Here is a 141122-nt window from a genome sequence, read left to right on the forward strand (position 1 = left end):
CTTAATATGCGCTTTATGTATGTTATGCCACACTAAGACAATTTTAAAAAAAGATATTCAAGGGGAAAAAAAGAAGAGTACTAAACAGTATGATCCTATATATATATATTTTTTGTCTGCTTTGGGTCTTGTTGCTGCGTGTGGGCTTTCTCTAGTTGCGGCGAGCGGGGGGCTACTCTTCCTTGTGGTGCACAGGCTTCTCATTGTGGAGGCTTCTCTTGTTGTGGAGCACGGACTCTAGGCACGCGGGCTTCAGTAGTTTTGGCACGCAGACTCAGTACTTGTGGCACACAGTCTCAGTAGTTGTGGCACACGGGCTTAGTTGCTCCACGGCATGTGGGATCTTCCCGGACCAGGGCTCGAACCCATGTCCCCTGCATTGGCAGGCGGATTCTTAACCACTACGCCACCAGGGAAGTCCAGTATGATCCTATTCTTAAAAAGAAAATAAAAGGAAAAATATAATTTAACATACGGCAGAAGTTCTCATCTCATACTTTTTTTTTGTCTCAGGACCCCTTTTCACTCATTAAATTATTGAGGATCCCAAAGAGCTTTTGTTTTGTGGGATATATTGATACTTACCATGTCTGTTAAAACTGAGAAGTGTTTAAAACACAATACACAATTCTCTTAGCCATCAGAGCAATAATGTCAGCACTGTTATGTGGCCTCTGGAAAACTTCACTGTCCACTCTGAGACAGTGAAACAAATAACATCTTAGTATTATTATGAAAGTAATTTGATCTTGGGAACTCCCTGAAAGAGTCTCAGAAAACCCAGTGCTTCCTGGACCTCACTGGAGAACTGCTGGCACAGGGGGAAAATGAAGGAAGAAAACCCACTACATTATAAATTATTCTCTCTCGGTGCTGGGATTATAATTTATTTTTATTTGCTTCTTTGTGCATTTCTGTTCCACACAGAAAATATAAAGACCACGGATGGTTTTTGCAAACAAAAAACAAGACAATACACCCGACTCCATAAGGTTGTTAAAAGGCCTAAGCAGTAATAACATATTTGGCTGTATGGGGAAATTAAACCGAGCTCTAATCTGAAAATAAGGGTCTGATTTCCCCTTTGTCAATCCCTGGCCTGTGAGTGCAAAGTGTTGCCTTCAAAAGTTCCACCGTCCATCTTGGGGAGAAAATATAAGTGCACACACGACTGTGTTGCAAGCTAATAGAAGGTAAACGTCCTGGAGGTTCCGAATGCCGCGGCTGCGTCCTACACAGCGGTGGAAACTCCAGCGTGGGGCGTAACCACCCATCACAGCACAAGGTGTTCAATCTTGGAATCCAGCTCCCAAACAACTCAAATCAGCGAAGAGCTGAGCAGGCCGCCTGCGCTCCTCAGAGGGAGGAGGAGCTCGAAGGAGACCGACACGGGGCTCCGCCTACATTCTAGCTCCGCCTCTCCCTCTGAGTGGCTGCCAGGACAACTTCCCATTGGCCGCCGACCAGAAAGCAGACATCCGGTTTGCGGATCCGGCTGCTGGAGGCGGAGGCCGCAATGGTGCGGTTCAAGCACAGGTAAGCAGACCCTTGCCCGGTCCCCGGCGGCCTGGCCCCGCGCTCACCGCCCTCTCGCCCGACTTAGGTACCTGCTCTGTGAAGTGGTGTCTGACGACCCCCGCTGCCGCCTGAGTCTGGAGGACCGAGTGCTGGGCGGCCTGGTACGGGACACGATTGCCCGCGTGCATGGGACTTTCGGCGCGGCCGCCTGCTCCATCGGCTTCGCGGGTGCGAGGGTGCTGGGGAACCGGGGGCTGGCGGGACGTGGAGGGGGCAGTGGCCAGAGGAGGGAGAAAGAAGGGGCACAAGCGACCCCAGCAACTGCGAAGCCCTGTGCACAGTCCTATGTAAGATATAATCCTTTAGGACTTTGCTGGAGGCCTAATGGTTAAGCCTCCTCGCTTCCAATGCAGGGGGCAAGAGTTCGATCCCAGGAGGGGGAACTAAGATCCCACATGAGGGGGGTGGGGGTGGGGCAAAATAAATTAAAAAAAGATATCGTCCTTTTTAGGAATCTCGGATCCGAGCCCAAAGTCTGCGTGAGTCCAGAGTTAGGCGGAGAGCTAAGAGCAGTAAGCAGTGAGACTTTGGGCAAGAACCCCCTGTACCTATTTGACATATGTATTGAGTTTAACAGGATGGTGAAAATTAAATGAGGGAAGCCGTGTATGGTTCTAAGTTACTTGACTGGTTACGTTGACATCACCTGGAAAAAACATTGTCAAAATTAACCCTGAAAAGGGCCTGTGAAGTACAGAATGTGTGTAGGTAAATGTAGAAGGCCCTTTCAACAGGCACTCTATGTAAACTCATTCTCTTACCATCTACTCAAAATTGAATCCAGTATAAGGAATGCACGTAGGCACAACTCTCCTACATCAGGTGAGACCCAGTTGGCTGCTACAAGAACCTGCAGACCAGTTGCAGAGCAACTTGCTTTTCAGCCAAGGGTTTTCTGAGGAAGATGGATCTATACACTCCCCACCCATTCATTAACCAGTCAGTCGCTTAGAGGACCGTTTTAAATTCTGAATTCACCAATTCTGAGTGGTGTGCGAGGCACTGGATGTTGTTTCTCTCCCTTCTGTAAATGAAGGTCTGTCCTAATTTTTTTTTCTTCAGAAATCAGTTCTTGCTTACTGATGCATCCCAGCTGCCACTGCCTTGAAGGATCTCTAGCACATAGGCTCTCAATTACCCCAAGATGTTTAACCCATTCCCGAGAATCCAGAGTTTCCCCAAATGATTTTTTTTTTTCCTGCTGTAGTGCGATACCTCAATGCCTATACTGGAATAGTGCTACTTCGATGCAGGAAGGAATTCTACCGGCTTGTGTGGTCAGCTCTTCCCTTTATCACATACTTGGAGAACAAAGGACACCATTACCCGTGTTTTCTCAACACCTTACACGTGGGAGGTATGGGTGCATGTGATATGTCTCATTTCCAATAGGTAACAAGTTCAGTGTTCAGTCTTCAGTGGTGGGTGGGTCTTCCTGCTCTCCTGCCAAGAGCAAGATACTTTTTCCTAGCTCTGCAAGACTCTTGAGGCAAACACTTTTCACAAGCTGTTGACCACAAAGCTCTTTCATGTGCCAGGTACAATCAGAACATGTCAGAAGTTCCTGATTCAGTACAACAGGAGACAGCTGTTGATCCTGTTGCAGAACTGCACTGATGAAGGTAAGGCACGCTAGCCCTGTGCCCACTGAGCAAGTGACTGGCCTCCTCCTCCAGCTGAATGAAAGGCCACTCCCAAAGACATCTTTAATCACCCGCACTGTACTTTCTTCAGGAGAACGAGAGGCTATCCAGAAGTCTGTCACAAGAAGCTGTTTACTAGAGGAGTCGTCGGCTGGGGAGGAGCTTTCAGACAGTGGTGGTGAGGAGGCTGCTGAGGCAATGGAGTGAACCTCTACAGACTGCCCTGTGCCCCAGCCTCAGGGCCCACTTGTTGGGACAGGACATTCTGGGAGGCAGCAGCATCTTCTGTACTTCTCAAGCAGGATGACTGCTGACCAGAGGCCAAGTGACCAGCTCAAAATGGACTTATTTGCTTAAAACTAATCGAAGTCACCTTTACCCAGCATTGCCTGGTTAAGTGGTTCTGGAGGTTGTGAAGCCCCTGGAGTTATAGACATCTTTGTATCTAACTGCCTGGCTGAGAGCAGGTTTAATAAATGTATTTGGCTTCTGTAGTATTTAGTGCGCATGTGAAGTTCATGCTTGGCCTAGTCTCTTTCACCCCTCCACCCTCGGCCGGAAAACTGGCTCCCCATGTGGTACTAGATGCACAGCCTCCCACTTGAAACCTTGTACCCCTGCCCCTAGGATGGGCCCTAAGTAATCCAGGTCACTCAGAGTAGCAGTTTTAGTGAGACACAGCAACTAAACTGGCACAGATCTATAGCTGGTCTCAGTACTGACCCACAGGACCTTAAGAATTCCAGATTCCTTGCCAATACTTAACCAGGTAACCTGACAAAAAATACAGTTCTTGCAGTTTTGAGTGGGGAAAAAACCTGGTCTCACCTGACCTCATTATTACAAAGTCAAGCAGCAGCTGCCAACTTCTGGTAGTTTTCCGCAGTTCCACCCTTCCCCATTGCCTTTTACCTGCCTGGTACCTGAAGGCAGGTGAGACAGTGCACTCACAGGAATTAGGAGGGAGAAGAGACTATGATCAGTTTTGATCTGCTACCTATGAAAGACATTTCTAGGACCTATTTTCTCCTTAATTAAATGGACATCACTCAAAGTCCCTTAAATATTTAACAAAGATTTGTGATTTTTTGCTTCACATGCCCCTTCATCCACCCAGAAGAGTTCCTGACCCAGGATCTCTTCCTTTTAAGAATGGGAGGTTAGAGTTAAACCCAGCTCAAGAACCCTTTAGGCCTGACACTAGGAAAGGCATTACTCGAATTGCTCAAGCTCATAGTAGCTATTAATCTATTAAGAAGTATAGGTCTTCCCTGGTGGCGCAGTGGTTGAGAGTCCGCCTGCCGATGCAGGGGACACGGGTTCGTGCCCTGGTCCAGGAAGATCCCACATGCCGTGGAGCGGCTGGGCCCGTGGGCCATGGCCGCTGAGCCTGCGCGTCCGGAGCCTGTGCTCCACAACGGGAGAGGCCACAACAGTGAGAGGCCCACGTACCACAAAAAAAAAAAAAAAAGTATATGTCTAGCGACTTCCCTGGTAGTGCAAGGGGTAAGCCTCAGTGCTCCCAATGCAGGGGGCCCAGGTTTGATCCCTGGTCAGGGAACTAGATCCCACATGCATGCTGCAACTAAGAGTTCACATGCCACAACTAAGGAGCCCGCCAGCCACAACTAAGACCCAGTGCAACCAAACAGATAAATACTAAAAAAAAATTAAAAAATAAAAAAAGCTGCCCTGAAATCATCTTAAAGAAACCAGAATGCTCACAATGCTTGTGCAGGTGATTTATTCCAACTATTGGCCTTCATCGTCTATTACACCTAGAGGTTACTTTATTAAGCAGCAAAATAGTTCACATCAGCCAACTTCAGCTGAAACCAAGGCCTAAGACTGCTCTAGGCAACAGGGAGGCAGTGGGCAAGCCCACCGCTTTTAAACCTGTCCTGCTCTTCCTCCGGGTGTGCCAGGCTCCTCTGTTCCTGTAACTCAGGCCACTGTCACTTGAAACAAGCTTGATCCAAAGGTTGCCAAGTCCCCAGGCTTCCTTCGTCAATGACAGTTACAGCTTTCCTTGCCAAACAGAAGCCACGTTCAAGAGGCAAAACCCTCCATCACACATGCCAGTGCAACCTGGGTCTGACACCACAGCGTGGTTATTTGTCAGAAGAAAAACTGCAATTTAAGCTGGGTGTCCTAAATCCATATTATTCCCATCCCTCTGTTTCTTAAAGATAACAAGAGGAGAACTGAACAGATAGAAAAGATTCAACTATTAGGTGTGCTGAAAGCATGGTGCCCTGACACAAGATGTCACAGCAGAGCAATGCTGTAACACTAACACTGATGTGGGCTGCTCCAAGGGACTCAAACTTAGTTCGGGTTGAGAAAAACTACACATGGGTCAAAAAGACTAACCTGGCAACAAACTAAAAACCGTGGCAGGAAGAGATCTCTTGTGAGTGTCAATACTTTATTTTGGTGTGAAGACAGGAAGCTGGAAAATACACTGTATTTAAAATTTTCTTGGTTCCCCCTCACATTGTGGAAACCCCCTCCCCCCAGAGCTAATCTGTTCAAACTCAAATACTTAAAAATTACAGCAGCAAAACAAAAGCGCAGAAAAAAGAAAACCAGATGGAGAAGGTAGCCAGGCCAGTAGTGTCACTTGGTGTGGACGACTGAGGTGCTGAACAGGAGCTTCTGTTTCTGTTTTTTTCTTTTCTTTCCTCCTTTCTCTTCTAAACAGAAAACAGAAACAGCTTAGCTTAGAATGCCATCGCCTTGCCCCTGGCCAGTTTTCATTAATGATAGTCGCAGGCAGCTAGGAGAGCAGGCTCTGGAATTAGACCTGGATTCAAATACCAGTCCTTGCACACTCTGGTGTTTGTCTTCAGGTACATCACTTACGTCCCCAGCCCAGCTCCTCGTCTGTAATGTGAATTATACCCATTTAATATGGTATTGGGAGAATAAAATTAGCACAACGCCAGGCACACAGGAAGCACGCATAAATGCCAGTGTTGTTCTTATCTAGTTCATGAACACCACAGAGCGGGGGTGTGCTTCAAGCCTGACCTCCTTCATCTATTAGCCACCCTCCACCACTGTGTCTTAGAAGATTAAAAAAAAAAAAAGGTCCTCAGAATTTCACACCAAGGCCTCAAAAGAACTAATCTGGGGTGCAAAAAGGTGCTAACGTACCAAATGGAATGTTAGTTGACACTAGAATGTGAGCCCTGAGGCTCAGAGGGAAAAATGCAACTGATTAGTGATGTCTGCCACTGGATCCAGGAGGGAATGACAGCCCTGAGCTGAGCACCCCACTTCTGTGCCTTTACCAGAGAGGGGATCTGAAGTAGCTGGCGTGTCCAGTTTCATGAAGGCTGCTTCAATAGCTTGGCTGAAGGAATTCTGGAAACTGGGCACAGGAACACGGTCTGAGTTATCACTCTCCCCATCGCTGTCCACAGGGGCAGGAGGACCTAAGCTGTTTTCACCTAAATAACACCAGTGTTAAAATTGTAGAAACAACACTAGAGCCTTTTACCTTCTGAAAGGGGCCAAATTTCCCCTTTACCAGAGGGCTGTTCTCACCTTTCTTTGGAGCAGTTTTGGGCCACACATCTGCTTTTGCTTTTCCAATTCTCAGCATCTGCCAAAGTGGGAAAGGGGAGGAAACAATTTAAGTAACTGACGCCATTTCTTCTCCAGACTCCTACCTTGACACCGACTGGTACGGGAGACAAAGAACCAACTACCCCTCTGGGAAAAAGATTTTCTAGATACTTCTCTCCTTAACACTGTTTTGGTCATGTCCTCTATATCCTGACCAATGGAACTGGCAATGAAACTCACAAGGTGGGAAACCAGTTGTTCCTTAGGAAACAGGTAAAGCATATTGCAAAGAAGGCACAAGAGATTCATACTCAGATTCTGAAGCTGGGAATCCTGACTCTGTGTCATTGCCTGCTTCTGACAAATTTTCCTACTCTTCTGGAGACTCCTAAAAACATCAACCTCTTAGAATAAGGAGTGTACAGGACCTTCCAATTTTAAAACAAACCACCTGGCTATCAAACCTCAGTTACTTAAGGCCACAAAAATCAATTTAACTTTATCTCGAAACTGCTCCCACAGCCCTCGTTACCTTGTGGTCTTTGCTTTTCCAACAGTTCCTTAACTATTAACTTTTAGATCCAGCCATAAACCATATTCCTGCAAGTACAGTAAAATCAGAACAATTCCTCTTGCCCCTGAGTGAGGAAATTTTTCATCCCACTTGGCCAAGACCAGCTTTGTAAGTGCTGAGGGCCACTATGCATCCCAGCTGCCACACATACCATGCCACTCAAAGCAGGGTGAATTTTACCAAAAGACAACCCCAAGAAGATACAAGTAGGAATGCCTGTCCTAAATGTTTACCAAAGTGGGGCTTGCATGTTGTGCAAGATGAGTTCAACTGGCAGATGCTGATTTCACTGATAAACTTCATCATGTGCCACACTTTGATGATCTGCTCCCGTGGTCCCTGGGAGTCTGGGGTCCAATAGTACGACATCTGAATCATCTTACTCTTCCAAGGTCATTAAAATATATCACCTATATTTTAATCTTGACAAAAATGTTTAAATGTTTAACCTGAGTCCACTCATGAAGAAACAATCAGAAAAATCTCAACTATAGGATAATCTATAGAACAACTGGTCTGGATGCTTCAAAAATATCCATGTCACAGGTAAAAAACAAAAAAACAGAAGCCAGAGGAACCGTTATGGATCAAAGGACACTAAAGAGACTTGAAAACCTAAATGCAATGAATAGTCTTTGATTAAATCTGACTGAAAACAATACAGGACACTGAAACAAATGGGAAAATAAAAATATGTGGCATCTTAGATAGTATTAAATCAGCTGTCTTTGATGTGATAATGGTAATTGTAGTTATACAGGAGAATGTCATTTTGGGGGCATGTATCTCCCAAGTATTTAGTTGTCAAGTGTCATTCATGAGGTCTGTAACTTACTTTCAACATAGCAAAAACAAAGAGAGAGAGAAAAGCAAGCAAATATAGCAAAATAGTAACAACTGGTAAATCTGGGTGAAAGGTATGAATGTTCATTATACTATTCTTTCAACTCTAAGTTTGAAGTTTTTCAAACTATAAAGTTGAAAAAAGCAATGGCAGTAAAACCTAGCTAAGAAAACAACTTAGGCATTGACCTAACTCCTAGGAGCCACTTGCTTATAACCTCTGAAACCTAGCAGTTCATTCTCAGGATTGCTCTCAATTATTTCATCCTCCTTGACTTCAAAGACTCTCCTCACCAAAGTTCAATTCCTGCTTATTCCTCAGCACAAACTGCCGTTTGTACGTGAGAAATACCCAGATCAACTAACTGTTCTATAGAACTGTTAAGCTAACGATTCCAAACTAGCCCCAAAGAAGTGAACACTAACCTCCTACAAGGCTGCTTGTCAAGCTGTCTGTCCATCTTCCTCAGTTATCTGAATACAGGAATGCTGAGTGTTTTGCTTGTTTTAAAGATTAATACTGATCTGACATCAAATCTCACTAGCCTAGTGTTGCCTCCAACCCAACTCCTCAAGAAAGCTGATTTGGCTACTTACAGGATAATCAAGACAACTTTCCCTTTCCCAAAGTGAAGAAGAATGGTTTATTGTATGTAACAGATACCACTGAATCAGAGGTCCTAGAACCAGGGACCAGTTAAAATTGACTAACATATCCCCAGCCCCTAGAACAGTGCTCAGTATAAAAGTATCTACTGACGTGTTAAATAATTAAAACTCCTGATTCTTCCTCAACTACTCTTAGCTACTTTCCTTGGTAAGTCTATGGTAATATCTGAGACTAACTCCATGACCTTCCGTCAGCCTTCCATGGTTATTAGAGTCAGTGCAACATTAGCCTGTAAGTCTCCCCATCTCCAACAGAGGGACTTCCAGAAAGAACAAGCATCAGAGTTCATGTTAAATACCCTTGGGCTGCTTCACAAGCAACGGGTTTACCTGGGCAAAGGAAGGGAAGGGAGAGTCTTCTTCCAGACTCCCAACGCAGAATGAAGAACTGCCCTGACTGGCCGTGGGTGACAGAGGGGTCAGCAGGAAGTCTGAAAGGGAACCAGAGACCTGATTATACAAGTCAAGTTCCAAAAAGTTAGTGTCCTGTTAATAAGAAAGAAGAAACAAACCCAGAATCGGGTCTGGATAATTACCAACCCTGCCCCAGAAAGCTAACTGTGATCCACTTTCAACTCTGCCATATGCTTATAAAACCAAGAACATGGCCTATTGTTCACAGGAGTGATCAGCATAGAGAGAGAAAAGTTTAATGGTTACAATAACACTAGAAAGCACAGCAAAATCTATTCCCACGGTAAGAAAAATCCTCTCCACATCAGCCGGTTCTCAAGGCCTAGGTATCGGACTGTCAGAGAATGGTTTTATATGGATGAAAAAGCTCCAAGAAAAGATATAAAATGTAATCATGTCAGCCTTTATGTTCCCGCCAAAAGAAGTCTATGACCTGGGAATATTCAGTTAGAATCCAAAACACATACAGCAGCAAAATCCAGCAAGATGCAAGCTTTTCCCTGATACTCCCTAGGGAAATTAGTCTTTTCCATCCTTTCTGACCTAGGGTTGAACATTTCCCACAGATCAGTCTACCCACTGCCCTGATCACTGCTGGGAGGGAGAGGCCTATTCGCTCTCCCAGCAGCAGGCCCTGCCACAGTCAGCCAGGGCTCTGTGGTACTTTGATTCCTAGGACCATCCAACTGCTCTTGCCTGAATACATTAAAGCCCAAATAACTTCAGAAAAGCTAGTATGTGAAAACGCAATCTTTTTATCACAGATGATGTAGTCAATGTTTTGCCATGTTCCTTTAGTAGCTTTAGTAGTTCCTTTAGTAGCTCTCTTCTCATTATGAAGAGCATAAGTGTTGTGCAGCCCTCAAGACCCAGATTCTAGTCCAAGTCCCTGCCACTAACCAAGTCCCTGCCTTGGTCTCAGGCTCCTAAATCTGCCAAGTGATGGGCATATGATCACAAGGGTCACCAAGAGTTTTAAATATTCTGATCTTGGACTTTTCATTGAAAATGCCTGACAAAAATAAATTTTAAGTATCAGAAACTATCTGCCAGGAGGATGAAGATCAGAAAAGACAGCTCTCTGAAATTATAGTAACTCCTTTTAACTGTTTAATTTCATGACACATTAACACATTCTATATATAAGGAAAAACATTTTTAAAAGGCTGAAGGCCTATACCCTGAGAAAATCATAATTCAAAGAGAGTCATGTACCACAATGTTCACTGCAGCACTATTTACAATAGCCAGGACATGGAAGCAACCTAAGTGTCCATCGACAGATGAATAATAAAGATGTGGCACATATATACAATGCAATATTACTCAGCCATAAAAAGAAACGAAACTGAGTTATTTGTAGTGAGGTGGATGGACCTAGAGTCTGTCATAGAGTGAAGTCAGTCAGAAAAACGAATACCGTATGCTAACACATACATATGGAATCTAAATAATAAAATGGTTCTGATGAACCTAGGGGCAGGAGAGAAATAAAGACGCAGATGTAGAGAATGGACTTGAGGACACGGGGAGGGGGAAGGGTAAGCTGGGACAAAGTGAGAGTGTGGCATGGACACATATACACTACCAAATGTAAAACAGCTAGTGGGGGGGCTTCCCTGGTGGCGCAGTGGTTGAGAATCTGCCTGCCAATGCAGGGGACACGGGTTTGAACCCTGGTCTGGGAAGATCCCACATGCCGCAGAGCAACTAGGCCCGTGAGCCACAACTACTGAGCCTGCGCGTCTGGAGCCTGTGCTCCACAACGAGAGGCCGCGATAGTGAGAGGCCCGTGCACCGCAATGAAGAGTGGCCCCCGCTCGCCGCAACTAGAGAAAGCCCTCGCACAGAAACGAAGACCCAACACAGCCAAAAATAATAAATAAATTAATTTAAAAAAACAAACAAAAAAAACCAGCTAGTGGGAAGCAGCTGCATAGCACAGGAGATCAGCTCGGTGCTTTGTGACCAACTAGAGGGGTGAGATAGGGAGGGCAAGAGGGAGGGGATATGGGGATATACGTATGCATATAGCTGATTCACTTTGTTATACAGCAGAGACTAACACAACATTGTAAAGCAATTATACGCAAATAAAGATGCTAAAAAAAAAAAAGGCTGAAGGCCTCTCAATCCTGACCTCACTCCTTAGAGTGGAACACTGTTACCGGTCTGGAACACAATCATCCCAATATTTTTCTATACATTTAGACATATAAACCCATACTGAAATGCTTTGTTTTGTGTGGCTTTTTTAACCCAAAAATGGTGTCATGTTTTGTCTTGTTCTACAACTTCCTTTTATCTTAAAGGTCTATCCATTAGTTCAGGAAGAGAGCTATTTCCTTTTTCAGTAGGTGTAAAGAATTTCATAGTAAAAATGCTGTAATTTAGCCATTTCCCTACCAGTATACTTTAGGCTGTTTTCTCTCCCTATCATAAATAAGACGACATAAATAAAGATGTTCACACAAACAGGGGGAGTATCTTTAAGGTAGAAACTAGAAATAAAACAGCTGGGTTGTGGAGAAGAATCTAGGTTTAACCATCCTGCTATATGAGCTGCCTGAGGTTTTTAGAAGCTAAGTCGGTACAGCCAATGGAAAAGTGAATCAAATAGTAGCAATTTGATGGATCTCAGGAATCTATTAACTACCCAAGTAAGGTTAGTCCCATAAAGACCCCCACCATGCCGAGATCACAGTTGTAAATTCAGACACTAGGGCTTTGCTTAAGGTCTGTGGCTGGTGGTCAACTTGATTCTTTAAATCCCAACTCTATTTACCTGCTTGGGAACCTGGACTTCTGCTAAGAGAAGAAAGGGAGAGAGCCCCATGGCCCTCGGTGCTGGTGGGACCCAAAGCAGAATCAGAGGAGCAGGTATAGGAATTGAAGGCAGGAAACTGCTGTAGATTCTCTAAGGGAATGTGGACTTCTGGGTCTGCAAAGCAAAGACGAGAATGGTAGGCCCACGTACAGAATCCCTCAAATCTTTTCCAACAGTTGTGGACAGTCAATATGAATCCCCCAGGGATCTGAATGATGGAGACAGAGCTTTAAAACCCAAATTTATAGTAACTGTCACTTTATAATATGCCTTTGTTTTAGTATAAAAGCCTTGCTCTAACTCTTCTTGGTTGAAGCTAGGTGATAAACCTGGGGGTTAATTATAATATTCTGTATACTTGTGTTTAAATATTTCCATAATAAAAAATTAAAACAAAAAGGCCTTTGTTCCTGAAACATCACTTTTCTCAACTATTCAGGACTTGTGCTTTAAACAGCTACACAACACTGGTATGCCAGCTATACAATTATCCCAGTTGAAGAAGTAAAATTCATGTTTACCATACCACATGCAGTCAAAATAGTTAAGTCCTTTCCCTAGCCAAGGACTCAATTCCTTGTTTTCAGGAGGTTAACTAGACCCTCATGTCACACAGTCCTTGGTTCAGTGAAGCTTATGTTTAAGAACCAGATCAAAAGATTCTACTTACTGGTATTAAGGAGCTCAAATCTAACTTCCTGCACGTATTTCCTAGTTTGTCAATAGGTCTCTACTATTTCAAACTCTCCTGGTAGACTTGCTATGTATAGATGTCTCCAGAGTCAAAGGTGAGGCCAACAATGTATCCAGAGAGCACAGGGCCAGTTATCCCCAACATGCAGCAGATCTCCAATTCCCTTCCCCCGCCCACCCAGGGTTTTTTCACCCACTATGCCCAAGGATGAACTTACTATGTGCTATGCACTTTGACCAACATCAACTCGTTAATTCTCATGTAAGCCTACAAGTAAGGAGGTACTCTCACAACTCACATTTAAGAGCTGAAGAAAGCAAGTGGCAGACCTGACATACGACCTAAACAGTCTGGCCCCCGGGCCCAGGCACGGGATCTCTGTACAATGATGCACAGTTGTGCTCATCATTGAGATGAGAGTTCTTGAACTTACACTTGCCCTGCTTCTTGTTCTCCTCCATCTCAATCCGGCGCTCTCGGCGACGTTCCTCCCGGGCCTTCTTCTGGCGCTGCCGCTTCCTCTTCTCAATATCATCTGCGGGTTGGTGAGGTTGTGAGGAGGCAAATGCAGGACAACCTGGCCATTAACTCCTCCCACTTGGCTAGTAGCTAAGGGCACACGAGTGGGCCCAGCTGGATTGGATGAACGGATGGAGCATATCAGGAGGTTCTGAGACTCATGACAAAAGCTCCTTACTTCCTCTTGTGGGTTTCTAGTCACAAGAATCCCTAAACTCCACTAAAAAGGGAAGCAAAGTAGGGGGCATTCTCACCTGAGAATATCTCTAGGGTTTCCTTAGAGACCAGAGGAGGCTGCAGAGCCAGTTCACAGATGCTGAACTCGCAGGTGAGCGGCAAGTGAGAGAGGTATCTATGACGCTGTCGCACATCCTGCAAGGGAAAAGGGACCGATGCTCAACTAAGACCAGGCCTAACTCTAAGAGCAGAGGTTCCCACCCCAGGTATCAGGCAGTACACCACACCCTCTCAGATGGCAATGGGGCTCAAAGAGTTAGTGCTCAAGTTATCAGCTTTTGAAAAGCTGAACAGAAATTGTCAATTAACCTACCGTAAGGTAGAATAAGCAACCAAAAGCAGTTTTTTGGTTTGTGCTGCAAATGAATGAATTGAGGCTGGTAATGAATGATCTAAAGCTGATCAGCTGTTTCAGCTTTTCTGGGGGTCCACAACAAACAGGGGAGAATAAGGAAGGTAAGAGTTATTTACTGGGGAAAAAATCTGGGAACCACTGACTGAATTAATGATAACTAGGAAGGCAGATAAAGCAGGTTTCCCTACTGAGCAAAGCTTGGCCTAAAATAATAAAAAATGAAGGTCATTAATTTAATTTTCTTTTAATTCTTTTTCTGCATGTTTGATGGAAAGTTCACAGTACTTAAAAAATCTCTAAATTTAAGGCTTTTAACAAATTTGTGATCAATACAACTGTAACTCTCAAAGAGCAAATATTCACATATGTAAATTATCAGACACTAATTCACAGGTAGCTGCTAAACCAAAAATTCATAACGAGCTTGTGTAAGCTACCTTAAAGCCTCCAAGGACTTTGTTTTCTTGCCATTTTCTCCCAAGCAATAAGGAGAAACAAAAACAAACTCATCTCTGAAAGTAGGAGACATCTCTATTCCCAAACCACAATAAATGAACCTGTGATACAGGGAGCAGTGGTGAGTGACCTAACAGAACCCCGGCACGGTGGGGGAGGGTCATTTAACTTTTTAAAAATTCACAGGCACCATCACTAACAAAAAGACTTAAAACCTTTCAAGACTAAAGGCCTTTAAAGTTTGTGAACTTGGTTCAGCTAGGCCCACCACAAAGAGACTAGGTTAATGCCGCTTCCTGCCCCTCCACCTCGCAAGGCAGGCCCTTACCTCAGACATGGAATACCCAGCGATCTCCACCACCGTGGCTGAGATCTTCTCAGGGCTCTGTTCCAGGCTGCCATACTCCCGCACGAGGCAGCGCACATTCACGGGGTGCAGGAACATGTGCTGCCCATCCTCCGCTGAAGACAAGTGGCTCTATCACACAATACTCTTGGCCAGTCCTCAAGTCAGGCCCTCCTTATCCCAGACCCGACTCTCCCTCCCCAAGCTGAAAGGCACAACAGACCCCATCTGCCCAGGAGCTAGCGGCAATACCTCCCTCTGCTCAGAGAGCCAGATCACGTCTCTGAATCATTAAGCAGCAACCCAGCCCTCCTCCTCAGGGACACTCACCTTGGTAAAAGTAGTAACAAGGAGAGCTGCTCAGGTGTGTGATGCTTGGCTTGGTGACGGGTTCCTGCTGGCTGGACTCGGTACAAATGGTCCCCTCTCCAAGATTGTCTTCTGCTAACTCCAAGTCCTCACAGGCCTCTGACAAGCCCTCAGGCTCTGGTTCAGAAACTGCTTCCTCTTCCTCTACCAGAGGGAGAGCAAGAGGACGAGGAGGAGAGCCAAGAGAACAAACTTCTGTGGTCTCTTCATCAAAAGCAGACAGATACTCCAGCATGCCCTGTTGGGACAAACTGTAGGTCACAGAAAGAACATGTGGCAAAGGCAGGCACAGGAACCAAGCTCTCTTGAGGTTTACCTTAGCTGTCACATTCACTGATTTAACATCACTGGGGAAAGAACACACATAGAAAAAGCACATTGGAAAAATTTAAAAATAAATAAATAAATTAATTAATTAATTAAAAAGCACATAGGAAATACTCATAGTTCCCTCTTACCCCAAAAAAGTTCAAACCTCACAACAGGGCCGAACAGCTGAAGAGCAGCACCTGAGGAATGGCAGCCATTTAGTCTGTAACTGGGACACTAACCTTCCTGGGTTGAAAAACGGACTCCTTCGCCAAGGGAGCCATCAGCACCAGTTGTTCCAGAGCTGCCACGACACCAGCGACCTCCCCGCTGCTTTCAGCCAATCCTGACAGAGCCTCTTCCCGAGTCTAGAGCACCAGAGAGAAAACCAGAAACATACTTAGTTTGAAGGGCCAAATCTCACAATGGCCTTTCTCAACAGGAGCAAAAGTTAAAAGGCAAAAAGGAAGAGTCTAAGTACTTAGAATTCTCAATCTTTAAGGGAAGCAGGAAGCAAAAACACCTAGTACTCAAATGGGATGGTACTCTGCTTAGCATCTCTGACAAAGATGACGACAACACTACAAAAAAGCTTCCTGAACAGAAATCCCAGGACACAGGACTAGTCTTCTAGTTTTTACGAGCGAAGCTTTGAGAGAGCCCCAGTGCAGGAGACAAAGAGTCTGGGCAACCCCCACCTCAACCCGGATAGCTCTACTTCTAGGCAGCTTTTCTTCTCCCTGAAATGCATTTGAACAAATGCTCCGCACTACAGAAAGAAATTTAGAAGTATTGGGTTGGTCAAAAAGGTCGTTCGGGTTTTTCTTAAGACATTACAAAAACCCAAACGAACTTTTTGGCCAGCCCAATAAATACACAGAACGCTGCCCAAAGAGGACTTATGAGTCAGAGAGAGAGAAATTCAAATACCAGCTTCACCTCTTATTAGTTATATGTCCTCAAGTAAATTATCTAACCCATGATTCCATCTCCTCATCCATGAAAGGGGATACTGTTCACCAGGTTATGGAGCTTAAGTGAGAAAAAAATAACACAGCCCCTTTCATGGGGGCTTTCATTGTTCTAATATAGATCAGTGATTCTCAAAATGTGATCTGGGGATGAGCAGCATCAGAACCACCCTGGAACTTGTGATAATGCAAATTATTAAGCTTACTGAGCCTAGACCTACTGAATCAGTCTCTCAGGGTGGAACACAACAACCAGTGATTCTGATGCTTGTTCAAGTTTAAGAATCTCTATTGTAGACGATACAGGACATAAGGGATTCTATATTTGGATAATTCTTGCTGCTCCAAAATCCTCAGCAGGCATTGCTAGAGCCCGCTGGAGAGGCCACAGTAATTTCTCCACAATGTCCCTCAAATAAAACATCTCCAAAAATAAATCCAAATGTTTTCCTAAAGAACAAAAAAACCCACCTTGCTTAATTAAGAACACAGCTAATCTAGAAACTCAAGGGTCTCAGTTATAAGATCACCTTGACTTGTTCCTTTCAGCTCCAGAGAGCAGTTTAAAAATCCCTAGGTCAACCCCTTCCCCTCCTATCACCAAAGCCCAAAGCAAACCTACTTTTTTAGCCATTCCCCGCTTGTAATCTTAAATGTGGGGCTGAAGTAACTAATCCCCACCACCCCATCCCGTTTCCAGTGCATCATCTCACCTTGAGCTCCTGGATAGCTGCCTCAATAAAGCAGGACTCGGGAGTGTGCTTCTCCTCTGCCAGCTGCTGCTCTAGTGCTGCTTTCTCTTCCTGAACCACCCGGTGCAGCACCTGCTCCTTCGAGGCCAGCAGCAATTTGGAGTACTGGCTGTGCTGTTCATCTACAAGAAAGCCAACAAGATGACAGAAATGCGGGACTTCCCTGGTGGCGCAGTGGTTAAGAATCCACCTGCCAATGCAGGGGACACGGGTTCTGTCCCTTCTCCAGGAAGATCCCACATGCCACGGAGCAACTAAGCCCTTGCACCACAACTATTGAAGCCTGTACACTCTAGGGCCCCTGTGCCACAACTACTGAGCTCGAGTGCTGCAACTACTGAAGCCCGCGAGCCTAGAGCCCGTGCTCTGCAATGAGAAGCCACCGCAATGAGAAGCCCGCACACCGCAACGAAGAGTAGCCCCCACTCACTGCAACTAGAGAAAGCCCGCGCGCAGCAACAAAGACCCAACGCAGCCAAAAAAAAGTTCACGGCTGTGTGACTAAATAGGAACTTTCATACACAGCTTTTTTCCTAAAGTGAAAACGGACTGATTTAGCATGTTTTCCTTAAAAAATTTTAGCAATGACCTTAATATAAGGTTTGTAACTCTGACCCCATAACACAAGAAAGCTATCCTAAGAAAACCAAAGATGTAGTCAAAAAATTAATGCTCAGAACTCCCTGGCGGTCCAGTGGTTAGGACTCCACACTTTCACTGCTGAGGGTCTGAGTTCAATCCCTGACTGGGGAACTAAGATCCCACAAGCAGTGAGTTGCAGCCAAAAAGAAACCAAAAAACTGAAAAAACAATGTTCATTAATTATAGCATTATCTTTAGTATTAGAAAAGCTGCAACCAACTAGTAAGTCCAATAAAGGAAGTTAATGATATGATGGTATATTCATTAAAGAGAATTCTGCAGACATTAAAAATGCTTTTCTAAGAAGGAGGAATTTAGTGACACGGAGAAATAGCCACATTACATGGGGAAAGAAAAGATGCCAAAGAAGAAAACAATCCCAATCTCACAAAAACATACACGCATAGAAGAAAACTGTACAATTAACATTTGGGGGGTACCTCTGGATAAAAGGATCATGGATGATTTATTTCCTTTATTTCCCTCCCCCAGATTTTGTGGACTTTAAAATGTAATACACAGATCTATCTCATTTTTACCTTCTGTATCATGTTCGACAGCATGATATACTCTAATGAAAGTTTCTTGTGGAACATTTAGGTTATTGCCAATTTCTATTACACTGTAACAAAAATATCCTTATACATGCTCCTTGGTACAAATGACTTCTTTATGATATTTTAGTATAAATGCTGAATCAAAGGTTGTCCATATTTTAAATACTACCAAATCCACCCCCCCCCCACACACACACACGCACACACACAAAAGGCTGTATTGATTTAAACTCCTATGAAGAACAAGAGTACCTAATTCCCCACCCCTGCCAAAACCCAGTACTGGCATGCCTCAGAGATATGCCTGTTTGGTTCCACTGCAATAAAGTGAGCATCACAATCAAGTGGATCACAAATATTTTGGTTTTCCAGTGCATATAAAAGTTTTGTTTACACTATTCTGTAGTCTATTAAGTGTGCAATAGCACTATGTCTAAACAATGTAGATATCTTAATTTAAAAAATACTTCATTGCTAAAAAATGCTAACCATCATCTGACAACAGCAGGGTTGCCACAAACCTCCAATCTGTTAAAAAAAACAACTCAGTATCTGTGGAGGTATGCCTGTATTTGCCTCATCGTGTGCGTGGGTGAGAGTGACTGTGACAGGCATTTTGATTTGCATAACTCTAGGCAAAGTTAAACCTCTGTGGATACTTGGAGTTATTCAGATATCTTTTTCCTGGAAATGCTTTGCCAGATGCTTAGCCTATTCTACTAGACTGTTCATCTAATTTATAGAACACCTGTATGTTCTGGACATTAATCTGTATTTTAAATGTGTAAACCTTCCCCTAAGTTTATTTATCACCTGTTGACTCTGAGGAGTCTTGCTGGATTTTATTCTTATAAAATCAAATTCATCAATCTTTTTCTTTTATAGCATCTATGGTTTCAGCCTGGTTCAAAATTCCATCCAGGTAAAAAACCTGAGGATTTATAAAGATATTTTCCTGTATTTTCTTTTAAAAGTTTTGGATTTCGTTACATTTAATTCTTCAATCCATCAGAAATTGATTTTTATGAATGGTATGAGATAGAGATCTAATTTCATTTTATTTTTTCCATAAGAGTCAACTGTTTCAATACTGTTTATTGAAAAATCTCTTTTGCCCAGAAACTGAAATGCCACTTTAATTCAATGCTCATTTCCATGTGGAATACAGAGAATACAACCTCTTGCACTTCCCCCACTGTAAGCACTGCCCACACTCTAGATCCGAACTGCCTGGCCACCAGTCTGTCTCTTCTATTAGACACCGAGTTCCTTGATGACAGGTGCCAAGACTGGCTGACTGGGGAATCCCCAAAACCTGGGCACAGAGCCAGACACTATTCAACAAAGCTTTATATGTACTTTAATTTTTCATTTTACAACTGAACCAAATTGAAACCAAGAATGAAACCACTTTCTGCAAACTCCACTCCAACCTACTGGAACACTATGACTAATTTGGAAATGCTAGAAATGGCTTGCTGAAAGGCTAAATCTCTGACAGTAAAAAGATATATTCAAGGAACCTTAAAGGGTATACACCCACCATTATCTGCCCCCAAATTAACCGAACTTACCTCCAAGATGAATAGGATGTTCTACATTCATCCATTTGGATTTGGGCAAGGCCACCAACACCCCTTTCTGCCTCTTCATCAGCTGCATTGTAATGGTATCACCAACAACATACTGATGTGATTCTGTGGCAACAACACTGTAACAGGGACATTTATATGTTGCAGGGCAAGGAGTTAGCAGACTGGGATCTAATCTAGTAAATATCTCCGTCTTACCTCTTGAGATCCTTCTTATGCACAGAACTGTAACAGATGGGACATTTACTCCAGGTCTTCTCGCTCAATGAAAGATAGTGCAGGATGCATGCCCAGCAGAAGATGTGTCCACAACGGGTTATCTTGGCTGCAGTAGGTGGATATAGGCATATTGGGCAAGATGGCACTTCATGGCTACAAATGCGCTGAAACAAAATGCCACCACAAGTTAAACTACTTTCAGAAATAACTACGGATTACCAAAGTTAAAGCCTCTCCTCTTCCATCCCCATCCCTATACAGCTCTAACAACACATCTTCACAAAACTGTTCAACAGTGCAGGTATATGTACAATAGCACTTCAAGCAAATCATAAAGGAAACAGTAATAATAGTTTAATATACTAAAACAACTATACAACAGGTATTTTGGGGGTTCTACATCAAAGGGAAAAAATGACAGAAATCAATATATGATCCCATTTACAAAAAAAGATTTATATGTACGCATACATAAAGGCACAAAAAGGTTCTAGAAGTAATGTACCGGTAATTTCCAAAAGAGGAGTCAATGAGACTTCCACTTTATACTGTACGTCTCTACTTTTTTTTTTAAACCAATGCATATAAAACCTAAGTTTCATAGACCTTCTATGTCATTTTCAGATGATTCTATGAATTTTCACAGTAATGGGAGTCCAGGTTTTGGGTCCATCATTTTGAAACTACATCATATAACCTAGGAGTGACAAGGGGATACCCAGAGCCCATAACAGAGAAGAGAAAACAAACACAGCAGTAGCTTGGACAGAAGTACAGCTGTGTAGCTCATTTCACCTGTCACAAGGCCAAGGCCTAACCTGATACTGATTACTACAAATGGCTACCAATGAAGCAGTGTCCATGTAATGAGTCCATCCTGGGTCAGGAGGGTAACCAGAGTTCTCATATTCCTCTGATTACTTCTTCCCAGAAGAGAAGAGGTAGTAGACAGGATTGCTTTTGTCCTACAGATCAGAGCCCTCCAACACCCAGTCCTGCAGGCCAGAGCCAATTAGCACAAAATGAACTCCAGAAGAAACCAGGACTGATCTCTGGAAAACGTCTACACTAAGGCCAGGCAGAAAGTGGGATCAGCAGTAAACCCAGCCAAAAGCTGCTGTCACCACGGTCCCTTTCTTTAGTTCTCTCTCCCACTAACAGGTTATAAGCTTAGCTGAGCTACTCACCACTTGCTCCACAAAGTCCCAGTTGACTAAGGTATCAGGATCAGCAAAATGGACTGTGTAGTCTTGGTCTTCAGACACCACAAACTGGCAGCTAAAAATAGGGAGAGACAAGTAAAAGGCACTGTCACAATCTACCAACAAGCCTTCAGCAGAAATTCATCATCTCTTTACTTAGAAATCAAATGCAGGCCATTAGCAGCCATGCTTTGTGAAGCACTAAACTAGGACTTCAGCCTCAGTTCCAAGTCCTGGCTCTGGAAGGAATCCAAAGACTCAGCGGGTAGGAGTCTACCATGAACTCTGTTTCTTCTGCTTCCAGGCCCAGCCAAGCTGCCTGCAGGCCCTCCTCTGAAGTAAAATTAAGCCAGACTGTGGCTCCATCAACCAGAAGGGAAGCCAGATCTCCTCCCTCACCCCCAGAAACCACTAGTCTTCAAGGCAGTAGAAAAAACTGTCCCCACTCAATCTTTTGAGTACTAGCTTTTTGGTTATTTTGGCTACGCCACACGGCTTAGGGGATTCTCAGTTCCCTGACCAGGGACCGAACCCAGGCCACAGCAGTGAAAGCCTGGAATCCTAACCACTAGGCCACCAGGGAACTCCCACCAGTTTATATAAAGTACTAAATGGTTACTTCAGTCTAGATCCAAGGTCAAACCTTACATTATAACTAATGCCACACAAAAGGAAACAAAAGAGAATCAGTATTTGAGCAAATGTATGCCAAGCACTCCAACGTGGCACTCAATTCTCCCTTAAGTAATTTCTCCTCCTTTACAGAGGAAAAGCTGAATCTCAAAGTGGTTAGGTAAGTTACCCAAGGTCGAAGGCCAAAACAAGATTCAAATCTGGATTCAATTCCAAAGCAAACACTTTTACTACCTCATCATGATACTAAAGCATTATTTAATTTTAGCATTTATTTATTTAAGCTAAATAAATACATTATCTTCTTTTGAGCACCAAGAACATCCACTTGAAACACATCTGTGTTTTCAAAGTGAGGTGAGTGAGAGACAGAGAGAGACAGAGAGAGAGAGAGAGAGAGAGAGACAGAGAGAGAGACAGAGACAGAGACAGAGAGAGAGAGAGAGAGAGACAGAGAGACAGAGAGAGAGAATCAACTGTTTCCGCCTCTCTCCCACAGTAGTTTAAAAGAAGCCTCTTTGCACCACAAATGCCCAAAGGCTCAACTTCACTTCCCTCTTAAGAGTAGCCATACTCACTTGGCTTGTAAAAACAATTCCTTGTTAAAAGGCTTATGCCCCCACTTGTTCCTTTTTCCCCAGCTGCCATGTCCACTGCCTTCAAAATGACCTGCCTGGCCACGGGGTTCAAAAGTGAAATTCAACAAGTGATTCAGGTTGATCTTCTTCGGACCAGAGAACTGGGCAGGGCTAAACTCTGCCCGCTGAGCCTCTGCTACCTAGAGAGAATGAGAATAAATCAGAGGATTTTAGATTAGGATGACACTTGCTAAATGACAGCAGAAACCTGCACAACCCCTCCTTCTACACGGCTTAAAATATTAACTAAATAAAACACAGGCTTATATTTAGTAAACAATTTTCCTAGGATGGGGTAATGCAAAAGTCTACCTAAGATCTAGATGGGAGTGGAAAAAGAGAAAAAGAGCCTCTAACATACAATTACTTATAAACTATTTAGTCTGCCCTAAGTGGCAATTAACCATGAAATGACAAAACCCAGCATGAACTTCTCTAGCTATCTTGAAGCACAAAGATTTACTTACCGGATTAACCTTTCCACAGTCCCGTAAGACTCCTACACCTCCACTCTTGTTAGCTACTTGCTCTCTGGTTTGTTTCTGGTCAAAATGAATCTGTGGAACTATACTCTGGAGGCGGCCTGCAGGCAGCTACTAACTGCCATAGGCTTCAGGATCCTGCCAGAGACCTCCTGTCTAAGACACACACTGCTATTCATTGTTAATTAAAACTGACAGAATTAGAACAGGTAGGCAGACTAGCTCTGTGTCCAGAAATAAATCCAATCAGCACATTCAGAAACAGCTTAGAAAGTGACAAGAAACCACGTGGGAGAAATACCATTGCACAGAGATGGAAGATTTATTGTGTTGGAGCTTTTGTGGTCCTCCTAACGTTCCCAAATTGAAATGGTACAGGTACCTGCTATAAGTCAGCTAGTCCATTTTCTAATCCCACTTTCCCAATTAACGTCATAGGCACTTGGCCCTGTCACTAAATACTAGTAAAGAGTCACTTTTTTTTTGGTAAGCCTGTTTTACGTTTATTTTTTTTAAAGATTTTTTTTGATGTGGACCTTTTTTTTTTTTAAGTCTTTATTGAATTTATTACAATACTCCTTCTTTTTTATGTTTCGGTTCTTTGGCTGTGAGGCATGTGGGATCTTAGCTCCCCAACCAGGGATCGAACCGCGCCTCCTGCATTGGAAGGCGAAGTCTTTAACCACTGCACCACCAGGGAAGTCCCTGAAGAGTCACTTTAAATAGCTATATACCATTATATTACGATAGGTATACTATAATGCCTTAGTGTAGGACAGATTGTTCATGGCTTTTCCAGCATTAACAAAATAATGCTATGATAAACACAGTTGACAGACCTTTGTGCACAAACATTTGAGCACCTACAATTATTTCTTTTGAATGTAGAGTAGGAATTACTGAGTCAAAGGAAATGCAAATTTAAGGCTTTTGCTGCTTGTTAGTAAAGTCAAATTTAGAGTTTAATGAGCAACACTTGTATATACACGATAAAGAAACCTAAAGAGTACAAAAAAGCGGACTTCCCTGGCGGTCATGTGGTTGAGGCTCAGCGCTTCCACTGCAGGGGGCGCGGGTTCAATCCCTGGTCAATCGGGGAACTGGGATCCCGCATGCCTCGCGGTGAGGGCAAAAAGAGTACAAAAAGGGATAAAGCCAAAGATACCTTCTATTCCAGAGGCAACCAATATATCCTCTGAGATATTCTATGAATACGGAATCAGAGTATATGATCGTTATGATTAAATACAGTGGCATATCACACAGTTAGGCAATCTCCTTTTATCTTAACAGATCTTGGGAGACAACACCTCCCCCTCACTGTTTATGTAACTCACCAGAGGAAGCCCAAGACTTCCAGGTCATCCCTTATCTCTCACCCCTAGACTCTCATCTCCATAGGCTCTGCCTCCCCTAATCAGTCTTCCACTCTAATGCCCCAAACTCAGATAAGAGCTCATGTTCACTCAACAAAATCTACCACATTCTCAACCTTCTACCTTCATCTTTTTACCACTAACAGCCCACTGTCTCTAATACTGCCCATCATAATTCCTGATTACACTTCCAACATGTTCACCTCTCAGTTCCTTGACTTCCTCTCCTCCAATCAGCTTGCCCTCCACTCTACCTCTGCCACCCACTGCCATGGGCATACCATCTAGAGCTGTGCTGTCATAACAAAGCAGCCACTACTATCCAGATATGATGGCTACTGAGCACTTGAAATGTGGCCAGTACCACATCATGAAATAGCATTTTAGCTATATTGGATTAAATATATTAACATTAATTTCATCGTTTTTACTTGTTTACTGTGACAACTAGAAAACTTTAAGTTACATATTTGGCTTGCCATTTCTATCTTAGCATTTCTACTGGATGGCACTGCTCTACAGTCTAGACCACAGTGGTAATAACTGCACCTCTTCCACCATCTTAATTTTGAGCACCCTACCAGCAACTCACTCCTTTCTCAGCTTGTTTCCGTTAGTTCTGATTCTAACAACTTTTCACCTCCACTGGGATCTCCAAACCAGTGATCCAACACCCTCCCCCCAAATCTTCTTTCCTTATTTGGCTCTGATCCTATTCCATTGCCCTCTTCTCTTTGTCAGCTGTACTCACCGGGCAAAACTTTCCCAATTAATCCACAGCATCAGAGCAAGTAAACATGGCTAAAGAACACAACCACACCATACCAACCAGCCTCACTAAAGTAGACCTTTCTGCGGCCCAGCGGTCATACTGCAATCCTATTACGCTTCTGTGCTCCACGGATTCCCCCAGACACCCAGACAAATCCTCCAGTCCTCTGGTTTCCAAACCTCCTCTCTTGGCTCACCTTTTACACTTCACTGAGACAGTAAGAACAATCAGAAAAGAACTCCAATGTGCTCCTAGTCTGCCTTCCTCTTGTTACTGTGGATGAACTGGCGAAGCTCCTAAGCCAACTCCTCCACCTGTGCGCTAGACCCCAACTCCTCAGGAACTCAAGGACACTTCTAGTAATTCTCTCTCTCCTCTGCATCACGTTTTCCCTCTTCCCAGAACAATCCCATTAGCAGAAGTATGCTGCATTTCTCTAAGCTTAAAATCTCTCTTGACCTCACATTCCCCTCAAGCTACTGCCTCACCTCTCTGGTCCCCTGTAAGAGCAAAACCACTAGAAAGTAACTATCTAAACTTGCTGTTTCTTCTTCATATCCTCTTTAAAGCTATGCCAATCAGGTTTTTGTCCTCACCACTCCACCAAAGCAGCGCAAGGCCAAAAACCTAAACTACCTTCCCATTTCCAAATCTAAAGGTCAACTTTCCATCTGAATCTTCTTACCCAGCCTAACAGCAGCACAGGACAAAACAAGCCATTTCTCCAAATGGCTTTCAGTTCTCTTCCTCCCTTTTTGCTGGTTCCTTATCATCCTGACTCCAGGCTCAGTCCTTGAATCTATTCCCTTTTCGCAACACTCACTCCTTAATGATCCCACTTAGTTCCATAGTTGCAAACACCAAGTGTACATGGACAGCTCTCTAGCCAGGGTCTCCTCCTTGAACTCGACTCAGTTAACAGCCTATCTACACTCAGAGATCCAACAGGCATCTCAACGCAAATATAACACTTCCAAATGACATTCTTTATCTAATCTAAACATCCCCCTTCCCTCCCCATCCCAAAACCCTGTACTCCTCTTGAACTTGCCCCCATTTCAGCAAACGGTACCTGAATTGGGCCCCTATCAAAAACACTAGTCATTTATTTCTCTGCTCAAACCCCACATCTAATCTATTTAAAAATCCTGCTGGCTCTACCTGCAACTATCTCCCCAAATATGATCCCCTCTCATCACTATCACTCTGTTTCAATCACTCTCACCAGGAATACCTTAATAAGCTCCTAACTAGTCTCCCTGCTTCCACTCTCCCCTTTACAATTCCAAGTCAGATTACCTTACTTCTCTTCTTAAGCCCCCCAATAGCTTCCCATCTCTCTGAACAAAAGCCAAAGTCCTTCAAGGGCCCATGTGATCTGATCCCTCTCTTACTCTTTGGCTTCATTTCCTGCTTCTCCACCCATGGTAGCCTATTTGCTTTACCTCAAACACACGAAAAACATTACCATCTCTGGTCCCTTGTACCTGTAAATTCGCTCTTGCTAACACACCCTTCCTCAAATTCTACTGTGTGCTCCCTTGCTTCATTCAGGACTCAGAGAGTCCTCAGAGAAGCTTTCCTTAGCCACCTCCTAAAACTACTCTTTGTTACTCTCTATCCCTTTACCGCTCTCAGTCTACTTTTTTTTAATTTAATAATTGTATTTATTACATAACGATTTGTTTATTGTCTCCCCAAACTAGATTATAAGCTCTACCCAATGTTGTATTCCAAACTCTAAATGATATTTAGTGCATAGTAGGTGAGGAATAAATTTCTGGCGAGTGAATGAATTCTTCCATTAGTGCATCCATTAAATCTTGTTGTATACTGGTTACATAGTAGGCAACATTCAAACAGCAGGATAATATATTTAACCAATAATGTATTTAACTCTGATAGCATTTAGTTTGTTTCCTAAATTGTGCAACTACAAACAATGTTGCAATGACCTCCCTTGTACATGAGTCTTTATGCACTTACAGAAAGATATCTAAGAAACTCCTAAAATCAGAGTACCTGGGACTAAGAATATATAGCATTTTACATTTTTCTAGATACTACTGGGCAAATTAATGTCATTAATTAATGCCATTTTATTACCTAAATATTCCAAAGTGTACCTATAAATCAAGAGTGATAATAAAAGGATGACACAAAATTTTTTTAAAGCATGATACAAATTACAGTACCCGAAATTTGCTATAATTTCTCACAATCCATAATTACAATGTCTTCCAAGAAAATGTTCATAACCTTCAAGGGAAGAAAGGAGGAGAAGTTCCAAACCTAGTTAATCCTCAACTACTCAAGTAATTCAGAAAGGGGGGGAACTCTTGCTCCCACCCCTTCCCAACCACTAATAAACTGGGGATGGGGGGATCAGACCTCATGCTTCTTATGTTCTAGAAAGGACATTCTAAAATTCCATACCTCATCTCGTCTTCCACCATTGAAAGAAGAGCTAAAGAGTTTGTTGCTGCTGCCGCCGCCCCTTTGAGGAGGCATCTTATTAAAAGTTTTGCTTTTCTGTGAATTGGAGCGACGGGACTGGTTGATAAAATTTTCATTTTTGGGGTAGGAAGGTTCACGTTTGCGATTATAACGCTTGGATCCACTTGAGTTCTTTCCATCTGAAAGCAAGAAATGTGAAAAAATTAGTTAAGAAATGATACATATACTTGACGAATTGCTCTCCACCTCCCAACAAAATTGTGTTTAAACAAAGGTAAGTGGGCCCTTCCATGACCTCCAAGATATCTGGGTTGGGCCAGAGTATCAGTGCTTTCGGCAAGACATTACACAGTAAGGTGAAAAAAAAAAATTTTTTTTGGAATGAAGCCTAAAGGGTCCCTCCCTCAGGAGGGACACAATATAGATCAAACCACACAGACTCTCAGTTCACAATGTCTTTCTTTATAACAGAGCTTAATCACTGCTCTTGTATTGATACAAGTCCATTCAGACAGAGTGACAGAAAAAGAACAGCCTATCTATATTAAGGAAAAGTACTTTATCTGGAGGCAGGACAGAAGGCATTCTTCTTAAATTACTACAACACAGCTAGACCCTATACCGCAATGGTGTGGCCTAGGTCTTAGCACATATACAGAAGGCACAAAAGCAAAACAATATTTACATACGTTTTAGAGGTCAAACTGAGAAGCTATTAAATTGACAAAACAAAAGAAGTTGGACTCTAAGAGTATATCAGCGTGAAGTTATACCCTTTTAAAAACTGTTTCTTGCTTTTTTTCTCCAATTACAAGAACATAAGTTCAATTTTGGAAACCAGAAGAATAAATTCGCCAGTGCCCATGGAATACCAACCTATGAAGTGTTTAATTTCCTTTTATTCTCCATTTTATACACTCATCACACATCTTCCACAGAATGACAGGCATATAAGATATATTGTCTTCCACCTATTACTCCTTGAGCATTTGCATGCACCCCTAGGCTTCAAAAACATGATTAATGGCCACACTGTTGTCTACCATATGCTTATGGCGTAACATAACCAATTTGTTGTACATTTAGGTGGTTTCTGACTTTTTGTTTATTTAATATAATAGTATTGGGAGCCTCTTTATACAGAGGCCTGTGTGTATAATTATGTCAAGTTCTCAAAGTAGAATTAGCAGATTAAGTATGATCATAAAGCCTTTTACACATCCTCAAGTTGCTTTCCAGAACCATACCAATTTATTTATATTCTAACAACAGTATAAGAGAGAACATCTAGTTTACTACATTCTTTATAATACTGAGTTGAATAAACTTTGTTAAATTGAAGGGTCAAAATAATTTGTTTCAAATTTGAATTTCTCTGATGACTAGCAACAAACATTTTTTCAGTCTGTTAACCATTTGTATTTTGTGTAAAGAGCTCGTTTGTATTCTTTGCCCCACTTTTTCTACTGCAGAGCTGAACTGCATAGATTATTTTGTCCAAATTGAACAAAGAACCCTGACCAGACACTTTTTTTTTTTTTTTGCGGTATGTGGGCCTCTCACTGCTGTGGCCTCTCCCATTGCGGAGCACAGGCTCCAGACGCGCAGGCTCAGCGGCCATGGCTCACGGGCCCAGCCGCTCCGTGGCATGTGGGATCTTCCCGGACCGGGGCACGAGCCCCTGTCCCCTGCATCAGCAGGCAGACTCTCAACCACTGTGCCACCAGGGAAGCCCCCAGACACATTTAACATGTGCCAAAGTTTACCAGCTTTAAAAAAAAAAGCAGGGGAGAGGAGGCAAAATAAAACCTATCTGAGAACCTGAGACCCATACCAAGTAAATAACGGTGAAAGGTCCCCAAATTAGTCTTCAGACAAAAAAAGACTCATCTTTCTTGTCCCTTCACTCACTTCATCTTGCCTTATTTCAACACAGAAATCTGACCAAATCAAGTCTGTATCCTACACTTTAATGGCTTTAAAAGCAAGAACAGAGAAAACAGAAGTTGGGGGACTTTTAATGAAGAAATCCATTAGGCTTACTCTCAAACTTTAAAGGGGTGGTAGTTTATAAAGTCGAGAAGACTCCAGGGCTTCCCTGGTGGCACAGTGGTTGGGAGTCCGCCTGCCGATGCAGGGGACACGGGTTCGTGCCCCAGTCCGCAGAGCGGCTGGGCCCATGAGCCATGGCCTCTGAGCCTGCGCGTCCGGAGCCTGCGCTCTGCAATGGGAGAGGCCCCAACCATGAGAGGCCCGCGTACCGCAGGAAAGAAAAAAAAAAAAAGACTCCAGCATGAGCCTCAGAAACAACCCCCCCCCACCTGCCAAAATATAGCTTAATCCTATTTATGTTAAAAATATATAATTAATAGAAACATGTCTGGAAAGGCAACAGAGCAGGCTGTTAATGACATTTACCTTTGGGAAATGAAGCTATTCACGTTGGCCTAAAACAGTGGTTCTCAATCCTACAGTTTGTAGGAATCACCCAGATGAGCTTTTAAGGGATTCTTGTGCTCAGGCCTCACCCTCTAAAATTCTGACCTAAGTAAACAGAATTACTCTTCTGTATACTAATAATTTGGATAATTAAAAAACTGTAAGTACCTACAAGAAATTATTTCTAGACAAGGTGACCAGCTTCTTTTACAGCAGACAAAAATAAATTCAAGGTGAAGCATATCCTCAGGGAAAAGGAAACATCAGCTGATAAACCAGAGTCCAGATTTTCGAAGCAACCACTTCACACTCAGTTTGCCAGCAACATGGGATAAATGAGAGGTATGTCATCCTCTCCAAACCTGACCAGTCATGTGAGATGGCAGCACTGTCAACAGAACAGATGGTCAAAGAAACACTGCCAGGCTAGGGTTCACTCCTACCAGTCACCTTTCAATCCCAGTTAGGGAAAGTGACCAGAGCTTAAAAGTTAGAATTTAAGAACTAGACTTTTACGTACTACTTCAGTTCGCAACAGTTACAGTCAAACATGGCATCAGTGGTAACAATTAGAAAATGAAACTTCAGATCTCAAATTCTGCCTTGCTCTGAACCCATGAAATTAGTAAGATTTCAAATTAACAGAAAATTCAGAGGGATACAGAACCCCAGCTAACTTTACCATGAAAAGAAATGAGGTTTTATGAAGAGGATAGGCATATGCAGAAAACATATGTTCCCCAAACCTTATTATCCAAGACTATTTCAGATGATCCTGCATTTGACCCTGTTGTTTTCAAGACCTAATAGATTTAGACTGCACAGATTTAGGTAAAGCCAGATTCTACACTTCAAGGGCTCAAAAAGGTAACCTGGCACTCAGAAGGAGGGCTGTTTTCATTTCTTCACTTATTACCACACTGGCAAGGAAATGGTTTCATAATGCTTACAGAACTGCTGACAGTGAACTGCTCACTTCTAAAACATTACGACAACTGACCACATAAGGATTCAAGATTTTAGTTGCTAAAATCCACTCCCTCATCTTGTCTTTCACTTACCTACAGGCGTGAAGTCAGACATCTAAAGTGAGAGGCTGGCTCTTATCTCTAGACCCAGGCAGCTAAAGATTGAAGGTAGTTAGGCCTGGGACCCAGAGATAAAACTCAGGAGTGCTATTTCTGAGGCAACTTGCCAGAATATACATGTGAATAAGTTGGGGGATGAATCTGTCCTCCTTTCTCTAATAGGAGATAGCAATGAGGTGATCTGCTTTAGATTCTGGAAAACAGACAAAAAAGTCAAACTAAGTTCCTAGGACACACATATTCTCTGTTGAAAGTTTTAAATTTCAAAGTGGTTGTTCACAATCCTGGCTGCACAAGAGAATCATTTGCAGAGACTTTTAAAACTATGGATGTCAGGGCCCAAACCAGACCTAAAGAATCAGAAAGAACTGCTAGGGAAGAGCCCCACACATCCTTATTAAAAAAAAAAAAAAAAAAAAGGTCCTTAAGAGATTCTAATGCACACCCAGAGCTGAGAACTGCCAAAAACTATCAAGACACATTCCAAAATGGACCATTAGTTAAATGGCTCAAATCCAGAACACAGGAGACTTGAAAACTTAATCCACTGGGTCTCAGCTGTCCCACATTTCCCTAAGAGAAAAGTCTCCACCAAGTAACAGTAAGCATATTTCAGTCTCTTCCCCCAATTACCAAATAACAGGCCATAAATTTTTCAGTTAAAAAATTCGGCAACATCATTTCTAGCTGTAGTTGTAACAGGTGGGACAGTCTACAGATCAGAATACCAGCCAGGAAGTTTCTGCTGCTGATTCATGCCATGTCACAAGCAAGTTGCTTACCCATCGTCCAAAGCGGCTGACAAGCACCTCTGGAGGGGCAACATATGGCCTTACTACAGAATCAACTGATAACTGAGTCCAGCTGAAATTATTAATTCTGAATGAAAGGAAAAGAGATGGGGTATCAGGAATGACACATGTGCCAATAAGTTACTTGCTTGTTAAGTGAATTTATATAAAGTGTACTTAGTAATATTGCCTGGGACTTCTTAGGAATTTACTTGGACAATTACTCTAACTCCTGGTTTTCTTGTCAGTAAAATAGGGCTAATCCTCTCCCCTCCCTCCTCATAGAGTCATGAGGACTAAGAGAAAACTTCTGTAAAATGCCTACCCTGGTGGCTGGCACATAGTTGCTGTTATTTGAAAGCCTATTATTAATAAATCTAAAATTCCTATCAAGAGCACCTATTAGACTTTCAAAAAGCCATAGAAACCAAGGACTCAAGCCAACCAGCCTGGAAATTCTTTTAACTTCCCTAAATGGTGTTTATTGAAGGCTTTAAGTCACCTCAATTTTCAAAGCCATCAAAACCTCCAGGTCCATTTACAGCTCAGAGGCTTTCTTCAGAGCAGATTACCCCTAGTAACCTAGCTTCTGGTACCGGAATATAAGAGGAAGAGTGTCAGGACAGTGCTTCATACCACCAACCTCAAAATAACTGCTTCATAATACCTGACCTTCCTTTAACCTCCATGGCAGTACCATCCCCCACCCAGAAGGATGGGGCAAGAGACTGGTTCCGGGCCAGGGTCCATTGTTTGCCCCAAAACAGCCAGGTCTCTCTCTTGCCTCTTTTTACTTTCTTTGCTCTTTTTTTTTTTATATCAGTTTACTGTTTGTTTTTTTAAATATTTATTTTTATTTATTTATTGGCTGTGTTGGGTCTTTGTTGCTGTGCGCAGGCTTTCTCTAGTTGCAGTGGCTTCTCTTGTTGTGGAGCATGGGCTCTAGGCGCATGGGCTTCAGCAGTTGCAGCATGTGGGCTCAGCAGTTGTAGCTCACAGGCTCTAGAACGCAGGCTCAGGAGCTGTGGCACACGGGCTTAGCTGCTCCGCGGCATATGGGATCTTCCCGGACCAGGGATGGAACCCGTGTCCCCTGCACTGGCAGGCGGATTCTTAACCACCGTGCCACCACGGAAGTCCCTCTTTGCTCTTTCTAAACAACTTTCCCCAAACTCTAAACCACCTCTCTCCTCTGGGCTACATTCCTGGGTATTTACTGTTGAACGTTCTTAGAACTACATCTTAGCACTACTGGAACAAAACTGTAGGAATAGATCCAAGAAAAGGAGTATTATGCAAATGTTTGAAGCAATTAGCCAAGGCAAAGAAACTGTGGTATGCCAATCTGGCCAGAAAGATCAAGTAAATCCTGTTAGCCAAATGTACTTATTTCCTGTGTGCATGAAGGGCAAACCTAAGCCAGTCGCAGGAACAAAGACTCAAGTATATTTATCATGTAACTAGGAAGCAAATGACCATTTATTACACACATGGTTTACAGAATTAGAAACCAAAGGTTTTTTTCTCATGTGAGGTAAGAAAAGAAGAGTGGAAAAGGGAATTAAATATTTAAAAACTGAAAAACTCTTGTTGTTACTTTAACAAAAGACAGACAAGTTGTAAGTCATGTCTTTTCACCTCACCTTTCCTGTTCTTCCTTCAACTCAGTACCATGAAACTCAAGAGGTCCCTTCAACAATTTCCAGCTGAATCAAGTACATCAAGTGTTGAGTCAGCTTCTGAAATCCTACAGAAATCTTTTTACGGAATTATGCAAAATTTCAATCTACTCTTTTGTTAGAGCAGCCATCTAGAAGTAGAAGTCACTGCGTAAGAGGTCCTGAACAATATCTGCTATGGTAGCATTAGTCTTAGTTGTAATGTTCTTAAGGCAGTATATGCTACCTTTCAGCTCAACCTTAGCCAATATCTAGTTTCCTAAGCCATTTTTAATCTCTATTTACTGTCTCTGAATTTGTTCCTAAATGCAAACAGGTGATTATGGTTGATGACGAACTCTATTTAGCTACAGGCCTATCCTTCCTTTTTGCTAAGGAAATATACATAGCAGCAGCCAGAAAAGTAGGCAATAGCAATGGCAAACATATTCAAGCTCTCTTACAAACACATTAAACAAAAACTAATGCTACCACAGGGCACACCTGTGTATTTCATAAAGCCCAGCAAAAAAGTCCTTTCCGTGAGTTTTTACTTCCTTCCTCAGAAGCTTTCAATTGATAAGGTGAATAGTGTTTTAGAAGTCTTTCATGGGGTTTTTGTTTGGGGGGGAAGGGGAACGTCCGTGGCAGCCCAGTGGTTAAGACTCCATGCTTCCACTGCAGAGGGCACGGGTTCCATCCCTGGTTGGGGAACTAAGGAACCCACATGCCCCATGGCAGCAGCGGCCAAAAAAAAAAGAGTATTTTATGGGTTTCTTTTTTTTTTTTTTTTGCCATGCCGCATGGCATGCGGGATCTTAGTTCCCCTACCAGGGATGGAACCCGTGCCCCCTGCAGTGGAAGCGTGGAGTCTTAACCACTGGACCATCAGGGAAGTCCCTTTATGTAGCTGCTTAAAAAAAAAAAAAAAATTCACTTCAGTCAGAATGAACCCAGCAATTAATACTTACTCTATACAAGTCTGACTGAAATGTTAACACTGACAAATGTTTACTTTGGTCAAACCACAATAGAATTCTGCATCATCCTGTTGGGTAATGAGAGTTAGTTCCACTAATCAACATATTCAAAGTCAGGACAATACAAGTTAAATGCCTTACATACCTCAGTTTTGTTGCTGTATTATTTTGTTTGAGTTGGGGCAAACTTTCACCTACTGCTTCACTAAATAATAAATCAACTTAAGGCATTTACTGCAACTGATTCATGACTGTAAGTTAGTGGCTTAAACAGGAGCCCCAGAAAAATTAGTTGAGAATTAAGATAGCTGGAGAACCAGAATCTTTAACATCTAGGAATAGAATGCAAAAGTTATTTACCAGCTGTACTGAAAAATATGAAGACTGTTCTAAACTAGTTCCAACACTGGCCAAGAGGACTGGCAAACCTCTATCTCTAGGGGAGATCTCCGATAAACCTACACATGTGCAAAACCCCAAAATTAGTCTACATAATACTGCCTGACGCGGCCTGAGAGTCTACACTTATCCCTGCTTAGATATTTAAAGCATTCATTCTTATCAAGACAACTGGTCTCCACCTGAGTTCCAAAAGCAAGCTCTAGAAGACCTTGATGTACCAGGTAAACAAGTTTGCTATATAGAGCAGAAAAACTCTGAACTCAACTCAGCCTTACAGTTGTTTTTCTGGTTTTTAAGTCAGCCTTGCACTTTTCTTAATCTTGGAAGTTTTAAACAACTGGAGCTCCACATCTGGGGACTCCAATGTTCCCCTCTCTGCCACACATCCCCACTATTCCCACTGAAAACATTTCCTATTACTGCTAATTTAATCAAAATACAAAAGAGCAGAGCTTTGAAGTAAGATGAAGACATTCAACTCCAGATCTCCTGGCTTCTCACCTTTTTCCTTCTTTAGATGTGAACAATTCCACCCTGCTGGACAGGTGACTGGAGTATTGAAAAAAGAGGTAAAAGCCTAGCCCAGTACCTGGCACATGGTAAGCCCTCAATAAATAGTAGCTATTATCATCATGACGGTCATATTTAATAGAGAGGCATGACTACAGAAATGACAAAATCTTCCCCATAAGATGACACCATCCTAGTCTAACAAGGAAATAGACATGTTGTGCATTTGGTGCATGACAGGTGTCAGGTACTCTCCTAAGAATTAGTTCATTTGTTTCCTAAGTTAATTTATTTTCTCCACCTTTACAGGTAAGGAAACTGAGACACTCAAGGTCTGGCAAACCTAAAAAGACTGAATCCAGAGGCTGTTCTCTTAACCACTACTCCACACTAAACAAAGCCATTCAAAGATGAGTCCTCTTCATCTGGGGAGATCTGGGACCAGGTCATTCAACATGAGATTTGAGTTTAACAAATCTCTGGGCCCCACCCTCCCGTTTAAACTTGAACACTACCCAATTCTAATTCAACATTAAGAGTAAATGAACTTAGTGGTTTTAGGAGCGTACACTGGTGCGTCAGACAAACCAGGTCTTCAGGCCTACTACACATACTAGCTGGTGACCTCACCTTTTCTGAGCCTCAATTTCCTCATCCGCAAAATGGGGATAAGAATAGCATCTACTTCACCGAGCTATTTCGAGTTTTAATGCAAGGATGTACTAAAACCACGCAGTACAGTTCTCATTAAGTGTTAACTAGAAGTAATGGGAGCCATGGGAAAGAGAAAGATATGAATAGTAGAAAGCGGAGCTTGTCCCTGGGTGACCCAGCTGGCACACGAGCGAGGATCCTCCCCAGCATTAGGAGCAGTCGCCCCCCGCCACAGGAGCCCGCCCTTACCGCTCTTGGGTTTAGACTCGCCGGCCGGCCCTGCAGAGGCGGAGCGGGTGGGCTGTTGCCCTTTGCTGCTGCCCGAAGAGGCGGAGGAGCTGCTGGAGCCGCTGTTCTTGTCCATGTCGGAGGCGGTGGCGGCGGCGCTGGGGGAGCTCTGCGGCATCAAAGGGGGCCTTGGCGGCGGCGGCGGCAGTCGGAGCGGAGCGGGCGCGGCGGAGACCCAGGCTCATGGCGTTCGGGGCCGGCGGGGGTCGGCGGCGGCAGCGGTTCTCGGCCTTCATGGCGACATTTTTCCCTGTTTCCTTCCTCGGCTTCTCAAACTGGAAGGAGAAGCAGCGGGCGGGGCTCTTGAGCCCGGCGGCGGCGGCGGCGGTGACCGAGAAGGAGGAGGAGGCCGGGGCTCGGAGGTCCGGGCCGGGCCTGGCGGGGCGGAGGCTGCGGGGAAAGGGGAGGCGAGGGAGGGTGCGCGAGCCCCGCCGGCCGGCCGGACACGCTCTCCCGCCGCGGGGCAAGGGAGAGGGCTTGCTGTCTTGGTGTCGGGGACAAGTGTCTCCGACACAGAGACCGACACTCGCCTCTGGGCCGAGGCCGAGCTGCTCCGGGAATGGCGACGAGTCGCCAAACAGCATCTCGAAGAACCCGGATGAACTATATATAGTGGAGATGTGAGTGTGAAGCACGCTGGGAAATGTAGTTTTCTGCCTACATCCGGGTCCAATGGGTTTTTGTTTGTTTGTTTTTTGTTTTTCTTCCTTTGTTTTCCTCCTCAATGTGTGACAGATCTTACAGGATGATGGGACTTGCAGTACAGGTTTTGGTCTTAGTACACTAATAATAATATATACCACTCATAATGCATCCAAACTTTGGAATACCTGTGGAATTCCTTTATTGACTCATTGTAAGTTATAGTTCTTATTCTAGTATTAATATCAATTTATTTATGGCTCTTATTCAATCTCCTAATAATGATAATAATGACAATACTTTACATTTAGTATCACTCTACAGCACTTCCTCATGCAATTACTTCATTTATTGTCATTTATTAATATAAATCATTGTTCATATTTCATGTCAGTGTTAATAATAATAGTTATCATTGAGTGCTTATCATTAGCAGACACTGCTCTGTGCAGTTTTTATGGAGTATCACATCTATCCTCACAATAATTCAAATTTAAATACAAGGAAACAGGCTCAAAAAGCTTAGATCATTTGCCATGATCACACAGCTAATAAGTGACATTCTCAACTACCTGTAAGATAAGCAGCTCTCCATTTTACAGATATGGACACTGAGACTTAGAAAATCACATATGTATTTTAGAAATCATATGACACCCATCTGTACTTTGGAAAATTATAAATGATTCGTTCCAACCGTAGCAGTTCAAGATTCAAAGGATCACAGAAAAACACTGTGAAAAAGATAAATAATTATTATAAATATAACAATAAATAAGGCTAACCTTATCTAGTTAGAAACCTATTATATGCCAGGCACTGTGCTCAGCCCAAAGAATTCCAAAATACATTAATGCAAGAATGTGATAAGGACTATAATAAAGTTAACACAAAATGCAGACCAGAGCAGAGGCCTCAAGGAGAGACATACAAAAATTTAGGAGGGGTAGAGGAGGGCTTCCCCAGAGGTGGTGGTACTTGAGCTGAGCATAGAAGGATAAGCAGAATATCAGCAGTCATAGATGAACAAATAAACAAATAGACAAAATCCTAGACTTCCCCTAATTAGGCCCTTTTGGGTTCCTTATTAATCATCACGTTATACAAAACATTAATAAGTATATACAAGTCAATCCATCTTGCAGTTAACAGTTTTAACTGGGATAAAGGAAATTAGATACTAACCTCATTTTTTCATTTATTTATTTATTATTTATTTATTTATTGGCTGTGTTGGGTCTTCGTTGCTGCACGCAGGCTTTCTCTAGTTGTGGCGAGTGGGGGGCTACTCTTCATTGCAGTGCACAGGCTTCTCATTGTGGTGGCTTCTCTTGTTGCAGAGCATGGGCTCTAGGCATGCAGGCTTCAGTAGTTGTGGCTTGCGGGCTCTAGAGTGCAGGCTCAGTAGTTGTGGCACACGGGCTGAGTTGCTCCGTGGCACGTGGGATCTTCGGGGACCAGGGCTCGAACCCACGTCCCCTGTATTGGCAGGTGGACTCAACCACTGCGCCACAGGGAAGCCCTAATCTCATTTTTTAAATTTCCTTAAATGCCCTCCACCAGTCCTTATCTTGCTTTCCCTTTGCCAGCTTTTTTCCCACCACAAATCATATTGAAATGAGAGAATGGCTACATCATGCATCAAATTAAGTCTAGAAAATCCTAAAGTCCATTCTTAAGTATGAATAGACGTGGAAGATACACTAAGATTCCTGGATGATTTTTTATTTCCTTTAACAAAGATGTGAGAACTCTGATTACATGGGTGAATCATTCCTTTCTTCTATCTCTCTTAAAAGAGAGGGAAAGAGAGAAATCCCAGTGTAGTTCTTCCAAAATAAAGCAGTAGGTGTCCATCTGTCAGGCTACATTAAGCCAAGAAGAGATTTTTCCTTTTCAAAGTAGTTTCTTAGGGTCCTTGGCAATTTCTCCTTGTGAAACATTTACAGGAAACATACTTTAAAGAAAATTAAAGCAGAAACATACAGAAATCCAAATAAAACTCACCACCTCCATCCTCTTTTGCGCAAGATGCTCTATGTTACACTTACCATAGAAAAGAATGGGAAAATCTGGGGTTGAAGGAAAGCACTCATTCTATACCAGTTGGAGCTAGAAATGTAGCTTTGTGATAGCAGGAGAGGGAGGCTGAGTGGTGTTTTCTGGCGACTTACTAAATAGATGCCAGAGCTTTCCTTCCCATCTAAACTTCTTAGGTCCATAAAATGGAAAGACCAACGAACAATCTTTCCAATGTTTATTATTCAGAGTAGTCTAGCATATGTTTCTCAAGACTGGTCTGCCAATCCCTCTCATAGAAATCACCAGAGAAGTTTGGTCAAATAGATTCTCAGTATCCATATCAGATTTACTGATCCGAAATCTCTGGTATTTGGGGCCCGGAAATGTGCACTTTAAGATCATGCCAAGTAATTCTTTATGCACACCAAGGATTGCGAGAATTGAACCCGTAATATTAGCCTTTTACCACACTGTACCTCCGTTTGCCCTCTTCTGCACCAGAAAACAAGAGTTACTCAATATCTTGGAAGTTAGTAGTACAGGTTGGCAAGATGCAGAGACGTGGCCTCTGAGAAGTGATTGGGGGTTCTCCCTAGGGTCCGCTCATTCCTGGTGAATTCTATATTCAATTTGGAGAGAGAAAAAGAAAGGGATTTCGGGTATTCAAAGACTAAATAGCCTCAGAATCCCAGGGATCCTGCAGAACTCCTTAATATCAGGTTTCAGGACGCCTTCAGCTAATAATGTCTCTGGCCGGCCGCCGTCAGCCATCTAGTGAGGCAACGCGACATCCTGTCTGGCGGCGGTCACGCGACTGTCAAGATGGCGGCCCCCAGGAGCTGGGTTTTATGGAGCTTCTGCTGCCGTGGGTCGTCGCGGGTGTTGCTGGGCTGCAGGCTTCCCGGGCTTCGTAGCTCCTGGCCCAGGGGCCCGCTGGGTGCGCGGCCCTTGTCCCAAGAGAAGCGGGCAACCGAAACGCACTTCGGGTTTGAGACTGTGTCGGAAGAGGAGAAGGGGGGCAAAGGTGAAAAGGGTGAGAAGGTGGAGGGGGGGAAATCTGACCGTCTGCGATCTAGTTTCTTCCGCCCATATTAAGGGTTGATTTAACGTCCTGTCGGCTCTGATGCATTATCTTCTTTATCTTCTGCAGTCCTGACCTCCAAGGAGTAGCCCCAGCCTAACCCTGCCAAACTGAGACGCTACCTCTTTTTAAGTAATTATCACAAAACCCCATCAGTTGAGCGTTTATGATGTGCCAGGCAGTGTGCAGATCTGCCTTGTTTACAATCTCATTTCAACTTCCCGATGATGAATATTGCTATCCCATGTTACGTAAGAGGAAATTGAGGCTTAAAGGTTAAGCAAAAACTTGCCCAGTTTAATATAGCTAGTGAGTGGTGGAACTAGTATTCCAACCCAGTTTGGCCCGACTACAGAGCCCAAGTTCTTAATCTCTTGCTAAAGGGATAGGCCATCTTTTATACAAAGAAAGAAGGAAACTATTTTCTGTGTGCCTCAGCTTCCAAATTTGCCCGATAGGAATAATAGTAACTTTTTTCATAGAGTTCTTGTGAAGATTAGATTACTTCATACACTGAAGAATTTTGAATAATGCCAGGCACTTCATAATTGCTCAGTAAATGTTAGATATTTTTGAGCAGTTTTTTGTGTTCACCATAAGCATGGGAAAGGAAAAGAACTTTTTTAAAACTCCAACTGTACCATTTGTAATGGGGAAGGTATTATGCCCATATTACAGATGGATAAGGTGAGACTCTGAGAGGTTCCTTAACTTGGCCTATGTTCACCCAGGAAATAAGAGAAAGAGCCTACAACTGAATTTCCATCCTCTTATAGACTAGCACGTTGTATTACCTCTCACCTGAATCTTAACTAAATATTATACATAGTTCTACTGTAACTCTGATTGTTTTGTTTTGTCTTTTGCGCTACGCGGGCCTCTCACTGTTGTGGCCTCTCCCGTTGCGGAGCACAGGCTCTGGACGCGCAAGCTCAGCGGCCATGGCCCACGGGCCCAGCCGCTCCGCGGCATGTGGGATCTTCCTGGACCGGGGCACGAACCCGTGTCTCCTGCATTGGCAGGCAGACTCTCAACCACTGCGCCACCAGGGAAGCCCCTGTAACTCTTTGAATACTGAATTTAAATTAACATTTATTTCACTGTGAATCCCCAGAAAGCTAGGATGGTGGCTCATTCACGTCTGTATCCTCAGCACCTGATGCACATTGGGAGCTTGATAACTGATTGTGGAGTGAAATAAATGGAGCCAAGTAAAACGATAGCAAACTTTTATTGAGGCCCTGAAACCTTTTAAAAATATTTTACATTAATTCTTATAAATACAAGCGTATGAGGTGGGAACTCTTATCCTGTTTGTATAGATGAATAAACTGCTGATAAGTGGCATAGCTGGAATTTGAATACACATGGGTTGCTTCCAAAATAATAATAATGCTTAACCTCTGTATTGTGCTTTACAATGTATAAACAACATTTCACACAATGATGGGGGGAAGAGTTACCCACTAAGCTAAATATGACTTCCAGATTGGGACCCAAGATTGAAGTACAGGCAATCTTTGCACAATGATGCAGGACAGTAAAAATGTCCATGCAAGCTGAAATCATGACAATGATCTTAAAGATCAATGGGGAAAATTGCGATTGTTCCAGAACCTTTAAAAATTATCAAACATGAAAAACTCTCTTAATGTCAGTTATAAATATATAAGGAAATGAAAAAATAGTAAAGTTGATATTTATTTAGCACACTGTCATTTAAAATTAGATTTAATTAATACAATTAGAATTTTTAATTGTTTAAATTTAAAATTAAATTAAAATCTAACAAAAAATTAGAAAGATTGAGAATTAAGTTGTTTTAGTCCTTTGTAAAAAATTTACCACGAGTAGTTTAAACAGTATTTGCATCCTTTTTGTCATATAATTTACAGTAGGGAGTGAGCACCTTCTCCATGCCTCAGCAAACGGCCAGACGTGTTTCTAAGGTTCAGTCAGCTTCTAACATTTTATCCTTTCACTTTCAATGTCATGAAATATCTCCAAGAATTCCTTTAATGTGAAATTTTTTGCTGGCATAATTTCCTCTGCGACATCTTCAACATTTTCATCACAACCACATTCTCATTTACATCCATAAGTTCATTTTCCCAAAGTTCCTCTGGCTGCATATCTAAAACCTCTCGAGGGGCAGCAGTATCAACATTCCCATGGTCATGTTTCTCCTGTAACTCCACTGATGTATTCAAATTTCACTTCCAGGGTTTATCACTTTTCATTATTTTGTTGCACTTTCATTTCCATTGGCCAATTTCCTCTTTCAGTTATCTAGTTTTGTAAAATGCCCCAGAGATTTACAGCTGAGATAAGAAGATAACACAACTACATGCTTTGCTGTCTGCATGTGAACTGAATAACTGATGTATAGTGACCAACCAGCTACAAACTGTAAGAGAAGTGACATTGTTGGCTTCTGATCATGATGCATATCTGTTATTTATGTATGATTTGTGGACTGAAGAACTACTAGCAAAATGTGTACTTTATGTAATTAGTCACAGTTAATATACCACTGGATTTGAATGATGTTGCTAGAGGACTGGCATTATTGAACTAAACCACAGTAACTGAAATTCTTGTATATTAGAACCATATAAAGCAAGAAGGGCTTATACTTAGTGGGTTGAGCCTTAGTGTCCCTCTGAGTACCCCAAAAGATGTTCAAAAGCGAAGAGCAAGCTTATAGGATCCCAAGGTTGAGAATAGACATTCAAGATTGAGTTAAAGGAGGGGGCTCTATAGTCTGCTGATTCAGCAGAGGACAGTAATATTTTGGGTCTAAGCAGCACATTTTATCTGAGGAACTCAACGTGTCTCCCCTTCATTACCTAATTCAGCCTTACGGCAGGCAGATAGGGGGCTGGCGCTGATATTCTCATCTCATGGGCAGAAATTGAGGTGCAAAGAAGTTAAATGTAGCCTGTACTTTAAAGTGTATTGGATAATAAATTCCTTAACTCTTCAGCTAGCCCAGATTCCACATTCTGCCTTAATCCTATGTTGGGTCATGAGGACCCTCTACAGTGTGACTTGGCCCTTATTCACATCCTGCCATCCATCTGCCCACCAAATTGTACATGAGGTTTTTCTCAGTGATGCTGGCAGAGATGAGCTGAGGTCTTCCCATCCATTTGTCGTGTCTTCCTAAAGGATTTTGTTGTCTTTTATTATAATAATATTAGAAACATTCCAACCCCCTCCCTGCCCCTTCCTCTAAGAAACAGAAACTGGGGAATTCCCTGACGGTCCAGTGGTTAGGACACAGCGCTTTCCCTGCTGAGGGCGCAGGTTCTATCCCTGGTCAGGGAACTAAGATCCTGCAAGCCAAGACGTGTGGCAAAAAAGAAAAAGAAAAAGAAAAACAGAAACCTATTTAGTACTTAAGTATGTGCATGACATTATTACAAGGTAATGGCCCTAGGTAAAGCTAACTAAGATAACATAAAAGAGGTTGACTTCTTTCTTACATGATGTAATTTAAGCCTTTTTTAGAAGGGGTAATGTTAAGGTGAAGATTTGGGCATCAAGCATTATGACTTGGCTCCACCTTGCAGACAGTTAATTTCATGGGGGGGAAGCTTTCTCCTCTTTCATTTAGGACTTTTCCAGGTTAATCTTATGAATAGTCCAATCATGTTGTATTTCTCTCAAGTCTATCAGGTGTTTGAAAGTGTGGCCAAGAAGTATGATGTGATGAATGATATGATGAGTCTTGGTATCCACCGTATTTGGAAGGATTTGCTGCTCTGGAAGATGCGCCCGTTTCCGGGGACCCAGCTGCTGGATGTTGCTGGAGGCACAGGTAACATACAGTTCTGTATCCTGGGGTACCACTAAGCTCCTTTTATAAAAATTAGTGTCTCTTGGGACTTCCCTGGTGGTCCAGTGGTTAAGACTCTGCACTTCCGCTGCAGGGGGCACAGGTTAGATCCCTGGTCGGGGAACTGAGACCCCGCAGCCTCGCAGTGTGGCCAAAATAAATAAATAAGTAAAAAATAAAAATAAAATAGTTTAAAAAAATTAGTGTCTCTTGTTGGAATGAGCTAGCTCACCTACCATTAGCCTGAAAATAGTAATTGAAAATCAGTACACTTCTCAGAAAGATTTATTCTTTCCTTTTTAACTGAATGTCAGTCAAAAGCACAGAATATCAGCTTTGTGCCTGGCACTTTTCTAAAATTCAGAGGATTACAAAGTAAAACGACCAATTTTTAACTCCAGTGGCATTTCCCCATCTAAACAACCGTTTTACCTTCTATTTAACCTTTATCCCACTTTCCCTCTTTCTTTGGTGTGGGGAAGGGGGAGAGCTTTTATCATGTTATGTAAGCTTTCTAGGCAGACTTTTCTGCCTAATCTACTATGATACCAGATATCAAAAGCTCATTTATTTGTGCATGGTCCTTTGTTATTTGGTGCACACTAGGCATTTGGAGAGAAAAATGTCATAATGTGTAATATAATGTAATAATGTCATAATCTATACTAATAGGATAATGTATAATAATAAATTACAGTAGAATAATGTCCATGTTTGAAACATGTTTATGTGTGCCTTTTTGGTGTGGCCCTCTACCCAAAAGGAAGCACAGAGGGCAGTATGGTGGAGGACAGTTTAGCAGAATCTATCAAAATCTAAAATGCTTACAGTCTAGGATCCCACAGTTCCAATTCTAGACATCTAGTCTGAAAACAAAAACTTGCACAGAGAGATAGCTACAGAAGGGGGTCAGTCAGAGCTGCTTCCATCTCCAATGTACCCCAGCCAGTAACATTACCACATGCTGGCAACTGCCCATTTAGAAAATGCAATTGAAAAGTAAAAGTAAAAAGACATTGAAAAAGTAGAGCTACAAATATGCTCACTGCATAATTTTTAGTCATAGTGAAAAATTGGAAATAACCTATTTCTACCTCAATAAAGAAATGGCTTTAGGGACTTCCCTGGTGGTGCAGTGGTTAAGAATCTGCCTGCCAATGCAGGGGGCACGGGTTCGATCCCTGGTCTGGGAAGATCCCACATGCCGCGGAGCAACTAAGCCTGTGCGCCACAACTACTAAGCCTGCGCTCTAGAACCTGCAAGCCACAACTGCTGAGCCTGCGTGCCACAACTACTGAGCCCACATGCCACAACTAGCGAAGCCCACGAGCCTAGAGCCCATGCTCCGCAACAAGAGAAGCCACCGCAATGAGAAGCCTGTGCACCGCAATGAAGAGTAGACCCCGTTCGCCACAACTAAAGAGAAAAGCCCACACACAGCAACGAAGACCCAACACAGTCAAAAAATAAATAAATATATTTTTTTAAAAAAGAAATGGCTTTAAATTAAGATACATCAATACTATAAAATATTAGGTAGCTATTTAAAAGAATGAGGAAAGCCTAGAAATACCAATGGAATGGCCTCAAGGACATATTAAGTGGGAAGAAAAAGAAAAGTTGTATACAATGCATATAATGTGATCCCCATTTATGTTTTTAAGTTGTTATATATGAGTACATATAATTATATTTAAATATATAGGAAAGTGACTAGAGAATACCGAATTGGTTGGAGAAAATGGAAAAACTTAAGGATATATTTCTTACAGTGTAAGAAAAAAACAAAACAAAGACAAGGAAACCGCATTGTAAAAAGGGAAATGTGATCCCGGAAAGCACTGGCTTTGCCCAAACAATATTTACCTGGTCACAATAATGTACACACTTGATTTTCAGCTTTTAGACTCAAACCATCAACAAAGCACAGAAGACATAGCTATAGAACAAATAAAATGTTATCAGGCTTGACAGAATAAAAATATATATATGATGGAACGCTGAAGGGAGTCAAAAGAGATACTGTCTGTAGTTGGTGGAATAAGAAATAAAATACTGGGGTGGAGGGATAAATTTGGAATTGGGATTAACAGATGTATACTACTATATATAAAATAAACAACAAGGACCTACTGTATAGCACAGGGAACTGTATTCAATATCTTGTAATAACCTATAATGGAAAAGAATATGAAAAAGAAAAAAATGTATATATATGTAAAACTGAACCACTTTGCTGTACACCTGAAACATTGTAAATCAACTATACTTCAATAAAAAAATTAAAATTAAAAAAATATATTGATTAGTTTATTACTTTAGGTTACAAAGGTATCTGTGAGGAATTATGAAAAGTGATAAAATATATTGGGAGGATAAAAGCAAGCAGAGATGGGGGTGAGTAAAGAAGTAGCTGTAACCAACAGAATAAACAGCTAAAGGAGTTGGGAAGGATGGTCTGTGGGGAACTGAACTGGGAGTAGGAAGTGGTGTGGCAGGGAACTGTTGCTTGTGACTGTACCTTTATGTTACTGTCATAAAAATTATTAGAAAAAGGCTAGAAGGATGCACACTAAGCTCTTAACACTTGTTATGTCTGGAGAGTGTGGACAGAGAATGCAACTTTCATGTTTTATTCTACATGTTTAGGTATTGAGTCTTATAGTAAGAATGTGTCCATGCATTACATATGCAATTTTTTAAAGGGTTTTTTTTTTTTTGAGGTATGCAGGCCTCTCACTGCTGTGGCCTCTCCCGTTGCGGAGCACAGGCTCTGGATGCACAGGCTCAGTGGCCATGGCTCACGGGCCCAGCCGCTCCACAGCATGTGGGATCTTCCTGGACCGGGTCACAAACCCGTGTCCCCTGCATCGGTAGGCGGACCCCCAACCACTGCGCCACCAGGGAAGCCTGAGGTTTTTTTAAAAAAATTAATTTATTTATTTATAAATAAATTAATAAATAAAATAAAATAATTTATTTTAAATTAAATTAATATAAATTAATTAATAAAATAAATTTATTTATTTATTTTTGGGTCTTCATTGCTGTGCACAGGCTTTCTCTAGTTGTGGCAAGTGGGGGCTACTCTTCGTTGTGTTGCATGGGCTTCTCACTGCGGTGGCTTCTCTTGTTGTGGAGCATGGGCTTCAGTAGTTGTGCCACATGGCCTCAGTAGCTGTGGCGCACAGGCTTAGTTGCTCCGCGGCATGTGGAGTCATCCTGGAGCAGGGCTTGAACCCGTGTCCCCTGCATTGGCAGGCGGATTCTTAACCACTGAGCCATCAGGGAAGTCCAGGATTTTAAAGAATCTTAGACGTTAGAAATTTACTGTTAAAATAAAAAGTTACTGGGCTTCCCTGGTGGCACAGTGGTTAAGAATCCGCCTGCCAATGCAGGGGACATGGGTTCAAGCCCTGGTCCCCGAAGGTCCCACGTGCCGTGGAACAACTAAGCCCGTGCACCACAGCTACTGAGCCTGCGCTCTAGAGCCCACTAGCCACAAGTACTGAAGCCTGAACACCTAGAGCCCGTGCTCTGCAACAAGAGAAGCCACCGCAATGAGAAGCCTGTGCACCACAGTGAAGAGTAGCCCCCGTTCACCGCAACTAGAGAAAGCCGGCGCACAGCCAGGAAAACCCAACGCAGCCAAAAATAAATAAAATAAATAAATAAAAATTAAAATTAAAAAAATAGTAACTGTTGAGATGAGTACAAAATTCAATTTTCATACACTCCTCAACCCCTGTACCTTTGTTGCTCCTTTGGGGTTTAAGAAATGCTGGGTTTTTGTTTTTGTTTGTGTTTGATCTTTCCTCCTGTTGGCTTCCCACAGGTGACATTGCATTCCGGTTCCTTAATTATGTTCAGGCACAGCATCAGAGAAAGGAGAAGAGGCAATTAAGGGCCCAACAAAATTTATCCTGGGAAGAAATTGCCAAAAAGTACCAGAATGAGGAGGATTCTTTGGACGGTTCTCATGTCATGGTCTGTGACATCAACAAGGAGATGCTAAAGATTGGAAAACAGAAAGCCCGTGCTCGAGGATACAAAGCTGGTAAGTCCTGCAGAAAATGGACCCAGAGGAGATGTTTATATGTTTATAAAATAAGATGGAATATGTACAATGCTGAAATGCTTTCTTTCCAGGTTTCAAAAACTTACAGGTAGGTAGGAGTGGAAGATAATTTGTGTGGCTGCGTCCAGCATGTGTGCTGTTATGTACATTATTTCAGCAACCCAGGGAGTTAGATTATCAGCCACATGTGACAGGGGAGATAAACCAAACCCAAAGAGGTTAAGTATCTGCTTCAGCTAACACAATTTAAATGGCAGATCCAGAATGGGGGCTGACTCTTTGGATCTCAGCTCTTGGACACTGAGACAAGTTTGGCTTTTAATTCCCAGCAGCTCCCCAGTGACCCCCATGCCCTGTTCTTGAGCCATTTTATCCCCCTCCCAAAACTAAGCTCTGCTTCAGCTTTCAAACCAGGGGGCTCCTGGGGCCTGGACATTTCCCACGTGGGGCTCTTTTCACAGGCAGTCTTTGCTCCAGAGCACCTCCACCCCACCCCCGCCACTGGGTGAGCTGAGACTTTCTCAGATCTTCATCCAGGTCTAATGGCTTTGTTTTCTGGGGGAGCGGGGGGGGGGGGGGCGGGGCGGGGTTGTGATTTATTTATTTATTTTTTTAATACATCTTTATTGGAATATAATTGCTTCACAATACTGTGTTAATTTCTATTGTACAACAAAGTGAATCAGCCATATACACACATACATCCCCATATTCCCTCTTGAGGCTGCCTCCCACCCTCCCTATCCCACCCCTCTAGGTCATCGCAAAGCACCGAGCTGACCTCCCTGTGCTATGCTGCTGCTTCCCACTAGCTATCTCTCTTACATTTGGTTGTGTATATGTATGTCAATGCTACTCTCACTTCGCCCCTCACCCGCTGTGTCCTCAAGTCCATTCTCTATGTCTGCGTCTTTATTCCTGTCCTGCCACTAGGTTCATCAGTACCTTTTTTTTTTTTTGATTCCAAATACATGCGTTAGCATATGGCATTTGTTTTTCTCTTTCTGACTTACTTCACTCTGTGTGACAGACTCTAGGTCCATCCACCTCACTGCAAATAACTCAATTTCGTTTCTTTTTATGGCTGAGTAATATTCCATTGTAGGTCTAATGGCTTTTCCCACACAGCCTTGCTTCCTCTCCTTTTTATTTTTTCCAGGTGTCTCCTCTCACCCCCTGCCCCCAAAAAAGAAAAAAACCCTTTTGCCCTCCTACCTCTATTTCATCGTGGGTTTCTCAGAGGGCCCAACTGATGCAGTTGAAGAATCACCCGTAAATGGTACTCCTCAAATTTCCCTAGCACGGTACTCTCAACAGCCAATGGGAGAATGCCTGGGTATCTCCAGGAACCTGTTGCAGCCTCCAAATAGACAGTTTCTGCTCTAGCTTAAAGATATACATTTTGCATTTGGTTTTCTGTTTGTTTTCATATTTTGAAATACTTTTGCCCCCAGTTTTATGCCCCAGTAGAAGTACTGATCTGGCAGCTGCAGCATGTTTACCCAGCTCTTCAGAGCCGCTGCACTGCCCTCTTCCACGCTGGCCAAGCACTGCAGGCAGCCCCCTTGAGAGGCAGCGGTGCACAGCAAAGGAAGCCAAGTCCCTTGGGTCCATGTCAGCACTTCTCCCCTCCCCCACCCCCACCATGAGTGTCTATGGTTATTTTAGCTCAATTCTGCTTCCTCCTCCTCCTCCCACCCGCAGAATGAGCTGCCTAGACGAACTGCAGCCCACTTGGCCCCCCAAATGAAGGGCTCTTTTGTTAACCATCAACACTGATCAGAAGGCTGACAATCACTAGTGTTTCTAGACAAAGGCACCGTGTTCTTACTCCTACTGAGAAACGTGTTTCCCTTCTCTCTGGTGCTTAGCCACGAAGACTGGAGAACAAAGATGGAAATGATGGGTAATGTTCCACCTCTTGAATCATCTCTTCCATAGCACAGCTTGCCCTTCAGGCTCTCCTAACAGCCAAGAAATCCACCTGCATAGGAATCATTACATGCTGCATAGTATGGTTTTATCTTTCCTCCTTGCTTTATCAATCTCCAATAATAATGCCTTTGCAAAAAATATCATGCAAAAAAATTTGAAACTAAGTAGGAAGATCCTAGAAATGATTTAATAGTTTAAAAAATTAATGTGTAAAGGCATTTTTGTGTGTAGTACTATTATGTGTTTTACTTACATGTAGCACTTCCTCCCAAAATGGAAGCTTGGAGGGCAGGAACCTTAAAAAGATTATTTGATGGTTTATAAAAGTGATATATTTGGGAAAATTTTGGATATTAGAAATCAAAAATTTGAAAAGGTATTAAGAAGTAAATATTAACCAGAGTTTCAGCATCCAGAGATGACCCTCAATATATTTCCTTCCTAGCTTTTTCCTAATCATGTTCTTTTTATAAAATTGAGAACATCTTATGTATATAATTTAGTATCCTGCTTTATTTAATTCAGCATTGTATCATGAGATCTTCCCATGTTATTAAAAACTCCTGGGAATTCCCTGGCGGTCCAGTGATTAGGACTCCACACTCTAACTGCTGAGGGCTCAGGTTCGATCCATGGTCAAGGAACTAATATCCCACAAGCTGCATGGTGCGGCCAAAAAAAAAAAAAAAAATTTCCTTAAAATCATTTTTTATGATATTCTCTCATATGGATGTTTTATGATTTGCATAACCAATTTATGTAACTAGTTGATCTTTCATTTTTTTCTGATGTTTTTGCATGTAGCACAATGTTGTGACATCCTTATTTGTAAATTTTTGCATGCATCATTATTTTCCTTTTACTGACAATATATTTGGGCAAGTGTTCAGGCTCTCTAGATCTCAATTACCTTATCTATAAAATGTAGAAAATAATAACCCTTCTCACAGTAGGAGGTACTATCCCATAACTGTTAAAAACACAGGCTCTGGAATAAAACTTACTCAGTTCTAATCCGTCTGTGTGACCTTAGGCAAGGTACTTCAATCTTTCTGATACTCAATTTTGTTCACCTGAAACATGAAGATGATAGTACGGCTGTCTCAGAGTCGGTATGAGGATGTGAGAAGATAATGTATGTAAAGTGATAACACAGACCCTACCATCATGGGCTTAGTAAGCAGTAGCTTTGATGATGATGTCATTAATGTCCTCCTCCTAAAATTCAAATAGCTGGGTCAAAGGATATACTTATTACTAAGGCTCTTGTTAAATACTGCTGGCATGCTTTCCAGGAGGGTTATTTCCATTTACCTTCCCCTATAGTGCCTTCCTTCTATATCATACTTTTTTTTTTTTAAGTTCCATTGAGACACCGAACGTGACAGTGCTTTTATTTTATTTATTTATTTATTTATTTAAGGAAGCCAAGTGCTTTATTTTATTTTAAATGTATTTATTTATTTATGGCTGCATTGGGTCTTTGTTGCTGCACGCGGGCTTTCTCTAGTTGCAGTGAGCGTCGGCTACTCTTCATTGCTGTGCACGGGCTTCTCATTGCGGTTGTTTCTCTTGTTGTGGAACACGGGCTCTAGGCGCACGGGCTTCAGTAGTTGTGGCACGCAGGCTTCAGTAGTTGTGGTTCACAGGCTCTAGAGCACAGGCTCAGTAGTTGTGGTGCACAGGCTTAGTGGCTCCGTGGCATGTGGGATCTTCCCAGACCAGGGCTCGAACCTTGTCCCCTGCATTGGCAGGCGGATTCTTAACCACTACACCACCAGGGAAGTCCCTATATCATACTTTATGTCTGATTCACTGCAAGTTGAATAATATTAAAGCCAAATCAGGATCCTCAGAGGACATAGCTACCCTGATGGGGAGCTCCCTTGGGTGTTTTCTGAATTCATGACCAGACTTGCAGTCAAGACACTTTGCTTCTCTATGACTCCAGTAGAACCAATGTAATTGTACTAAATTACGTACTTAGAATACTTCCAATGACTGTCTGAAGTAGGTACTATTATTGACTCCATTTTACAGATGAGGAAACAAAGTAGTTTATTAAAGATTATATGGCTAATAAATGGGGAAGCTGGAATTAGAACACAGGCAACCCCAGGACCTGGGCTCTTAACCACAGTGCTTTACACAAAACACCTAGTTGGATAAAAATTGCTTAAGGGTAAGGCATAACTAAGTAACCAGTGTCTACTCTGAGAACCTTGGGGGGACTTCCTGCTAAACTTCAAGGGCGCCAGCTTCACATTCTCAGGACTGGAGGACACCGTGAAGACGGTGGCCAGGAATCCACTGGAGAAGGCAGGTGTGTATTTTCTGACACCACTTCAGATACCACATGTGTGATGTTTGCCCAGCACCAAGCAGCTCTCCAGTTCTCCAATGTCAACCAGCTGTCCAACAATTTAGTTCAGTTCTGACACTAATTACCCAGAGTTAGCGTCAGATTCCACAGGTTTAAGGTCTAATTGCCACAGGACTGCCCCCACTTCACAAGCCAGCCGCAAACAGGGTGTCCATGGTACCCACAGTTCTGTCCGGCCTACTGAAAATTCAGGGTTTCCCATGACCCCCTCCTCAGGTTTGACAGTTCACTGGGTGCAGAGGAGACAGTTGTCCAGACTGAGGCCAGAACTGCTTTTCTCTTTCAGGACTTGCTTGGGTAGTGGGAGACGCTGAAGAACTGCCCTTTGATGATGACAAATTTGATGTTTACACCATTGCCTTTGGGATCCGGAATGTCACACACATTGATCAGGTAATGAATGGCTGCATCCGCTTGTGTGACTCAGGATATTAGTTCTCCTGGAGTGGCTCCATGGTGAATGAGGAAAGGGAGAGATTCTTCTCTGGGCTCAGCTCCTGAGTTGAATGTTTCAGGCTTAGAGGTCTTAATCCTTTAAATTGCCAATTTTCCTGCCCACAAAATTGAAAAAAAACCACAGAGCAGATCCCCACAGAAGCCTTTGTTGCTTGGGTTGGTATTTACATCCTTAAAAAAAAAAAAATTATTTATTTGGCCGCATCAGGTCTTAGTTGCGGCGGCGGGCTTCTCTCTAGTTGTGGCACGCGGGCTCTAGAGTGCGTGGTCTTAGTTGCCCTGTGGCATGTGGGATCTTAGTTCCCCAACCAGGGATCAAACCCGCGTCCCCTGCATTGGAAGGCGGATTCTTAACCACTGGACCACCAGAGAAATCCCGGTATTTACATTTTTGAGACTGTCAGTCTTGCTCTCTCATTTCATCTGCTTCCTCTTGCTTGTGAAGCCACCTGACTCTGACACTGCAGATCAGAGGGATTTCCAAGGCTGACAGAGAAAAAGGCACTCAAACCCTATTTTGGCAGAAGGTAGCTAGATTCATGGTTCCTCTGTAGGAAGAAGGGAAATGTTCAGCTCTTAATCTGATGCAGCTCTTCTTTATTTCTGCTTGAACATTCTGTCCAAACATTTGAAGATGGTAAGCAAGGCATCCCATTTCATTTCTGTAATGTGGACTCCAGTTGCCTAGTTGCCTGCTTTGGGTGGGACATCCTTTATGGTGTACTTTAGCTTCATTTTTATGACCTGTCCTATGTCTGTAGCCAGTTTATTATTCCTTTTAAATTAAAAAAAATAATAAATTTTAGTAGATTCAAAGTTCAAAAGGCACAAACGAATATATCAGTAAAAGTCTTCACCTTGTGTCCCAGCCATTCAGTGCCTCCTCCCCCTGCAGTCACCAATTTCTTAATGTAGCTTTGCAAAGATGTCTTGTGCATATTAAGTGTATTTATTTTCTTTCTTTTTTTATACAAATATTAGCATATGAAACATTTTGCCCATTGCTTTTTTTCCCCTTAAAAATATACCTGCAGGGCTTCCCTGGTGGCACAGTGGTTGAGAGCCCGCCTGCCGATGCAGGGGACACGGGTTCGCGCTCCGGTCCGGGAGGATCCCACATGCCGCGGAGTGGCTGGGCCCGTGAGCCATGGCCGCTGAGCCTGCGCGTCCGGAGCCTGTGCTCCGCGGCGGGAGAGGCCACAGCAGTGAGAGATCCGCGTACCGCAAAAAAAAAAATCTATATATCTATATACCTGCAGACTTTTGCATGTCAGCACATAAAGAACACTGGCTCTTCCTTTTTTTAATAGCTGCATAGATTCCTTTTGTGTATATATTCCGTAATTTAGCCAGTCTCTCATTAATGGTTAAGATGCTTCTAATCTTGGTGCTGTTCAAATCGTGCCATAATGAATAACCCATGTCGTTTCCACAATAGAAACATTTCTGTAAGATAGATTATTTGAAGTAAAATTGCTGGATCAAAAAGGAATATCCATTGTGATTTTGAGAAGTAATTCAAAAATTGCCGCCTGTGGGGCGTTGTACCAATCTGAGTCAGTTTAGATTACTCCAAGTAACCTTCTCTAGTCACGGGCAGCAGAATGCCTATTTCTGCTGTTACAGCTTCCCAGCTGAGAGTGAACACGGGATCTGTGGGAAATCACTTTTATAATGCCCATAGAAGCTGACGCCGCCTCAGCCTCCCAGAGCTGAATGAGGGCTGCTGACGAGTGTGTTCTGTTGTTCCTGTCTTGCTCAGGCGCTCCAGGAAGCCCATCGGGTCCTGAAGCCAGGAGGACGGTTTCTCTGTCTGGAGTTCAGCCAAGTAAACAATCCGCTCGTATCCAGGTTGGTATTGTTAACAGGGCTTGATTTTCATCATCTAGCCAAGGGTTTCCCATCCCAAAGTGGAAAGAAAATAGCCAGTAAGCTACAAGCATCAACCTCATAGTTCAGTGTCCCAGAGTCCCTGAGGGACAGTGCCACCTCTGAGGTCTGAATGACAACACCTAGGCCAGAAGGGTCTCAAACCAGTAACCAGAGACTCAAGTGGGCCCACGTATGTATTTTGTTTGACTCATGGTATTTTAAAAATTGACTTAGATGTCCATATTTTAAAATCAGGAAATTTTACATAAAAATCTAGATTTCCAGCTTCACTTGAGAAATCAGATATATGGCAATCCTGGTTAAGCCCATATTCCCACATGGCAATAGTCAGGGCTGAGTAGTAACTGCCCTTTCTCCACTTTTCTGGTACTTCCTAACTGTGCCTGTCACCACACCCTCACTACTCCCTAGGCTTCTGCACCTGGCCCACTTCACTTATTTCAGTACTTCCTTGACCCTTATAGGCATTTGAGTTTATAATCCCAGGCTTAGACCTTCTTGCTTATTAATGGTCACGTTCTAATCTTAATCTTTTGCCTTTTTGTTTAGGCTCTATGATGTATATAGCTTCCAGGTCATTCCTGTCCTGGGAGAGGTCATTGCAGGAGATTGGAAGTCCTATCAATACCTTGTAGAAAGTATCCGACAGTTCCCATCTCAGGTAAAAAACTTCTATAGCTTACAACAAAGGCCCTACAGTTGAAATCCAGGCGATTTTTGCTGTATCCTTCTTTGTGTTTTAGGAGGAGTTCAAGGAGATGATAGAAGATGCAGGTTTTCAGAAGGTGACTTATGAAAATCTAACATCAGGCATTGTAGCCATTCATTCTGGCTTCAAAGTGTAACTCCTTTAAGATCCTGGAGTGTGAACCAGTCACATCCTGTCAAAAGGCTGGAGCCGAAGGATAATGTGGTTAGTGAGACCAGCACAACATCTCCTCCTAAGGCTGTGCACCTTGGACTCATGTTCTGATGTGACCAGTCTCAGAGTGAAAGAAACAAGCTTCTGTCACTTTATTGCAGCTTTCCTTTGGGGCTGCTTCAGGCCTTCTCCCAGAGGTATTTGGTCTGTACTTTTTGCTTAACTCCTACTAATTTTTCTTGGCTCTGTAGTATGTGGTTAAGGAAAACCAGCACTGAAACTCAGTTTTGAAGTGTATCTGTGGCTTCTCTGCCAGTGCTGCCTTCCAGAGGGATAATGAATCATTAGAACCCAATGATGATTTGAACCAGAAAACTTCCTAGCTGTACCCAAGTCCATCTTTCAGCCTAGGACTAAGTCTGGGGCCAAAAGCCAAGGCCCAAATTAGAGGGCTAAGGATCACAACTAGAATTGTGCCCTGAAACACTAAAAGAGTTTACAATTTTCATGGGTTTTGTCATTTTTTTCTTGAGGGAGGTGAAAGAAATACACTTTCATCATTATTCATTCAGTCCTCTTCTACCAAAAGCCACTATTGTGTCCTCAGTGCCTGTCATGAAGGAAACTTGACAAATCCTTGTTGAAGGAATAAATGTACCTGATTTCACGTCTTACAAAGAGAGCTTCTTTGTCAGGATACGTTTGAAGTCAGGATCTTATAGCCAAAAAAAAAAGTTTGATAACTATTTGTCTAGCCAAACCCCCTCCAGTACTCAGAAGAGCTGGACAGAGCTCTTGTCTCCTTAATACAGTCCACTCTTTGATGTTAAAATGAGACCATAAAAAAAAAAATGAGACCATAAATATTTTCAGTGCAGATGAAACTTAAGGGTTTTTTTGGGGGGTGGGGGAGGGTTGGTAAGAAATTGCAGAAATCAACCTGTGAGTTGGCTGGCAGTTGAATTGCAGAGACCTTAGTTCAAGGCTATTTGAAGTCTTCAGATATGCTGCCTCTCGCCCCAGCACAGAAGGGGTCATTTACCCCTTCACGTGAGTCACGACCTTCACTCACAAGATTGTGCCCTTGTCACTGAAAAGCTTCCAGATACAGCACTCTATATACACCTGTCTCAAAGAACAGCACCTTAAAACGATTGATAAAATGCTAAACCTTAGAAAAACTCTTAAGTTTTGTTTTCAGCCAGCTGGCGCCTCTGAAATTAACAAGGAGCAGGCACTAAAAAAACCTTCATAGGTCATCAACCCAGTCCTCGCTCAGCGGCAATGTGATTCTCATATCTGAATCAAGAAAGAAAAGTTAAAAGCTGTCACTTCCTGGCAATAGATATGGGCCTGATGAAATTAGAACTCCCATTGTCCAGCCGTTTGTGGCCTGAAGGCAGCTGGAGACTGGAAGTAGAGCTAAAATCGACAAGATTGATGCAGCTTTGAAAGCCAAACACCTGTTGGGCTTCAAATATAGCCAGGTCACAAAAGAGGAAAAGGAGGTAGAAAGATGTATTACAGGAACATTCTCAGTCTGTTCATATAAATACAAACCTAAACGACTGCAATTGCAGTCCCGTTCCACAGTACCTCCTGCTCCTCTCCTGCAGAAAGCAGGGGAAAAACTTCTCCCACTTGAATTGCCATAATAGTAAAACAATTGTTTGTCCCTCTACCCTGAAACTTTCTCAGTCCTAACATTGATCAACTTCACTAGAACTTTTAAGACCCCAAGTTCTGGTAAAGAAAAACAACCTCCCAAAGATGTTACAGACCTAATATTGCTCTCAAGATGGAATCATCAGTCAATTCAGATCTATCACCCGCTCTGTGTAGCATTAGCCTGGCTGCTCAGACACCCTAATTGTATCTCATAGATCCAAGGTCTAAAACAAAAAGGCTTACCTCATGTGAACACTGAAAACAAAGGGGAACTTAAAAGCCAGGACCTTCCTTGCAGCTTCCCAGGATGGGCGTGGGTTGTTTCAGCCTCTGGAATATTTCCTATCTACAAAAGCCAAGTCTGCCATATTCGCTTTTATTCATAGAAAAGATTTGTCTTCCTAAAATTGATAGCAGGAAACCTTTAATGAAGTTTACTTATCCAGTTTTAATTGGGTCTTTTAGTGAAAGCTTCAATTCACATGTGAACACAGCTAGTTAAAGCACAGCACAGCAGGCTTATAAGTTTAAATTCCTGCAGACTTTATTAGAATCACATGGAGGGCTGCCTCAAAAGATTTCCCTTTTAAGACCACCTTTAATCTTTAGAATATACTTTGGCCAAGGCAGGGGAGGGGAAATTAGTCTAGAGCCCAACTTTCTTATTAGCTTATTTCCATTTTACAACCATGAACTACTATACATTCATCACCACTTGAGGCCTAAGGCCCAGAACACTCTATAGCAGTATCTTTTAACAAAATGAGCACTTAAGGAAAGCATCAGATTAGGAATAAGAGTTAATTCAGTAGTTTCTCTGCCATGCATTTCTTAACATGCACTTCTGAGTAGTATTCTTCCATGCATAACAGTAGCAGGATGGGCAAGAATGAAACTCAAGAGCGTTGAATAGGCTAGTCTGTTATATCCCACAGAAACTTCAAGGAATCACCCCCACCAAACTACCCAAGATCAAACAATAGGCCATCTTCAACCCTAGATTATTTGAACAAATCGTTATTAACGCACACTTCTCCAACACATTTATTTCTTTTAAGGAATGGATTTTGAAGAGAAAAAACATGGGACAGAGAGGTATGGAATAGAAAATAAATACAAATGTAAGCTGTTTTGCTAATTGCTTTATAACCACAACAACCTAGTACAGAGAATGCCCTGTACAAAACAACACAATAAAGATCGAGGTGTTCCCTTAGGCAAGGCTGAAGATTTCAGTCTCTGGTGTTTGGAATTTAGGCTGCAGTCCTTGTTTTTGGATGGATCACTGGGTGTGGCACAGTCCATGCTTTTAACCAGATTTGAACAGGAGAATGGCCACTTGGCCCAGGTAGAAGTAGATGAAGTGTTTGGTTTCATGTGTCACATAACTACCGAAGTTCCTCCCCACGATGCAGTGCCAGGTGGGGTTGTATTTCTTGTCAAACTCCTGGGGGAAGGGGAGGAGAAAAAGAACACAGAATTTTAGTGCTAAACCAGAGGTCAGAGTTTGCCTCCTAGATAAGCAGAGCAGAAAGAAGGAACGTCAGCATCTGCAAATTCTTAGAATGAAAGAATGTTCCTCAGCTCCAAATCGCCTACATGGTGCATTAATGCAAACATACTTGCAATCTGAGCTAAGCTGGGAATGGGGGCTGGGGAGGTAAAAGTCAGAAAGGGCAACGTCAGAGACAGAGCGCTTTGTTATCATGGCAATTACACCTTCATTAACTTCTAGAATATTCTTATTCATTAACAGCAGGTGACATCAGTTCTAGTTTATCCTCTAGTTTTTAAACAGAACTAAACTATCCTCCTATTGTACGACATGCACCTACAAAAGCCAAGAAAATAGTAAATATTTAGCCCAAAATACCCCCACTATAACTCATTTCAGTATTATTGAAACAAAAGACTTCCAAAAGAACAAAGCCTCAATGAGCTTCTAAACCACTGTGGATCAAAATTTAAACGGAGAAGACACTTGGCACTCCACTGTCCCTATAAAAAGAATGCTGGAAGCAGAACCTGACAGCTACCTGGGCAAATTTTATCTTTCTGTCAATAGCCCTTTTTCCCACATCTATCCTAACAGTGCTAATCTACCACCTGGTCCTCAAGGAGAGCAAACTGCAGTAACAACTTTTCCCTATTTTCCCCACCCCCAGAGGCTCTAGGTTTCACTGGGTAGCTCTAGGCAGGGGCCAAAGCTAGTCCTTCTCTATGAAAGTACTACAAGTCTCTGGTGAGTTAGGCAAAATTTGGCTACTATTGTATTGTACACAGCAAGAACGTCTTTTAGACTAAGGGGAATAAAATTCTTACAAACTAGACCAACGCACTGCTGCTGCCTCTGTCAAAAAGGTATTTATTTCTGCTCCATCCGAAGTCTTTCATCTTCTCATTCTCGACTAGAACCCTCCCACGGCTTAGGCTGCCAGCTTCCTTCCCTTCTAGAAAACATAGCTCGAGAAGTTGGCAGGCCTGCCAGCTTTCTACAGACTGCCATTTACCAATCCCCCAACCTAGTACCCAGCCCTCACTACCACCCACTTTCCCTCAACTGCCGACTGACTCCCCACTGAAGGCTGGCAAGATCTCCCTTCGGCCCTGCTGGAAACACCCACGCAGCTACCCCCCTCTCGAGCACCCAGATGGATCCTGGGCGCAGCAATCATGCAGAAGGGGGGGAACCGCTGCTGCCTGATCCTAGAAACCGTTACTAGGTGGCGCTTTCCCCGTGGAGCTGGGTAATAAAAAAAAAAAAACTTCGAACGCTGAGGGGCCGATCTTCAAGAGAAGCGCAAAATTCATTTGCGTCCTTTTCTGGAAACCTCTACATCCGCGCTACTTTGCGTGCCCCCCAAGTATCTCTGCCATTGCTCGGGGGACGCAGGATCGAGGAGAAGGAACTAAGTTGTGACTCGCCCCAGCTGAGCGCAAACTGCCCGAAACCCCACGCCCGCGCCCTGTCCTCACCTTCTTGATATGGGCCGCAATGTCCTTCTCTATATTATACTTCTCCAATGCCTGAGTAGCACACTCCACCGAGTCCTGTTGCATCTCCTCCGACATATCGGCATTTTTGATCACGGCCTTTCGGTCACACATGGTTACCTGGGGGGGCGAGGCCCGGGCAAAGGGTGAGGAGTTGGGTTATGGGCTGCGCCTGCGAGGCGCCAGCTTCCCCGGCCCGCTCCGCCCGCCCCACGCCACCCCGGGACGACCCCCAACCCCACTTCTCAGGAAGCGCGGGCCGCGCGGACCGAACGGCGGGATAAGTCCGGCAGGGGACGAAGCCAGATAGTGGAACCCCCCCGAGTCCCTCACCAAAGAGCAGGGGCTGGCCGACTGCAACGGTCTCCTGGGGGAGGGGCTGGCGAGGCTCAGACCCGTCGAGACGAACGGTCCCTACTAAAGCCGTGGCGCATCTATGGAGCCCCACGCCACCCGCCGCCGCCTAGTACCTAAGCCCCGCCCTGCTCCCGCCGGCCCCGCCCCCCACCGAACGTCCCTATTGGCTTGACACAGCCCCAGAACTCTCCCATTGGCCCATGGACTCAATGGTTCCCTCAGGATCTTTCTCCTGCATTTTGTTGCAGACCACAATGCACCGCTCTCGGCGTCGGTTGCCCCGGCAATGGGCCGCACGAGATGAGGCCAAACACCCCGAAGGCGGTGCTGGGGTGGGGTCGCGAGGACCGCCCAGCGGCTAGAGAGGTGCGAAGGAAGCTTCCGCCCAGGTCAAGAGAAGTGATTCCAAATTTACGGAGGTTGTCCCAGAGTGTGTTCTAGAATAAGAATTGTCTTTGGAAGTTGGGTATCCCACGTCCCTTCCTCCCATCCCAGGTCGGAAGGATTTACCCTTTCTGACTGAGGTAGCCAATCGCTTCACTAGAAGGGTATCTCTTAAGCAGGGCTGGCTTCGTGGGCAAGTGATCCGTGCAGTCGCAGAAGAGGAGCCCCAGGATTTGGTTTAATGCTCTGCTGTCTCATTGTTGAAATTCGCATTTTTTTTAATACAAGGGACGCCACATTTTCATATTGCATTGGGCCATGCAAATTATGCAGCCGGACCTCCTCTGAAATATGGGAGTGCGGGTGTCAGAGGTCCTCAGAAATGGGAGAGGGTTTCCTTATGAATTAAGAGATTATCCCCAAGAGTGGGGTCTCCCTGCTGGGCAATGCAGACCTCATTTAAGGGGGTGGGGAGCCCTCCGGGTGGATTTGGGAGTGCCGATCCCGGTGGTGTGTGTCCAGGGTGGGGCTTCTTGCTCAGATGAGGCAGTCTTTCCTGTGTAGGAGTTTCTTGGTGGGGATTTACCTCTAGGGCAGAGGTGCCCTAATGAATAGAATGGCATCCCTTAGAGGTATTTCCTCTGGTTTAGGGAGACTAACCACTAAGTGGATAAAAAACCAAGGACTTGGGGTGGGGTTGGGGAGCAGGATCAGATCTGGATTTAAATATTTAAATCCTAGCCCTGTCATTTTACTAGCTGTTTGAACCTCAGTTTTCTAATCTGTAAAGGGATTAAATATAAAAGGAAACCACTTCATAGGCATGCTGGGAGTATTAAATAAACTAGTGCATTTGAAGTTCTCAGCACAACTTGTGGCACATAGTAAGGGTTGGAAGAATCTTACCGATGGCTGTCAATTTATGGAACTGTCCCAAGAGTCATGGCAAGGTTTTGAACAACCAACCCTTAAATACCTAAAATGTGTTTTTGAACTTGCATAAACAAGTTATCAGTTTAATCATGTAACCAGAAGCTTTCTGTTTACATTTCTGCCTGTTTCTACTTGACCACCCACTCTCATTAATCCAGAGCCCCTTAGACAATTTGATCAGAGGCACACAATGCCAAAGAGAAACCAGCTGGGAATAATGAGAAACTCCGGTACAACATATGCATAGCAATTAAATCAAATTAAGAGACTTTTCCCAGTTTCAGGTTTCCAGTGGTGGGATTATGGGTTGGAGGAGTTAAAGTAGTTCTACACAGAGTCGCTGTTGGGGAAGAAGTTGTATTGGCAACAGGAGTGAGTCTGGGTTAGTGCTTCTACCTGACTTGCTGACTTGGATGCATGATTCAGAACTATGGAATCTAACGATGATGCTAGAACCTGAATCTCTCTTGGGGGCCTTTACTTTTCATGTATATAGTTGTTTTTTTTTTAACATCTTTATTGGGGTATAATTGCTTTACAATGGTGTGTTAGTTTCTGCTTTATAACCAAGTAAATCAGTTATACATATACATATGTTCCCATATCTCTTCCCTCTTGCATCTCCCTCTCTCCCACCCTCCATATCCCACCCCTCCAGGCGGTCACAAAGCACCGAGCTGATATCCCTGTGCTATGCGGCTGCTTCCCACTAGCTATCTACCTTACATTTGGTAGTGTATATAGTTTTAAACCCTCTGATCTATGGCTTGGCCAGCTTCTCCTTGTTTGAACAGAAGGAGCTGAGAGTCGTTAAAGGGGATGAGGTCATAAGAACAGCAGCTGTGTATTGAGTGGTTGCCTATCACCAAGTGCTTGGCATTTACTCAGTTGCTCCTCACAACAGCTGTGCCTGGGACCCCTTTCCTCCCATCTCCCTCCTGGCATAACTTCTGCTCATTTAGATTTGAGCTCAGATGCCTCCTTCCCTAAAGAATCATCTCTACTTACCCCCTACCACCACACTTCAGTTACTCTCTACTGAAGTAACATTTTTATTTCCTCCATTGTACTTGCCTCATTTATTCCTTCAGAATAAATTCACATGAATTATCTCATGTATTTATTTGCTCAGTTATTGTCTATTTGTCCCTGCCTGTCTTCATCACTGCTGCATCTTCATCATCGAATTCAGCATCTGCCACATAGCATGCACTGACTTAGATATGCATTGAATTAAGAATTCCAGGTCTTATATCCCCAGCTTACAGATTAGGAAATTGACTTTCACAAGGTCAAGCTGTTAATAAAGGAAAAAATTCCAGGTCTGGATGACCCTAAAGTCCATTCTCTTAACTTCAATATTACTTTAATACATTTAGCTGAGGAGACAGTGTGCCTTCTTCTTATTAATAACTTTGAAGAAAAGGAGTTTGGGACGGGATGATGTTAAGGTTTTCTAACAAATAAGAGGATTTTGCTCGATAAATGCCTGTAGGTTTTTCTCCATTTGTAGCACCTGCCTTCCTGAGCATCTTCTGTGTTTGCTGCTCATCTCAACCAGCTCTTGACACTAATTATTTTCTTTAAAAGTGAAGGAAGAGGGACTTCCCTGGTGGTTCAGTGGGTAAGACTCCACGCTCCCAATGCAGGGGGCCTAGGTTTTATACCTGATCGGGGAACTAGGTCCCGCATGCATGCGGCAACCAAGAAGTCCACATGCCACAACGAAGATCCCACACACAGAAACTAAGACCGGGCACAGCATAAATAAATAAATAAATTTTTTTTAAAAAAAGTGGGACTTCCCTGGTGGCGCAGTGGTTAAGAATCCATCTACCAATGCAGGGGACATGGGTTCGATCCCTGGTCTGGGAAGATCCCACATGCCATGGAACAACTAAGCCCCTGTGCCACAACTACTGAGCCCGCGAGCCTAGAGCCCATGCTCCGCAACAAAGAGAAGCCACTGCAATGAGAAGCCCACACACCGCAGCGAAGGGTAGCCCCCACTAGTCGCAACTAGAGAAAGTCTGCGCGCAGCAACGAAGACACGACGCAGCCATAAATAAATAAATAAATATTTAAAAAGTGAAGTAAGAGCACTATCAAAAACTCATGCTGGGACTTCCCTAGTGGTCCAGTGGTTAAGACTTCGTGTTCCCAGGCTTCCCCGGTGGCGCAGTGGTTAAGAATCCACCTGCCAATGCAGGGAACACAGGTTCGAGCCCTGGTCCAGGAAGATCCCACATGCCGCAGAGCAACTAAGCCCGTGCGACACAACTACTGAGCCTGCGCTCTAGAGCCTGTGAACCATAAGTACTGAGCCCACGTGCCACAACTACTGAAGCCCACACGCCTAGAGCCCATGCTCTGCGACAAGAGAAGCCACTGCAATGAGAAGCCCGTGCACCACAACAAAGAGCAGCCCTTGCTCGCCGCAACTAAAGAAAGCCCGCGTGCAGCAACAAAGACCTAACACAGCCATAAATTAATTAATTAATTAATTAAAATAATAAAGACTTCGTGTTCCTAGTGCAGGGGGCCTGGGTTCGATCCCTGGTCGGGGAACGAGAGCCCACATGCCGCAACTAAAAGATCCCGTGTGCTGCAACTAAAGATCACGCATGCCCCAACAAAGATCCTGCACGCGGCAACTAAGACCTGACGCAGCCAAATAAATAATAAATATTAAAAAAAAAAAAAGAAACTCATGATTTTCTGGCCTGTGTTTAACCCCAAGAGACATTTTGGGGATATTATTTCTAGGAACCAATGGCCTTTTTCATTCTGTTACCACTTATTTTTGCAGAATCATTTTTCACTTCCTATCTGCTTTTTTTTTTTTAATTTGAGGAAAATTTATATCTTTATTATTTTATATCCCATTCATGACTGCATTATGCTTCTCCATTTATGTAGGCTTTCCTTGATTTATTTCATCAGAATTTTGTAATTTTTACAATATAAACCCTATACAAATTTTGTTAAATGTGTATATTTTGAATATATCTTATTAACCTATGTACATCATTTTCTTTGGGGTAATTTTTTTTTTAACATCTTTATTAGGGTATAATTGCTTTACAATGGTGTGTTAGTTTCTGCTTTATAACAAAGTGAATCAGTTATATATATACATATATTCCCATATCTCTTCCCTCTTGCATCTCCCTCCCTCCCACCCTCCCTACTTCCTATCTGCTTATCGCACAGTGAGGCAGGTAATAAATATCCGCTAGTTGTAAATGAAATGTCTGTTCAGGATTTGGATGCTTGAAATATATACCCAGAGTCAGTTACAGCCCCATCCTCAAGGAGTTTCTAGTCAACAGTAACCTAATCTTTCCAATATCATGGGTTTGGGGGTTTGAAAGGGCTTTAGAAGTACAGGAGCCCAGCAGGTAACATTAATGAGTGAGGTGAGGTAGGTGGTACAATAGGGAGTGGAGGGGACTGTGGCAAATAGAAAAGCCCTTTTTTTAAAAAAAGTATTTATTTATTTTGGGCTGCGTTGGGTCTTCGTTGCTGCACGCAGCCTTCCTCTAGTTGTGGCGAGCCGGGGCTACTCTTCGTTGCGGTGTGCGGGCTTCTGATTGCGGTGGCTTCTCTGTTGCAGAGCACGGGCTATAGGCGCGGGCATCAGTAGTTGTGGCATGTGGGCTCAGTAGTTGTGGCTCACGGGCTCTAGAGTGCAGGCTCAGTAGTTGTGTCGCACAGGCTTAGTTGCTCCATGGCATGTGGGATCTTCCCGGACCAGGGCTTGAACCCGTGTCCCGTGCATTGGCAGGTGAATTCTTAACCACCGCACCACCAGGGAAGTCCCTAGAAAAGCCCTTTAAAAGGTGCCCAGGCAGATGTTGCCATTTGGGATTGTTGACCCAGTGTTGCTAAAATCATCTGATTTTCAAGAGAGACCAGAAATCTGAATTATTTTTATGGGAAATATCATCATTTTAATGTTGGTCACAAATTCATTTCTTAAAACACAGTGCAGTCTAGATATGGCCTATGGGCCTCCAGTTGGCAACCTTTTATTCAGCTGAATACTCTCTTTTTGTAACCAGAAGACAGACTCAAAGAAGTATAATAGAACATATATATATATATATGTGTATGTATTTGGTCTTTGTCCAAAGATCCAGGCACAGAGCTCTTAAACCCTTGAAATTATTTGAGTTATAAGAGAATCTTTTGTTATCATAATGAGTCTCTATCAATTACACTGGAGTTTAGGTAACGAGGTGACTCTTTGGGGGGAGGGAGGCAAGATGCCTTCAGATATACAGATAGTTTCAGGTATCTAGATAGCTGGTCATCAGAGGAAACAACCATATGATTAGAGGGTTGAAACTTTCAGCCCCCTATTCCTACCCATGTCCCCTTCCCCTACCTTCCCCATCTCCTGACCTCCTGGGAGGGGAAAGGGGCTGGAGATTGAGTTCCATCCCCAGTGGCCATGCCCATGTAACAAATTCTCCATAACAACTCCAAAACTATAAAGTGCTGTGCAGGTGGTGCACCCTGAGAGGACATTGAAACTCTGCATCCCCCCACCCCCCAATACCTTTTGCCTTATGCATCTCCTCTATTTGGCTGTTCCTGAGTTGCATCCTTTATAGTAAATCTGTAATAGTAAGTAGAGTACTTTTCTAAGTTCTGTGAGTCATTCTAGAGAATTATCAAGCCTGAGGAAGTGGTTGTGGGAACCCAAATTTATAGTCAGCTGGGCATGGTGAGGGTAACGTGGGCACCCCATTTGCAGTCTTGTGGGTCTGTGCCTTTAGCCTGTGGGTCTGTGCTAACTCTGGGAGTCAGCGTCAGAACTGAATTGTTGGACACCCAGTGGATGTTGGAGAATGGATGTGGAAAAATAAGTATTTGGTGTTAGAAAAACAAACAAACACACACAGTATCAGAAGTGATGTCATGGAATTCCCTGGTGGTCTAGTGGTTAGGATTCCGAGCTCTCACTGCCGAGGGCATGGGTTCAATCCCTAGTTGGGGAACTAAGATTCTGCAAGCCGTGCGGCTATGGAACCAGATTTCTAAGATCCTGGTCTGTTTGACTCCAAATCTACTGCTCTTTCCATCACCTCAGACAAGTTGGCTTTACCCTTGGGTGCTGGGGATTTCACACTTTCTGGGCGTGAATGGATCATGGCCTATGCTTGCTACTTGGCACATGGTGTTTGCTGAATAAATGAATGGGTATGGCACCAAAATGCTTGCACTTAGATCTGCATGAGGACAGTATCTGGTGTAGTTTTGATTGGCAGCAGGGAGGGTTCAGCTCATCATAGGCACTAGGGGAATTCCATGGGAAGGTAAGAAAGTGGAGACTCAACAGCATTTTTGGTTGGTCAGAACCATGCCATCAACGTAGAGAGCCCCGAAGTAAGTCATTTCCAGGGTCCTCTGGAAATTCAGATGACGCTAAAGTAAACTCACCGTGACTCCACCAAGGAGAAACCCCAGAGACATTTCCCAAATCGTCCTCATGGTTTTTGCCATACCTGCACCCTACCTCTACTATTATTTCTTCAATATTTTTCTTCAATTAAACTCCCTATTTTTAATAAGCATTTTAAAAGGCAAATTTATATTATTACCATAAACAGAAAACTAGTCTCATTTATCATAAATAGAAGGTACCCATAAAATATAAACAAATAATATAATATAAAACGTTTTGCCCTCATATTGCTAAACTGATCTGGGACCCCGCCAGTGATATGTGTCCCACACTTGGGAAACGCTGCCCTAGCGGAGGGCTCTTAAAGGGGGTCCGGTGGATGGATTGCGAAGGTTTTACAAGTCCCCAGGAATTATGCACAAGATGTGTGTTGTGCTCACAGGCATTTTTCCAGGGAGAGGATCTATACCTTTCATCAGAGGCACAGAGGGATTCAGAACCCAAGGAGGATAAAGAACAATTGCTCTAGAATAACCTATACTCTTGGAATGAATGCAAGATTCCCTCACCAGGTCCCACTGAATTGGCCCATCAATTGGGTTCTGTAGCATCACATGTCTGGGCAACTCACTATATTCCACTCCTAGCTGCTAAGTTTTCTTGAGAACCCTTCTGAGCCTGAAAACATGCATTTTCTATTCTTATTACTGGAAATCATCATGAGAGGGAGGCAAGCTTCTGAAATCATAGGCTTTGGAATGAGACAGACTTGGGAAAAACCTAAGTTGTGTGCCCTCCTACGAGTTAGCCTCTCAGAGGTATAGGTTCCTGATTTTTAAATGGAGATAATACCTTCATTGTAGGGTGGTGGCAAGGTTTATATTAAATAATGCATCTAAAGACCTAGCCAGGGACTTCCCTGGTGGTCCAGTGGTTAAGACTCCATGCTTCCACTGCAGGGGGTACGGGTTCGATCCCTGGTCGGGGAACTAAGATCCTGCATGCCGCGTGGTGCAGCCCAAAAAAAAAAAAAAAAGACCCAGCCAAGGTCCAAAAGATGGTAGCTACTGCTGTTATGTACTGAGAACTTACTATGTGCTAAGCATTTGGGACACATTAACTCCTTGACTTCTCACAACTCTATAAGGTGGATGTTAAGAGCTGTTGATCTCTCCATTACATAGATGAGGAAAAATTAGGTGCGGAGAGGTGAGGTCCCTTGCCTAAAGTCACAATGCTAGGAATGACAAGGCTGGAATTTGAACCCTGCTCTGTCTGACTGTACAGACTTACGTGGTCGATGAAACCTCTGAGCTGCCTCACCTCCCCAGACAAAGGGAGATGATGTGTGTCCCCGGAGACTCTCAGCATCCGTGGCTCCTGGTGGGAGCTCCCTAAATATATGTTGGATGGATGGATAGATGAATGGATGGATAGATGGACTGAAGAAAGAATGGATTTTTCAAACTAATTCAGAGTTGTTTTCTCTCAAATTTGACCCCAGATTTGTCCTTGACTGTCTTGATCTTCCCTGAACAAATTCTTTGTACTTTAGCCATCATACTTTCCCAGGGCCCTCAGAAAGCCCTTTGGATTTGTTCACAAGCACACTGAGGGATTTCTTGCAGGGACTGGAGGTCCCAAAACAAGACAGAAAAAGCCACAGCCTGCACCCTGCCACTGGCCCAGGACTGCACTGTTCCCAGCCCTGTCCAGCAATCACTTTCCAAGATTTTCTGGGACCTCAAGCACTTTCTTGGACCATGAGTTCTGTCACCAACCTAGCAGCTCCAGCCCTCCCTTACCTGAAAGGAAGTGTGAGGAATGTGACCTTGCAGTCCCCAGGGTTGATTCAAGAACTCCCATACAGAAAGGAGAGGCTCAGTGCGAGAGTGTGCAAGGTCTAGGTCTGAATCTAGAAGCTTTCTTCCCATGGAGAAGGGCTGGCACTAGCCTGGGGCTGGCAGGGGAACTGAGTTGTGGAGCCAAGAACTGTACTGCAGTGCAGGGAGAGTGAGGCCAGACAGACTGGGACAACTCAGGGAAGAAAAAGCTTCCCTCTGGCCCATAGCCAAGCTTCGCCTGAATGGACAGATACCTCCGAAGCCTGATTGCTCAGCCCCCTGTCCGGGCTGCAGCAGATAAACTCAGGCACGTCCAGAGAGGCCTAGTGGGCCCCCCTCAGCTCCCAATCAGTAAGCAGAAAACCCAGAGAAGAGGCTAAAAGCACAGACTTTGAAGCCAGGCGGACCTGGGTGTGCAGCCTTACCCTGCCCCTACTAAGGTGTCTGACCTTAGGTAAGTGACTCTACCTCTCTGAGCCTCAGTTTCCTCACCTGTAGAATGGGGATTGTAATAGTCCTTGTTTCTCAAGGACAATTCGGAGATTGAGATGGTGCATATAAAGTAGGTGGTACAGGACTTGGCACATGGCAAAGGTCAATGATGCTGGCTACCAATTATCATTAATGGTACCCTAAACCAGGATTCTTCAACCTCAGAACCAACGTTTTGGACCAGAAAGTTTTCTGCTGGGGGACTGTTCTGTGCATTGAACGATGTTTAACAGCATCCCTAGCCTCTACCCACCAATTGCACCGCACACCCAGTTATCAACCAAAAATGTCTCCAGACAGGGAATTCCCTAGCAGTCCAGTGGTTAGGACTCTGTACTTTCACTGCGGAGGGCCCGGGCTCAATCACTGGTCAGGGAACTTAGAGCCCACAGCCAAAGATAAATAAATAAATAAGAGTCTGAAGACAGTGTCAAATGTCCGCTGGAGGGTGAAATTGCCCCCTAGTTGAGAACCAGTGCCCTAAATAAATCTAGGATGGGACTTCCCTGGCAGTCCAGTGGTTAGGACTCAGCGGTCTCACTGCTGAGGACGCGGGTTCAATCCCTAGTCGAGGGATTAAGATCCTACAAACCAAGCGGTGTGGCCAAAAAATAAATAAATAAATAATCTAGGATGAGTCTGAATGCCACAGATCCCAGACTCACAGCCCTGTGTAAGGACCACAGGGCAGGCAGGCTTACTTACAGACAAAGGGATGGGATGTCCAACAATTACAGAACAAGTTCCCTCCTGCATAGACTAGGAGGCAGGACTGGAGTCTGCTCTAGGAGCCCCCTCTGACTCACTAGGTGACCTTGCTGTCACTCTTTAATTATAATGCAAAGTGGCCCCAAGTTAAATCTCAATTATTCTAGGGCCCCAGACAAAGGAACAAGCAGTTGGTATCTGATTTCCGGCATCTCCACTCTTATGCACCGACTGGAAGAAAACCTGACTCTCCAGAACTGAAGAGTTCATTCAGACCTTCATTCATGATTGCTGAGAGAGAACCAGATGTCAGTCACTGTTCTGCGTGCTGGGGATTGTGACATTACAATTTATGATAAGAAATATATATTATAAACATATATATATATATATATCTTGTTATATATAAATATAACACGAGCAATGGGATCATCTTTTGTTATAACATTTGGTCTCTTGTCCTCAGTTCCTGAAATCACTTCAGAGCTATAAAGGTGAAATGAGTGTTTTGTTATTCATAACAAGCCCCTTCCCACCACAACTGGGTTTCTGCTGATGAGCTGACTTTTGGAAAGCACCTAAGGTGAGGCTGGTTGTCAGTGGAGCCAACCATGAGATTAAAGGCTTAGAACTTTCAGTCCCACCCCTGGCCCCTGAGGTGGGAAGAGGGGCTGGAGAGTGAGTTCAATTACCAATGACCAATGATTTAATCAACCATGCCTATGTAATAAAGCCTCCATAAAAACCCAAAAGGACGGTGTTCAGAGAGCTTCCAGGTTGGTAAACACATGGAGGTTCAGGAAGGGCGGTGCGCTGCAGAAGACATGGAAGCCCCCCACCTTTTCCCCATACCTTGTGTCTCTACCATCTGGCTGTTCCTGAGTTACAGCCTTTCATAATAAACCAGTGATTTAAAGCAATTATACTCCAATAAAGATGTTTAAAACAAACAAGCAAACAAACAAACAGTGATTTACTAAGTAAAATGTTTCTCTGAGTTCTGTGAGCTGCTCTAGCAAATTAATTGAACTCAAGAAGGGGGTCGTGGGCACCTCTGACTTATAGTCAGTTGGTCAAAAGTACAGGTAACAACCTGGGCTTGCAACTGGCTTCTGAAGTTGGGGGAGGGGGCAGTCTTGTAGGACTGAACCCTTGACAGTGGAATCTGATGTCATCTCCAGGTAGATGGTATCAGAACTGAGTTGAATTGTAGGACACCCAGCTGGTGTCCAGAGAATTGCTTGTTGGTGTGAGGGAAACTCCATTGTGATTGGTGATCAGAACCCTATTAGGGATCCACAAGAGAACAAAACTGGCAAAATCCCTTCTTCATGGGACTTACATTCTAACAAGATAATAAGTAAGCAAAAATATGTCTGACCCTGCTAAGTTCAATGGATAAAAATAGACTAAGGGAACCAAAGGGGACAGAGTGAGAGATCTTGTCTTAAATAGAGGCTTCCAGGCAGGTCTCTCTGAGAAGGTGCCATTTGAGCCAAGACTTGATGACCTGGCTATTGGGTGGAGGATAGAGTGTGGGGAAGCCAGTGGGAGCAGAGAGGCCAGGAAGAGGCTACTGCAACAGTCCAGGTGAGAGGTGATGGTGGCTTGGACCAGGACAGTAACAGCAAAGGTAGGATGAGAGGCGGTTGGATTCTGGATATATTCTGGAGGTGGAGCTGACAGATTTGCTGATTAATTGAATGCAGGGTGTGGGGGAAAGAGAGGAGTTAAGTATGACTCCAAGAATTGTGGCCTGAACAATGAGAAGAATGGATTGAGATAGGGAAGGCTGGCCAAAAGAGAAACAAAAAGTTGTTTTGGCTATGTTAGTTTGAGATGCCTATTAGACATTCCAAGTGGAAATGTCAAATATGCAGTTGGATATATGAGTTCTGGGAAGAGGTCCAGGTTAGACCTATAATTTGGGGAGTCATCAGATTACAGATGACACTTAAAGCCATGGGGCTTGATGAGATCACCACCAATTCGAGGAGTACGTGCAGATATAAGAGGTAATGCTTATTCAGCTAGCAGCATTCTCTGAGCTTTCACTGTGCGCCAGGCCCCGAGCTAGGTGCTGGGTACAGAGATGTACCTCCCTCAGCACCTGCCAAGAGAAGCTCCATTACTTATTTAATTTTTTCTTGCCTAAGTGCTTTGGCCAATTAGAGGATAAACACTGAGAGTTCCTGCCCTGTGTCTTAGTCACTTGTTCATTATTTCAAGAGATACTTATTGAGCACCTACTTGGTACAAGGCCCCCATCTAGGCACTAGGGACATGAAAGGGAGAAACTCAGACCTGGCTCCTGTCCTCACGGAGTTTACATTTTGTGTGTAGAGGAAGTGGACACTGAATGAGATGCACATGGTATTTTGTTGTAGGAGCCTGAACAGACTAAGACACTTCCCATTCACTCTCCAGTCCATTCCACCAAAACAGCTTATCAAGGTTACCAGTGACCACCACGCTGCTAAATCCAGTGGCCAGTTCTCAGCGTCCTTCATTGATGTACTTGTCACTGCTCCTCTTCAGAGAGGAGCTGCTCTCCTCCTCTCTGAAGCTCATTCTTCGCTTGGCTTCCAGTATCCCTAGGACTCTCCCTCTTCTCCCGGCTCACTGGCTGCTCCTCCTCAGCTTCATCTACTTGCTTCACCTCTTCTCCCTGGCCTCTACAGGAAGAAGTGTTCCGGGCCTCAGTCTTTGGACCACTTCTCATAGTTTCCATTTTCAAGGCTTTGAATAACACCTCCATGCTCATGACTCCTGTCTTAGTCTGTTCAGGACGCTGTTACAGAATATTATATAGACTGGGTGGCTTATAAACAATAGACATTTAGTTCTCACAGTTCTGGAGACTGGAAGTCCAAGATCAGAGTGCCAGCATGGGCAGGTTCAGGTGAGGGCCCACTTCCTGGTTCATAGATGGCCACCTTCTCTCTGTGTCTTCACATGGTAGAGGGGGTGAGGGAGGTCTCTGAGGCCTCTTCTATAAGGACCCTAATCCTATTCATGACCTAATTATCTCCCCAAAGCCTCACCTCTTAATACGATCACATTGGTGGTTAGGTTCCAACATATGAATTTTGGGGGATAAACAGTCTATAGGAACCCCAAATTTATAGTCAGCCTGGAAGAAGTGTGGGTAGACTGGTAACCCCATTTTCAGCTGGCATCTGAACTGAGGGTAAGTCTTATGGGACTAAGCCCTTAACCTGTGGGGGTCTGCACTAACTCTGGGTAGTTGTGAATTGTTGGACACAGAGCTGGCATTGGAAAATTGGAGAACTGGTGTGGAAAAACGACACATTTGGTGTCAGAGGTGGTGTCAAAAAAAGACACTGCAGGTATTCCCTGGGTATCAGCACAGTGCTACAGATTTAGATTTCAAGAAATATAAAAATTATAAGCCACAAATAGGAGAAAAGAAGAAAAAAGATGTGAATAAATAGAAAGTGATACCAAACTTCTGGGTGGGAGGGCCAAATACAGCAAGAATGGAAAAATTTTCCCCATGTAAATTTATAGATATAACACCATTCCAATGAAAAAAACTAGAAGATGCCATATAGAACTTGATAAAAAGATTCTAGAATGTGCTTAGACAAATCAACTGGCAAAAATACTGAGGGAATGAAAGGAGCAGTAGGGGACACCTAGGCCTTTCCAAGGTACAAAGTGGGAGGAAAGCTCTAGGCTGGGGTCACACAGGTCTTGGCATCACTGAACACCAACTTACTAAGTCACGGACATGAAGGCCAAGGAGGGTTTGGTCAGGCTAAAGACTGGGGAGGCAGAGGTGGAGAAATCAATGTTCCAAGGAGAAGAACTAGCCCCTGCAACACTTGGTACAGGCTTTCAGACACAGCAGATCCTGGAGAAGTTGGCAATCTGGGAGTAATGGGAGATGAGGGAGAGACTGGTGGAGGCGAATCACAAAGGCCAAGATAAAGGGGTGCAGATGGGGTTCTCTCTGGGAGGCAGACACTGTCCCCTCCACCTCTGGCACCCTAGCATCTAGCACAGTGCCAACAGTAGGCATTCCATAAATAACTTGCACATCTTTTCATAACTACGTATAGGGACTTGCTCTTTTTCACATCTGCATGGTATTCAGAACTGCACGTTTCCCATGTAGCAAGTCCCCTCTGGGTGGACCTTGAGGGTGCTTCCAATTCCTTAGGGAATTATAGTTATTAATAAACATCCTAGCATTTTGAATACAGCACCCCCTGCGGCCCTTCTTACTCAGGCCCAGGAGGGATCGCTGGATTTCTGCTTGGTTCTCTTCTGCTTTCCCTCTGGCTTCCAAACAAGTACCCTTTCGCTTTGCACAGCTCCCCTAGGAGACTGTGAGACTATATTCCCCTCAGGCTCTCCCCTCCCTCCAGCCTATCTCACCCCCTTTACAATCATCCTAGTCAGGGATATACAATAAACATTTGTATGAGCAGCTGAAATACTTAGGATTTACATGTATAATCTAACCCAGCCAGGCTCTGATTTACATTAGGGCTTCTCACCCTAAATCACTGGCGGCTGTAGAGTGAGAAAGAAAGAACACTCCTCAGCCCCACCTAACTGTGCTGAGCTTCCCCAAAGCGACAGAAGTCGTCCCAGCTTTGTTTGCACATGCTTTTCCTTCTGCCTGGAATGCTTTTCTTCTCTCCTCATGTACCTGGTTAACACCAGCTGGTACATCAGGTCTCACTCAGCTCAGAAGCCACTCCCTCCAGGAAGTCTTCCCTGAACACCCCATTCAGCTCTGGGTTAAGAGCTGCAGGAGCACCCATTGCCATTGTCCCTTTGTCTGTGAACAGTGGTCTTTTTTTTTTTTTAACAGTGGGGGTCTTGATAACTCTTGTGTCCCTGGCGCCCAGCACAGAGCCAGGCTATTCTGCGGCTCAGTAAATACCCGGTGGAATGAATGAACAAATGTCAAGTGGCTAAGGAGTGGGGAAAACCACCGAAGTCCCAGATGCCACATACACAAGCCTGGGCTTTTAGAGCTGGGGTCAGAGTGTTCCATGAGGGAAAAAACCCTAGTCTCCTGCAGGCACTGTCAAGGAGTGTGCCATGACAAGAAAAACTGGCAGCCCACGAGAAGGAGGGAATAACAAAAGAAACTGGTCCCCAGCTGCCTAGCTCCAGGGAACGTTTGTCAATGTGACATTCACAGAAGCCCTGCACATGTGCTGGCTGAGGGGGAGAGCCAGCCTCAGCCAGACAGAAGGAAATTTAGCTACTGTGCACATGTTAGCACAGGGGGAGGTACAGCTTGGAAGGTTGGGGTTTTTTTTGTTTGTTTGTTTTGTTTTTTACTTTTATAAAATCTACAGGTACTTCCCATATTTGTTTTTACCTTTAATGAATATGTTTACTTTTGAGGTGCTGTTACCTAATTATATCGATGCAGTTCATTAAAAATCTGCTTAGTACAAGATTGAGTACAAAGCTTTAGGATTCTATTAAATCAGTGCCTCATCTTGCTGCATCAAAAAACATTATCAGCACTGTTGTTAATCTTTTCACACCCCTTCCACCCTTGCTTGTGCTTCTGGTTCGCTGTGCCATAAAATAAGTTTCCAAGGTATGTGACAGAGTGGAAGATGTTTAGGGAAAAGTTTTGGGTAGAGGGTAAGGAACTTAGGGCTTAGAAAATAAAACTTGGTGAAATTGAGAAGACCATTTGTCATTTTGTACTTCAGCTCCCTTTTTCTGGAGCTAGAGCAACTCTTCTTTAAGTACTCGTTAAAAAATTAACAGGTGTTTATTAAACACTTACTATGTGCCAACACAACAGGGCTATAAAGGGATTGGCCCTAGTGGTTCTTAACTTTTCTGGGGGGGAGTTTGGGGGGTATAGGTTTACAGACCTTGGAAAATGATAAACTGCACTGTCCTGTATGGTAGCCACTAGCCACATTTGGTTATTAAAATCAAAATTAATTACAGTTAAATACAATTAAATGTCGGTTTCTCAGCTGTAGCAGCCACGTTTCAAGTGCTTAAGAGCTACATGTAGCCACGTGGGGTTACCATATTGCACTCAGATAGAGAACGTTTCTATCATCATGCAAATTCTATTGGATAGCACTGCGTGAATATTCTTCCAGAATCAAGACTATCCTGCTCACGTGCAATATTTTGCATCCAACTTTACAACTTTCACAACTCGGCGGGGTCGTGGGGGGGTTGGGAGGGGAGGCAGTGCTTCACTGACCCCTGCAGCCCATGGATCCGAGAAAAAGCAGCCCTGACATTGACAAGCTATTTGAGGCCTCCATCTCAGAATACAGCAAGTTGGCAAAAATGAAGCAATGAGGCTGCTACAGATTCAGCACGCTTACTGCTTTAGATGTACCTCATATGAAACCAGACCCTCGTGTTCCTACTTGTCTGGCCACATTCAAAGAAACATCAGGGCTTCCCTGGTGGCGCAGTGGTTGAGAGTCCGCCTGCCGATGCAGGGGACGCAGGTTTGTGCCCCGGTCCGGGAAGATTCCACATGCCGCAGAGCGGCTGGGCCCGTGAGTCATGGCCGCTGAGCCTGCACGTCCGGAGCCTGTGCTCCGCAACGGGAGAGGCCACAGCAGTGAGAGGCCCACGTACTGCAAAAAAAAAAACCAAAAAAACCCAAAGAAACATCAGTTCATTACCCCAAAATAATTGAAAATGTTACCGATTTTCTGCAGTCTCTTAAGAAAACACCAAATAGTCACAATGTACTGCAACTCTTCTTGAATTATCTTTCCCATCTTTCTCCTCTTCTCATCCACCTACACATGGCACTTGCTTCCCTAAAGCTCTCTGCACCCCCTTCCATACTCTCTCCAGATCTCCTAGTTCTGCTGCTGCTTGTCCCCTTCCTCTCCTGCACAGCTCAGTTCTTAATTATGTAGCTCTCCAGAATGTTTCATTTTACTCTATAGCACAAATAAAGTGGCAAAGAATGACAGAAAGCTCCTAGGGTACAGTGGCCAGAAACACATTCCACAGCGACCCAGCCCAAGCCTTCTCTGCCAGCCTGGACCAGTTTCTCTGAGATGACTCATTTTCCCACCGATGGTTTACTCCCCCATCACTTCCTCTTCTGCCCACTGCTCCCAAGGGCCAAGGTCTGGGAGAAGCTCATGACTGAGACTGGCAGAGAAGAAAACATTTTGCTTGGATGCCAGAGGGGACTGATGTCATAGGGAAAGGGAGGAAACCAGATGGGCAGGTTCGTAGAATGTTTTATCCCCAGTGTTGCTTTATTATTATTTTTTACTGGGCACTGCCCTACTCCCTAGTAGGGAGTAAACGGCTTGCTGTGGGAAATGCATTAACTCTTCACAGTCTGCCAAGGCCAAAGGTTTCTTTTCAATCTGAAGACAATCCCACTGGTGCCATTCTTATCATCATATTAGGAATGATGAACTTTATTGAGCTCCCATACAGCTTAAGTGAAAGCCCCGCCCTGTGGGAAGGGCAGGCCTATCCCATGTATCAGAGGACTCCAATGTCCATCCACCATCACCTGGTCATGCACCTGGAATTCTGTTCTCGGAGCGGGCACGTAGAGCCTAGAGCCATCACACTTCTTATCCTTCCTTCTTACCTCCTTCACACGTATCTGAACTCATCGTTGTTCATCCTCTTGCAGATCAGTTCCTTCTGCTTTATTCCCTGTCTCAGAACGATACCACTGCCTAGCCAGTACCCCAAGCCAGAAACCTGGCAATCAACCTGGACTCCTCCTCCTTCCTCAGCTCCCACGACCAATCTATCTCCAAGTCCTATGATTTTTGTCCTTGGAATATCTCATCTCCTTAACATCTATCTCTATCACCTTACATCAGACCACTGGCATCTCTTGCTTGGATGACGGCAGTGGTCTCCCCATTGGTGTCTCCCTGCACCCAATCCCATGTTACATCCCCATGTAACCTGCTAGTCAATAGGCCACCCAAGGCTATCCCTGTTCTTACCTATACTCACCTCTGGGCTAATCTGAGCACACTGTCATATCTTCCCGGAACAATATGAATCCAACTCTAAAATCATTAATGTATAATGCAGATTTTTTTTTTTTTGCGGTACGTGGGCCTCTCACTGCTGTGGCCTCTCCCGTTGCGGAGCACTGGCTCCGGACACGCAGGCTCAGCGGCCATGGCTCACGGGCCCAGCCGCTCCGCGGCATGCGGGATCTTCCCAGACCGGGGCACGAACCCGCGTCCCCTGCATCGGCAGGCGGACTCTCAACTACTGCGCCACCAGGGAAGCCCGATAATGCAGATTTTTTTTTTTTTTGCGTTATGCGGGCCTCTCACTGTTGTGGCCTCTCTCGTTGCGGAGCACAGGCTCTGGACGCGCTGGCTCAGCGGCCATGGCTTATGGGCCTAGCCGCTCCGCAGCATGTGGGATCTTCCCGGACCGGGGCACGAACCCGTGTCCCCTATATCGGCAGGCGGACTCTCAATCACTGCGCCACCAGGGAAGCCCCAGATTTTTTAATGAAGTCACAGGAGGGGGCTTACACTGCGATTACACAGCAATACTTCCTACACTGACCCTTTAATTATCTCTCCTCTTTCCCAAGTTTCCCTATAATGGCAGCTGCTGCCACATCTCTCCCTGACTCCCTTTCCTTTCCCTACTATCCTGCAGCTACCCTCCATTCAAATTAGCTCTCAGTCTCCTCCCCTACTCGTTATCTCCCGTCCAGTCAGCTGCCACTTCCTTCTGAGAAGGTTCATCCCAACATAACTCCTTAAAACCCTTCAATGGCTACTTACTGCCCTCAGTAGAGTCCAAACTCCATAATACAGTCTACTAGGCCTTGGCGGCCCCGGCCCCAGCTCCTTTGCCCTCCATTTTCCTACTTGAACTCTTTGCCCCAGCCATATTGTAGGGAGGTGGGGTTCGCCCCGGTCTACCATAATCTCATGATCTGAGCAATTGCTCATGCTGTCCTTTTTGTCTGAAAAGCCTTCTCCTTCCCTACGGTTAACTAATACTGGTCCCTCAGGGCTCAACCTAAATATCTCCTCCTGGAAGCCTCCCTTATAATCTCTAAAACTGCATTAGGTGGCCTCACAGCAGTTTACCCTTATCACAACTGTGCTCTAAATTGACTGTTTGAATAACAACTTGAATATAACCCCTTGAGGACAGAATGGTATTACTGCATGCAACCAGGGCCTAAATTATAGCATGCACTTGATGATGTTGAATAACCAGATGGGCAAAAGCTCAAAAGGGTGACCCTCCTTAGCATCTGTGGCCTTAGTAGAGAATGGAGTGCATGGGCCTCTTTAGCATTACGTCCTAATTTGGGCTTCATCTGGGTTCTAACTTGCAAAGGTTAGTACCTGGGCTCACAGAAACAAAATCCACCTTTGGGATTCCCTGGATGATGCCTCCTAGCAATTTAGCTGCCTTCCTCCTAATCCAGAAAGGCTGTACTTGTCACATCCCCAGATCTGGGCACATTTTCTAGGCTACATATGAACTTCTTTGGTGATCACAAGCTGCAAGACTTTGCACCAGACGAGTTGAATCATTACCATTTACACCTAGAGTTCTGTTAGGTCACTTAGGGGACTCCACCTCTCTCTCCCTAGGAGACTACCCAACTGCCTCCATCTGCACATTCCAGGCAACAATCAGGTAGGAGTGGTAGGACTCAGAGGGTGGTGTTAGTACACCTAAGCACCCCCCCAAATGAGGAGGCATCTGGACTTTAGGATGCCTTTAGGATACATAAGCTCCTATATACTCTGGCCAGGGCTCTTTCCTGCTTGCTTTCTGAAGGCCAGGAAAGAACAACTAGAAGTTTTACATAATCCAGAATACAACAGATGGTTCTGATTGTTTTATTTTAGAAATAATTTATTTTTTATTCCAATTATGAAAGTAGTACATGCTAATTACAGAGAATTTCATAAACACAGAAAAGCACAAATAAAAATATAGAAATCAGGGAACTTCCCTGGTGGCGCAGTGTTTAGGAATCTGCCTGCCAATGCAGGAGACACAGGTTGGATCCCTGGTCTGGGAAGATCCCACATGCCGTGGAGCAACTAAGCCCGTGCACACCTACTGAGACTGCGCTCCAGAGCACCTGAGCCACAAATACTGAGCATTGTGTGCCACAACTAGTGAAGCCCGCGTTCTGAAACAAGAGAAGTCACCACGATGTGAAGCTGGTGCACTGCAATGAAGAGTTGCCCCTGCTCGCCACTAGAGAAAGCCGGCAAGCAGCAACGAAGACCTAACGCAGCCAATAAATAAATAAATAAATTTACAAATTAAATATTTGGTTTTATTCTCTTGCTATTGCTAGCACTAACAGAGTTTGTTTTTGTTTCATAACTCCCCCCAACATTTTATTATAAAAGTTTTCAAATATACAGAAAGGTTGAAAGAATGGTACAGTGAACACACTGAATACACCCACCATCTAGATTCTACTAGTTCTACTAGTTAACCCACCATCTAGTTAACGTTCTACTGTATTTGCTTTCTCATGCATCTACCCATCCATCAATCCACAGAGGTTTCTTTTTTTTAAATAAATTTATTAATTTTATTTATTTATTTTTGGCTGCGTTGGGTGTTCAATGCTGCGCGTGTGGGCTTTCTCTAGTTGCGGAGAGCGGGGGCTCTCTTCGTTGAGGTGCACGCGGGCTTCAGTAGATGTGCTCGCGGGCTCTAGAGCGCAGGCGCACGGGCTTAGTTGCTCCATGGCATGTGGGATCTTCCCGGAACAGGGCTCGAACCCATGTTCCCTGCACTGGCAGGCGGATTCTTAACCACTGCGCCACCAGGGAAGCCCCAGGGGTTTCATGTTTAACATGAAAAATCTTTTTAGATCAAGACTCTAGATGCAAGACCTCATTCTTGTAAGGTCCCCAGATTCAATGCTCTGCCCTGAATGTAAATGCATTCAATGGAATGTAAATGTGGAAACGTTCCAAGGTGGGAGTCTACCTGAGCTCCCGAGCTTCTGAAGGACCCAGTGCATAGGCTGGAAGCATGGCTCTGGGTTCTAAATCTGACCCAATTATGATACCTCCGTTTTCTCACCTGTAATATCGGAATCTCTCCATACTGCGTGAGGATTAAAAGCACAGTTCGCGGGAAGCACTCTAGAGTGACAGTCGCTACAGTTATGATCCTTTTTTTTTTTTTTTTTTTGGCCACGCCGCGCGGCTTGCAGGATCTTAGTTCCCTGACCAGGGATAGAACCCGTGCCCCTACAGTGGAAGCGCGCGCCAGGGAATTCCCAGTAATGATTCTTTTACTCCCTCCTTGTCTCCGATAAATTTCAAGTCCAGCCATGGAGCCCATCTCAGGTCTCTTACACCCATTTTAATCCACCTAACACCCTCAGTTCTAAGCAACTGCAAAACAGGGACAGGGTGGCCCAGAGGGCTACAGACCTGAGGCAGTCGAGGACTCCTTCAGTCCGCTGCGGCGTCAGCCTGAGGCCCTGGCCGACTCCCTGCGGAGCCCTGCACGCGGAGTGACGGCCCGCGGGGCCCACCCTGAGCGCTACACCCGTTTCACCTCAGCAAATGTTCACAAAAACCTGTGAGGTAGGCAGCGCTACAGAGGGAGAAAACTGAGGCCCAGGGAGCCTGACTCACTTGCCCAAGTCGACGCAGCTGGCGAGTGACTTGCCTTGGGGAACTGACTCCAAATCGCCTGACTCCAAGCTCTCTCCCGGTTGTCGCCCCCCGACCCACTTTGCACCTACAGGGGGCGCAAGCGCACGCGCAGTCGTCGCAGCCGCGTCCCCTTTAAGAGGATTCCTTTTGCCTCCTCCGACCCTTTCGCTTCCGTTCCTGTTCCCACAATGCTGTGCGGCTGAGCGCCTCCGAGCCCGCGGGGACGCTGCGGGGGGACCCCGGCTGAGGCTGCGGCGGGGACGTGGGCTGCGGCAGGCCCGCGGCGTCGCGCGGTGCGGATGTCGGGCTGGGCGGACGAGCGCGGCGGCGAGGGCGACGGACGCATCTACGTGGGGAACCTTCCGACCGACGTGCGCGAGAAAGACTTGGAGGACCTCTTCTACAAGTACGGCCGCATCCGCGACATCGAGCTAAAGAACCGGCACGGCCTCGTGCCCTTCGCCTTCGTGCGCTTCGAGGACCCGCGGTGAGGGCCCCGCGCCGCCCGCCGGCCGGCCCGACGCCCCGGGCCCCCGCCTTCTCTCCTCTCCCCGCTCCTTTCCAGGGCTTCCCCTCCCCCCTCGCCGCAGACCCCTCACGGCGCCCCCGGGTGGAGGCTGAGGCCTCCTCTCGCCGCGGGGCTCCGGGCAGTCCTTTGCTCTTTGCTCCGTCACTTCCTCTATAATTTTTTTTTTTACTTAGAAACACAAAAGCCGGGTCTTGGGAGGGCCCAAGCCCACCCAGACCGACCTCAGGGATGGTACAGATGCCCGTTCTCTCCCTCGCGGCAGGACAGGCACCCTTCGGAGAAAGCGGCCCAGGGCTTGGGAAGCTTGGCCCCTGAGCCGGCCCGGAGAGGACTGGGTGAGGAGGGAAGGGTCGCCCTCCCTCCCTGCCCACTCCTCCCCGCAGCTGGGACTCGCCGTTGTGGGGCGCACAGTGCCGGGGTGTGGATGCCTTTGGAGGGCGTATAGGGGGGCTCCTTGATGGAACGGATCTCCATCCACGCGCGCCCCGCCCCACACGGCCAGGGCCTCGTTCTGATAAAAGCGTCAGAGATTTGGGAAAACTTGTAAAACAGTCTGATGGGGGTCTCTGATTTCACTATTCCTTCTCTAATAAGGGAGGCACCGCTAGATGCTAAGGGCCCCGAGGATGTGGAAGCTCTAGATCCCGAAACCGGCTCGAAGGGGGTCTTTGTGACTTTGCAAAGAGTGTCGGCCCTTGCCCCAGAAAAGGCCTGGTAACTTTCAACACTGCGCCTGTTGGTTCGCACTGTGTTGGTTACTACACTCGGGGTAAATCGGAGCCCGCTCGCTGGTTTCCAGCACTGGCAGAGGGAGCGCTTTGCCTAGTCTGCGCCCTGCGGGCTTCACTAGGAGGACTGCCCGTGGGGTGTCCTACCCACCTTGGGTGATACGAGGCAAGGGGCAGCGTCTGAGGATGAGGAGGCTGGATGTACCCTGAGGCTTTGATGGCTGAAGACTCTGACGGAGCTCATTCCTAGTGTCTTGCCATTTGCCTTAAAAAATGGAACTAGGCATTTTCACACACACCTAAACTGGAAAAGGTTGTTCTATTAATTAGTAACAGTTCCCGTGTTTCTTAAGTTGCTATGTGTCATGTGCCATACTATGTATTATTTAGCATTTTCAACAGCCTATAAACTAGGTGCTACTAATCACATTTTCAGATGAGGTAACAGGATTTAGAGTTGATGAAAGGGAAGGGTACTAGGGAAGGTAGGATTTGAATCTACTGCCCTGTCGAATACAAGCTTACTGTATGGTATGTCGTCTTTTCCCTCATTCCTTTCATAATGAAAAGCTATCTTTTGCTATCACTAGATGCCAAGTTTCAAGCAAAGCACTGCACATGTAGTATCTTATTTAATCCTTACAAAAACCCTGTGAGACATGCATATTACATTCACATGTAAAATCTTGATCACATACTTACCCAGAGACAACTACTAGTAAGTAGCAGGAGGATGATTTGAACTGAGGACAGTTTTTATTCAGTCTTAAACCCTGGCAGTTATGCCTCTCTCTCACTGTATTATGAATATAGCTAGGGTTGAACTGGATGTGGTCCTCCTTGCTCTTAATCCTGGGACTGGAATCTTGATTAGCGTTTATGTGCCTGTGACAACTGAATGCTGCCTTCATTAGTATGTCTTCAGCTGTTTGTCCTCTCACCCTCCGAGGGCATTCTCTCTCCTATCAATATTGGAGAACCAGCTTGGTGTTCCTAACTCTCCTAGAGCCCTAGGAAAGACTTTAAAGTATTACTTTATTGGGTATTTACCTCTTTTGATGAAATTGTACCCAGAGTGGTTTTGACAACTTAGTCCTCCAAACCATGCTGAAAAGGTACACTTGAAGGAATTCCATATTCCTCACAAAACACTAATTTGCATTTGTCTTTTGAGCCTTACCTCTTTTTAAATGGGTTTTTCTTTCTATAGACCTGAATGTACTAGGCCTTGAGGAAGAATATTAAAGAACTAGTGTGTGGTGTGCGTTTTGAGAAATAGCTCACCAAGGTTAGAGAAACACTTTTATTGGCAAAATCAGTCATCTGTCAACAGTTTATTTTTTTCTGAATTAGTTCTCTTATCTGTTTATCTATTCATTATCATTTCATACCTAGAGAACCCTGTGTGTGACAGCTGTAAAGTTTAATTCCAATATCATGAAAGGTCTTCAAACCAAAGCAGTAGTGCATCAAGTTCCGGGTTTTTGTTCTTTTGTTTGTTTTCTCACTTGAGGTTTTCTTTTTATTCTTGTTACTCATGTTCCTCTGTGGGAAGTCAGTCGGCCCTCCTGAGTAGCACTAACTCCAAACTTTTCTTTGCAGAGATGCTGAGGATGCAATTTATGGAAGGAATGGTTATGATTATGGCCAGTGCCGGCTTCGTGTGGAGTTCCCCAGGACTTACGGAGGTCGGGGTGGGTGGCCCCGTGGTGGGAGGAATGGGCCTCCTACAAGAAGATCTGATTTCCGAGTTCTTGTTTCAGGTATGTTCCTTTCAAACTAAATAAGATGATGCATGTCAAATACTTAGCACAGAGTCTGGCCTCCAAGAAATGTTAGCTGTTATTCTTCAGTGCGTGGGATGTGTGGGGTTTTCTTTTCAACAGCCCATGCACAGTGACAGTCTGAAGCCCTGCCAGTGAGGCAGGTACCTTGCCAATGAAATTGCACTGATAGTGCAGCCTTGATAGAACATAAACTTTCTTCTTATAATGGAGTTTTCTAGTGTTGAAAGGGAAGATGGCAAAACCCCTTGAGCTGGAATTCTAAAGACATTTTCTTTTGGAATGTACCCTGGTGTCAGACTTGCTAGAAAGACATTGCAGAAGCCAGATTTGAACAAATTACCTAGCCTTGGATCCTAAAATAGGCCACATTTTGTGGTGCTTTTGGAATTATGTAAAAAAGAAACCAAAACTACAACTTGGGAGTCTTAGTGATTGTATTGCAAAGTATAGAACGAAATGTCTAGTGTTGACAAGTGATGAAATGCTAAGCTCAGAGGTTTATGCATCTTTTTGAAATATTAACACACTGGTAAAAACCTGGGGCCTTTTGCACACTGCAGGGGTGTTTTAGGGCCCTGGTGGAGTGAAGTGTATTGAGGAGCTTGGCACTGTCTTAGATGTGAATGTCACACAGTCACATCAGACTCCCATGGTGCTTGAGAGTGATACTGTCAGTATCTGCCTATCTGTGTCCCTTTGTAATTTTTTAACCCCAGAACTCTATTCCCTCCTTCAGGATGTCATACATATCTTTTTTTCTCTCCATGCTGCTCTGAAATCCTGCTTAGAAAACTATTAGGAAATGGCTGCAGTCCTGAGCTGTGAGCGGTAAACACAGCCTTTGAGAGCAGGAGCACATTTCCCTTTCATGACATCAGGTAGGGTTGTATGACTCCCGACTAGTTTTAGCGTCTGAGTCTTACCTTTTCCCCTACTGTATTGAAGAGTGTTGGTGATCTTTTAAGAGGTACTTTGTCTAGTTTGTCAGTCATTCACACCTACAAGAAAACAAACTTTAGATTTTTGTTGTGTTACTTCAGCTACACTTTGGTTATTTTATTGGATGGTTTCAAAATTCCCATGTCCTGGGAACCCAGTCAGGCAAGAAATAATTGGTACCGATAAATTTCATAATGGAAGAAATTAGAACTCAAAGTCTTGGGAGTTTGTTATTAATTATGAAGGACAAAGAAAGAGAGGCTCTGAATTCTTAGAGGTACTAAACCTATAACGGGATGAACTTCTTGGTCTGTTGGAAAGGCTTGGTCTCTGGAAGATTATCCTAGGACCAGCTTCTTATGGTGGTTTACCACACATACTTTAGTGTTCTTCTCTGGTTTTCTGTCCCTTATTAAAATTTGTGATTTGGGGACCCTCAGGATTTAAAAGTAGTGATTGATGGAGAAGGGACCCTAGGTCTTGATGGCTCTTAACATAGATGAAGGATATGGCCTCTTTTCTTATGTTCTCTGTGCCCAGGACTTCCTCCATCAGGCAGCTGGCAGGACCTGAAAGATCATATGCGAGAAGCTGGGGATGTCTGTTACGCAGATGTGCAGAAAGATGGAATGGGGATGGTTGAATATCTCAGAAAAGAAGACATGGAATATGCCCTGCGTAAACTGGATGACACCAAATTCCGCTCTCATGAGGTGGGTCCCCACCTTCTGTTGAGGAGCTTGTACCTAGACCACTCCACCTGAAGCTGACCTAGCAGAAGTAGCAACAGGCCATGCGTTTGCCATTTGAGGACCTCACAATACCATTAAAGATCTATCTTACGTGGACAAAGCCAAGGAATTCATCATGCCTAAGCCCTGCAGGGTCATAACAGAGAGAAGTCTGCAGTCATAGTATTTTTAACCTGGAAAGAATACTGGTGCAGTCTGTCATAATGTGGTGAGCTATTCCATGATAACACCCTTTCACAACTGGCTTAATCTGCAGTGTCCCTCCATGAACCTAATTATTATGGCTCTCCCTTCTTTGGGTCTAGTCTGGGCTCTGCAAGCCAACCTCATCATCTCAGCCCTTCTAGGTACTGCTGCTGGGGCTGACTTGTCACTTCACTGTGCCTTTCCCAAAGTGATGCAGGAGCCTCTTTGAAACCTGAGCCCTTGGCATTTTCTTGTTGTTCATCACCTCACCCTGGGGACTTAGTTCTTGATGTACTTCCTTTCAAGTAGGTGGCTGCTGCTTTGGATCTCAGTCTCATTCAAATGGTGACTATTCCTTTGATACCATTGAGACCAGATACCAGACCACCAATTGGACATTTTTTCTGGTTATCCTGTCCTGACTTGCTATGGGGTTTAGGGATGTCTGGGGACATGAATTTCTGGGCCCATTTCTTTTTCTAAGGATTCATACAATTCCCTAACTTTATGGCTTGGAGGCTGCCTGGGTTGACAGTGCTTTTGCTCAGACTGTCCTCTAAGACTTGAATTTGCAGCAGAAACAAAACAGCACCTGGTCGTCAGTTATACTACAAAGCAGGGTCTCAGTAAGGGTAATCAAATTACTGACTTCACTGAGGGAAAAAGCATCTGGCTTCTTTCATCTTAGGGTCTTTAGATCTGAGAATGCTGGCTGAGGGCAAAGGGCCTGGAGGTAGGCCTGCCTGGACATGACTTCTCTGCTGCTTATTAAAATCTTAGCCGACCTACTCCGAACCCTGGTTCCCCTATATGCAAAATAGTCACAATAATAGCATTATCTTAAAAGACTTGCTAGGGGCTTCCCTCGTGGCGCAGTGGTTGAGAGTCTGCCTGCCGATGCAGGGAACTCGGGTTCGTGCCCCGGTCTGGGAAGATCCCACATGCCGCAGAGCGGCTGGGCCCGTGAGCCATGGCCGCCGAGCCTGCGCGTCCAGAGCCTGTGCTCCGCAACAGGAGAGGCCACAACAGTGAGAGGCCCGCGTACTGCAAAAAAAAAAAAAAAAAAAAAAAAAAGACTTGCCAGGAAGCTAAATTACGAAGATAACTAAGCATCTAGCCCAGGTCAGATTCTGGGGGTTAGTGGCAGGAATTCAGATATGTTAACAGTAGTAGCTAGTAGCTGAGTTATTTACCACGTAATCGAGTTGCCATTTATTTGTGTCACCTTGGACAAGAATACCTACCTCCTGCACTATTGCGAGGGTTTAATGAGATAGCATTGTGCCAAGCAAACAGTAGCTCAATACTTAACTATTATTGTTAGGCAGCCATGTTAGGTGTTGGTGTGCTTTATTCTTCTGGGTCTTATTTTTTCCTTTACCTTTTGTTTGAATTTCAGGGTGAAACTTCCTACATACGTGTTTATCCAGAGAGAAGCACCAGCTATGGCTACTCACGGTCTCGGTCTGGGTCAAGGGGCCGTGACTCTCCATACCAAAGCAGGGGTTCCCCACACTACTTCTCTCCTTTCAGACCCTACTGAGACAGGTGATGGGAATTTTTTCTTTATTTTTTAGGTGAACTGAGCTGCTTTGTGCTCAGAATCTACATTCCAGATTGATGATTTAGTGTCTTAGGACATTTTTTTAATTTTTTTTTTTTTAAGGAAATAAAACTACATAATTTCTACCAGGGCCATATTAGCAGTGAAACATTTTTAACTGCGGAAATTATGGTTTTGGTTCAGAAACAAGTTGTATATTTTTCACCCCTGATGATGGGAAAAAAAACAGTGCTGTATCTTTGTGGGTTGCTCTTCTACGGAGATCAGCTGTTACTGTGACTTAAGTCGGCCCATTCTGTTTAGAAATATATTTTAAACGTTTAGTAATTGACATGTGTGATTGTCCTTAATTACGTTCATAGATTTCACCAAACAGGCACACTGATACAGTAAAAAAAAAAAAAAAATCATTGAGTTGTAGTGGCAGCTTGTACCCAGTTGGTAAGGAGCAGGAGTGGATTACTTTATTTGGGGATAAAGATGTTGCTCTGATGGTGGTCTGAGAACTTCAATCCCAAGGGCAGGTTCAGGGTTCTCTTATAATTCAAGGCCAACTGTGTAAATTAAGCTGCTTTAAAGAAAAGAGGGCGCATTGCAGATAGGGGAAGGGAATGGGAAGGCTAAAAACAGACTTTTAAAAGTGGGCACCAGCATAAAGATCATTGGGAAATTCTTAGCCAAAACCAACTTTGGCAGTTGGTTAGGGGAAAAAAAAAAACCAAAAAAGATTTGGTTCTATCACTTTCACTCCTAAATTTGTCTCATTTGTCCCTGGCATCTGAGCTTTAAAAAACAAAACAAACCCCCAAACAAAAAACCCCACTGTCTTGGGATTCTGTTCAGTTCAGTAATCATGGGGCAGGGGGCCTACTTTGTCACAGGCCCAGGACTATTTTTTTTTTTTTTTAGACCACTTTATTGAAATACAGTTGACCTGTAAAAAGCTGTACATTTAATGTATACAACTCAGTGAGTTTGGGGTTAAGTATACACACATGAAATCACAACCATGAAGGCCATAAACATATCCATCACCTCCCAAAGCTGCCTCCTAACCTTAGCAGGAAGTCAGCCCTCTGCTTGGAGCAAAGTGGGTACCCAAGAACAAATTTAAGTGTGTTCAGTAAAGATAAAAGGCTGCTCAAGTCAATGGAAGCAGCAACTGAAAAGGACAACTCAGGTTGTCACATAGTGATCAGATGCAATGTCTAACAGTTACATAAATAGAAAAATTCACTTAAATGCAGTTTGGTAGACAGTCTTTTGGGGAGGGGATAAAATCTTCCATACAGAACAGCCTGTGAGTACACTTGATCCATTTCCTTGGAAACTGGCAATACCTTCTACTTCCGTTGGCATCAGGGACTATTTGCCTTATTTTGGCTAGATCTTTCCCAGTTCTGTCTTCAAAAGAGTTAGTTACTAAGAGATACTTAACCATCACTTTTCTCAGGTGACTGAAGGAAGTGGGAACATTAGTGTTCGTAACAAAATAGTCATTGCACTTCCACGTTTTTAGAGGGCACCCCTTCCCAGAATAGCTACTCAGCAGTGTGAGAAGGGCTCTTTTTCATCCAGCTTTGGCCAAGAGATATTACCTGTTTGAAAACAATAACAAAAAGGAATGTTATAGTTGAGCCTGCTTTCCAACTGGCTCTACACTGAGCTAACTGGTTTGTCATGAAAAATAAGCAGTGGAAATAAGTGTAGCTATTACACTTTTTCTAACTATGAGTATCTGAAAGAACCAGTTATAAGTGAAGCGTAATCAATGCACACTTTTCAGTAAGCAGCAGAGACAGGTTAATTAGACATTTATATGCATATGGGAGAGGACGGAGAGACTATGACTGTGAACTCAGTTTTTCCCAAGAAGCAAAGTCTGACGCATGGTTCTATTTGAGAAACAGCATATGTGATCAATGGATGTGTCTGCTGAAACAGCAACAACTATCAGACACTGAGATTGAGAGATTATAAAATCTTATTTCTCTCCACAGTTAACTGAGGTGGTTCAGTTAATCAGAGGCATGAGCTCAAAATTTTTTTTTTTTTTTTTGCGGTACGCGGGCCTCTCACTGTTGCGGCCTCTCCCGCTGCGGAGCACAGGCTCCGGACGCGCAGGCTCAGCGGCCATGGCTCACGGGCCCAGCCGCTCTGCGGCATGCGGGATCTTCCTGGACCGGGGCACGAACCCGTGTCCCCTGCATCGGCAGGCGGACTCTGAACCACTGCACCACCAGGGAAGTCCGAGCTCAAAATTTTTTTAGCTTTCCTTCCCATCCTTGCTTCAACCAGAGCTTTTCTTTAATTGGTTGGTCTTGATCAAAGAGGTATTCCCTGAGCCAGAGGACTGATGTTTGTCTCTGGAGGCTGCTCACGATGGTTCTCCACTGAGGGACATCTCCTGAACTTGAAGCTGGCACTTGGAAAGCCATCTACCTGGAGTGCTTAGGCTAGTCCCATTCCCCAATGTCCAGAGGGGTGCAGCAGCTCTGAGGGCTCACCTATCTGCAGTTCAGCTACCCAAGGTTCTGGGTTTTATTATTGGCCCAGAGTTTTAAAATAGTTACAGTGAGGTTTAAAGATGCAAATCTCCACACTAGGGGTTGCAGATTGATCACAGGATGCACCTGGCTTGCAGCAGGTATGTTTTATTTTCATGGTATTTTTTTAAATCTTGAATTAACACTTAAAATTTGGGAAATAGCACACAAAATGCCAGATGTCCACGTTCTCTGGGAAAATGGGCTCCCATTCCTGCCTGGCACTGAATGAGAAGCAGCGCATGCCAGCTGCCCCTTTAGGCATAGCTTGAGCTCCAGATTTGCCACTCTACACATCTCTCCCTGCCTCGGTCCTGTTTTTGTTTTGCTCATTCCTGTTAACACCTGGCCCCTAGAGGTGAATGTGACCCCTGGAATCTACTGCCACCTTAGTGTCACCACCTGTATATACTTTGTTTTTTGTTGTTATTAATACATGTATTATTTTTTTTTCAAGAGGGTATTAAATTGTTTATTACACATGATAATGGATGATACACAAGCTTCACTCCCATCTATATCTGGTACCATAATCCAATTTAGATATATTGCATAGGGTGTGCCAACAATCATATATTAATAAAAAGCTCCATGACTTGGCTTGGGTGACCCTTTTCATGGTGAACTCCAGGTCACAACACAGTAACTGTCAGTTCAACTACACCAAGGTTTCGGAAGACAGTAGCTTCTCCACCAAAGCAGATTGTAAATAAATTTTGAATGGAACCTGGCATCACCCTGAAGGAATACTAACTTCACACTGTTGGGGTAGTTTACCAAAATGGCTTCAGGGTAGACTAACTTTATACAGCACATTTAAAAAAACACATTTATTCAGCATCATGATCAGACTATTACATTTAGCAATCAACAGCATGGGTGCAAAAAAAAAAAATCTACATTAAAACCCTTTGTTGGAATGCTTTACACTTTCCACAGAACAGAAACTAAAATAACCTGTTATGCAATTAGTCACAAATACAGTCCTCGAGTTTTTTTTGCCCATACACGTGAGTATTGTCTAAAACATGTCTTATCTGTAGCAGCGAGGCCCTGCCACCACTGTGCTTGGCTGAGCTCACAAATCTGTTGTAACCTGTAGCTTCCCTGTCACTTCTCTGGCTCTCCTCTCCTGCTAAGCTTTGTTTCCTGGCAGTAATCAAAACCTTCTGCCACTGCCATAGCTACTGCTGCTGCTGGAACCACCATAGTCACCTTGGTTTCGGGGTTTGGCAAAGTATTGGCCTCCACCACCATAGGGGCCAGAACTTCTGCCTCCAAAGTTTCCTCCTTTCATGGGTCCAAAATTTGAAGATTGATTGTTGTAACTGCCAAAATCATTGTCGCTTCCACCACCTCCAAAATCGCTTCCATCATTACCAAATCCATCATAGCCATCCCCACTGCCACCATATCCACCACCACCGCGGCTGCCACCAAAGCCACCTTGACCACTGAAGTTTCCTCCACGACCAAAGTTGTCATTCCCACCAAAACCACCTCCATGACCACCACCAAAGTTTCCAGAACCACTTCGACCTCTTTGGCTGGATGAGGCACTAGCCATCTCTCGCTTAGATAGGGCTTTCCTTACTTCACAGTTTTGGCCATTCACAGTGTGGTATTTCTGAATGACAATCTTGTCTACAGAGTCATGATCATCAAAGGTTACGAAAGCAAAGCTTCTCTTTTGCCACTGCCTCAATCAGTCATGATTTCAATCACTTCAATTTTCCCATACTGTTCAAAATAGTCTCTTAGATGTTCTTCAGTGTCTTCTTTAATGCCACCAACAAAAATCTTTTTCACAGTTAAGTGGGCACCAGGTCTTTGAGAATCTTCTCTTGAGACGGCCCTCTTTGGTTCCACAACTCTTCCATCCACCTTGTGTGGCCTTGCATTCATGGCCACATCCACCTCCTCCACAGCGGCATATGTGACAAACCTGAAGCCTCTGGAGCGTGTGGTGTTTGGATCCCTCATTACCACACAATCTGTGAGCGTTCCCCACTGCTCAAAATGGCTCCTCAGACTCTCATCGGTTGTTTCAAAGCTCAAACCTCCGATGAAGAGCTTCCGCAGCTGTTCGGGCTCTTTGGGTGACTCTGACTTAGACGTGGTGGGGGAGACGTCAACGATGCTTACTCGGCGGCGTCCACAAGCAGAAGGGAGTAATCTCCATGTGTTTTTTTAATTTCCAGTTTTATTGAGATAATTGACATACATTGTATAAGTTTAAGGTGTGTAACACAATGATTTGATACATGTGTATATTGCAAAATGATTACCATGATAAGATTAGTTAACATCCTAGAGTCACCATGCTGTACATTATATCCCTAGGACTTATTTAACTTATAACTGGAAGTTTTTACCTTTTGACTTCCTTCACCCTTTTGCCACTTTATACTTGTCAAAGTGCTTTCACATAGCAAATCTGGGCCTCACAGTTCCTACTGCATTCTTAGTTTAGTGTGGGACAGTCTGTTAAGCCATTTTGGGCAACACATACCTGGGGGAGCCACAAAATACTCCTCCACAACGCGATGGGAGTTTTGTAGTAGTTCTTCAGCACAGTTGCCTTCTACCACATTGTCGGATCTCAAGTACAGACATCTACAAAACCAGAAGTTTAAGGTTACCTTCTCAGAACATGGCTTCTAGGGCATGGGTGGAGAGGGTCAAGTACGGGAGAACAAGGGAGCAGCATATTCTTGAGTTATAGTCACTGCTCAAAGATAGAGGAGTTGTACTCAACAGCAGACCAAATAACAGCCTACCATTTATAGATTCTCCCAAGAACCCTGTGAGGTAAGTGGTAATTATTCCTCAGGATTGATATGTTTAATATTTTTTATGATTACTATAGGTAAGTTGCTTTTGGCAGAGATAGGTAAGAAGGCAATTACAGTACAATATATTAAATCTAACAGGTAAGCAATGCTCGCCAAGGGACTAGATAGGGGGACCTAACCCAGCCTGGGTGAGGGACAGGTCCTCAGAACAGGTGATGTCACTCCTTAACCATGATCAAGGAACAGCTGGGTTAGGACTTCCCCGCTGGTCCAGTGGTTAAGGCTCCGCGCTGCCAATGCAGGGGGCCCAGGTTCAATCCCTGGTCAGGGAACTAGCTCCCACATGCCACAACTAAGAGCCTGCATGCCGGGCTTCCCTGGTGGCACAGCGGTTAAGAATCCGCCTGCTAATGCAGGGGACACGGGTTCGAGCCCTGGTCGGGGAAGATCCCACGTGCCGCACAGCAACTAAGCTGTGTGCCATAATACTGAGCGTGTGCTCCGCAACAAGACAAGCCACTGCAATGAGAAGCTCACGCACCACAATGAAGAGTAGCTCCTCAGTGCAACTAGAGAAAGCCCACGCGCAGCAACAAAGACCAACGCAGAAAAAATAAATAAGTTAATTAAAAAAAAAGAAGAGCCCCCATGCCACAACTAAAGATCCTGCACACAGCAATGAAGATCCCATGTAAGACCCGGCATAGCCAAATAAATAAATATTTTAAAAATATGTATACACTTTAGGGCTTCCCTGCTGGCGCAGTGGTTGGGAATCTGCCTGCCAATGCAGGGGACACAGGTTCGAGCCCCGGTCTGGGAAGATCCCACATGCCGTGGAGCAACTAGGCCCGTGAGCCACAACTACTGAGCCTGCGCGTCTGGAGCCTGTGCTCTGCAACGAGAGGCCGCGATAGTGAGAGGCCCGCGCACCGCGATGAAGAGTGGCCCCCGCTTGCCGCAATAGAGAAAGCCCTCGCACAGAAACGAAGACCCAACACAGCCAAAAATAAATAATAATTTTAAAAAATATACGTATACACTTAGAAAAAAAGAAACAGCTGGATTGGGGGGAGTGATGGGAAATGAGCAAGGTGCAGAAACTTGCTCAAGATTGGTTATAAATAACTTAAGCTGCTAAGTGACAGGACTGGGATCCGAGCCCGGTTCTGGTACCCCTAAGATGAGTGCTTTTTTCATCGCAACCACCTTTGTGGATGTAAAAGTACCTGCCCTTGCAAGATGTACCACGAACATAGCTCAAGAATCTCACACTGTTTTCGGGGCTTAGTAGTTTCATTAAACTATCCAGATGGCAAACTAGTGAAACCAAACAGGAGTTGAACACATCTGTGGGGCTTCACTACTGTTTTAAGGTTTAAAAGTGCATGACAAGAGGTTTGAGTTGGCTTCCAGATACCTGGGCTGAAAAATAAGCAGTCTGCTCAATCACTAAGAGGGTAGCAGCCAAGCTCTTTCTGCTCTGAGCCAGACATAGACTGCAGGCTAAACCTAATGGGACAATGGCGCAAGGGTGTGACATGAACATCTGGGTAAAGGCTGCATAGAAGGCCAAGTTGTAATGGTAAGATTCTTTTAGGAAAGGATTGGTTCTTCTATTTCTTTGGGGCACCCAGCCCCGGGCAAGACACGATAAACACTTATTCATGGTGCAAAGAGTGGAAAGCTGGACTCTATTCCAGGACTGGCACCGTCTTAATGCGTCACCTTGAACAAGTATGATCTTTCTAAGACTTTAAGCTTCTTGCCAAAAAAAGTGAAGGTCACACTAGATTTTTTTTTTTTTTTTTACCATACAAGGATTATGCACTCATACTCATTCAAGGAAACTTGGAGAACAAAAATAAAAGTAATCTGCAAAGGTGACCATTGGACTTTCTGGGGTTTATATTTCTGTTGGGCAATATAACAAAATGGCTAAGAGACTGGGCTCCTGAATCACTGCAGAATTCAAACCCCAGAGCTGCACGTGGCCTGTATGCAAGTTACTTATCCTTTCCATGTATCAGTTTCCTTGTTTGTAAAATGCTTCAGAGAATTGCTGGGACAATTAAATGAAATGATGTTTAAAAAAGGTCTGGTAATGCTGGGCTTGCATTCTTAGGGCAACAGAAGGTGGGCGCTGAATAGCACCTGCTCTTTTTTCAAAAAGAGTTTGTACACCCCGGGGTACACCTCAGTCCCCACTACTCATTCAGAGAATACCTATGCACTTAACCTGCTATAATCACTCACAACCCTCCCAGTCCATAGGGACTGGAGGCTGATAATTGTTCCTGGGCGTTTGGAGATTTTGAAAAAAAAGACTATACTACTGCCAAGAGGTGGTTAAAAGCTACTGCTTCCCAACAGTAGGTAGCAATTGATTTGTTCACTCATTTGGTAATTGGGTTTCCTATTAAGTGACATTTCCAGAAAGACAAAATTCACCTCTTTAAATATCACACATTTCCACCTAATTATTATTTAAGATGGAGTTGTTTGTAGAATAAATCCACACCTCCCTATTTTCTTAAACACAGGCTACTGAACACAGGGTCTCTGAGGGTGGCACACCAAGCAGACCCCTCACTTGGCAAGTTGCTTAACTTTTCTTGACCTTGGAATCATGCATAAAACACCAAACAAGACCAGATGAGCTCTTTAAGTGCCTATCAATTATAACTGACTGAATGTCTACCTCACCTCATCTTTCTCAGTCAGGGTTCTATTATAAGAGCATTTAGTCCAGATACGTAGGACAACTTCTATGCATCTGGGCTACTTGTTAGTTATGTACCATCCTTGGGAGACTTGAAAAAAGAGTCCATTGATCTTTCTGTGTCCTCAATCAGATGAAAGACCCCGGTTGAGAAAACTTTTGACTGTGAATTAGAAATCCCTGCCCTCTAAAGCTCACAGACAAGGCACTTAAACCAGTAATTGAGGGAAATGCATTTAATTTCATGGAAAGCACTATGGCAGCATGGCAGAAGAAGTGCCTCTGTTGGCCCTTGGGCTGACCAACGGAACAGTTCTGCTGTTGTATTAGTTTCTTTCTGCCTCTTCCCTGCTATCAGGCTGCCAGGAGTTGTTTCTCTGGGCACCACTCTACTTCCATCTACAAGCCTTTTAATTTATTTCTAGTTTCATGCGGACTGAAATGAGAGCTAATCGATTTGGCAAATAAGGCTCTGAGGGACGTCCTAAGCATTAAAGTTATTTGGCTGCAGTCAGAGATGTCACCTGAGTCAGTCTCTGGATCTGAGATGAAAAAGGATAAAGTTTCTAGGGGCTGACTTTATTATTGATTGATTGATTGATTTTTTTTGGCTGCGCCACGAGGCTGGTGGGATCTTAGTTCCCCAACCAGGGATTGAACCCGGGCCCCAGCAGTGAAAGCACCGAGTCCTAACCACAGGACTGCCAGGGAATTCCTGGGGCTGACTTTAGAGGGCATATCTAGGGCAGTATTTGAGAGAAGCTCTGAGTTCCAAGTCCTGGATTCTCCTCGTAATACCTGTGAAACTTTGGCGCAGGTTACATAACCTTTCTGAGCCTTGGTTTCTTCATCTATGAAAGAGATACTAGTATTTGCCTTTCGGGATTATATGTGATTACTGAGATATAACGCATATAAAATCTTAGTGCCTGGTACATAAGCATGCTAATGCTTTTTAGCTCAAAACAAATGATAGGTTATTAATGGGCCAAGAGATTTCCGTTAGCCAGTAGGACCTTTACAGCTAGTGTGGCTATCACCTAAAACCATTTAACACTTGTCTTCACTTAACTGGGTTCCATTTCAAATGTCAGTGAAGGCAGTACATTCAAAACATGAAAATCCTACAAATGTCACATCTAAAATGGAATCATTACCCCAAACTGGTTTCCTAATTTATGGCAAGATTGCAAATCACTGAATACTAAGTCACTATTCCAGTTACCAGAACCAAATCCCTCTTCATCTTTTCCACAAACTCTTCCCTGAATAATAGTTGCATTTCTTTATAGTTACCCTCTAGATGCCTTGGGAAATTCTGACTGCTCTTTGCACTCTATTCCCACCTTTCCCATAGATAATAAAGAACATTCAACAAACATTTACTGAGTGTCTGCTCAGTGCTAGATGAAGATGAGCAATAACAGACATGCTTCCTGTGAGGTGGACAAGCAGTAGGAGAGGGGCAGAGAATCAAATATCAATTAAATACATGTACAAATACATGTAAAATTACAGCTCTTTTGAATACCATGAGAGCCACAGGTCCTGAAAGAGAACCTGACTCAATACAGAAGAATGAAAACTTCCTTGAGGAAGTGGCAGTTGAAATCTGAAGAAAGGAAATTAAGTAGGCAAAAAAAAAAAAAAAAAAAAGGAATGTGGGGACTTCCCTGGCAGTCCAGTGGTTAAGATCCCATGCTTCCACTGCAGGGAATACGCGTTTGATTCCTAGTCAGGAAACTAAGATCCTGTATGCCGCACAGTGAGGCCAAAAAAAAAAAAAAAAAAAGGAATGCATGGGCTGAGATGGGGGTAAAGGCAAGAGCCCAGAATTCTAACAAGGGGAAAGAATGGAGAGCTCTGGGAAAGCAATGTCTTGAAGAAGTGGGCAGAAGCTTGGTTAAATGATGCCCCACAGGCTATGGTGAAGCTTTCCTTTTTATCCTAAAGAGCACTAGGAAGCCACCTGAAGGGCTTGGGTAGGAGAATGACATCAGATTTCTGTTTTGAAACACTGTAACTTTGGGCAAATTGGTTAACCTCCCTAGACCTAAGCATCAAGATTACAAAATAGAGGATTTGAAGAAATCAAAGACTGGAGTGAGGGCTTCCCTGGTGGCGCAGTGCTTGAGCGTCCACCTGCCGATGCAGGGGACACGGGTTCGTGCCCCAGTCTGGGAAGATCCCACATGCTGCGGTGCGGCTGGGCCCGTGAGCCATGGCTGCTGAGCCTGTGAGTCAGGAGCCTGTGCTCCGCAACGGGAGAGGCCACAACAGAGGCCCGCGTATCGCAAAAAAAAAAAAAAAAAAAAAAAAAAAAGACTGGAGTGAGACCACGAGGCTAGCAAGCACTTTACATGAAGGTTATGGTTACAGATAAGTGTGGCTCTCCCTACCGGCATTGACTAATGGCAGCTTTCTTTCTCCCACCTGTACCAGGAGTTTATTTTTAAAAATTCCACCAGAAAAAGGCTAGGACAGAGTTGTAGACTGCCCATATCTTTATAGGCTACATACCCATCCTTTCTAAGAAGCTGCAGTCCCAAACAGCAAACAAGTCTGCTTTTCAAAAAAGATCATTTTCTTTTAAAATGTATTAAGATTTGGCAAAAATTGGTAGAGGTGGGTAGAGGCTGCACCCTTTTAGTATTCATAAGCTGCTTTGTCAAAGACCCACCCCTCCCTGTTTCATTACACTACTTCACTACTTGGGTTATTACTCTGCCCCCTTAGGCATTTGTGTTTTGGGCCCTAGGTGTAAAATGAAAAGTTAAAACTTCCCTCTAGGCTTCCCTGGTGGCGCAGTGGTTAAGAATCCGCCTGCCAATGCAGGGGACACAGGTTTGAGCCCTGGCCCAGGAAGGTCCCACATGCCACGGAGCAACTAAGCCCATGTGCCACAACTACTGAGCCCGCGTGCCACAACTACTGAAGCCCACGCGCCTACAGCCTGTGCTCTGCAACAAGAGAAGCCACGACAATAAGCCACGCAGCGCAACGAAGAGTAGCCCCCGCTTGCCACAACTAGAGAAAGCCAGCACGCAGCAAGGAAGACCCAACACAGCCAAAAAACAAACAAACAAAAAAACTTCCCTCTGCATTCCCATCTTCTTTAACACTAACCATCGTTAATAGTTTCTTGCATGCCCTTTCAGGGAACAAAACAAAACTTAATGCATACACCAAAGTATATAAAATAGATTACACATAAAGTATCGATAATACCATACACGATGTCATGAACTTTGCCTTTTTTATTAAGTATATCTTGGAGACCTTTCCATATCAGCATATAGTTATTTCATTATTTTTAACTGCCAAATATTCCAGTGTACTATGATGATGTATTTAGCCATGAAGGACACTTAGAATGTTTCTGGGGTCTGTTTCTTTTCTGTTGTTTTGTATTATAAACAGATTTGCATACCCTGGGTGCTTGTGAACACATCTTGATGCACTTTCACAGATATTTCCATAGGGAACCACGAAGTCAGAAAATATGTACATTTTAAATTTTTGAGACAGGAATTCAGCAGCAAGGAAATCAGACATGAGCTCACATTCTATTAACAAGAAACATTACAAATCAACAAAAACAAGATCATCAAGAAAAATATTAGAAGAAAACCCTGGGACTTCCCTGGTGGTCCAGTGGTTAAGACTCCGCGCTTCCACTGAAGGGATCGCGGGTTCGATCCCTGGTCTGGGAACTACGATCCCGCATGCCGCACGGCCAAAAAAAGAAAACCAGACAGGATAAGGAGTTAATGCAAAGATCCTAGAGGAGCAACGAATCTGGCGTGTTGGAGAAACGGTAAAGAAGCCAATGTGGTTGGAATGATAAAAGCAGTACTTCGGTGTGGTAGGGAGGGACTCTAGGAAGTTGGGCCTCGAAAGTGAAGCTTAGCAGTTCGGATTTTGTTCCTAGTTACACTGGGAGCCATCGAGGATTCTACAAGGGAGGGACAGGATCCATAATGAACAAGGGAAAGAGTGAAAGCACCCGCGGGGTGACCGTGGGCAAGTTCTCGCATCTCGCTTCTGTGAAATGAAACACTAATCTTCATCTTAACTGGGAGCGAAGGCGCCGCAGGCAAGGCTTGGAGGGCCGTAGTCGCGAGCTTACCTGTCCTCCAGAACTGACTCCATGGGCTCCACCCCGTCCGTGTCCACGGCGCGAAGCCGGTCGGCGAAGGCGATGGCTTTCTCCAGCCGTGCCACGGCCTCTTGGCTGCCGAAGTCCACAAGCGCTAGCCGCTCCAAGTGCTCGATCAGCTCGGCCGTGACCCGGCGGCTTCCCTGGGGGAGGATGAGGCGGAGGGCTTGGGTCACAGGTGGGGCCTGCTCCGCCTCCCGCCCCGCTTCGGCACCCGCCTAGACGCCCCGGCCTCTACCTGAGGATCGGCCTTGGAGGGGAAGCCCCGGCGCCCGCCCGCCGACGCTCGAAGGCCCAGCCACACTGCCCGCGTCCACATTTCTCTCCTTCTCGGCCCCCGTAGTGCGTCCTCTCGTAAAGCCTAGCGACGCGCTTAAAAGTGATGACATCCGAGAGCGCCGCCACCGCCGACGCCATGAACAGTGTAGGGGAGGCTTGCACCGACATGAAGCGTGAGTACGACCAGTGCTTCAATCGCTGGTTTGCCGAGAAATTCCTCAAGGGGGACTGCTCCGGGGACCCGTGCACCGACCTCTTCAAGCGCTACCAGCAGTGTGTTCAGGTGAGCTGAGGCCCGGGTCCTCTCGCCTCTACCCCAGGCACCGGCTTCTCTCTACGGTGTCCCTGGCCTCACGCATCGTATCTTGAGGGCGTTGGGACTGGCAGGGTGAAGAAAAGCCTCGATGAGACCAGTGACAGTAGTTCTCTCCCCTACCGTCACCAAGGCTGCCTGGTATCTCTCCGAATGACAAAGTTAAATATTTTTGCAGCACTTTACTTTTTACGGAGCCCAGTAACATTCTTTGGTTCATTTGGTGCTCAACCTGAACTTGCAAAGTGGGTATAGTTATTCGTATTTTATGCATGGAACACTCACGCCCAGAAATAGGAAGTGATTAGTCGAAGTTCACTAGAATCAAGTTTCCTTGGATTTTGCGGTGGTGCACTTTTCCAATATTGCTGAGGGATAAGGAGGGGTGTTAGCCTCTCTGGCCTGTTAGACATTATGGAGGATCTCCTTTTGTTATATTCCCTTCATTGGCCTATTTTATTCTCTCTTGACTAGCCAGAACATCTTCATTCCAGCCCAGTGAATGTGAAACTGATCTGAATCGTAATAGTAACAGCCCTGGGCAAGGCACTCCCAATTAGTTAACTTAAAAAACATCCTCAGTAATTCCAGGTGGAGCTGCTGTCTTTACCCTATATAGATAGGAAAGTTAGGCTTGATCAAAGTTACATAGCCAGTAAGTCCTGGGACTGATTTGAACTTGTGTCTGTCACAATAGAGTGGTGATACTGTTTAAATTCCACTTCTGAATTTTGATGTTAACTCTTTCCAATCTCTCTGGTTTTACAGTTAATTTCTTTGTAATCTTACTTATGTTAAAAAGCATGGGGTTTGAATCATGTTTGGTAGTCCTTATGGTCCAGTCGGATTTACTTTTGTACCATCATATTTATAAAGTTTGGTCCTCAGGCTCCATGTGGACCTTTATCATGTGTTTTCTTCCATCAGAAAGCAATAAAGGAGAAGGAGATTCCTATTGAAGGACTGGAGTTCATGGGCCACGGCAAAGAAAAGCCTGAAAGCTCTTCTTGACCTTGACAGTCACCTTGAAAATGGACTCCTCAAATCAGGAAACTGAGGACTCTGGATCGTGCCAGTTAAAGCTGTGAAGATAGCATTGATTTGATGAATGTAGGAGAGAGGAGTTTCCTGTCCTCCTTGATATTTTTTTCTCATTTGTAAAAGATGATGAAAAAAATCACTCTTTGCTTTGAAATTTCTGGCTTTGGCATCAGCAGGAACTCAATGTGCTAAATAATGGGATTATGGTTGCAATACTTGGTCTGGGATCGGTTTTAAATGTATCTTGTATGTAAATGCTGATAAGGTTGTCAGGATGACCAAGGTTGCCTGAGTAATGCTTCGAAGGGCATTACTTGTACACTGTACTGGGGTTACTGTTCATGGAAGCAACTGGTTAGGATCTCTTTTCTCTCACGGAGATAATGCTTTGGAAAGGATTCCCAGCACAACAGTTTTGATCAATGCTTGGGAGCAGTTTTATTTTTATATAGTAACTTAACTGTTAAGATTGCTGATGGACTGGGTTAGCCAAGAGGAAGACAGCTTTTAACAGTTCCCTACCTTAAGAAGTGGTGTCAGATCTCATAAGAGGTGAAAGCTTCAAGAACACTGTGAACACCATCTCAGAGTTCATGGTGTAGTTCAGCAATTAAGATCCTTGGAGTGGCTATGCAGGAGGATCCTAAATTGCAAAGATTTGCTGTTGCCAGCTTTCAACTTAAGTAAATGAATTAAGTCAATCTGTGTATCATAAAAGTGCCAAAATGCTGCATCTGGTTAAATGGGGAGAGAAAAGAGTTCACTTTATTTGCCTCCTTTACCCACCCTGCCCTGTAATGCCTGTAATCATGAAGATGGAACAAACTGTAACATTTAGTTTCTATCATTATTTGCCCCTGAAACTCAGTGCACTTTATGGAACTACCACCCTGTAACCCCACACATCCCATATATACACTGGGGGGAGTTTTTTTATCATTTTAAAATGAAGATTTATCTAAACTAGGTAGTATCGTATAGCAAATGGAAACCACTGATTTCTAAAATTTCCACAGTAAGCTACACAGATATCTTAAAATGTTTATATAATGGCACCCCAAAAAATGTCAGGATCAGGTGAGCACTTACACACTTTAGAATATCATGTAGTCTCCACAATTGCATATCTTGAGTAATGTGGTTCAGTTTTTTTTATGTGCCCATATAGTATGAAACTTCATTTACAGAAGTCCTAGATCCTATTATCTCTTCTCCACTTTACCAATTAATAACTTCATATTTAATGTGACCAGTCCTTCATGTCATTGCAATACATTCTGCATTTATATTTTGACAGGTTAAGGTCCATTATACAAAAGATATCTGGAACCCAGTTGAGGGAGTCCAGGCAGCAAGCTGGAGTTAAGTATAACTGTCCTGAAATAAGCCTGCCCACAAGCCAGTAAAACCTTATAGGCTCTTGAATCTTACCACAAAACTGTCTGGTTGAGCCTTGAGAATAAAACAAATGTTATTATAATTGCTACTGAGGGAATAATTTTTTTCTGATTGTTCCTCATGCTATTTTGACTTTATCCTGCCCATAAAATGGCTCCCACTATCTCAACTACTTAAAAGGTTTTAAATTTTGAAGAGGAAATCTTAATTGCTCTTTAATGGTGATCTCTCCTAATTCCTATGGCTACAGGAAGGTTTTAATTCCAGAAACAAAGCCAGTTCTATATGCAGAAATGTGTCACACTGCCTTTATTTCTCCAAAAATTTCTGACCCTTCCAGCCTTCCAGCCTTAAGGGAGCTGAGAGATGACCCAAGATGAGAACTTGACATCTTTGGAGAAAATTATCTGACTACAGGGAGAATTCTTCAGCAAATGCTGGTGTCTTTGCCACCTGACAAAGTCTGCCAGGACCCAGTTTTGACCCTTAATTAGCTTGACTTGTGGTATCTGCTTTACCCACCCCAGGCACAAGAAACCAATGCCAGGCCTGTTACAAACATTGTTATTTGGAGGCCTGAATTGGACCTGAAACACGGTAAACAGCAGCCGCAGACCTTCACTGCAGAAATAGAAATAACATCAATGTTAATTTCTGAGGGAAAAACACCACCAAAGAATGCAACTCTCAGCTCATGACTAAATTATTTATTTAAGCCATCTCCTGCCATAAGCAAAGGGACGGAAGATCAGTATAATGGTCATCAAGTATAATGGTCATCACTGGATACAAGGTGAGCTTAAGGTCTTGAACACTTTTCTGGTCCATGTGTGCAGAGTAATGGTCCAAACCAGTGCTGTGGTCCCCACTGGGTAATGGCCCAGGTTCTCTTTATTCGTCTTCATAGCCAGTTGGAAGCGGATTCACGTGAGGGTTATGGAATAGGGTATGGTTACCATCTCCCCAGGGAAAGGGCTGTGGAGTGAAGAGGTCAATTAAGCAATTCCAGAAAATAGTTCAGAAACAACACTACCACGAACTGCCTAAAGTAGGGTGAGTAACAGATAATACATAAAAACAAAATGGAAATTAGTCCTTTAACTACTGGCATATTTCAGCCCTCCCATAATTTAAGGGAGCTCTTATAAATTCCAGGGGAGCCCGTAAAGTAGACAGTATGAAAAGCAAGCTCAAATTCGTTACTCAAAAGCCTCTCGCTGGTAACTGTACATCAGTGCTGTGTTTCTGAAAGTGCAATCCTCCCACCACCTGTATCAAAGTGGTAGAGGTGGGTATGGGGGCAGAGATGCTTACTTAAATGCAGATTTCTGGACCTGAAACAAATCTCTGGATTGGAAACTGCAACATACCCTCAGTTATTTTGCATGCTACTTTTGAAAAGCATTGCTCTAGGGCAGTGATTTCCAGCCCAGGATGATTCTGCCCCTGTGGGGACGTAAGCCAGTATATGGAGACATCTTGGGGAGAGAAGCGTATACTACTAGCATCTAGTGGTTAGAGGTCAAAGATGCTGCTAAACATCCTATAACTCACAGGACAGTCCCTCCTCACCCCAAAGAGAATTATCCAGCCCCAAATGTCAATAGTACTGAGATTAAGAAACCTTACTGCACGGCTTCTAATTCTATTGTACAAGGGTGGGAGTGGCGCTCAGACTCAAAAATTCTTTCTGGATCTAAGGATCCTGCTTAATTTTCCAGTCCTACCTGGGCTAAGTGAGGTAATAACTTTATAATATATCTGCATCAATAGCCAAAGGATGACATAGTTGGGATGATAACTAGCACAGAGGTGAACAGAAGCTGTCAATCTCTTCATTATGCAGCTAGTAGCTTCCAGATGCCCAGGTTTTAGAAAGGTGAACCGCCTTCCGACTTCGCCAGTATAAGGGAGTTTCCCAAATCTCCAGGTTTTGTACCACCGACAACTGTTTCAGAACAGTATCAGAAGGCAAAAGGTGGGATGACTCGGAGAAAGGAAAACTGAAGGGCACTTATTGTACGACCTTGAAGAAGAAAGTGAGATATGACCGGAGAAAATAAAATGAGAAAATTAAATGAGAAACTACACGCACGGCACCCACGCTTTTAGAGAATGAAGAACTTGGCATTTGGAATGAAAAGCGAAGAGATACTCGAACAGACTACAAGGGGTACCTTGGACCTGATGCGGAGATGGGGGTAGGCGACGAACTCGGGTCTCTCCTCCTCTCCGTGGCGCGACTTCAGGAACACGTTCAGCATGCTCACTCCCACCCCGGGGAGCGCCACTAAGTAAGTGAGGGACTTCCACATGCGAGCTGCAGAGGGGGCACGACGCTCAGGCCTGGCGGTAATACGCCCGGGTCTCCCCTCCCTCCCCCAAGGCCTCAAGCCAAGGTCACAGTCCCGCCGCTCTTCTCTCCAGTGGGGCCGAGGCCCGCCCTGCGCACCCAGTCCCAGTACCTGAGCCCTCCTCGCCGTGGGCGCCACTCGACATAGGCCGGCTCAGCAGCCGGGAACGACCTAGCAGCCCAGAAACCCTGGGTACAGCTGCCGCCGCCATCTTCGACCAGAACGGCCGCAGCACCGGAAGCGGAAACAGAAAAGTTGGCTGTGGGGGCGGTGCCAGAACCTCAAAAGGAAGTTCCTATTGGGCGGTGCCTTTTAACCCGAGGAGCCTGCGCACTGTCCTCCCGGCCCGCAGAATCCTAGCCTGAAAGCTCGGAGCCGCAGAGCTAGAGGGAGCATGCGCTCCGCACTCCTGCGTGCACTCCCTGCTCCCTAAGGTCAGCACCCTGCTGAGGTTAAGCGCAAAAGAAAGGTTTGTGGAGGACACCCTGGCATCCGGGGTCGCTCCCTTCGTTGAAGTCCGTAGACAGCAACAGGAGGTTCCGAGCACAAACCACTCTATCTAAAATGCCATTTCCCCTCCTCCCTATCCTTTGACTCTGCGCTATTTTTTTCATGGCACCAGGACATAATAATAATTGTCATCATCATTATTACAATATTTTGTCGGTATCACAGAGTTTATGTTCTATCAGGGGAGTCAAAAGATTTTGCCACTGCAGCATCCCCAGACTCTGGAATCGTACCTGGCAAGTAACAGGTGCTCTACACAAATTTGTTGAATGAATGAATATCAACGGGAAACAATTGACATCTGTTATATTTTATCTCTAATTCTTTCCCACCCCTCCTGTCATTTTTCTTCCTTCTACTCATCTAAAAACAGTTTTAAAAATAAAAGTTAAAAAATAGATACATAAGATAAAATGAAAGTAAACTTTTTGACTATAGGTTCCTTTAAGGATATAATGAAAGCTATGAATCCTTCCCTCACAAAAAATGCAGCTGCTCCTAAGCACACACAGTTTAAGTACACAATGTTGGGGGAAGAAGGTACTATAAAGTACATCCGGACACCCCCTAAGAGTCCTGTGCCCCAGGTTAAGAACCTCTACTTAGAGGAATAAACAGGGACTCTGGCGTGGTAAGACTGGATTCACATTTTGTTTCCATCCCTCACAGCCTGTATGACCTTGAGCAAGTTAGATAAAACGAATGCTTTAAGGTTCTGCAGTTTCATGAAAACAAAAATTTAGGATCATATTACTAGAGCTTCACAATCTGATCTTTCTTTCTCTGAGTAGCCTGGGTTTTTGCATGTTATGGTGAAATTAGGATTGTCAAATCCCTAGGCATCCTTAAACACAGCCAGAGGGGCTGTGAAGCCCCACAGTGTAGCCATGGAAAGGGTCCAAGCTCAAGGATCAGGAAATCCTGGGTTCAAATCTGGTCTGCCCCCAACTGTTCCTCTTCTCTAAAATGGGAATGTAATATGCACTTATTCATCCCTTTATCTGACAAACAATAATTTAAGACACAGCCCCACCTGGGGAAGTTACTCACCCTCTATCCATAATAATGATGGTTCATTTAATAAATATTAACTACGGTGACTACTGTGTGCCAGGTGTACACAGTAGTATGCAAGAGCTATAAGATCTCTCTCATGCAATTTACAATTCAGTGTTAGAGACAGGATTAAGTGAAAAATGCCCAATGCCTGGGATATGTTAAAAATTCAACAAATGTTTATTTTCTCATAGGACTTTCATACATCTTGCAGGGTGGTAGTGCTAGGTAAAGATTCTGTCTGTCATATGCTTGGCCCACAGTACATTCTCAGGCATGATGCCTATGATGTTATTGCCAGGTATGCTCAGCATTTGCAAAGCTTTGGGTGACTGAGTTTAGACAGCCCAGGAAACCAAAATCATCAATACAACAAATAGTTGATATTTACTAAGCACTTATTTCATGCCCTCATCTATGCTAAACACTTTACATAAATTGTCTTCTCCACCTCAGTAAATGGGCACTCCATTCCTCAAGTTTAACACCTTGGAATCACCTTTGATATCTCTCTCTCTCTCTCTCTCTCTCTCTCTCTCTCTCTCTCACACACACACACACACACACACACACACACACACACACACACATTTTCTATCCAGAATCTGACAGCTACTTACCACCTACTGCTACCAATTTAATCAAAGGTGTTATCTCTCACCTGGGCAATTGCAACAGCTTCCTAACTGGTCTCCCTGCTACCTGGCCCTTCTACAGCCTATTCTTACGTGGCAGCCAGGGGAAAACCTGTCAGATCATCTTCTTCCTCTGCTCAAAATCCTCAGTGGTTCCCATCTCAGAGTAAATGCCAAAGTCCTGACAGTGGGCTGCCAGGTCCTACACACCTTGCCCCCAGCCACCTCTCTGACATCATGTAGTCTACCTGCTCCCTTGCCCACTTCACTCCAGCTACATTGGCCTTCTTGCCTTTCCTTGAACATGCCAGGCATGCCCCTGCCTCAGGACCTTTGCACATGCTCATATCTCTGCCTAGAAGAGTTCCCCCCCCCCACCCAGTAGCCGCATGAATTGCTTCCTTATTTCACTCAGGACTCTGCTTAGAAGCCATCTCTTATCAGAAAGGCCTTCCCAGACCACCCTGAAGTGAAATAGCTCCTCCCCGCCCTGACACTCTATCCTCCTTACTGCGCCTTATCTATCTTTGTGGCACTTGCCACCATCTGCTGTATTAAATATTTATTGGTTTATTGTCTGCCTTTCCTCACCACATACCATGGGGGCAGGGACTATATTTTGTTCACTGGTGTGACCACTTGGCACATGATAGGACCTCACTGAATATACATTAATCCCAACCATGATCCTGTGAGCTAGATACTATTCTCCCCATTTTTCAGATAAGGAAACTGAGACTCAAAGTTGTGAAGGAAATTGCCCAAGATCACAAAGCTTTAGGCAAGTTGTGGACTCAGGCAGTGTGGGACTCAAGCCAGTTCTTTTAACCTCAAAGCCATACAGACTTTGCTTTAGGTAGAATGACACCAACTCCGAGAGGTCACCCTGTCAAGCTCATGCTAATCTGATGCTCTGAATAAGGATTAGCAAGAAAAAAAAAAAGAGCTAATAATTTCTGACTTCAGTAGGTTTGGAAAGAAAAATATTTCAAGTCATGGGGCCCTTGAGAATGGATGGAACCATCAAATGTGTTTTCAAGGTGCTGAGCTGGCAGTTCCCAGCTTGTGCGTCCTCTCACAGTGAACCCTAGGGCATCTGGCTTCTCTGTGTAGGGAGTCTCCCCAAGGCCATGGCCAGCCAGGCCTGGATTTGACGTCATCTTCTCTGGCAGCTGGTGATGTTTACACTTATGTTGAAGCCACTAAGGTCTCTGGTGCTCTGTTTCCTTGAAACAGGGAGCTGGCAGGCAGGCACCTCAATATTGGGGCCAGCTGCTGATGCGGGGATTGGAGGGAGACTGGGGGAGGCTGCCTAGCCAAGGACAGGGCTTGCTTAGGGGAAAGCTTATCTGGGGCATTCTGCCTGCTACTTCTACTGTGGTTTCTCCCAGCTAAGAGTTCATCCAGTTCCTGGACCAATAAATATTTGTCTGCCAAGAGACTAATCCCAAGCCTCAATTAAGTGCTCAATTATCGTTCGTTATTATTTTTGCCATGATCAGGGGAGGGGTACAGGTTCTATGGAAGCAGAGCAGAGGGGTATGTGGCCTGCACTATGCAGAAGGCACTGAAGCTGTTTTCCAAGCACGCTAGAGGGGTGCTATGACCACCATTTCCATCATCTGAATAACTTGTCTGAGATGCTTAGCATCATCAATTCATTTAATTAGGGTCTCAACTGTGTCCTTGGACTGGGGCAACAGCAGCGACCTCATGGAACACCCAGTCTAGAGGGAGAGACTGACAAGTAAACAGTTACTACAACCAGTGTGATGAGTTCTACAATGGGGGGCAGTACAGCATGAACGTTGATATCAGGTTCAAGTCTCAGGTCAGCTACTTAGCTACATAATCATGGGCAAGTCAAGTGACCTCTTAGAGTCTCACTTGTGAATTGGAGTTATTACAAGGACTTAACAGGATAATAGTTATTAGCTAATATTTATTAAGCATTTACCATGTACTGGGCCCTTCACATGCATTAGTGTAGTCATTACAGCACTCCTATGGGACAGCTACTATTCTTATCCCCGTTTCACAGATGAGGAAACTGAGGCACGAAGAGAGGTGAAGTCATTTGCCTAAGTTTCACACCCTCTAAGTGATTGAGCTGGGATTCAAATCCAAGAAGTCTGGCCTCAAAGTTTGCACGTTTAATCACTCTGTGATACTGCTTCAATAACTCAAGTGACCAAGCAAAGGAAATTACAAACAAGACGAAAAGACAACCCTCAGAATGGGAGGAAATATTTGCAAATGAATCAACGGACAAAGGATTAATCTCCAAAATATATAAACAGCTCATGCAGCTCAATATTAAAAAAGAAACAACCCAATCAAAAAAGGGCAGAAGACCTAAATAGACACTTCTCCAAAGAGGACATACAGGTGGCCAAGGGACACATGAAAAGCTGCTCAACATCACTAATTATTAGAGAAATTCAAATCACCTCACACCAGTTAGAATGGGCATCATCAGAAAATCTACAAACAACAAATGCTGGAGAGGGTGTGGAGAAAAGGGAACCCTCTTGCACTGTTGGTGGGAATGCAAATTGATACAGCCACTATGGAGAACAGTATGGAGGTTCCTTAAAAAACTAAAGATAGAATTATCATATGACCCAGCAATCCCACGACTGGGCATATACCCGGAGAAAACCATAATTCAAAAAGACACATGCGGGGACTTCCCTGGTGGCGCAGTGGTTGAGAGTCCACCTGCCGATGCAGGGGACACGGGTTCGTGCCCCGGTCCAGGAAGATCCCACATGCCACGGAGCCCGTGAGCCATGGCCGCTGAGCCTGCGCGTCCGGAGCCTGTGATCCGCGACAGGAAAGGCCACAACAGTGAGAGGCCCGTGTACCGCAAAAAAAAAAAAAAAAAAAAAGACACATGCGGGAGATTGGGATTGACATATATACACTAATATGTATAAAATGGATAACTAATAAGAACCTGCTATATAAAAAAATAAAATTAAATTTAAAAAAAGACACTTGCACCCCAATGTTCATTGCAGCACCCCTTACAATAGCCAGGTCATGGAAGCAACCTAAATGCCCATCGACAGACGACTGGATAAAGAAGATGTGGTACATATATACAATGGAATATTACTCAGCCATAAAAAGGAAAGAAATTGGGTCATTTGTAGAGACGTGGTTGGATCTAGAGACTGTCATACAGAGTGAAGTAAGTCAGAAAAACAAATATCGTATGTTAATGCATATATGTGGAACCTAGAAAAATGGTACAGGTGAACCGGTTTGCAGGGCAGAAATAGAGACACAGATGTAGAGAACAAACATATGGACACCAAGGGGGGAAGTGGTGGGGGTGGGGGGATGAATTGGGAGATTGGGATTGACATGTATACACTGATGTGTATAAAATAGATAACTAATAAGAAACTGCTGTATAAAAAGATAAATTGAATAAAATTCAAAAAAGAAAACAAACTCAAGTGACTTTAGCACGGTGCCTGGCACAAAGTGAGTGCTCAATAATTTTTTGTTAACTATTATTATTGCCATGATTAGGGGAGGGGGAACAAGGTCTATGGAAGCAGAGCAGAAGGGCATTTGTCCTGGACTAGGGAAGGGCAGTCAGGGAACGCTTCTTGTAGGACGTGACATCTAAGTCATGCCACCATCCCCCCAATAAATATGAGTGAGTCAAGGACAAGTTTTGGTTGGAAGGGAGATGGGAGAGTTTTCCAGGCAGACATCACCACAGAGAAAAGATACGGGTACTGTATCCAGAATTCCAAATGATGCCTTAACGTTGGAGGTGTGGAGGGAGAGAAGGAGCAAGAACTTAGAGTCCTGCAGACATAGAGAATGGACTTGAGGACATGGGGAGGGGAAAGGGTAAGCTGGGACGAAGTGAGAGAGTGGCATGGACTTATATATACTACCAGATGTAAAATAGATAGCTAGTGGGAAGCAGCCGCGTAGCACAGGGAGATCAGCTCAGTGCTTTGTGACCACCTAGAGGGGTGGGATAGGGAGGGTGGGAGGAAGACGTAAGAGGGAAGAGATATGGGGATATATGTATGTGTATAGCTGATTCACTTTGTTACACAGCAGAGGCTAACACACCATTGTAAAGCAATTATACTCCAATGAAGGTGTTAAAAAATAAAAATAAAAAAAGAACTTAGAGCCCTACAGTCCTACAGGCTATGATGAGCTAGGATTTTATCCAAAGGGTACTAAGAAGACTTGCTTTTAAGCTAGGAGAGAGGTGATCAGCTTGCACCTGAGACTTTGTACAGGCTGGCCTCTCCTGTCTGGAAATGCCCTTCCCACCCTGTTGTGCATCTCTGTCTGCACGCACCCCACTCAGTTCTCACCTCCTACAGGCAGCCTTTCTTGGTTACACCGTGCCCCTGGCCTCTGGGACCCCAATAAGGTTTAAGTTCACTACACTGTGTTTGAAAACTATTCCTTCTCCTCATTTCCACTCTGAGCTCCAGGAGAGCTCCCTCACCCTTTTCTAAGATTCCTCTGAATTCCCATACAGCCTGGCACAGAGCAGTCATAACAAAATGTTAAGAACTCAGTTTCTCAGTCAAAGATGGATTTTTAAAAAATATTTATTTATTTGGTTGCACTAGGTCTTTAGTTGCAGCAGGTGGGCTCCTTAGTTGTGGCATTTGAACTCAGTTGAGTCATGCATGTAGGATCTAGTTCCCTGACAGGGATCAAACCGGGGCCCCCTGCATTGAGAGCACAGAGTCTTTATCACTGCACCACCAGGGAAGTCCCTCAAAGCTGGATTAAAATCCTGGCTCTGCTACTTTTGCTGGACAAATCACTTCACCTTTCTGTGCCTCAGTTTCTTCATCTGCAGAATGGGGAAAATCATAGTACATACCCACCTAATAAGATTGTTGGGAGGACTGAATGTGATGATATGTGTAAAAACACTTAGCATCTTGCTCAACAAATAGAAGCAATTTGTATTGTATTATTATTAATCATCTGCTGTTACATTAAGCTGAAAACAGTACCAGTGTATGGTCTGTGAAATATATGTCAATAAAGCTGTTAAACACAACAAAGCAGGCTACGAAATATGATGAAACGTATATTTCCATTTTGGTAAAGTGCATGGAAAAATGCTGTAAGGGTTATACTTACGTGTTAAGAGAAGTATGTCTGGGTTTTAATTTTCTTTTAAAAATTTCTACAATGAATATTTATTACTTGTGCTATAAAAACAAAGGCTTTCACCAAAAAGCAGACTGTGAAGTTGATACCAGAACTTGTGTTGTTGGTATTCTTCCCATTAGACTGTAAGCCCCATGAGGGCAGGGACCCCTTCTGCCTGGCGCAGGAAAGGCCCTGAGTAATTGACGGAAGGGTGACTGGATGAATGGGGGTTTCTCTGGTACCCTCACCTGCAGTACCGCACTCTCCCTGTGGGTGGCAGGCTCCGCATGTGTGGGCGCCGCCCACGAGTCTGGCCACAGATGAGTCGCGCCAGCGACCTTCAACGTGGCTGTCTTGAAGGAGTGAGAGAGGTGGAACGTGAGAGAGAGGTAGAGGGAGCTCGGGCTCAGGGACTCCTTATTAAGGCCTTGCATCTGAGACGTCTCCTGAATCTTCCCCGGATTGGAACAAGAAAACTTCACTTTCTAGAGAATGTCCCCTCACCCCACCTCACCCCACCCCACACTGGGGGGCAGAGAGGAGAGACTGAAAGGCTCCTGGGGACTGGGAGACAGAGGAGGAGAGAGAGAGTCCATCCTGAAAATCTTCATCTTCACAACTCATAACTCACAGGGTGCTGCTCTTGGCAGTTGACTAATTGCCCCTATCCAGTAGCTCTTTGATCTTAGAAGGGAGGTGTGCTAGCATCCCATTTTGCAGACGAAGGTCATTGTGGCTTAGAGAGGTAGCTCAGAGAGGCAGACCTCAGCTGAGTCTGATTCCAAATCCCTTCCCTTGACTCTGCCTCCTCCCCAACTCCCCCCGCCCCTCCCCCACCGTGTGTCAAGCTGAGACATCCTTGGAGGGGGTGTGTACCCATCTAAGTTACCATTATTAATTGTTAATACTAACAGCATTTGTTTAGCCTAGGCTTCCTGTGGTACTGGCACTCGACATATATTATTTCATTTAATCCTTCCAACAACACTTTGAAGTAAGAACTACTATTATCCCCATTTTACAGATGAGAAAACTGAGCCTCAGTGATGCAAATATTGACAAATTTGGAGACAAGTTTGACAGAGCCAGGATTCAAATGCATGCCTGTCTGACCCCAAAGTCTGCTTTTTACCAGTACATGTTTTTCCTTCATAATTATTTTAAGTATTAAAGTATCGAATACATACATCTATATGGTATAAGTTATAAAATAATAATAAAGAATAAAGAATGAAAAGCCTTCCCATCCCTGTTCTCCAACCACCCAGTTTTACTCCAAAGAAAGTTACTATACTAGAGATTTCTGATGATCCTTCTAGAGATATTCGGTACGTAGATGAACACCTGTTTTACTGCCTCTCACACACTGATCAGTGACTTTCTAAACTATAAGAAGGACCAGGTCCTCTTCTAGAACACGGTGTAATTTTTCTTCACTGACTCCTTGGATTGGCATGCAGGGCCTCCCAGGGGCACCTCCACCCACTTTATGCATCAGCCACATAGGTCTTCTCCAAGCTCCGCATCATGTTGCCACCTTCCCAGCCTCCTTGCCTCCAGCCTCCTTCCAACTGCTTCATTTATTGTGATCTCTTTCTCTTTGAGGCTCCCCAGCCAGAACCTATCCCCCCTCCCTCTCTGCCCCCAGAGGCCCTGTTAGCCCCTCTCTTTTAGCACATTTCACTGTACCATGTGTGATGGTGGTTGTCTCCATGGCTGACTCTCCTACTGGATCATTAATTTTAGGTGTCCCTTTTCATTGGGTAGGTGGCCTTATAATGACGCCACCATCCACACAGTCCCCAAGCTAACAAACTAGGAGTCGATCTTTCTCATTGTCTTCTCTTTCATTTTCACAGACAGTCAATCACCAAGTGGATTTTACTTTGGAAATGTCTGTCTAATGTTCTCCATTCCTGTTTCGTCATGGCCACTCTTCTCTCGCCTCTGGACTATTGCATTAGCCTGAGGGTTGGTCCATCTCCTTATAGCTTCACCGCCTTCAATCTTTTCTTCATAGGGCAGCTATGGTGGTTCTTCTAAAGGGCAAGTCTGACTAGACCTCTCCTCTCTGCAACCCTTCAATGGCTTCCTATTCCCTGAGGTTAAAACCCAGCACCTCACTCTGACCTTCAAGGTCCTGAAGGATATACAGTCACTGCCTATTGCTACCATTTTCACTAAGGACACCTCAGTCATCCTCTGAGCTAATCTTCTTTTTGTTTCTGAAATATGCCAAGTCCCTTCCAACCTCAGGGCCTTTGCTCATGCTGTTCCCTCTGCCAGGAATGCTCTTCCCACTCCTCATCTCACTAAATTTTAAGTAGCTGGGGAGCTTCATGAGAGCAGGGACCTTGTCAACCTTGCTTACTCCTGTATCCCAACACCAAACCCAGTGCCTGACACAAACCAGGTGCTTAATTTTTTTTTTAATGAAATGATTCTGCTTTTTAAATTTTTGACACAACTTTCGGTCTCTACCATGCAATATAACATCATGTCTTCTGTGTTTTTTGGGGGTTATTTTTGGCCACGTGGCTCAGCATATGGGATTTGAGTTCCTTGACCAGAGATCAAACCCGCGCCTCCTGCATTGGAAGCGCGGAGTCGCAACCACTGGACTACCAGGGAAGTCCATGTCTTCTGTGTTTATCTAACAATTTCGTGTGCCCCACAGCTACATCCTAAACTGCACCCAGACAGTCACCCACTGTCTGCATTTCCCATGCCAAGCTGCACAGTAATAAATACTAATTGTTCTAAAATTTTTTTCACGTTCCAGATTTTTATTATTTTTACTATTATTATTAATTTTTTTTTTTTGTTTGTTTTGTTTTTTTTTGCAGTACGCGGGCCTCTCACTGTTGTGGCCTCTCCCGTTGCGGAGCACAGGCTCCGGACGCGCAGGCTCAGCGGCCATGGTTCACGGGCCCAGCCGCTCCGCGGCACGTGGGATCTTCCCGGACCGGGGCACGAACCCGTGTCCCCTGCATCGGCAGGCGGACTCCCAACCACTGCGCCACCAGGGAAGCCCATTATTATTAATTTTTTAAACATCTTTATTGGAGTATAATTGCATTATTATTAATTTTTTGGCCGCGTGGCATGTGAGATCTTAGTTCCCTGATCAGGGATCGAACCCATGCCACCTGCAGTGGAAACACAGAGTCCTAATAACTGGACCACCAGGGAATTCACTGAAGATTTTTATTATTATTTTGATGTTGTTGTTCCTCTTCTGTTGACAAAATGCCAACTGTAAAAACTGCAGACAGAAATAAATTAGAAGGTAAGAGTTCTCCATCAGCCCATCCTTTAGAACCATTGCTGATTTAAATGGCACCTATAACCTTGTTTCCATTTGTAGACGTTGCAGGGGAGGAAGACAAGGCTCACCTGCCTGCCTGTGAGGATACCGCTTCTTTTCTTATTTTGTTTCTTTTTTTGTTTCTTATTTTGTTTCTTTTATTATTTTGTAGCCTTCACCCCACCCCGTAGTTATGCACACAGCATTGACCCCAACATTACACATTTTCTGTGAAGTTGGCAGTCATTGGCACCAATGACTCTGATGGAGAGGAGGTCTATTTAAACCTCACCAGGGATGGAGGCCCATTCTCAGGCTTACATCAGACTCCAGGTTTACATCAGACTCTAGGTCTCCTTTCAAGTTTGTAAACATTGAATGAACTTGAACACTGCTGGAAAAAATAAAATTCCTGGGTCAAACTGAACCCAGGTTCAAATCTTGCCGCCAGCACTTCCTGTGTGCCCTTGGGCAAGTCATTTGCTTTCTCTGAGCCTCCTTTCTTCAGCTGGAAGATGACAACAAAAAGAATAGGATCACACTCCAGCTGTATTGGCTTTCTTTTTCCTTGAACAAGCCAACCTCATTCCCACCTCAGGGCCTTTGCAAACGCTGTGCCCCTTACCTGGAACCCTCTTCTCCCAACTTGTCATGTGATATGCCTCCCCTTAAATATCAGCCTTCTTGGAGAGGCCTTCCCTGGTCACTCTCTCTAAAAGGGCTCCTCTTTCTTTATAGCCACTGTCATTTTTTTTATAGCACAAATCATAATCTGTGCTTTTGTTTCTTATTAATTACCAACTTTTTAAAAAATAAATGTATTTTATTTATTTATTTTTGGCTGCTTTGGGTCTTCGTTGCTGCGCACAGGCTTTCTCTAGTTGCAGGAGCAGGGGCTACTCTTTATTGTGGTGCAAGGGCCTCTCCTTGCGGTGGCTTCTCTTGTTGTGGAGCACGGGCGCTAGTAGTTGTGGCATGCAGGCTCAGAGTTGTGGCTCACAGGCACTAGAGGGCAGGCTCAGTAGTTGTGGCTCGCGGGCTTAGTTGCTCCACGGCATGTGGGATCTTCCCGGACCAGGGCTCGAACCTGTGTGGCCTGCATTGGCAGGCGGATTCTTAACCACTGTGCCACCAGGGAAGTCCCTACGCAACATTTTCTGAGGTCCTGCTGTGTGCCAGGCACTCTTCTAAGCATTTCATAGGAAAATTCATTCCATTCTCAAAATAACACTTTGGAGATAGTAAGTACTGTTAGTAGCCTCCTTTGCCAGAGGTCCAGTGGTTAAGAGAAAATTGAGGCATCAAAAGGTCAAGTAACATAGTACGAGGACAGGTCATTAGAAAATGGCTGGGAGGAGATTTTTTTAAAATAAATTTATTTATTTTTAGCTGTGTTGAGTCTTCGCTGCTGTGCACGGGCTTTCTCTAGTTGTGGCAAGCGGGGGCTACTCTTCATTGCGGTGCGCGGGCTTCTCATTGCGGTGGCTTCTCTTGTTGTGGAGCACGGGCTTTAGGCACTCGGGCTTCAGTAGGTGTGGCTCGCAGGCTGTAGAGCACAGACTCAGTAGTTGTGGCCCACGGGCTTAGTTGCTCCGCGGCATGTGGGATCTTCCCGGACCAGGGCTCGAACCCGTGTTCCCTGAATTGGCAGGCGGATTCTTAACCACTGCACCATCAGGGAAGTCCTGGGAGAGGATTTGAATGCAGGCTGGCGAGGGCCAGAGTCCTACTATCCACCTAATATGAGTCATCAATGATGTCCAGGAGGGTCATTCCAAGAGGGAAGAGATCCTGAGCTTCTTCTGTAATTGGGTGGATCTAAGCAGGTGTTCTCCGGGTCCCATTTCAAAGGAATTCTCCTCCACCATTTACTACTGTGCACTAAGGACTCTAGATGGAAGGACTTAGTTCAAACAAGCAAAGGCTTAGCATTGACAATGGAGGTGAAAACAGCATCCAGATTAGAGGATGATGTGGCTTCCACCCACTGTTACTAGGCTGATAAGAGGCCTCTAACGTCCTGGGAGATGACACCTCTGACCAGCCCTGGATCTCTTCCACGCCCATTCTCTTCACTCAAGATGTGATGAAGCAGATGTTTATACCTGGGTGTTGGAAAACAGTCACCTCCTCTGCAGAGTCACCCCTGATTCCCCAGGTTGAGTCAGGCACCTTTTCCACATTCCCAGAGCCCCCTGGGCACATCCTTCTGCTAAGCTGCTGTCACTTTCCATCCCCTCTCCCCTCACTCCCCCCTTCCCCCCTCTGAATTCCCTAAAGACAGAGACTGGCTTCTTCCTTGCTGTGTCTCTTTCCCCTTCCCCTTGGTCTATTCACTCCTACTCACCCTTCAGGTCTCATCTTAAAGGTCCCCTCTTCCAAGAAGCCTTCCCCGGCAACCTCCATAATCCATAGAGAAAACTTTTCTCTGTGTAACAATTGCTTGGGACTTCCCTGGTGGCGCAGTGGTTAAGAATCCGCCTGCCAATGCAGGGGACACGGGTTCGAGCCTTGGTCCAGGAAGATCCTAACTAAACCTGTGCACCACAACTACTGAGCCTGCACTCTAGAGCCCACCTGCCACAACTACTGAAGCCCACTTGCCACAACTACTGAAGCCTGCGCGCCTAGAGCCCGTGCTCTGCAACAAGAGAAGCCACAGCAATGAGAAGCCCGCACACCACAATGAAGAGTAGCCCCTGCTTACCACAGCTAGAGAAAGCCCGTGCACAGCAATGAAGACCCAATGCAGCCAATAAATAAATAAATTTAAAAAACAATTGCTTGCTTGTCCAGGTCACCTCACCCTCCATCCAGGAGTTCCCACATCTCAGTGTCTATGAATCAACCCGGGAAACTTGTCAGATGCAGATTCCCAGCTCTAACCTCAGAGATCTTATTCCAGGGACTGGAGCTGGGCCTGAGAATCTGCCATGGAGCTGCTCACACCCTGAATCTGGTACTGGGGGTGTCAGAGGAAGGATGCAATAAATGGGGCTGCTTGAGGGGAGGGACCATGATCATTGTGGGGCTCCTTTAGCCAGTCTGTGTCTGGCACATGAACGATTGTTAAATGAATGCTTGAAGGAATGAATGGTTGCCAGCATTATATTGATATGTTCTCCAAATACAGCAACTTGATTTTGGCCTTGAAAGAGCCCCATGGGGCTTATATGTTTATACTCCCCTGGACTGGAGGTGGGAGAGTTGAAACTCTGGTGTCCACAGTGCTGAATTGGAAACCAGGACCCCTACTGCTTGGTCATGCTACCTGAGCAAGTTAACGAGTCCTTCGAAGCCTCAGTTTCTTCACCTACAAAGTAGACATGATAATGACAATGCCTGCATCATTATTATTCACAGGGCTGTGAAGAGATTAAATGAAGTAACAGTGCCTGGCCCAGAGTCAGTGTCCGAAAACTTCTGAATCCTATTATTATTGCTCTTGTTGTTATCATTACAGCTATTAGCATCACAGCTAGAGGGACCTTAGATCCTCAAATTCAGGGGTTCCCTACTCAGTGTTCCATGGATCACCCTCTCCTAGGGAATCTGTTGCGGGGGTTCAGGAGGGTGTTCTGTGAACATCTGGAAATGGAGTACAAAATTGTCTACGTTTGCCCATTTTTCTGAGTAGGAGAACCTTAGCCTTTAACCACTTAAAGATGGGAAACTGAGTCCAGAGACAGCAGGGGCCTTGCTCCAAGTCTCTCACTTCATTCATTCATTCATTACTCCTCATTTCTTCAACCAAGCACCAAAGATTTCTTGAGGGCCCACTGTGTGCCAGGATCCAGAGATGAACCAGTCACATCCTAGTCTCTACTCCTTACCTCCCACCGCAAGGCATCTCCTCCTCACTTTGTAAAGGTTTCGTGCTTTTATTCTGATTCCTTTGCTACCCACGATGTCCTGGTGGGTAGTTACTTCATTGAGTAAGTCTAAATTCTTGCTCCAGTTGAATGCCTTGCTGGTAGTTTTACTTGAAGCCTTTACTTCCCTTCTCCGAGCCTCGGTTTCCCAACCTGTATAAAGGGGGTAACACCCGCTGCCCAGAGTTGTAAGAATTAAGTGAAACAGATTTGGGACTTCCCTGGTGGTCCAGTGGTTAAGACTCCGTGCTCACAATGCCGGGGGCCCAGGCTCGATCCCTGGTCAGGGAACTAGATCCCACATGACGCAACTAAAAGAATCCCCATGCTGCAATGAAGATCCCGCACACAGCAATGAAGATCCCATGTGCAGCAACTAAGAACAGTGCCTGATGCACAGCAGACACCCAATAAACCTTAGGAAGAGTTAATATTATTAGGAACTCACAAGAGGCCTCTCTAATTAGGGTGAAATACGTCTGGGAGAAAAGGGAAAACATGTTAGGGGGTTGAAAATCTTTCTCAGCAGTACAAAATAGCAGGCATTTTGACCTCATTATATCCCTTTGCCCTCCTAATAAACGCATTGAGGTAGGTATGATTCTATTCCCTGCCCATTTCACAGACGTGGAGACTGAGACTTGGTGAGGCGGAACGACAGCTAAGAAGAAGGAGAGCTGGGACTTGACAACATTCATGTGCCTCACATGTCCCACCCCAAACCCTGCCCCAGACAGACGCAGGCAGGTTGCCAGCTCCCAGTGCCAGGGGAGCCCCGCTCCAAACCATCTACTCTCCAGAGTCTGACTGTCCTCTTCCCAGGCCCCCCTGCCTGGTGCAGGAGGAGTCTTGGATTTCCTGCAGAGGCCACAGCAGGATTGTTTTCTTGGTGCTCTAGAAGTAAGGCCTTTCAACTCAACTCTGCTGCACAGGGATTTCCTGGTTCTGTGCCCTGGACCGTTTCTGCTGCTTTAGACCCTTGCCCAGCTCCAGCCAACACCAGCATGATTCAATTTTGGACCTCAGACCAGAACTAATAAATACATTAATTCATTAATTCATCAGACATTCCACCTGCTATGTGCCACACACTGGGAGTACAAAACAGACACAGGCCCTACCGCAGAGAACCTGAATATTCACGTGAAGGACACACAGAACCAAGAAATAACATACAGTGTGATCAGTGCAGAGATGGGAGTATAACCTGGCTCTGTGAGAGCCCAGAAGAGGCACCAGATCCAGCCTGAGAGTGGGAGGGGATCTAGGAAGGCTTCGCTGAGGAGGTGACCTCTGAGCTGATTAGCAGGAGCTCGCCTTAGTGTTTCATCAATTTCTCATTTTGTAGATGGAGAAATGGATCCAGAGAGAATTATTTAGCTCATTCATTCATTGAAGCAAGCAAACATTTCCCTAGTATCTACATTTCTCCAATATCAGGCCCTGAGCCTAAGGATACAGAAGTATGAGGATACAGAGGTATAAGGAAACAGCCCTGCTAGATGGAAGGGTACAGAAAATCCCCAAGTAGCCAGGGGACCTCACCCTTGACCCATGGGCGCCTTTGGTTTTTTTGTGGGTGTATGTTTTTTTTTTCTTTTACCTTTTTGAAGTCAGGGTTATTACAGTATGCTTTACATAGAGTAAAATTCTCCCTTTTTAGTGTATAGTCCCATGAGTTTTGACAAATCCATACAGTCCTGTAACCATCATAATGGAGGCCTAGGACACCATTTGTATCTCATGCTCAACCCACTTCCCGAGCCCAAGCTTTCCCCCTTATTCACTGTGGGACCTGGGGCAGGTCTTCCCCTCCCTGAACCTCAGTTTCTTATCTATAAAATAGGCACCATCATGTCTGTCTTACAAGAGCGATGTGAGGAGGCCAAGCACAGAGTAAGCACTCAATAAAAAATACCAACTCTTAAGTGGATGTCCCTTTTTCATTCTCCTGTTTCTGTGGTCTCTCTCTCTCTCTCCGTGTCTCCCTCTCTCCCTCTCTCTCTCTCCGTGTCTCCCTCTCTCTCTCTCTCTCTCTCTCTCTCTCTCTCTCACACACACACACACACACACACACACACACACACACACAAAGACATTTTTGAAGCCTCTCGTTTCTCAGAGAGGTTTTATTTATAGGCCGCGCCTCATTGTGAACGTGAAAAGGAGAAAGCCCAGGCCCTCCGTAGACCTTTCATGTGTAAATCAGCCCGGGCCAGGAGCACCGGGGTCACCAGGAGGAGGATTTCACTCTTAATTACTCCTAGAGAAAGCGGGCGGGAGGGAGGCTGGGCACAGGCTCCACCCACGTGGGAGGGAGGCCTCGCCGGCAGCCCTGGGCCCGCTGGGCCCAGCCCCTCGCCGCCCAGGGCGGGGAGCCTGACTCTCCCAGGCCCGGGCCCGGCGGGCTTGGGGCTGCACCAAGGCAGAGGCGCAGGTGCCCCTGGGGAGCTTGACCCCAAGTGGGTTTCTTTGAAGGCAAGTTTGGACGTGGAAAGAGGGCGCACAGTTTGGCAGAGTGGGTGGTAGGGAAGGGATGGTCTGCAAAAGGGCAGTGGAGGTCCTAATTTGAAAAAAAAAATTTTTTTAAGGTCTTTTATTCATTCTTTCTTTTCCGGTGTAAAAATAACCTGCTCTAGAAAAGGAGTATGGAAGTATTCTCACCAGGCCTTCAACATTGTTAACCTCAGGGAATGAATTTGGACGTGAGGAGAAGGACTTTATTAACATTTTTTCTAACACATTTCTTTATTTTTGACTTAGTTCAATGACTATGTATTGCCTTTTGTAATTAAAAAAGAGGTATTTTTCATAATATCTGTGATACTGTTTTCTGATTAGAAAAGAAATTTATATTCTGTGTAAAACACTGAAATAAAACTACCCATGATCCCACACAAAGAAAGTCACTTTTAATATTTAGGTATATAGCCTTTGATGATTTATTTCTGCACAAAGTTTTTCGGTTTTGTTTTTGTTTATTTTGCATACTTATACAGCACAAACATTTTTGGCACTACTTAACATATTGAGGTTTTCTTCCATTTGTCTTTTCTCTTCATGTGTTTTATATACATATAGTATATATATTTAAATTTGTATAAATATATATGTATATAAGCATACATATATTTATATAATGTATATTTCATATTTTATAAATCCATTATATATTATACATTATATATTTATATAATATTTAAATATTATAAATGTATATATCTATTTATGTTGCTGGATGGGAATATCTTTTTTTTTTTAATTGATTTATTTATTTTTGGCTGTGGTGGGTCTTCGTTTCTGTGCGAGGGCTTTCTCCAGTTGCAACGAGTGGGGGCCACTCTTCGTTGCGGTGCGCGGGCCTCTCACTGTCGCGGCCTCTCCCGTTGCGGAGCACAGGCTCCAGACACGCAGGCTCAGTAGTTGTGGCTCACGGGCTTAGCTGCTCCGCGGCATGTGGGATCTTCCCAGACCAGGGCTTGAACCCGTGTCCCCTGCATTGGCAGGCAGATTCCCAACCACTGCACCACCTGGGAAGCCCTTCTATCTTTTTTTTAAATACCTTATATCTTGAAATTTAAAATACACAGACCATTGGGCCTCAGCAATTCCATATCTAAAATTCTATTCTGGGACTTCCCTGGTGGCGCAGTGGTTAAGAATCCACCTGCCAATGCAGGGATACGGCTTCGAGCCCAGGTCCGGGAAGATCCCACATGCCATGGAGCAACTAAGCCCGTGCACCACAACTACTGAGCCTGCGCTCTACAGCCTGCGAGCCACAACTACTGAAGCCCGCACACCACAACGAAGAGTGGCCCCCACTCCCCGCAACTAGAGGAAGTCGGCACACAGCAACGAAGACCCAACACAGCCAAAAATAAATAAATTTATTTTTAAATAAATAAAATAAAATTCTATTCTACAGGGAATTCTCTGGTGGTCCAGTGGTTGGGACTCCTCACTTTCACTGTCAAGGACGAGGGTTTGATCCCTGGTTGGGGAACTAAGATCCCACAGGCCACACAGTGTGGCAAAAAAATAATAATAATAAAATAAAATTCTATCTACAGATATAGTCACATGAGTGGGAAAAAGTTAAATATTATAAACAAATATGTTCATTGCAGCAGTGTTTATAAAAGCAAAAGCTAGCAACACTCTTGATGTTCATCATCAACCTTGATCGTCATCAGTCAGGATTAATTAAATAAATTATAATGTCACATTACAGTGGAATGTTTTATAGTTATTGCAGTAGAATATCATACATGCAAAGATACCCAAAAATCTATACTGCATTGAATAACAAAGCACGTTTCAGAATCATTTATATTGTGCGAATCTCTCTTTCTCTCTCTCTCTCTCTCTATATATATATATATATATTTTAATGATAATCATATCTAGGTGTATATGCACAGAAAACTTCTGGAAGAACACACATGAAACTAGTAACAGTTACTTTTGGGGAAAGAGACTAAGGGATAAAGAGAGGTCCAAGAACTTTTACTTTCACCTGATACTTTTGTGTACTGATTGAATTTTTCTTTTAATGTGACACGTTATATTCATAATTTTAAACTAGTTAACAAAAATGTAGTTTAGCTATATATAATTCTAATATATTTTCATTAAAGAAAGTACAATATTCATTAAGTAAACACAAAGTTCATTAAAGAAATACAATGTTGATTAAAGAAAATATAATCCCCTATACCATCCAAAGACAACCACTGTTAACATTTTGGTTTATTTCCTTATAGTTTTCTTTCTAAAGTTTTTTTTTTTAACTCTGAAAAATGCACTAGTGGAAAAATATACACAAAGGATATATTTGTAGAAAAGTTAAGAAGTAAATACCACTCAAACCCTACTATTCAGAAATAACTACTGTTTACATTTTAGTGTATAAACTTTGAATGCTTCCCTGCAGCATTTTCTATGGGGAGTTGATTTTGTTTTTTTCAACACCATTCCTTCTATATATGTAAATTTGTATTTTCCCTTTATTCATTAGCTTATTTTTATATGCTTTTCTATGTTATTATAAACGACTTGCAAATATAGTTGTTTAATTTTGTTTGCTCCCCTTCCTCGAGCCACGGAGCTTGCGGGATCTTAATTCCTTGACCAGGGATTGAACCCCAGCCCATGGCAGTGAAAGCGCGGAGTCCTAACCACTGGACCGCCAGGGAATTCCCTATAATTTTAATAGTTACAAAATATCCTTCACTCAAACATTCCCCTCTTAAAGACGGCAAAGTTGTTTCCAAGTTTTTGTGATTATAAACAACTCAGATGAGCACTTTATACTTACACTTTTTCTGCTATGTCAAATAACGTCCTTGTATCTCAGCAGCGGAGTTATTGAGCTAAAGGCAATACTCATTTTTCAGGTACTTTAAAAGCATTGTCCAGGGACTTCCCTGGTGGTCCAATGGGTAAGACTCCGCAATCCCAGTGCAGGGGGCCCAGGTTCCATCCCTAGTCAGGGAACTTGATCCCGCATGCATGCTGCAACTAAGAAGCCCGCATGCTGCAACTAAGACCTGGCGCAGCCAAAATAAATAAATAAATATATTTTTAAAAAAAGCATTGTCCAATATTTCTCAGGTGTTACCCTTCCTTACATCCCCACCCACAATCTCTGAAATGTCCTGTCTGTTTCACTCTGTATGAAGGGCACAGGCATTCTGGAGTGGGGGAGGGTTCAGCTTGGTAAGATTGGGTGTGAACACCTGGAATTTAAATATATATCTCTGCCTGTCTGCTGCCAGCTAGCTCCTTTCTTTCTCTTCTCTAACATTGCAGCAGCCACCACCAATTAATAAGTGTTTACTTTGTGCTTTGCACTGTACACACATTATCTCATTTACTTCTTACAAGAACCCTATGAAGTGGGTGGTCTTACCATCCCCATTTTACAGATGAGGAAACTGAGGCTTAGAGAGGTAAATGTCATTCCCAAGGTCACGTAGCTGGTAAGTGGTTCGGCTGAGGTTTGAACCAGGTAATCTGCTTCCCTTTGTGTAATTCATAGACTGATCAAGCTCTCATTTTACAGATTTAAAAAACTGAGGCAGAAAAGAGATGTGAATTGCCCAAAGTCAGAGAAAGAGCCTAAGCCCAGATTGCTGAACTTTTTTCCCCTCTGCTCCATTGTCTGGTCACAGGGCACTAATCCAGGGAGTTAAGACTGTAGGAGTTCCAAAATTCTTTGCCTTAGAAAATCTTCCTGTGGGGCTTTTTGGTTCCAGCAAGATTCAGAGTCTCTCAGAACCACAGCTCCAGCTGTGCATCTCCCCTCCAGGGCTGGGTGCTGCCTGTCAGTCATTAAAAAAAGGAAATAGCAGTTAAGCACCCACATGCCCAGACAGGGAGGAAATCGGGCAGCCCCTGTGCATGTTCAGCAATGGCCATTCCATGGTTGGGAGCATGAAGTATTAAGATGAACAGAAAAGAGGTGATAGAAGAGGAGAAGAAAAATGCTTAAAAAGCAGTGCATTCTGGGGAAAGCCTGAAAAAACAGGCGGTAAAGAAGGAGATGCTGCCTGGAAGAAATAAATTAGAATTGGCTGGTCTCCACAGGTGAAAGAGGACTAAGTGCCTTAGCCTGAGTTCTCACTTCAAAGAATTGTAGGGTGTCTGACCTAGAAGTTCCAGTCACTGCATTTTACAGATGAGACCTCTGTAGCCCAGACAGGTAGGTTCTCCCCAGCCACAGAGATGGCAAGCCTGGGATTCTGCCATTGCTTCTGAGGTCTCCTTCTGTTACATAGTCCCATCATCACTTGGTTAAAGGTCAGAGCTACAGGAGGTGAAGGTCTAGATCTGTCTTCCTTGCTCAGGCCTGGACCACTCTCCCTGCTCATGTGGACCCAGTTGCTCTAATGGGGAAGCAGCTACTAGAATGGAAAATTCCAAGAAGGCCAGGACACTAGATATCCATCCATCCATCCATCCATCCATCTATCCATCCATCTGTCCATTCATCCATCTGTCCATTCAACTCTCCACCCATCCATTCATCCATTCATGCATTCATATATCCATTGATTTGTTCATCCATTTGCCAGTCCTTCTCTCTGTCCGTCCATCCATCCATCCATCCATCCATCCATGGATATACATCATCCATGCTAACACTAACCACTAGGCACAGGGGCATGCTGGTTAACACTTGAGTGCTGGAATCAGACTCTCCAAGTTAGAATCCTGGCTCCACCCCATACAAACTGTGTGACCTTAGGCAAACTACTTAGCCTCTCTGGTGTCTTAGTTTCTTCACCAGTAAAGTACAGATAACAGTATTATATTCACCTCATAGAGTTGTCGTAATTGTTAAATGAGTTCATCCATTTAAGATACTCAACTGGTTCATATCTATTGGGCAAATGCTCCTTAATGTTAACACCACTTACTATTATTCAAGGATGTGCTATATAGGGTCCTGAGGTTTGAATAAGGTGCCATGGAATTCAGAGGCAAAAGCGAACACCCTGGTCCAAGTCAGGGAAAGTTGAGGTTCCTGTTCCTTGATTCACTATTTTCAGGGTCCTTGTTTGGAGTCCAGAGATGAGAGGAGGGGAGAATGCCCCCTCCCCTGGCTGTGGTCTGGGGGCTGTGTAGCAGATGCCGTGGTGCACTGTCCTGATGCCCCTTTACAACTGAGGTATACATTTCCCTGGTGTTGGTGGCTGACAGGTCATGGCTGAGTCCTCTCTGTGGCTTACTCGCAGTTGAAGGGAGCAATTGCACCAAGGTCATGCCCCTTTCTCAGGGTAGCTCATGTTCTTGGACTGGTAAATGCAGCTATAAATGCTCAGCCCCCTCATGTCAACTCAGGACAACTGTGATGGACCGTCGCAGCTTCAGAGCTCTCCAGAGGGTTGGCTGAGGCCTCCACTGAGACTGCATTACAGCCCAACTCTTCCCTCTACCCATTCCTGCTTTCTTCCTTTCCTTTCCACAGGTGTTGGTGCCAGGAACAACTCTTAATAAAGTTCTGCATGCCAAGCTCCATCTCTGAGTCTGCCTCTGGAGAAGCTGATGAGTTGGATGAAGGATACAACATCACATTGAAGGATCAATGTTGAAGGATCAACATTATATATGTGCTATATATAAAATTCCTGATACTAACACCCTCAGGGAGTAGATACTATTATTGCTCTCATTTGCAGATGGGGAAGTCAAGGCACAGAAAGCTGAGAGGATTTGCCCAAAGTCACACAGCTGGTGTGGATTCAAACCCAGCAGTCAGGGAATTCCCTGGTGGTCCAGTGGTTAGGACTCTGTGATTTCAATGCCAAGGGAGCGGGTTCAATCCCTGGCTGGGGAACTAAGATCCCAGAAGCCCTGTAGCGCAGCCAAAAAACAAAACAAAACAAAACACACACACACACACACACACACACACACACACACACACACACACACACACACAAACCCAGCAGTCAGGAGCCAGAGTCTGTGTGTTTAACCTTTACATTACACTGCTTAATGAGGTCTGACCAAGCCCAGGAATTCAGCGCAGGGTGGGGTGGGTGGACGTGTAAGTGTGTGGGGAAGATGCATGTACTTGTGAGGTCACACATACTCATGTGTTCCCTGTGTGACTGCACGGGTGCATGCCCATGTTAACACATGCCTGTGTTAACATGTGCTGTGCTGTCATGAGGGTGACTGAGCAAGGCATGTGGGGATGTATGTGCACACAGAGTCCCCCGTTCAGGTTCCCACATGACCTGTCTCCCTGGTTTCTCCCCTTCCCTTTTGGTGTACAGGAAGTGTGATTATGTGTATGGGGTGGGGGGCAGGATTTGGATTCCAAACTTAAATTACTGTGTCCTTATTCCCACCATGCCTCCCAAGAGTAGAGGGCTCTGGACTTTGGAAACATCAAGTTCTCTGTGGAGTAGACTTGGCCATTAGGGCAGGGAAGTCAGAATGATGTGCTTTGCCCCAGGAGGCAGCAACCCAGCCTTTGGCCCTGCCTGGTGCGGTGGCTGGTATCTGCTACCTCAGTGAGGGCCATGTACTTATGGGTAAGAGAAGGCTGTGGAGTGAAACTGTTGGGTTCAAATTCCAGCTTAGCCTCTGAGCTGTGTGACTTCAGCCACTTACTTACCCTCTCTGGTTCTCTACTTCCACCCCTGTAAAATGGGAGCCTAATAATAGTAGCTCCTTCATAGGGTTTATTGTAAGGCTGAATACCACTTGAAATAATGCTGATAGTGCACAAACATATGGACACCAAGGGGGAAAGGGGGGGTGAGATGAATTGGGAGATTGGGATTGACATATATACACTACTATATACAAAATAGATAACTAATGAGAACCTGTTGTATAGCACAGGCAACTCTACTCAATGCTCTGTGCTGACCTAAATGAGAAGGAAATCCAGAAAAAGAGGGGATATATGTGTACATATAGCTGGTTCACTTCGCTGTACAGTAGAAACTAACACAACATTGTAAAGCAACTATACCCCAATAAAAACAGAAAGAAAGAAAGAATGCTGAACCCATAGTACGTACTCAATAAATGTTAGTTTTGTTATTGTTTTGAACCCACACCAGGTAAGTAAAGAGCACAGGAAAGTGCTTTTCCAGAGGATAGTGATTTTGTCTAGCAGCTATGTTGTCCAACCTTGTGAAGCAGGTACTATCATGCCCATTTTATAGATGAGGAAACTGAAGCTCAGCAAAATGAAGTAACTTGCCCCAGGTCACACAGCAAGTGAGCGAAAAAAACAGATTTCAAAAGTTGGTCTCACTCCAATTCCAGGGCTTTTCCTACCACCCCACATCTGCCTCCTTGTTTGGCCTAGAAACTTCTGGGTTGTGACAACTTGTCCTGTAAACTCTGTTCAACACAGATATTTTGCTGCCTACATGGTTTTCTCTCATGTTGCCTACTCACAAGCGAATATGTAGGGATTTGCAGGTGGTCAGACTTTATGGGAAAAAATAGACATTTCTCTTTGTGCAGAAAGAAATACAGTGAGACAGTGGAGACAGTCAAGCGGGGAGCTCTTAGAGGAAAATGGGAGGTTCAAAAAGCAATTAATGCTTCTGTCTGAAACTGTAAACAGATAGTTACCAGCTCTGACACCACCAGCACACAGACAAAAGGCAGACAGAAACAGTGCACCACAAGGAAGCTGGGATAGACTACGCCCAGGGTGGAAATTAAATGTTTTCCTGAAAGCAGAAAGGAAAACCATGGTTAAAGCCAAGCCATGACTCTAAGTCTGTGACTCCATGGCAATATAAGTTTAGCGAGTTAAAGGCCCGTAATTTGTACGTAGGTGTTGTGAATCTTAAAGTCTTACTTGGCATTCCCTCTTGACCTAAGTTTGTAAAACAAAAGTAATAATTAGAAGTGAGTCTTCAATATACACTGTCATTTTAATTAAAGATATATATCACATATATATGTGTGTGTGCATATATATATGTATATATATGTTTGTATATATATTATTTATACACGGAGAAAGAGAGGACATAATTGGTATATTTAGTCAGAACGTTCGGTTGTAAGCAACAGAAAACTCAACTCAAACTGATGCAAAGAATAACATTAATCATTAATAATAATTATTATTTAGTGGCTCACAACTGGATCCAGGTGTTCAAAGATTCCAATGTCCTTGTCATGTCTGGCTGTGCTTTCCTCAGTGGCTTCATTCTCTGGCAGATATGTTCCTCCCCAGGGTGACAAGATGGCCCTCAGAAGCCCCATGCTTGCTTTCTCCTCCTAGTGGAAAAGAGATTGCCTCTCCCCAGCCAAAATCTCAGGGCTCTCTCTGATTGGCTCTCATTGGGTCACAGGTCCATCTTTCAACCAATCCTGTGGCCAGGCTGGATCACAGGGGTGGAGTAAGCTCCATCCAAGGTTCAGGGACTGATATTGGTGGAGGGAGAGCTCCTCAGGGAAACTGGCGTGCTATTTCCTGAAGAAGACACATGTTTATCTAGCAGGTCCTACCTTTCTGCTAACCATGCTTAAGGAGAGGCTGTTATCAGGAATAATAATAATAAATAATTCTTATTGAGAATAATAATGCCAGTGTGCCAGGCATTATGCTAAATGCTTTAGATGCATTATCATATTTACTCTTCATATTTTTTCCTTATCATCCTCTAACTTCACCAATGGGCAAACTGATGTTTAGAGTGCTTAAGGAACTGTCCCAGGTTGGTACAGATAGTAAGGAGTGGAACCAGGCAGTCCTTTTCCAAATCCTATTCTATTAGCCACTCTGAGAACTACATTTAGAGCTGGTCTATGTCAGAATTGCCAGCTTCATGCCACAGTGGAAGCCCTGAGCCTTCTGAAGGCTACCTTGCCAAGGCTAACCAGTGTGGGATGGCAGATAGCATCATGAGGCTCATTTAGAGTCATTCATGATTCTCAAAGGATTTCTCCTGGAGCAGAGCCATGGATCCAGTGCCTTGGCTACCGAGAGGTTTGACAACAGGGAAGTTGGATCCAAGGAACATTGTGGGTTTAAGAGCCAGGATCCCTTGCCACCCCTGCCTTCCCACCCACCAGGAACGATGGAAAAAGAGTGTGCCATGGAGGGATGTGATAGGTTTGAGACCATTCTGCTGCCACTAACCAGCTGTATGTGTCCTCGAAAAAACTCCCTTTATCTCCCCGAGCCTCAGTTTTTTTCTTGTTTTTTTTTTTTTTTTTTTGCAGTACGCGGGCCTCTCACTGTTGTGGCCTCTCCCGTTGTGGAGCACAGGCTCCGGACGCGCAGGCTCAGCGGCCATGGCTCACGGGCCCAGCCGCTCCGCAGCATGTGGGATCTTCCCGGACCGGGGCACGAACCCGTGTCCCCTGCATCGGCAGGCGGACTCTCAACCACTGCGCCACCAGGGAAGCCCCCCGAGCCTCAGTTTCTGCATCCATAAAATGGGCATAATAACACGTTCCTCAGAGTGTTGTGAAAATTGAATTGTCTGCAAAATAATTCCTGCTTGTCACACAGCTGGTGCTCCATGAATTTAGTTTTCTAACATTATCTCCCTTCTCAACATCCCAGAGATTTAGCAAGGGCGGCAAGGAGAGAAGGGGAAGTACCTCTGCCTTTCCTGCTCCCCGCCCCTCCCAATCCCTGGCCCTCTGTCCAGCCTCATTCCTGGGTTTGAATCCCAGCTCAGTTGTCCTCTTCCTAGCATTGTGACCTTGGATAAGTCCCTGTCACCCCCTTCAGCTGAAGAACACACCTCCCTCACGGGATGAAAAACCCCCTCTGTAAACACGCCTGGAACACAGCTTGTTTATTCTCTGGGTCTGAACCAGAGAAAGGGGCAGAGCTGGGGGGTTAGTCTGCTTTGGGCAGGGCCTGAGATGTCTGGTCAGCAGAGGGGCCCTCTCAACTCCACTTCCCATCTCCTGAATAATTCATGACAAACAAAATGGCTGGCCCAGACTCCGGCCCTCCTCCTCCCAGCTGAGGAAGGGAGAAAAGTTTCTAATTACAGGTCAGCAGCCTGGCTCCCTGGGGCCCCTGGGTGCTGCACACAGGGGGTATTTATGGGAAGAGACAGGAGGAGGGGAGGGCTTAGTCCCAACCCCTTTCCAGAAGGAACTCAACTCCTTTTGAAATTGTAGCCTGGGCTTGCCAAGGCCCAGGGAGTGACTGGGGAAAGAAACTTAGAATCAGCAGGAAGAGAAAGCCGTGCTGAGGGGTCAGAAAGAAGTGCCCAGAAAAATGGCAGGCCAGGGAGGGGCTCTCAGGAAGCCTTGGAGAGGGAACACACAGGCTGGTGAGGGAAGAGACTTACCAGAGTTCCATGGAGAATGTGGCCATGCCCGGCTTCAAAAGGAGGATGTCCTGGCTCCAAAATCGCAGCCTCTCAGCCACCTCACTTGCAAAATGGGCAGAAACACTGAACAGACCTTACAGTGTAGTTGGGGAATTACATTAATTAATATATATGAAGGGCTCAGAATACTGTCCAGCACATAAACTCAAAAAATATATTAGTGGTAGTATAGGTGTCTTTTTTACATTATGTTGCCTCCATGGGAGGTCGGTAAAGATGAAGGTGACAAAAAGGTTCAGGGAGATAGTGGGAGAGGAGAAAAATGTTTGTGAGGCAGTTTTGTATAGTGATTAAGAGTAAAGACCCCATAGCTTTTGACCCCATATTTTTCACAACAGTAAAAACAACAGAAATAAACAGTAAGAATCCCAGGACTAGGCTGCCTGGGCTCAGTCTCAACTCTCTGCCTCTTATTAGCTGTGTGATCTTAGGCAAGTTGCTATACCTCTCTTAGCCTCTGGACTCACCATCTGTAATAAGGTCCCTGTCCTCGTGGAGCTTACAGTCTAGCAGAAAGGTTCTGATAATCAAGAGCATTTACTGAATGCCTATTGTGTGCAGGTCCCGTGCCTACTGTGTCATGGAGCTTGCTGTCTACCAGAATCGCTATACTAATCTAGAACATTTATTGTGTACCTACTATGTGTGGGTCCTGGGCACTCTGCAGACAGTCTCTCAAAAACCCTCACAGATGGGACTTCCCTGGTGGCACAGTCGTTAAGAATCCGCCTGCCAATGCAGGGGACATGGGCTCAAGCCCTGGTCCAGGAAGATCCCACATGCCGCAGAGCAACTAAGCCCGTGCGCCACAATTACTGAGCCTGCGCTCTAGAGCCCGTGAGCCACAACTACTGAAGCCCGCGCACCTAGAACCCGTGCTCCGCAACAAGAGAAGCCACCACAGTGAGAAGCCTGCACACTGCAACAAAGAGTAGCCCTCGCTTGCTGCAACTAGAGAAAGCCTGCATGCAGCAACGAAAACCCAACGCAGCCAAAATGAATAAATTAATTAATTAAAAGAAAAAAAAAAACCCTCACAGCATCCACTCTCATCTTATAGATGAAGAGACTGAATCTCAAAGAGGTCAGGAAAGAGGGGATTTGAAACTAAGGGGTCATTCAACAGCATGGTTGAACCTCCAAACTAGCATTTGAGCGGAAAAAGCCAGACACAAGAGAGTACACATTGTATGATTTCATTTATATGAAATTCTAGAAAATGCAAACTAACCTATAGTGACAGAAAGTGGATCAGTGGTTGCCTGGGAACCGGGGATGGGGGGTGGGTGGGTGGGAGAGCGGGCACTGACTGCAAAGGGGCACAGGAGAACTTTTTGGGGAGATGGAAATGTTTTACATCTGACAGGGGTGCTAGTTCCATGGGTGTATGCATTTGCCAATCCTCACTGAACTGGACACTTAAGATGGGTGCATTTTATTTCATGTAAATTGTATCTCAATAAAGTTGATTGTTTTGTTTTTTTGTTTTTGTTTTTTTAAATTTTTTTATTTTAGGCTGTGTTGGGATTTTGTTGCTGTGTGCAGGCTTTCTCTATTTACAGTGAGTTGTTGCGGAGCATGGGCTCTAGGCACATGGGCTTCAGTAGTTGTGGCACACGGACTCAGTAGTTGTGGCTCGCGGGCTCTAGAGTGCAGGCTCAGTAGTTGCGGCGCATGGGCTCAGTTGCTCCGCGGCATGTGGGATCCTCCTGGACCAGGGCTCGAACCCATGTCCCCTGCATTGACAGGCAGATTCTTAACCACTGAGCCACCAGGGAAGCCCCAAGTTGATAGTTTTTAAAGGGGAAAAAACTGTGCACCAGACTCCGGAGCACTCCCAAGCCCTGCAACCCTTCTTATATTATTTGAGTGTCTGATTTCAAGCTCATTTGTGGGCAGAAACTGTATCAGATTCACCTTTAGGTTTTCCTCCCTCTTCCCTTTCCCAGGGCCTAGCAAAATGTTCTCAAACCCAATAGTGCCGATCAACAAATATACCTTGGGCACCTTTATTTGTGCTGGGTGCTGAGGTCACAGACCTATCCCTTTAGTGGGGAAAACAGAAGAAAATAGGCAAATAGACACAATAAGACAGTGCAGTCAATGTTCTGATGGGGTAAGTGAGACATCAGGGATGTGCCAGCTGGGTCACAGTAATGAATCCTGAACAGAGCCTGGAAGCTTGCACAGTGGGGAGGATGCCTGGGCTCTGGAATCTACTGCCCGCGTTCAAATCCTCACTCTGCTCCTTGCTAGCTGTGTGACCTTGGGTGACAACCTTAACATACCGACCTTCAGTTCCCGCCTCTGGAAAGTGGAGATCATAGCCGCTCCCACCTAGAGGGCTGTTGTGAGGATAAAAGAAGACAGGTAACGTCACATGCTTAGCACAGAGAGCATAGTAAGTGTTCAATAATTGTCAGCTGTTCCTACTATGATGGAAGGCGGCACACACACAGTGAGAGAGGGGGAGTCCCTACCTGACCTGGGGGTGGGAGAGGGGTCAGGGATGCTTTCCCAGAGAGGTGATGACTTGGAAGAGGAGTTTAAGTGGCCAGTTTAAATGGCCATGGGGGCAGGAGAGTGGGAACAGCTTGGAGCAAATGCTCAATAAATATTTGTTCAATAAATAAAAAAAATAAGGACTGCAAGGCCTGCCTGTAACCGGGGGGGACAGAAGGCCTGCCAGGGCAGACTGGGGCGTCCTCAGGAGACCGGATGTGGGTGGCAGACCCCACTGGCAGGCTCCAGACCTTTCTGGACTACAGCCTTCCTTGGCCTGGTCCGACCCCACCCTGTGCCCTGCCCAGTGGCCCTGAAGGGATCTGGACACCCCCAACACACACCTGAGGCCTGGAGCCCACAGGAGGGGGAACGGTGGGGCGGGCTGGCGGGGCGGGGGTCCTCCCGGGCCTTAGGGCCTCTCCCCCTAAGGAGAATGCGCCGAGTACCCGCGAGGCGCCGTGCCCCCGTTTGTCCGAGCCACAAAGGGTCGGGATCAATGGAAGGCGGGAGCGGCCGAGGGGCCTCCTCTTTGTGCGCCTGTCTCAGGCCTGTTTGCGCCGCCGTCTCCGCGCCCCCATTGATCAGGCATGTGGAAAGATTCCGCCTCCCGGGCTCCCTTTGTGGCCGCGTTGCCAGGCTGCGCCCGGCGTGACTGCACCGCGCCGGGCGCTCCCTCCTGCGGTGGGCACCGGGCTGCGAGACCGGGTGGGGTCCCGAGAGGCTAGGGTTGCCAGATTTAGCAAATAAAAATACAGGACGCCCAAATAAATGTGAAATTCTGGTAAACAACACATAAAAGCAAAGAAAAAAAATCAGCGCATGTCCCAAATATTGCATGGGACATACTTATACCTTAAAAGTGTTCGGTTTTTTATCTGAAATTCAAATTTCACTAGGCTTCCAGTATGTTTATCTGGCACTCTACGAGAAGGGGAAGCGGAATAAAACTTAGGCTGGATACTTCTCCCAACTTCAGTCACTGGAGTTTTTTTGCTTTTGGGCCATATCTGCATATGCCCTGAACTATTTATTCACTATTTTTCTTTAAATGAATTTATTATTTTTAAACTTAAATTATTAACAGTGATCTACTGGTGCAAACATTACATACATCAACTTGAATAAATATTAAATGTACCTCCAGATGCATTTTTACCTACACAGACACCCATGTGATCACACCAGATCAAGATACACTGTATTTCCATCACCCCAGAAGGTTCCCTGTTGAGACCCTCCCTAGTCGGCAGCCGCTAATCTGACTTCCCTCTGTTCTTGAACTTCATATAAATGGAATTGTATAGTGTGTACTCTCTTGAATCTGGCTCCTTTCATCCAATATCCTGTCTGTGAGTTTCACCCACTTTGTGGCTTGGATCCGTAAGTTTATTCCATTGTATGACTGTACCACGGTTTGTTCATCCATTCTATTGTTGATGGATGTCTCAGCTGTTTCCCGATTTTTGGCTACTATGAATAATACTGCTATGATCAGACTTGTGCAAGTCATTGTACGGATGTAAATATATTTAACCTAAGCAATACTATTTGTGAATACTATTTCATAGGCTTGAAATGCCAGTTTTATTATTTTATTCTCTTGCACATTAAATATATAACTATTACACATTTATGTGAGCATCTTTCATACCAACCAAGCTCACCTTCTGCAGGGTGGATGGCTACATGCCAAACTGCAGAATAGAGGTTAAGAGAACAGGCCAGCTCGGGGTGGATCCTGGGCAAGTGAATTTGCTCCTTTGAGCCTCAGTTTCTTCATCTGTAAAATGGAGGTGATAATGATAATTACCTCCCAAGACGGTTGAAAGGCAAAATGGGATAATGCCGTAAAAAAGGACTCAGCACAAGGCTGACACGCTACACCAGGGCTACTATCAAGCTCTGGGTTGATAGTAGCAACTGATGAGCTGGGTATGTTCAGTGCCAGCTCTCATTCCATCTGCATTTCAATCCTTTGTGATAGGTACTATTATTATCAACCTATTTTACTGATGAGGAAACCGAGGCTCTGGGAGGCAGTCACTTGCTCATGATGGCATAGTTAGTAAGTGGCCAAGCCCCAGTTTCCAGATGGGGGCAGGAAGTACCCAGGAAAGATGAGGCTCAGTGCCAGAAATGAGAGTGGGCTATAAGGAGGAACGGGGTACCTTCTCCTCCTGCATCTGCATCTCCCACCAGCACCCACTCCACAGGCAAGCAGGTGACAATAAGACCCATTTCTCTTTGGAGAGTGGAAAGAGCTGGGCTGGACATTTCTAGGAGAGGCCAAGCATCCCAGCCACCAGGCAGGGTGGAAGACAGACAGGGCGAGTCCTACGGGGTAAGTTGCAGCGGGGAGGCAGAGGAAGCAGGAAGCAGGAGGAAAAGGCCGGCTCCCTTGCAGAACTACAGCCACAGCCGCTGGGCAGAGCCCGGCATCACTACCTGCCATCTGAAGGGCACGGGAACTGCTGATCTCAGGCGATTAGCATAACAATCCTCGATCCCACGTCCTCAGGGCCCAAAGCTGGGTCTGCACAATCCCATTTCGAGCCAGCTCTTTCTTTAGCTGGCTAATTATGGGGGGGGGGGGCGGGCGCAGAGAGGGAGGGGGACACAATTCTTAAAGGGACCCTGCACCCAGGGCCCAGGCTGGAGCTGGGAGCAGGAAAAGGCCCCAATAATACCTTCAGCTCTGGCAAAGTGTGGGTACCATCCCCCCAGGCCATAGGGAAAATGATTATGCTCACTCGGGATTTCAAACTGATTGTTTCAATCCTCCTTGGTTCCATTAGTGCACAACTGTAGGATATGTCTTGTTCAGAGCTGTATCCTGGTGCATGGCACAGAGTAGGTGCTCGAATACGTAGCTGAAGCACAGAGCCCATGGCTTCAGAATGCAGGACTCTACCTACCCGTATAATGAGGCCCTGGGCTGGTCCTAATGGAGGGCCTCATCTTTGCGGGTCCCTCAGGGTCTTTCTTCTGCCCATTCCTACCCTCAGGTTGCTGAATCTCTCCTTGCCCCTCCAGCCTTCCGACACCGGGAGTCAAAGAAAGACTTTGGATGAGAATGGGCGGAGCACAGGGATAGAGCTGGTTTCAAATCCTAACTCTGCTGCTTATCACCTGTGTGATCTTGGGCAAGTCTCTTAACCACTCTGAGGCTCAGTTTTCTCATCTGTAATATGGGGACAATCAAAACCTGTTTCAGGGGAATTCCCTGGAGGTCCAGTGGTTAGGACTCCACTCCGTGCTTTCACTGCCAAGGGCAAGGGTTCAATCCCTGGTCGGGGAACTAAGATCCCACAAGCCACCCGGCGCAGCACCCCCCGAAAAAAAACAAAAAACAAAGCCTGTTTAAAACATTATTTATAAGCATTCACTAAAATACCATATGGGAGTGCCTGTCACATGGCTGGGGACAAGCAAATGGGAATCCTTTCTCCGCCTTCCATAGAAATATCTACTGTGCTATTACCTATGTGGCTATTTTGTTTGTTTGTTTGCGGTACGCAGGCCTCTCACTGTTGTGGCCTCTCCCGTTGCGGAGCACAGGCTCCGGACGCGCAGGCTCAGCGGCCATGGCTCACGGGCCCAGCCGCTCCGCGGCATGTGGGATCTTCCCGGATCGGGGCACGAACCCGCGTCCCCTGCATCGGCAGGCGGACTCTCAACCACTGCGCCACCAGGGAAGCCCCGTGGCTATTTTTTATCAGGTGTTCATTATATGCCAATCTTTGCTCAGTCCTTACATTCTCTCTTCAACTCTCAAGATACCCCTGAGAAGTGGGTTCTGTACTGTTTGAAGAAGAGGAAAATGAAGGCAGAGAGTGACTAGCCCAAGGCCACCCAACTAGAAAGTTTCAAAGGGAGTCATGAGCCCAGCTGACCCTAAAAACAATGGCTCTGGGGGCTGGGAAGTGACAGCAGCCACTGCCACTTTCCTCAGGTCTCTTGACCATCTGCTGTGTGTTAAGTTTTGTGCTGAGTGCTGGGGACAGGGATGGGCACAAGATGGACATAGTCCATCATTCTGCTCTCCTGGAGTTGGAATCTGACAATAGGCAAGTAATTTCTGTAAGTGATAAGGGCCTTGAAGACAGTCAAACAAGGTGATGAGCTAGAATCATGGGGGTCCAAGAAGACTTCTCTTGAGGAAGTGATACTTGAACTTCTGGATAGCTGTGGGAAGATTGGAGGGGAGGCAGGAGAGCATACCAGGTTGAGGGAAGAGCAAGTGCAAAGCACTTCCCTGGTGGTGCAGTGGTTAAGAATCTGCCTGCCAATGCAGGGGACACGGGTTCCATCCCTGGTCCAGGAAGATCCCACATGCTGCGGAGCAACTAGCCCGTGTGCCACAACTACTGATCCTCCGCTCTAGAGCCCATGAGCCACACCTACTGAGCCTGCGTGCTGCAGCTACTGAAACCCGTGAGCCTAAAGCCTGTGCTCCGAAACAAGAGAAGCCACCGCAGTGAGAAGCCCATGCACAACAACTAAGAGTAGCACCTGCTCGCTGCAACCAGAGAAAGCCCCGCACGCAGCAACAAAGACCCAATGCAGCCAAAAAAAAAAAGAGAGAAAGCAAGTGCAAAGATCCTGGGGCAGGGTGGAGCTTGGGGTATCCCAGGAGCCAAAAGGCAGCATTGTGTCTGCAGCATGGGAGAGAGGGTGGGGGGGGGAAGAGGTTGGGGAGGGAGGAAGGGCCTTATCCAGGCAAGGCTTATGGGATTTGATAAGAAGCGTGCTTTTCTTCCCTCCCTCCCTCCCTCTCTCCCTCCCTCCCTCTCTCTTTCCCTCCCTCCCTCCCTTCCTTCCTTCCTTCCTTCCTTCCTTCCTTTTCTTCCCTCAGCGCTTACTATTTTCCAAGCACTGAGCCAGGGGGTGGGAGCCTGTGAGTTTCTCCACCTTCTCCCTCTTTTCCCATCTCCCCTCCTTTCCCCTCCCCCTCCTCTTCTGAACTGCTCCCCCACCCCCA

General features: G+C 44.7%; 8 protein-coding genes and 1 pseudogene across 14 annotated transcripts; 4 read left to right on the top strand and 5 right to left on the bottom strand.

The window, feature by feature from the left end:
- The first annotated feature begins 1475 nt into the window (after window positions 1-1475).
- Window positions 1476-3710, top strand: POP5 (POP5 homolog, ribonuclease P/MRP subunit). 2 transcript variants are annotated; one of them, XM_082853344.1, is made up of 6 exons: window positions 1476-1536; window positions 1604-1746; window positions 2030-2090; window positions 2786-2935; window positions 3117-3200; window positions 3313-3710. In XM_082853344.1, exons 2-6 carry the CDS (start codon window positions 1705-1707, stop codon window positions 3426-3428), a joined length of 453 nt encoding a protein of 150 aa, XP_082709470.1. In that variant the 5' UTR covers window positions 1476-1536; window positions 1604-1704; the 3' UTR covers window positions 3429-3710. The 2 variants fall into 2 exon arrangements, with proteins under 2 accessions (XP_082709470.1, XP_082709469.1); XM_082853343.1 differs by lacking the exon at window positions 2030-2090 and having other exon boundaries at window positions 1482-1536.
- A 1238-nt stretch (window positions 3711-4948) lies between these two features.
- RNF10 (ring finger protein 10) lies at window positions 4949-36764 on the bottom strand. 3 transcript variants are annotated; one of them, XM_082852846.1, is made up of 17 exons: window positions 36471-36764; window positions 27679-27878; window positions 22553-22752; window positions 21327-21417; window positions 20119-20303; window positions 19903-20039; window positions 17091-17251; window positions 15649-15774; window positions 15059-15335; window positions 14711-14844; window positions 13589-13706; window positions 13249-13350; window positions 12080-12235; window positions 9211-9311; window positions 6774-6831; window positions 6518-6676; window positions 4949-5917 (listed from the first exon to the last, which is right to left on the bottom strand). In XM_082852846.1, the coding sequence occupies exons 1-17, from the start codon at window positions 36625-36627 to the stop codon at window positions 5841-5843; spliced, it is 2439 nt and encodes an 812-aa protein (XP_082708972.1). In that variant the 5' UTR covers window positions 36628-36764; the 3' UTR covers window positions 4949-5840. The 3 variants fall into 3 exon arrangements, with proteins under 3 accessions (XP_082708972.1, XP_082708973.1, XP_082708971.1); XM_082852847.1 differs by lacking the exon at window positions 12080-12235; XM_082852845.1 differs by lacking the exon at window positions 4949-5917 and having other exon boundaries at window positions 5939-6676.
- A 3224-nt stretch (window positions 36765-39988) lies between these two features.
- On the top strand, window positions 39989-56370 carry COQ5 (coenzyme Q5, methyltransferase). The gene is made up of 7 exons (XM_082853345.1): window positions 39989-40197; window positions 43928-44077; window positions 47932-48153; window positions 52779-52885; window positions 54711-54799; window positions 55391-55502; window positions 55585-56370. Exons 1-7 carry the CDS (start codon window positions 39996-39998, stop codon window positions 55684-55686), a joined length of 984 nt encoding a protein of 327 aa, XP_082709471.1. The 5' UTR covers window positions 39989-39995; the 3' UTR covers window positions 55687-56370.
- Window positions 56371-57812: 1442 nt separating this feature from the next.
- On the bottom strand, window positions 57813-82216 carry DYNLL1 (dynein light chain LC8-type 1). 2 transcript variants are annotated; one of them, XM_082852775.1, is made up of 3 exons: window positions 82133-82216; window positions 60348-60485; window positions 57813-58818 (listed from the first exon to the last, which is right to left on the bottom strand). In XM_082852775.1, exons 2-3 carry the CDS (start codon window positions 60477-60479, stop codon window positions 58681-58683), a joined length of 270 nt encoding a protein of 89 aa, XP_082708901.1. In that variant the 5' UTR covers window positions 60480-60485; window positions 82133-82216; the 3' UTR covers window positions 57813-58680. The 2 variants fall into 2 exon arrangements, with proteins under 2 accessions (XP_082708901.1, XP_082708900.1); XM_082852774.1 differs by lacking the exon at window positions 82133-82216 and adding an exon at window positions 60699-60824.
- A 140-nt stretch (window positions 82217-82356) lies between these two features.
- On the top strand, window positions 82357-88953 carry SRSF9 (serine and arginine rich splicing factor 9). Its single transcript, XM_082853500.1, has 4 exons — window positions 82357-82640; window positions 85013-85173; window positions 86677-86849; window positions 88474-88953. The coding sequence occupies exons 1-4, from the start codon at window positions 82453-82455 to the stop codon at window positions 88615-88617; spliced, it is 666 nt and encodes a 221-aa protein (XP_082709626.1). The 5' UTR covers window positions 82357-82452; the 3' UTR covers window positions 88618-88953.
- A 589-nt stretch (window positions 88954-89542) lies between these two features.
- On the bottom strand, window positions 89543-101248 carry GATC (glutamyl-tRNA amidotransferase subunit C). 2 transcript variants are annotated; one of them, XM_082853502.1, is made up of 4 exons: window positions 101099-101246; window positions 100831-101003; window positions 93697-93800; window positions 89543-90236 (listed from the first exon to the last, which is right to left on the bottom strand). In XM_082853502.1, the coding sequence occupies exons 1-4, from the start codon at window positions 101177-101179 to the stop codon at window positions 90184-90186; spliced, it is 411 nt and encodes a 136-aa protein (XP_082709628.1). In that variant the 5' UTR covers window positions 101180-101246; the 3' UTR covers window positions 89543-90183. The 2 variants fall into 2 exon arrangements, with proteins under 2 accessions (XP_082709628.1, XP_082709627.1); XM_082853501.1 differs by lacking the exon at window positions 89543-90236 and having other exon boundaries at window positions 93510-93800; window positions 101099-101248.
- On the bottom strand, window positions 91773-93255 carry LOC309970837 (heterogeneous nuclear ribonucleoprotein A1-like; annotated as a pseudogene). The gene has a single exon. The product of its transcript is annotated as a heterogeneous nuclear ribonucleoprotein A1-like (transcript).
- Window positions 101243-104134, top strand: TRIAP1 (TP53 regulated inhibitor of apoptosis 1; the record flags this gene model as incomplete). Its single annotated transcript, XM_082853503.1, has 2 exons — window positions 101243-101422; window positions 102380-104134. 2 exons carry the CDS (start codon window positions 101243-101245, stop codon window positions 102461-102463), a joined length of 264 nt encoding a protein of 87 aa, XP_082709629.1. The 3' UTR covers window positions 102464-104134.
- A 444-nt stretch (window positions 104135-104578) lies between these two features.
- On the bottom strand, window positions 104579-106472 carry COX6A1 (cytochrome c oxidase subunit 6A1). Its single transcript, XM_082852969.1, has 3 exons — window positions 106357-106472; window positions 106069-106211; window positions 104579-104866 (listed from the first exon to the last, which is right to left on the bottom strand). Exons 1-3 carry the CDS (start codon window positions 106454-106456, stop codon window positions 104783-104785), a joined length of 327 nt encoding a protein of 108 aa, XP_082709095.1. The 5' UTR covers window positions 106457-106472; the 3' UTR covers window positions 104579-104782.
- Between the last annotated feature and the right edge of the window lie 34650 nt (window positions 106473-141122).

Source organism: Leucopleurus acutus, assembly GCF_964270905.1.
Source record: "Leucopleurus acutus genome assembly, chromosome: 13".
NCBI lineage: Eukaryota > Metazoa > Chordata > Mammalia > Artiodactyla > Delphinidae > Leucopleurus > Leucopleurus acutus.

Coding starts and splice junctions, on each gene's coding strand:
- POP5 (XM_082853343.1), top strand. CDS start 1,517: ATGGTGCGGTTCAAGCACAG. Junction 1,537..1,603: donor ATGGTGCGGTTCAAGCACAG/GTAAGCAGACCC, acceptor CGCCCGACTTAG/GTACCTGCTCTGTGAAGTGG. Junction 2,936..3,116: donor CAACACCTTACACGTGGGAG/GTATGGGTGCAT, acceptor TTCATGTGCCAG/GTACAATCAGAACATGTCAG.
- RNF10 (XM_082852845.1), bottom strand. CDS start 36,627: ATGCCGCAGAGCTCCCCCAGCGCCGCCGCCACCGCCTCCGACATGGAC. Junction 22,753..27,678: donor ATGGTGGAAGACGAGATGAG/GTATGGAATTTT, acceptor CATTCTCTCTAG/GTAGCAGAGGCTCAGCGGGC. Junction 6,832..9,210: donor CCTTCCCTTCCTTTGCCCAG/GTAAACCCGTTG, acceptor CCACTTTGGCAG/ATGCTGAGAATTGGAAAAGC.
- COQ5 (XM_082853345.1), top strand. CDS start 39,996: ATGGCGGCCCCCAGGAGCTGGGTTTTATGGAGCTTCTGCTGCCGTGGG. Junction 40,198..43,927: donor AGAGGAGAAGGGGGGCAAAG/GTGAAAAGGGTG, acceptor ATTTCTCTCAAG/TCTATCAGGTGTTTGAAAGT. Junction 55,503..55,584: donor TCCGACAGTTCCCATCTCAG/GTAAAAAACTTC, acceptor TTTGTGTTTTAG/GAGGAGTTCAAGGAGATGAT.
- DYNLL1 (XM_082852775.1), bottom strand. CDS start 60,479: ATGTGTGACCGAAAGGCCGTGATCAAAAATGCCGATATGTCGGAGGAG. Junction 58,819..60,347: donor TTGCGGCCCATATCAAGAAG/GTGAGGACAGGG, acceptor CCCTTCCCCCAG/GAGTTTGACAAGAAATACAA.
- SRSF9 (XM_082853500.1), top strand. CDS start 82,453: ATGTCGGGCTGGGCGGACGAGCGCGGCGGCGAGGGCGACGGACGCATC. Junction 82,641..85,012: donor GTGCGCTTCGAGGACCCGCG/GTGAGGGCCCCG, acceptor TTTTCTTTGCAG/AGATGCTGAGGATGCAATTT. Junction 85,174..86,676: donor TTTCCGAGTTCTTGTTTCAG/GTATGTTCCTTT, acceptor CTCTGTGCCCAG/GACTTCCTCCATCAGGCAGC.
- GATC (XM_082853501.1), bottom strand. CDS start 101,179: ATGTGGACGCGGGCAGTGTGGCTGGGCCTTCGAGCGTCGGCGGGCGGG. Junction 101,004..101,098: donor CCTCCAAGGCCGATCCTCAG/GTAGAGGCCGGG, acceptor ATCCTCCCCCAG/GGAAGCCGCCGGGTCACGGC. Junction 93,801..100,830: donor GAGTCAGTTCTGGAGGACAG/GTAAGCTCGCGA, acceptor CTGGTTTTGTAG/ATGTCTGTACTTGAGATCCG.
- COX6A1 (XM_082852969.1), bottom strand. CDS start 106,456: ATGGCGGCGGCAGCTGTACCCAGGGTTTCTGGGCTGCTAGGTCGTTCC. Junction 106,212..106,356: donor CCACGGCGAGGAGGGCTCAG/GTACTGGGACTG, acceptor CCCCCTCTGCAG/CTCGCATGTGGAAGTCCCTC. Junction 104,867..106,068: donor ATCTCCGCATCAGGTCCAAG/GTACCCCTTGTA, acceptor TTCACTCCACAG/CCCTTTCCCTGGGGAGATGG.